Raw genomic sequence first — 144179 nt, 5'->3', positions numbered from 1 at the left:
AAATGAAAAAAAAAAAATAGAATGGATTAAATTGTAACAGCTACTGAGCCGGCATGTTAAAATATCCATCTCTATGAAAACTGAGCAAACTCTTTTTCGCTGATAAACACCATTTGATACACTTGGCAAAAAGAGCCGGAGCCTTTAGTTAAACTATTTTGTCAAAAAAAAATTTTAGATGTCTAACCTTATCCATACTGCCTTCAAGAAACTTAGCTGGTCCATAAGGTTTGTCTATTCATCCCTTCCTTCAATACCGCTAGATTTCTTTTCCTGATGCAGAGTCCTTATTGGAACAGGCTTTCGAGATGAGACGACCTCAGACGATACATGAGGTGTCAGCTCACCAGGGACAGGATCAATACTTTCAGGTCCGTTGAAATAGTGAACCCTGGTCCCAACAAATCATTCACAAATGCAACACACCAACTCCAAATGGAACCCCCCCCCTTCCCCTCTTTCCACTCTGGGCAGGGAGGCACTCTTCATCATGTGTGAAAGGTTTGGAAGTCAGTGGCAGCTGGGAGGGTTAGAAGCATAAAACTGTTCACTGATCCTAAAACATGTTGCTTTGAATGAGACCGTTGGCTTACAAAATGCTTATTTTTGAAAATGTGTGCTAAAATCAAACTGGCATAACTTCAACAGCAGTGGAATTAACTTTGTCAATTCCACTGCTGTCACTAAACCACAACAGATATTGAACACCACAAACAATTTAAGTAGCGTATAATCCCCATACAAATATTACTGCCCTTAAAGTTCAACCTGGCCATCACTCCACCCCTCAAAGCAATTAGTTAGCGGTTCACTTTGTCAGGGCCGTCCCACAGCTCCTGGCTGTCCTGCTGTGGACAGAGTAAATAAACACAGATAGCGGCCAGGCCAGCAGTGCAGCAGAGAGCTGAGGACAAGAACCTAGCTGGCTCCGCTCAATAAAAAAAGGCTTTCATTACCATGCCGTGAAGAGAATAATTTTCCCTACAATGTGACCTTCCCCTGCCTGCCTGTACCTGAGGCCCCTGAGTGAGCATGCTTTTATTAAGGACTATTTGCATAAACCGGGAAGGGGGAAGACGGGAAAGGGGTGCATTTCTATGATGTTTTGGTTATCACTATAGCTATTGCCTATGCCTTGAAGGTTGTTCAAGAGACGCCAGGTGCATTTTCAAACATCTCAGGTACAGTCTGTCTGTCCATTTGGGAAGTAGGTGGGGGCCTATAAAGGCTTAGCTTTAATTAGCCTTAAATCACCTGGTATTATGGGGTGTCCTGATTCATGGCAATAAATGAAGAAGGAGGCAGCAAGACAGTCAGAGAAGCCCAATGGCGCGTTAATGTCCCATTGGTTCGAGATGACCCAATTATTTTCCCCTGCTACTCTTCCTTTGCACTTTATTCTCTTTAGCACCTTGAAAAAGCCTCATTCTCATTTCTGCACCAGCCATAATAGTCATAATATACATCCTTTTACCCAAAAAGCGTAGACTGACATAAAAGATAAAGCAAGGACATGCAGATTATATTAGAGTAAAGAGACACCTAAATCATGTGCACTATATTGAACAAATCGCTCAATAGCATCATTGCCTATAAAACAACCACGTAATTATTGAACATCACTTTTCGCACAGGCTTGGGTAGGCCTGGAGAATATTGTAATAGGTTGTGCATTCATCTTTAGTCTTCAGCCAGTGCAAAACTGGCTAGACAAATGCTAATAAAATGGATCAGGAATTAACCTGGTGTATGAAATTGACCCACAAGTAGTTGACCTGGGACTGACATGAAAGAGTGGACACACTTTGACGATGTGCAAATAACAAATTTGAAATATGACAAGACCACATGACGGAATTTGGTAATAGCATTTTGAACGGTTGATTTGATATAGGACAAAGTATACATACCGAGGCACAGAAAATGAAAGTTGTCGCTTGTATCAAATCGCAGACTCAAGTAGGCTGTCACCAGAGCATCCACACTCACTGGCCTCTCTTCTCCATCATTCAACCATTGCAACTCAAACAAGCTGCTAACAGAGCAAAGAAAACCATCTGCAACCCCTTCACTCTGTTCACTTCCTTTTCTACAAACTCTCCTGCCCTTTTATGTAGCCTATTTCTATAGACTGTAATACAGAAATTAAATTCATGAAAACAAAACCGACTTCTCAGAATTTACACCTATAACAGCACTTTGACATGTAAATATATCAGCAGTGCTGTTCAACTTTAAGGGGGCATTCACACCGGAGATGTTTGGTTCGCTTGAAACGAACTCCGGGGCGTTTTTGTTTTTTTGCTAGTGTGAATGCTCAAACGAATCAAAGAACCAAACTCTGGTCGACTAAAAAAATGGGGGTCTTGGTTCGCTTCCAAATGCACCAGAGTTGGGTGTAGGTGAGAACGATGTGTTTTCACACCGCTTGTTCGATTATTTGGTCCGCACCAGGCAGTAAAATTGTTACATTGTAGCATACAGACTGTGTGTGGTCCGCGTTCACACATGCAAACGAACCACATTGGTCTGAATGACGTTTCGTCATCTTCCAGTGGAAATAAGCGGTAATTTCAACTTTCACAATGGAGCGACACGTTTGCTGGTCATTGCTTTTTATATCGTCAACATTACCCATTTCTGGCAAAATATCCAGTTTTGGAATGAGCCGCGGCTGCAGCTGGAGAACACTCGAGTGCGATTGATGCTTTCACACCGACGAAAACGAATCGAACTAAGAGCTTTTGGTTCGAATGGACTGTTTAGTGCGCACCAACTGCTGTTGGTGTGAAAGCACCCTTTGTTCGAAGTGAACCAAAACACAGCACATTCTGGGTTGTATTTTGGGCGGAAACTTGAGAATTAACACCAGGCAAGGTAGTAGCAAGCTTGAAAAATGTCTTGTGGACAGACGTGGTCTAATAAGTAAAGGTAAGTAAAATAAGTAAAGTAAAGGCACTTATCGAAATATGGTCAGACGATCAGATAACACAGCTACTTGTGGCTGCACACAAGAACAACAAAGTCTTCAAATTATATAGCGGCAGAATGGTGGTAAATGGATTAAATTGCACAACAGATCAATGCCGCATAAAAGTGAAAAAACGTAATACATTAAAGTCTGCAACATCACATTTTCTGTCCAATAGATGACAGCGTGACATTTCAGCGTCAACAGCGTGACATTTGTTTACAATGCTTTGTGTGCTTGATAAAGCAGTGTGGAAGCAAACCAAACCAAATGAAAAATGCAACAATGCTGCAACTTCACCACTGAATCACACTGAATCCACCAGACTTTATATGTGGAAGCAACCTTGCTGTATGTTTGTGCATATTGTCTTCATCCACTGTCTCTGTTGAGAGAAACTGAGCTCATTAATATGCTGTTCTAAAAGCACCTTTTGCTTTTGCCAATATTAACACTTCATTACCCCGTTAGCTGTTAATATGGTGGTGAGAACTAAAACCAAGGCTTCAAAACATCCCTTTCTAATGGTAACACATCTTTGATCTGTGTTTCTCCACAGTCCAAGGTTCAGAGATACTATTGATCAACATTTTGAGCAGCTCAATTTATGTTGGTTAGTTTTAACCAAAGTCACAAGCTGCAGAAAATGTGTCTTTGGACATTTTTAGAGACCTTCAATGTTTTTTTTTATTTTTACAAAAGTTTTTTTTTAAACAAAAGTTCACTTCAGCAAAACTTTTTTGCCTCAGCTTTGAGCTAAAGAAAACCCTGAATTTGAACTTCAGGGTTTGTACAGCTTCTCTAAGATTCAAACATTTTTCATGCACTTACATAGCCTGGCTAACACCAGACCAAATCTCATTGGAGATTAGGTCTGGACACCTTCAATGCTTTTCTCCGTAGAGGAGGTGTGGTTTAGGATCCTCCAGAGCCGTTTATTGGACGCTTAGAATGTCTATCAAAGCGTCTGTAGGTAGCTCTTAGCCAATCAGATCAGTTATACCAGATGACGTAGTAGAGCAACAGAGATGGATGTTTGTTGTGTGTGTGTCTGTGAGAGTGTTGTTTGCTGCTTTGCTTCTCCAGTTCTTGCTTTCTGCAAGATTATTTATTTTCACACTTTATTCCCCCTCATGTCATTCTGCCACACACATCCACTGATTTTATGGGCAACAAACAAGCTGCTGCGGGTCTCTCGACGGCTCCGCTGTCCCCCGGCTGGTAGCCAGATCACCGGCGGTCTCGGCGGCTCGGCGCAACGAGCCGCCGAGACTGCCGGTGCGGCGCTAATAGCCCCGCTACCGGTGATCTCGCTACCAGCCGGGGGACAGTGGAGCCGCCGAGAGACCATTCGCCTTTCAACTTTCGCTCTAAACTATTTAAAACACCATCTACAGCTAAAGAGAGTTTCGCGTCTGCAGCAGCCATGTTGGATCCGGAAAGCTTCCAAGTGCCGAGTAGTATGCGTCATCGTCTCACCGTCCCTCCCCGCTCTGTGATTGGATCCCTAAAACAGGGCTAAGATTCCTCTCTAGTTTCCAGACCCCACCGCAGTTTGAAATTAAATTCGAGCGCGCAAGGCAGTCTGGGTATACCCAGGCTAGCTCTTTCAAGGAACCTAAACCAAAAATGTCCAAACTCATAGCCTTTATCATCAGCACCTAAATTGTTACTAGAAATGCAATTGTGAAAATAACGTTTACAGAATTCATTTACAGTGTCAGCAATCAATCCATATCTAAATTTTGTTAATTTTACATGCTGTCCATATTACCTAAGATTGTATGTTATTAGATGATTGCTGATTTCCACAGTAAGGGATCAACAGAGGACTTTTCTAGAATTGAGTGTTAACAAAAGAAAATAGTTTTCCTACCTGTTCAAACAACAAAAATGCTCAAATGAACAAAATGATCAGATTATAATTTTTTTCATTAGAAAAGTTCAGTTTTTATTCAGTTCTCAGCCGCCAGAAGATAACAAACAAATATGATGTTGGGATTGTTTAATTACAAATATTAAAAGGTTTTGGGTTTACATGAGTGACTGTGCACATGAAACTCCAGATTATGTTGAGAATTAAGCATTCTTCAAGTAGTATATTAAAATTCAAGCAAATTCCTAACCTTCCAAACAATAACTGGTAAATTAAACATTTTACAAACCAATAAGAATAATCTTAATATGTCCAGGTTTTATAACTTGCTAGGTTGTTAGCTACTGTGTAAAGCCACCATGGCATTGCCATTTGAAACCTATCCAGGTTTTTAGGCATAAGCTCACCCAAAAGTTTTTGTTACCAAATCACAGCACAAATTTTTCTATGGTGTTCCTAAAGGTCTTGATATATGGAGGGATTTTTGACCACTTTTATCAATTCCCAAGTTGTAAAAAAAATGGTCAAATTTTGCACTACATCTGTGCAACAAATGCTATCAACCCCAAAACCTGCTGAAACAACCTTGAGCTATTGAGCATGGGAATTGCCTTTATATCTTCATAGCATAGTGATCCAAATATAAATGATCCTTGTACACTTTAATCAATTGATTAATTATTACATATTAAAGACTGGAACAAGCTGCATCTCATATTAAACTTCAGGTTACCAGCTTTCTGATGGTGTACAACACTTCTATACGGCATCTACTGTTGACCTGCTATCTCACCATACGCACCCCCTGTCCCCCTAACATGGTCCTATGGTAGGGAGGATGGAATGGAGTGTTAAATGCAAGTGCCTCCACACTGAGATACAAAGCAGTAAATAGAACAGAGGGATTGACTCTGGGTTTTGCAGAGCGGTGGAGAATTCAGCCGTGCTGAAGGTCCTTCGATCGACAGCCACTCAGCAGCATGCCACACTGTCACCATACGGGCAGACAGTCTGAGAGGCTCCCATGATCTACAGTCTCACTGCAAATCTACCACTTTAAATCACCCCTCACTCCCTGCTCCCTGGCCTGCCTCCCACCTTTCTGCCCCCACAAACACATTACACTCCCCCTCCCCCTGAAACGCTCATTTCTGTACGTTGGAACCTGTGAGGGTCCCTTTACACACTGCAAGCCAGCAATATTGCCCCTTAAACACAACGGAAAAACGAGGATAACGCACCATCAAATTCTCTTCCACAGTAATTGGCAGAACAGATCCAAAGTGACACAAACAAGCTGCCACATTGCAGCTGATGAGTCTGACTTTTTCAGCAGTTACACTTCTAGGCAGAGGAAGAAGCTGTGGCTGAAAGAGCGGTTTGGTAATTAAAATCTATTGTTTGCAGAGGGAAATAATAGGGATCAAAGGGCCTTGTATCAGCTACTGCCTCCCCTAAGCACTGAGACAACAGGCCATATGCCCCAGAGCAGCACAGAAAATGTCTAACAGCCAACTTGTTAATGATGGGGGAATGAAGCTTGTATGAATGTACTATACATTATAAAGATAAGGCTCCATAGAAACTTCCATGTATTCCACACAGATCCGTGATTCTACAGATAGTGCAATGAAGGTTTTCTCCGGCAATTTTGCATGGAAGCTACTCTGGCTAATCCCGATAATGTAATGCTTTTTAGTGCGGGGCCTTTTTCTTCAGTATTCTTTCCATGTTCGGACACAAGGACCCACACAAGCACATGCACAAGCACACCAAACGACACAAACAAACACAAATCCTTATCCTCTCTGACCTGTCATACTGCATTTACATGGGAGCCACTGACTTCAGTGTCCGTACGGGGTTACCAAGGTAACATGGTCTGCATTATTCAACAGCTAAGCTTGGTTTAGATGTGAGCATCGGCCTGAATGTGTCCCTCAGAGTACATTAGGGTCACTAATACCCCATCCACTGACAAAAACTGTACATGTCTGGACATGGGATATTGAGCATAAGTTTTCTGTCACATCACGAAGTTGTCCACACAAGACTCAGATCTGCAGTTTTGGCTCTGTAAACACATGATATTGTTAAAATGAATCATCACGTTTTCACGACGGAAATTCTAAATTGTTCCAGTGGATTTAGTGCATCGCCAGAGATTCCATAAATGTTTTTGTCACCTTATTTTTATTATCCCTATCATTGAGAGGACTCACAAAAGTAACATCAATACTTACATCATGTGTGTATATATTAATATTATATTGATATAAAGCATGCTATATGAAGTACAAATCTGGAATATACTGTAATAAAAAATAAATAATATTCAATCACACTAGGTGACCGACTTGTTAAAAATTCACTCAGTGACATGTTTTCTTTAGCTTTGTGTTATGTGAAACAATATTTACTATACTGCAACGTCTATACTGCTGATTTACATGCGTGCACTCATCTAAGAAAAATGCAGCATGCTTCTCAGTGTTTCATAAAAAACACAAATCATTGAGTGCCATCACTGACGTTAAAGTACCATCAAATGCAAAAATAAATTATATTACTTATTCAAATACATCAAGTAAATAGATAAACTACATTTGTTTTTAAATGGGAGGGAGGGGGGGGGGTGTATTAAAGATGCCTGACAGCTGTGCTGTGGAAGTATATCACCTTGCTCTGTCATATTTATTACCTGCATTGCTGAGGCACTTAAAGTGCCACAGATAAATCCTGCTCTTTCTAGGTTTGGCAAGTGGGAAAAAACTATACCATCAGTGCTTATAGTGGGTTCACAATGCAAGCTTTTGCCTTTGCATGCTATAGTCACTTTCCCAAAAGCTCTTTATGTCCTTGAGTCCCTTCAGTAGGAGATGTACCCCTCCCTATCCCTCCCTCCCTTCATCCATCCCTTGATCCCTTATTTCCTCTCTTTCCCCTCTATCCATCCATCCTTCCCTCCCTCTTCTCACCCCACCCCTCCCTCTTCCAACATGTGCTATAGCAACATAGCAGCCAGGACTCAATGTTTCAGCATGCCACAGGACAGACAGAGCATTACAGCATGGCTGAGCTTATCTATTGGCTCAGAGCCACTGTTGGCCCAGCCCTAGGAGGAAGTGTAGGCGTTCTGATTGGTCACAGGGGGATTGGGGCTTGTATCAGCTTGTCCTCTGGCTGATCTGTTGGACTGTTCCCAGCCCATACAGAGGTGGACACTGGGAGGGCATCTCAGATTGGGCGACTTTTCAATTAAGTCACAGTGCATGCTGCAGCAAACTGGTACACAGGCTCTCTGAATGGACCAGCCACTGCACTACATCTTAATAGGTACACTCTTCAACAAAACGGAAGATAAATACAGATAATATTAAGGAGACATATGTAATCGCAAATAATAAATCAGCAGGATCAGGCTCTCTAGACTACACACAGTATGTTATGATGATTGTCCAACATAGATGTGACCTCATCGTGGGCTACAAGAACTCACTAAGTGCAGTTCATCTGGATTCCAAAGGGAACTTCAACATATCTCTGCGATCATATCTCCTCCACCATCCTGCCATCAGGAACGATCATATATTAGGCTGTACAAATGGCAAGATCATACACATGGCAGATAAACACACATACACTAATAGCCAAATCACTGCCCCTAAGTGACATCCCAGCTCAATTTCACCCAGTAAAAGCCTGATATTCTACCATCGGGTACTGCATGAAAGTGTGTGTCTGTGTGTGTATCTGCATGAGCATATGGTGACAAGGAGGAACTCATACATTGTCCTCAGCAGCTACAACACCTTTCCTGTCACCTCTCTTTATTTCATGGATTGGGTTGTTAGCTGGTGCATATGGCCACCCTCACCTGTAATGTATTACCTTCTAAAATCTTACAAAATAAAAGCCCAGACACGTGAAATGGACATCAAAGAACTAGCACTGCCTGTGTTTGCCCAAAAAGTTCACACACCGCAAAGACTACAGCCAACTAGCACATACCAGCAGGAGAAAATATTTGTGTATTGCAATTATCACATGAGTGTAAGAATAAAAATGAGAGGAGCCTCATGAGTCAACTCTTGTCTTCAGTTTTTTGCTTTCTTTTGTCTCTTCCGTTTCTTTTCCCGGGCACTGATTCGCTTAAGCTGAACAGCCAATTGGAGATTTCTTTCACCGACAGGCTCTGCCGCAGATTCAACGTGCTCAATCGGCCAAAAAGCTGTTGACAAGGGTCAGACTTGTGCCAACAATGCGGGACACAGCACAAAAATTATGGCTATAGATGCTCAATGACGGCCCGACATTGGTGTGTCAGGGCCTTCATAATCAAAAAACACTCATTCAGGCTAAGCATAACAATATAAACTGTGCATGACTGTGCACACATCTACTTGAGTGGCCAACTGCCAAATAAACATAAATTGTAAGCAGTATACCGTGGGTGTGTATGCGTTTGCCTCCGAGAAAATGGTCTGCACACATATGCTCCCCTGCAGTGCATAAGTATTTGTGCAGTTTGTGAGTCACTTAACGGTAACATGCGGCGCCAGTAAGGCACGGTAAAAGATCAGAGGCAGGAGAGGCAGAGGAGCTTCCCCTGCAGTGAGGCTGGAGGGAACAATGGGCTGCTGGATCAGAGAGCCTGACTGCCACTGGCTTCCCCCTCCAGCACCCAGGTAGGTTGGCCCATTCATAAATCACTTTTATTCCTCCAAGCGCTCAACAGCCTCACCTCTTCAAATGATGCACTGTGTAAAGGGATGAGGAGGGAGGGGCAGGACGGGGGACAGGGAGAGAGAGGGGGGGGGGGACTGACGAGAGAGATAAAGCAAGCATGAGGAAGAGCCAGGCTGATGGAAGAGGAGCATGGAGATTTACTCAAAAGGCACAAACTGGACTCATTAGAAATAGCTCTAATCCCTATGATGTTGACTGGTGGGCATGCACACAGAAAGGAGGAATTAAGACAAGCTGAAAGACAGAGCGAGACTTCATCACCATTTGAAGCTAACCAGTATTCACTGTATAAAACTTTTCAATCTGAGAGTAGACCTGCCTCTCCTTTGCAATAACTCAAAGGGACATGCCCTCCTCAGGACTGACCTTCATATTAAAAAAAAAAAAAAAAAAAAAAATGTTTTATAGCTTTATAAATTTAAATCATAGTAGAAGCAATCTGGATTTCTAAAATGAATACAATAGAAAGATAATTTTATGTAAATGTGAAACAAATATCTACTAATTAATCTTAATCAAGTCAAAATAAAACAATTAATAAAAAATAATAATTGATCCTATTCCTCCCTGCAAGTCAATATTTAGCAGAGGCACCTCTGGCAGCAATTATAGCCTTGACTCTGTTTTGCTGCATGAGATCCACGAGAAACAAGCCATTTTTATAATGCTGCCCCAAAATCCTGATCAGAAGCCTGCAGCAGAGAATCATCCTCACAGCGTGATGCTGCTGCCACCACTACGCTTCATGATGGGGACTGTGTGTTTCTGCCATTCTGTGGTGTTTGACTTGCAATGAACTCAGCATTCATTTGTTGACGAAGCAGCGGTGGCCCTCCAGATAAAGTTGTGTTTAACCACTTGTCACACGCTGATTAAAAATTGATCTCTACTCGTTATTCAACATTTTATAAAATGCCTAAAAAACACCACAGATGAAACAGGATTATAGAAACGCTAGGGTGAGGGTGAATGCTATACTGCAATTTCTTTTTAAATTGCACTTAATTTATATTAGTAAATATAACCACAGGAAATTAATAGCTTTAATTATCAAAGTTTCTACAAGAAACTTGTAATCAGATCTAATTAATGCATCGCCCCCATAAACACATACAAACACAATGTATCTTCTGAACGATATAAAGCATCATTAAAACATGCAAATTGTTGATCTCACACCAATCTACTTCATTATTATCGTTTGTAATTTAAATGGATATGTCTTAAGCAGTACTCTAGAGGGAACAACACGTCCCGCCCTTTCATCCAGTGAAAGAAAGCACATCCATTAGTCGACCCTTTTCTTATTGATCGATTAACTGCTCAGCTAAACATTCAGCCCTGCGCTATTCATCATGGCGGGAAGATGTAAGCCGTGCTGCTGAGTTTCAGGGGCAGATGGGATGTCGGGATGTAATTGAGATTAAACTGGTGGGTTGGGTGGCTGGAACAGGCAGGGTGGAGACCCACTGAGGGGGATACACAAAACACACAAGGAAAGTATTGTCGGTGGAGTTAGTTAGAAACATTAACCAGCTGAGTAGGGAATGAATGCTCACCCATCAACTTCAGATGCACGTGTACAGTAAGTACATGAATTGTATTTCTACACAAACTGCATGAAAAGTTCCACTATGTTGGACTTAAGGCCGGCTGGAACATTCAATTTTAAGTGGTGTGTAAACGTAGAGACTGCAGGGCTATAACAGGTGGACATTCACAGTTGCCATTTATATAGCTGCAATTCTGCATTTTGATTGGCCATGTAAGGTCAAGTTTTGAGCAGACACATTAGCTTGGAATCCATTTTGCCTTGCAAATGGTCAATTCTTGTAAAAGCCGTAAAGATAATGTAATCGAAAAGCTATAAATTGCAGTGACAATACATTAATTAAATTGCACACTTAAATCTATGCAGAATTATATCCGCCGTGAAGAAGGCCTGAGATATAACAGAGAGTGGGGGCAGAATGACTGGGAGCTTGTTAAAAGGCTTATCAAATCAAGGAACAGAGAATTGCGTGACATTTTTCTGGCTCATGAAAATACACTTTGACAAATGTACACACTGTATTCAGGGTGTTTGTGAGTTTTCACAATCTCATTCATTACAACTGAAATGCCACAGTCTGGTTTCCATACGATTACGTTAAAGAGCATATTGGTGGGTGTGAAAAAGCATTGGCTTACACCTCTTGGGGCGTTTCTGCAGTTAAAATGCAGGTGGGGTAAGAAAGAGGACTTGTGTGCCATCATTGAGGTATAAGAGGATAAGACGAGAGAGTGAAAAAGATAGGAGGGCATAGAGGACATTGCTTCTGTGCAGTATAGATGTGCCCCATGATGAGACCAACTAATTAAACAGATTCTTCAGTGGCCGCGCCTCGGGAAAGCTTGAAAAAGACACTTGAAAATTAATGAGAGCTCAAAAAGGAGAGAAAGCAGCCCAAACTTTTCAGTGCCTCTGAGGTGAGGTTGCCACTTGTCTCCCTGCATTGCCAAAAGCTGTACAAATAAATTAATAAATAGAAAATCACAATAATATTTCCTGCTGTCTAACACACTCCACGCTTCTCTGCACTACACGTTTACCCTTTCCCTCTCCTCCCTTCCTCGGATATGCAGTTATTCTAAGTATAGAGGTGAGCAGACGGAAGCTCTACCATAAGCAGCGTGTTCCAGCTCTATTTAAAAAGAAGAATGATAGAGACTTAGGGGGTGGGGGGGTCAAAAGGACACAGAGAGTGAGGGGGTGGTATCAGACGAGGCGGTGGAGTTGGTGGTGAAGGATGTAACGCAGGGGAGGAGGGGGGAAAAAGAATCAAGAATATACAAGTGGAAGCACGAGAGACCACTTTATTTGGAGCTACTAAAAATAGCGCAGCAAATGGTAGCAGGGGCTAGCTGGCCTAACGCTCCTCTCTCCTTCCAGGCCGGTGGAATCGATAGGCAGGGAGTCGTAGGGGAGGCTTCCCGGAGCCTGTGGCCAACAGTTGCTGTGGGGGGATATGGAAGGGAGAAAGGGTGGGTGGGGGGTGAAGCAAGGAGAGGAGCAGAGTGGAGTAGAGCGGAGCGGAGCAGGAACTATTTTTTGCACTGCTTGACTAAATATGGTCAGGGAGGTGGTGAGACAAGACACAGGAGCAGCCCGGCAACAGGGGCCGAGGCATGCTTCAAATGCTTGGCTTCCCACAAAGTGCTAACCGTTCAGCTTAGCCCTCCGCACTGTGGGGTAGGAAGCCGTCGGCTGGCTGACCTCATGTCCCTAATTTGCTGCCACTGTGTTCTTCCTGCGCTCTCTGCCCTCCAAACTGCAGCAGCATCTCTATTTGATCTTAGCCTCGTAAAAAGGTGACCCTGGAGACGCACTATCAAGAATGCATAAGCTGCATATTGAATACTGACAAAGAAAAAAATGTAAACTCCAAAAATACCAAAAAGATATTGTAATATCCTCCGTCTCTCATCCCTGACAATGGTAATCAAATTTGCATGGATCGCGAGGGACTATTAAAAGTACAGCTGTCTTCTACTGCAGAGGCACAGCCACCGCTTTTTTTTTTCTCTCTCTCTCTCTCTCTTTTTTTTTTTAAATACCTCCATCACAATTCAGCTCTCAAACATTCAGTAAACTCCCTCTTCTAAGCTGCTGTATAAAGTTCCACTGAATAATAAAGGCGCATTTTAGGAGCAGAATAAAGCTCTGGGGTTGTGTGTGTGTCGATGGAATAAGAAAAAAGGCAGGGTGGGAGGACGGTTGGTACACTTTCTGCCTCCTGCACCGACCAGGGCATCCTCCCAGCTCTCTCCCTCAGAATGCACATGATGGAGAGGAGAGTGCTGCAGATTTTTTTCACCCCTCCTTCTCCCCCTCTTTTCTCTCTGCATCCCCTTTTTTTCAAATGGCAGCTCTTCATGTCAGCTCTACGTCTTCCTCTTCTAAAGGTATGACTTGTGTTTGTATGGGAATGTGTGTGTGTGTGTGTCTGTGTGTGTGTGTGTCTGTGTGTGTGTGTGTGTGTGTGTGTGTGTGCCCGCTTTCTCTCCTTTCCCCCTCCTCCCCTCCCTGACTCTGGCACTCAACCCGCCCGCCACCACCCCTCCTCCCCCCAATCATAGAAGCTGATTCAGCGAGTCAGGCGTGCACCCGGCACACACGATGGCTGCAGCAGCTGGAGCGCTCTCTAGGTCATTATGGCTCTCTTCACTACGGGAAGAGGAGGAGAGGAGGGGAGGAGAGGAGGAGCAGCTCAGATAAGAAACTGATCTGACAGGTAATATATGCTCTTCCTTCGCTTTCGGACGGAGTTTACCCCTGACGGGCCCTGACGTCTCCTGTCCTGTCTCTTCCCTCTCTCTTCTTGGGATGCGATCAGTTATTAACCGCATGGTTTGCCTGTGAGTCGCGTAGTCGAAAGGGGGAGTGGAATGCACTGTTCTGCAGCAGCAGCAGCAATGGGACAGTACTTAACCAGAGACCACCTTTGGGCTTTTTTTTCTCTTCTCTTGTTCCCCTTGTCTTAAAAGAAGGAAAGAAATAAAGGCTTTATAAAAAGAAAAAAGTATGGAGAGGAAGAGGATGCAAGAGGAGGAGGAACAGGGAAAAGGGAGGCTGGGGAGTTGCTATGGTCCACATGGATTTTAGCCCTGTTTTTTTTTTTTTTGCACTCTCCACTCTATCTCTCTCATCTTGTTCTTTCTCCCTCCCTCCCTTTCTTGTCTTGCACTCTCTCTCTCTCTCTCTCTCTCTCTCTCTCTCTCTCTCCCCCTCTCTTGTGTTCCTGGCACTGGCCGGACATGCTGCAGCAGCAGAGCTCTTTGGCTCATTAGGCTTCATGGTTGCAGCCCTGCCGCTATCTAATGACGGACTCGTTAACTCAGACCTGCACTGGTGTGGAGAGACATTCCCTTATGCACAATTCGCCCTCTGCGTCCGACAGCTTCCAAGATGTTTTTGTCACCGTGACTAAGGATACTATAATTACTTGGACTTTTAATGTGTTATTCTTTTGTTGTCTTTTTTTAATATCTTTTTGGTTATTTTTTCTTTTTTTTTGGTGGTCTTACCAGATCACTTTTCAATTTAACTGAGGGGCGGGGGAGGTCACTGGCATTCTTAATTGATGGGAGGTAAGTTTGAGGACATGTCACACTTTTAAGTCCAAGGTTGGCTGATTGGGGCGGAAGGATGGAATGTGGCGACCAGAGGGATGACGAAGCATCAGAATAATGAACAGCGGGCAGGTCGGGAGTGCTGAACGGGGGGAAAAGCGGATTGACAGCACACAGCTGTGAGAAGTGTATTAACACAGATGTGGGGGGGGGTGGAGGGTATATTGGGCAGCAATGGTTGGCTGAGTAGATGTGTGTCACCGGCTGAACCCACAGCACTTTGGGTAGTAACCCAGTTTCTTCTCTCTCTCTCCGTACCGGATTGCTATAGGCTAGGCAGGGCATGCAGGGCACACAGTACTGCAGTGCTATCGCCCAAACCAGAACAGACACAACAACCAGCGGGCTAAATCGCTGGTTAACGTTCCCCAACCTTCATTCCGCTGTGTGTAGGAAGGAATTTCACCCCCTCTCTCTCCTATTTGCTCACCCTCTCGGGTGGCTGTGACATTTCCTAAACAGGACGTCACACCTTTAGGACCAGGCTCATCCACCAACTGTCACCTCCAGTTCAACCTCCCCTCATTGCTATTCCAGGCCCTTCCACTGCAAAAACATTGCACCAATTTTTCCCCATTTATTCAGTTCTCTGCCAGCAAGTCTCCAAATTCAAAGCTAAGCTAGTATTTCCTAATCCGTTTTTTCGTTTTACACCCACTGCCTGAGCACCCAGCCTGCTGGCTACCTAAGTGTGGTTGGAGGCAGTGTCGACTTGTGGAATGTGTTGGTCTGGGGCAAAGATTCATTAGAGACTTGCTGAACAATTCTCGCCACCATGCAAATGGTTATTGATCTGTTCCACCCCCTCCACAATAGAACACTAGGTTTCTCTGTAAACACAGACAGGTGAGGTTTGATCAGAGGGAAAGGGAAGTGATAGAAGATGACTATAAAAACAGGGATCTATGTGTGGAAGAGAGAGAACAAGGTACAGAGAGAGAGGGAGAGAGGGGGTGGGTGGGGGTGGGGGTGCTGGGTGGGGGTATAGCCAGGACCAATCCACAAGTGCTGAGTGGGCATTAGCGCCTTCATGTGACCTATGGCCTGCCTCTGCGCCTAAAGCCCAAATCCTGTTCACAATAGCTTCCTGTTCCACTTGGATCACCCTCGTTTTCAAACATCAGCAAGCGCTCCAGCTAGCCACTGGGGACGTTGCTGACACTAGAGAGACTAGAGGGGTGGGGGGTGTGGGGGACAGGCAGGAGCTACATACTGGTAAAAGTGAGAGGTACGAAAGGAGAAAGGATGTAGAAAGTGGGGGTGAAATAGGAGAACGAGGTGGTGGTGAGGGAGGCAGCCTGAAAGAGAAGTGGGAGGAGAGAAGTGAAAATGTTTAGTATGTCAGCGGGGCCAATCAGCTTATAGGTGCACCCGTGCTCCCAGGACACACGGTTCAGAGGAGATGATCATCATACAAGACAAGGTGCACACAGAGGCACCTTATACCATGGACTTCCTATCAAGGAGAGAACTCTTCCCTTCTCTGCTGCTGTTTTTTCCCCCCAACCCCTTAATCTACCTCAACATTTTTTTTTCCTGGAAAGAAAAAAAGGCCACCATCTAACTGCAGTAAAAAAAAAAAAGAAAAGAAAAGAAAGGAGCTGTATTCCTCCTCCTGGTTTCTCCCAGTTGTCTGGAGGACAGCAGGGGTCACCGGGACAGTCGACTATGGTATGGACTGCAAAACTTCTGTTATGTTCAGGGGCGGGGGGACTGGCTGTTCAGCCTTACATGGCAACCAAAGGAAAGCCTTGAGTGTTGAACTGAATTTACACTCAAAGTCACCTTACGGTGCAGACTACCATACTTGGGAGAGAGAACGGTGAGGAAAAATGTTCTGCTCATAACTTCCTGACCTTGGCGAAAGGTGAGACATTTTCATAACTAAGATTACCTCCTTGGTGTACATACTTCTTTATGTACCCATATGAACATATGATAGCTATGGAATGTAAAGAAGTATGTATTCTTGGTGAGGTGCAAGTCCTCGTTCTGGGAAAAATTATGTTGGACAGCAGTGTCTAAGGATTTGTTCGTCTTTTGCAGATTGCTAATATGACTGTGATCATGGTGTGAGGTAAAATAACAGGCAAAGTATAGACAGGGGGAGAGGGGGAGGGAGAGAGAGAGAGAGGGGGAAAAGATAGTGTATGAATGTGAGTGGTAAGGCTCATACATTAGCTATACTGTCTCTGGGCAGTCTCACTGCAGCAATATTCGCTGTAGGGAACTTACTGCTTGCTAAAACTGGCTGACTTAGCCAATAAAAACCTCTCATCCAAGACATGCCAACAATTCATTGGACAATTATGTAAGTTAGCATAAAATGATAGCAATCATGTTTTAAGCTTGCTCTGTCAGCAGTGTGTGTTTTGCGCACTACTTTAGGCACCTACACCAACTACGGGCAAACAGTCGCCTTGTGACATCGCCATAAAAACAGGGCCTCCTTTCATTATTGGGCGATTTTACTGCATTACAGCCCTTGAAATTCAGCCAGCTGCAACTTAGAACCAACTTCAGCAAGCAGTGAGTGGTATGCTGCTGGAGCTGCTCCTGACCATTAATACCATAATCTTTTTCAGTGCTCCCACATGGCTCAAGGGTGAAAGAAAGCAAGGTGAATTAAACCAAAACTGTGCCATTGTTGCTGGCTTTTTTTTTTTTTTTTAAACATGCAACTGAAAGAGCAGGAAATAGTTGCTGAGGAGGCAAAATGAAGAGGGACTGAGGTTGCTGCTGCTGCTGCCACAAGCTGGCTCTATCCTACTGCTGTATCATATGGCTTCCGTGTTTAACAATCTTGTGTGTTTAACTATGGCTGCCCTCCCTTTATGTCGCTGCCCTTATCCGCACCCCCACCCCACATCAACCCGGCTGCCCCCGTGCTCCCCTCCCTTCCCCTGATTCCTGCTCTCATTGTTCACGTTTGCTATGCTTGCCAAATGCTTTGCTGGGCTGCATGGCAGTCAGATTAGACCATCAAAAAGTGACAATGCAGGATCAGAGTCAACTCTGGCCTGTCAGCTGATTCCGATTGTTGACTGCTTCAAACAAATAAAGGCAACAGAATATGGACAGAGGCACAGAGAGAAATGCAGCGAGGGGGGAGGTGGGGAGCCATTTGCATGGCGAGCTATTCATATCTAGCACTTTCACCTATTCTGACCCCTCTGTAGCCTGGGCTTGGATCATAGACCATCCCTGTACCAGTTTTAGCACAGGTTAACCTCTCTTTAAACCCTTTTAATGTAGATACGCTGCTCTACTAAAGGTAATTCTTTCCACTGCATTTTTGCACCATCATAGTTATTATTATCATAATAATTATTTAAGGCTCAAGAATACTGAGTATAATTGAACAATTGTACACTGCTTACAGAAAACCCTAGATTAAACCCTAAAACTAAAACACAAACAATATCTGCATATCTTCACAAAATTAGATTTATTTTCCTTAATTACGATGTTGTTAGATGCCGCAGGCTGGGATATATCCGTGCCAAAAATGTCTGCAGTGAAGCAATGAGAAGGTGTACGTATGCCACTGTAGTACGACAGCTCTGTTCTAATGTAATGCAAGACACTTCATTCTGAACTGATTAATATGCTAAGTGTTGGGCTGGCTTACTCTATTCTCCTCCTTTCTATGAAAGACACTCTACATTCATTTTACATGCTTTTACAGACAATGGTTAAAAAATACTGAGGTCATGAATGAAAAACAGTTTGTGGCGTATAATTTCCTTTTTTCCTCCAATCAAGTTGGATTTGATGTATAAAAGATATAACAAAAGTCATATTCAAAGATATTTTTTAAATATTATTTTAACTTTAAGGGAGCATCCGAATTAAGGTGTATTTTTAGGCTTCAATTCTTTAATTTTCTTCCACCATTCAGCCCCATCTGAATGATATTCTGCCTAGCTCTGGTTCCTGTCAAGACATCAGAGGCGTGTAGGCGTGCATGGCTTGCACTGCATGTTTCTCCCAGGCCCTCAATAGCAACGACCTGCTCTCTGAGTGACAAACACAGCAGATGCTGACATTATCAAATGCTCAGTGCCTGTCGTCCCTCCCTGCTTTTGCCCTGTTATGGCCCTTAGACGAGGTGAGTAGCCTGGCCACCTGACTCTGACTGACTGAGAGACTGCGTGTGTGTAAGTGAGCAAGCATGGATGTGCATGTGTATGTTACAAATAGACTTGCATCTGGTGTGCCAAATCAAGCTGGCCCTATATTGACCTCCATCCTGTCTACAAGCAGTGCCGTATATCACTCAGCTGTCGCTGGCCACTCTGAGAACCTCATTTGCGGCTTGGCACAAAAGTCAATAATTATAACAGCTGACCTATGTTTCATATTTCCCTTACAAAATAGTGTCAAAGGAACATTTATAACGATTAATGATAATGGAAGTTGAAATAAGGCCAAATAAATGTCACTTAGCTGTATATTAATGCAAAGATCGAGCTACAAATACTGCAGCAGTGAGATTAAAACAGAAAAAAACAGCTATGCATGGCTAAAATATGGGAATGTTTGATGTTGCTCTATTAGTAGGAATAGTTTATTGAGCTTATGATTGACTACCATAAGCTTTAGGCAATCATAAACAATCATAATCAAAGTTCTTTATATAAGTGCAACTGTGATCATTTTTGTATGAGCTGGGGGAGAGATTTTTAGTAAAAAATGTACTACTGTAGAGCCCTGAAGAAGACATAAAATAATCTGCCCTCAGTCACTGTTCAAACAGTACCCTCTACACTACAAATCAGTCTCTAGGTCTTAAATGACTAGTTTAAATTAATGTTGTGACTTGACACCCCAGAGTGCTGCTGTAGGAGCATGAGTGAGAGAGCTTGTGTATGTGGCTATGCCTCTGCATTTGTCTGTTGGCCGTCTCGGTGACCGCAGCGGCAGCGTGCTTGCAGCAGGGCCCATCTGTCAGAGCCTGTAATTGCTTCATGACTCCAGGACATTTGACTCAAGTGCACTGCCACAGATTATTATTATCCTTTTCTCAGGGAACAATTTTTCTCACTCTTTGGGAGGGGGCAAGCATAAAACTTAAAAAGATAGCGAGGAGGATAAATAGACTGCCTGGGAGGCAGCAAAGGAGAAAGTTAGGTAAGGTTGATCAACTGTACCTATGTGCTATTGGTGTGGTGGTAAATGGGGTGCAGTGTGCTAAATGTAATGTGTGTCACGCAGAGTAGGTGAAGGTGAACAGGCAGGAGAAAAAGCAGGAAAAGAGAAGGAGCATTGTCTGTTTCAACTAGTGGGTGAACAAGGTGTGAGCCCAATGTTTAAATGTAACATGGCTTTTCTCTGCTCAGTGTTTCTTTGGCTCTTTTTGGATTAAACTTTATTGCGGTAGAGCCTTTGAGGCAGCTCACTTCACTTCACAGCAGTTCCCAGTCCACCTCTGAAACAGTGATTCCACAATGCTTTGCTAAAGCTGGTAAAATGGAACCAAATCACCTCTTGAATGGATTTGGTCCCCTTCAACCAGCTGTAGCTATGCTTTGATGACTACAGGAGCTCCTTTTTTGCTGTGATGCCTTCAACACAATCACTGACAGTGGCAGCGGGCCACTTCTTGATGATGACTGGCTTATGGCTTTCCTCTACCAACAACATCTGGAGTGTTCGGTAATTGTCATGTTCAATGCTAAATCTGTTTCATCTTTCACTAATAAAGAAACCAATCACAGCTTCAAAACTTTGGTATGGTCCAATTTCATGACTTGAGTGTTACCTCTCTGCCTCTGACGGGATTGATATTCCAACCACAGTATCAATGGCTGTTTCAAAAATAGCAGGGGGTGGATGTGCAGCATGCGCTATTTCAGAAACACTGCACTCACATGTCTGTACGGCTGTCTTGCTAAGACACCTCCTAAACTGACTGTCAGTGGATGCTAACAGTCAATTACTCTGTGGGTGGGAATAGGCAAAAGAAAAAAAAGGAAAAGGAGACAGCCAATACAGCTCAGCAGGGGTACAATGGCATTGTAAAGAGATCTAAAAAAAGAGATAAGACAATAAAATAGCAAGAAATAATAATAAAAAAGGGGCTAAATATAGTGGTTTAGAGGCTGTACAATGCACACAACTCTTTGGCCTCCTTCTCCTGAAGCCTCCTGCAGTGATGTTGGATAAGATGGGGTAGATGAGAGCCAGATGCTAGAGGACAGGAGCTGCACGCACAAATCACAGGAGCAAACCGCTCGCAAACAGTTACAGTCTCACACATTTGCTCACTGTTACAGCAGAACAGACAAGCAGATCAAACCAAACTCCCTTCTCACTGTGTCTCCTCCTGACCACCCGCCTTTTCTTTTCTCTCTCTCATTTCTTTTGCCTTCCGAATTTGGAGCTTAAACTGACCTTATCTTAAAAAATATGCAACATCTCCACAAAAACATTCCTAAATTGTGTGTTCCAAAACTCATCTAAAAGCTGTAATTTTATCGTTTTTTCTCTCATTACTCAAGCTGATTTCAGGATGCGGGTATAGCGTAGTGTACAAATGATTTATTAAATTCATTGCAAATAGCACTGTATTTTTTCATTTCTTTTGAATTTAAAGTGTTTTCCATTGGACCAATAACCATGAAATCTATTTGGGTAATGTAAGAGGCACAAGCTTATTCAATTACTGTAGTCTGACTTGATTAGCCTAGTCTGAAATGAGCAAGAGAGAGGGTGAAAAAGTCCTAATTCAATCAATGGCAGCCTTGAAGAACATGTGAATAAAGCGGCAAGCCCTTAGAAATGCAAACATTTGACCCATTTCGCAGATTTGTCTCCACAGGCCCACAACCCCTTTTTCTATCTAATTGTGATCTGTTACAATACTGCCATTATGCTGCTTCCTATTAGTACTGACAATATATCGGAAATAGTGCATTTTGGAGCAAAGTGTGAATGATTGCAGGGTATTCGATTACCATATGGGGTTTGCCTGTATGTTGCCATATCAAAAGTAAGCTGAGCACTATATGAGAAAAGGAGGAGGGCAAATATTACAAGGAGGTGACACGTAAAAGGGTACAGACCGCTGCTGCAGGGCTTGTTTGGAGCCCGTTTATGAGTCATGGGCTATTAATCGTATTGTTTACAGTATTCTAGCAGCTACTGGCTTCTCGCGGCCCGAGGGAAAGACACAGAGAGGAGCCAGGCTCCCCTTGCAGGCTCGGGCTGCGGTAAACACATACGGGGAGAAAACACAACATGGATGTCCGGGGAAAATCCTTTCCTCGACACGTTATTACTAGTTATAACAGCACTTTCAATTTAGTAGCAATTGTAAAAGTTAACAACTAGATCTAATTTATGAGGAAATGCCTTCACACTCTGTAGCGGTGTGCGTGTGAGTAATGAACGAGGTGAAATATAGTAAAACTCCACAGTTAATGCCGCACCCCTGTTGGTAGGCTTGATTTGTCTCTGAATTTGAAAGATTCATCCGTCACCCACAGGGTTCTTCCTGTGAGTCTTCCTCAATCTTCTTTGCACCGCTGGAAGATCCCCCCGCACTCTTAAAACACCCAGGCACATAACACACATTACACACACAAACACCAGGGACTCTGACACTCTCTCTACTTGAGTCCAAAAGCTAACATTTGATGTTGATAACTTACATCACTTATAAAGAGAAAGCCTAGCAGAACACAAAGTGGAAGCCATTCCCCCCCCCCTCCGTTTTACAGGAATATAATTATAAGAATTTTGCTGAGAAATTAGACTTGCTTAAGCCGTTTATGCCAAGACGTTCTGTGCCGGTGCTCGATCTAAGCACAAGGAGGAAGCGTGGACCTACTATCAGGAAGCAATAATAACATCAATCATTAACTCGAGGGGCTTCACATCATATCATTCATCCAAGGGGCTTCCGATCAACTTCTAACTCGGAGCACTTCTTCATGACAATCATCGAAGGCACTTCTTTGAAATATGATTCAATGGTAGGAATTCCTCTAAGCACTCAATCGAAACAACTGCCTCTCCACTAAAAACACACCAGACAAGGTACTTTCATTTCAACCTAGGGAGAGATTTTCGAGGGCTTTAGGACTTGTGGACTGTCTCCCCGATATTGCAGGAGCTCGAGCGTGAAATAAAAGTAAATGGGCAGACTGGAGAAGGCGACATATATCTTCGTTTCTCTGAAGGCAAGGGGACAGAGCATGGACTGAAGCAAGCGACACGCACACACAACACAACACGAGCCGTGATACAGAAAATACCGTACCCAAGCACTTCTCGCCGCTAAATCAATGAGTCCTAGGGCAGACCGGCTTTCTGCTACTTTACTGTTTGAATCCTGGTTTACATAGACACATTACACAGCCATTGCATTTTAATATTTATAATGCAAGCAATTTTGTTTACACTCTGCTGGTTCGTGACCTTTCCAAAATAAGTTTACTATTATTCATTAAAGTTTAAAAGCTGTGCAATAAAAGACAACACAGTAGTCCTGTAATATTTTTCCCTCAGGGGCTACAAAGTCAGACTGGGACTGATGCTGACCATATGGCCAATTTTGTGTGTTGTGTGTGGTTTTTATATATTTCTTTGTCATCTATTGGGTGTCATTTATATAAGATTTAACATGTTAATTAATACGATAGACCCATATCTGTATAATTATATTTAATGATACAATTTCAGGGATCATCAGCTCTGGAAGGAGCTGTTGAAGAGGATCAGTCAAAATAACACACATTATTATTGATTTATTATTACTTGAGTTATTTACACTGTGTGCCTTTCTGCACATTTGTTGCTGTTCATACTTTTTTTTGTTTTGTTAATTTTATCTTTTATCTCTGTCTAGTTAATACCGATTCTGTCTTTTTAAAAGCCCTGTATTTTCTTTAAAATGGGGTTCATACATATTTTAACATTAACATTTCCAGACTCTCCAAGCCTTTATCATCACATCTAATTCTACAGCAAACAATGCATATTAACACTTTTTTAAATTTTACCAACAGTTTATATTAAATTTGATTTTATGCTTTGATCATGATTATTTAATGCTCAAATATTATTAGAGGAGGGATCAACAGAGGATTTATCTAGCTTTTAGCTAGCTTAGCTCGTCTGGTGAGATACACCAACTAACCAACAAACAAATATGATAAAGGGAATGCTTCATTTTAAATATTTAAAGACATTTGGTTTATATGAGGGGCTGTGTAGATGGAGCACTAGATAATGTTGAAAATCGAGCATTTTACATGTTGTTTTTTTTTAAACTTATTTTCAGAATTAAGCATATTCTTAACATTGAATATATAATGTTTAAATTAAACATTTTCTAAACTTTCCATGACAAATCCACCCACAGTGTATATGTATCTATTACAATATAAATTCAAATGCAGATTAACCAACCGACAATTGACTTTAGCCTGTTTCATGTTATATACAGTTATTCTAAATGTCTAAAGTCAAACTGCAAATCAAACAGCCAGCTAGTGTACCACACAGGAAACAGGCACTGGCTTCAGACAATCTCCTCTGCAGTTTGCCAGAGGTGGAGGGCCGGGGCTGGCTGAGCTTGTGGCAGGTGGCAGGTGTTCCACTGCCCTCTGACCTCAATTCTATTTGTCCTCATGCCAAACGAATGAATGCCAGTGAAGGAGAATGTTTAGCCTGGGATAACCGCGCTCAAGTGCAACCATACACGTACACACCGAGAGCACTCAGTGCAGGAAGCAGCCGTTAACTTTTCGCTCCAGTCTATAGCACTGACCCTGTAACATCAATGTCCATCAATTTAAAACAGACCCCAGATGATCAACCTGATACAGACAGCAGTCTCACTGAGCCATCTTTGATATGCTCATCGTTGAGACACAAGAATAAAGCAGCCAAAGAGTGGAGCAGTAACCTACTACAGCTACAAATAGCTACGGCCAAGGACAAGGCAAGCTGCTGCTGCTGCTGCTGCTGCTGCAGCACGGGCTGGCCGCTTCAGGCCAGCCTCTGCTCACAACACACGGTGACGGACCAGCATAATAGTAAAAAGAAACAACAAATGAACTTCAAGGGCTATTAACTACACTAATAAAAAAAAGTCAATGCAAGACAGATGCTTTCAAGGCCTCAAAGGTAGTCTAATGTCAATTTGAGACCATACCATCTGTTGGGGAGATGGATAAAGCCTGTAGGCTGCTTCAGACTTCAATCAATGTCAAACTAAATTGAGATCCCAAAGTAAATTTTACAGTAGAATAAAATGTGATCGGTGAGGTAGTGAAATTACACTTCTTTTAGGTTTATTGGCTTCAAACTACTTTAAAGTTGAAGTGGAATCTGTGGAAGAATTTCTAATATCCACATAAAGTGGTTGATTTATTTTAGATTTAATACCATTTTAAACTTTTGAAGACATAAGACAGCAGTAGTGTATGATATAACACTTTTAATCTATTTGGGAGATAGTGGGGGAAAAAAATATCTGTGACTTTGCTCTATAGGTTTTGCATAGTTGAACTGAACCTCACAACCTGCCAGCAGGTTTAAAAACATGTTTTATTTTAGTAATATTTGCCACAATTACATTATTTATTACAGGCAGAAATTGTAACAGAAATCATTGTTGGATTTTCAAATTTTCTACAGTCCTTGAACTCATGTTAGGGGGAATGCTTCAGTCAGGAATAGAATTAGAATTATTGTAATATATATATATATATACATATATATATATATATATATATATATATATATGTGTGTGTGTGTGTGTGTGTGTGTGTGTGTGTGTGTGTGTAAATTAAATTTTTGGTTATAAAAAAGTTAATATTTCAATTTGTACAGCATGTGAAGTCACAATTTCTGTCCAATATTGGTAAAAAAAAATCCTTTTTTTCCCATCAAATAAAATAAATAATATATATAAATAAATAGGTCATAAAATAAATATTTATTTTATTATGATTTATTCAATACACCTGTGTTATACTGCACACATGACATTTTTTATTTTCCCCTACTTCTAGCCATGATTGTGCTGTTTCCATGGAGGTGTAAGACTTATATGCTGCAGTGAAAAACAAGGCCACACTGAGTAAAATCTGACAGGATGTGCCTCAGTAGGATCCTCTGTCAGTAATCAAGATTTGTTTTTGTTGTCAATGCCTGGACCTAGCCTGTCTCCTAGTTTAGACATGTAGGTGGTGAGCACACATTTTTCATTCCAACAGAGGATGATTAAGTAACGGATTAGTAGTAACAGATTAGTGATTCTGCCACTGTGGGCCTCTGTCCGCTGGCTGATAAGAGGTAAAACATGAAGTCAAGTGCCTGTAATTCTGACTAATATGTTTTAAAGGTTTGATGCTGCTTAATCAAAACAATGGGCCTTAATGAGAGAATCACTTGTAAGAACAGATTCATTCATAAGTGCCTGGTACAAATGATTCAGGAGAACATGCCACATTCACCACTTTTGTCATATTTTGAATTTACAAACAGGATTTATGAGTTGTCCAGACCAGTCAAGTGCAGTTCTTTCACTAATGGATTGTATGTTTCATCCCCCTGAAGCAAACGTAAGTTAGCAAATCCTAGAGAAATTATCAATCATAAAGCAAGACAAAATTAAGATAAGAGTTTGAATGTGTTCTTGCAGGAGGCCCAATGCTCTAAAACATCTTTTTATTTTTTTAAATCAAAACTGTTTCTGCTGCTGAATATTGAGCACCAAATTATGCAACAGTTGAGTTATTATTTAATACCCAAGTCTAAATAATCCAAACAGCATGAGCACTAAAAACCCTTTGTGGTATAAAAGTTACACACTCAATCTAACACTTATCTGGTGCCCTTTCATCTCCAGGCAGCACCTTTTTTACTGCACTGTGAACTCCAATTCCAATGCTGAATCATTCAGAAAAAAAATGTGTGTGGATTTCCGAAATATATAAGGCTTTTTAAGGTAAGAGTTTAGGGATTCACCATGACTGTATCTAATCTACTGAAAGCATTCGACCGCCATTCATTGCGATCCTAAGGATACTATTTCCACAGATTCCACTTAAACGCACCCTGACCCCTTGTAGACACCAAATAGGTGTGACAGCTGGTGGGAGCAGAACAGTGTGTCATACCTCGGGTTTCCTCGCAGGGCCGCATGATGCAAGGCATTGAAGCCGTTATTGTTGGTGATGGTGACATCAGCACCAGCCTCCAGCAGCACTGACAGCATGTCATCTCTCTTCTTGCTTATGGCATCATGCAGGGGTGTGTCCCCCTCTGAATCCTAAAAGGGAAACATTGAGTTACTCGCTACACTCATACTAATCTGTGATTCAAACGCTGCCTTAAACCTCTCTAGACTCCACTGTGTCACAAAGCATTTCTCAATACGTAAATAAGTCGCAGTGATTGATACCTGAAGGCTGGGGTGGCAGCCGAAGTCCAGCAGGGTTTTGACCACCTGCAGGTGTCCCTTGTTGACAGCTATGTGTAATGGAGTCTGCCTTCGCTTGTTCCTGGCATTCAAGTCAGCACCGCCCCTCTGCAGCACCTCAATGACAGAGCCCTCATCACCAAAGGCTGCGTGGTGCACTGCCCGGTCTCCGTCTTTGTCCTGTTTACAGTGACACACCCACATAATGACTCAGTGTTATATCTGCGAGTAGATTTTTTTTTTTTTATCTACACAGTGAAATGTACTTAAATGTGTTAATTTTGCTTTGTGAGACGTATGGATAAGAAAAGAAAGAAAGGTTTCAAATTTGACCAACCTCAGCTTCCAGGTCTACGTTGTGTTTAAGCAGCAGCTTTAGGACATCCACGTGACCGTTCTGACTGGCTGCCTGCATCGCAGTGTGTCCAGCACACTGTCCATTCACCTGTCAACATACAAGAGTGAGAATATGGGTGCATGGCAATGTCATGCTTCATGTTTAGATGTGCATCGACTGAATTAGCTTGGGCTAAGAGATTGGTGAGGGTGTGTTTAAGCGTGTGTACGTGTGGATGTGCATGCACGTCTGTGTGCGCATGTTTCATCACCAACTGCAGCACTGCAAAAACTCAGAGCATAAATATTAATGTGGACTCCTTTGGGAGTCTCGAGACGTCTCTTGTCCTGGCAGGCGGATCACTTGGCCAAGCTCAGTGTGCTCAGCTTTAAGCAAATAATTCCACTGAAAGGCAGTAGGGCATCTGGCCAGCCTTCACCACTGACACACACACACACTCATTCACTCTCTCTTGCTCTCTGAGTGAGGACAGTATTGCAGACTTGACGTAACCAGCTCTCATAACCTATCCAGGACACAGGCTTCTGTCCTGTGGCAAGCGGGTGTGTTTTTTTTTTCCTGGGCTGCAGCCTGTTTCAGAATGCAATCTGCAGCCGTATGAGGTTTGCAGATCTCAGCTCGATTTTAAGAGTGAATCGGGTCTGTGCTGCAGTGCACACCAATGCTCCTTGGTGCCTCCTCTGGGCCCAGCCTTAATGCTTTTCAGATTGAGAGAGGTGCAGGAGTGGGAGGATCTCAGAGCCCTTTCCTGGGAGACCTCAGCCTCCTCAATATACTGAGAGCAGAGCAGAGCACAGCCAGGGATATAGCAGCTCCAATTATCAATGTACTCAGATGCTTTGTAAATAATCAATTGCGAAATTACATGGTGTTCATCAAAAACCGGGCTAGAAATCCAGCAGCTTCATACCAATATACTATAAGATTACTTACATCCACATCAGGTCTCTTAAGGATGTCCTCCACCTTAGCCAGGTCCCCATTGGCTGCTGCCTTGACCAGCTCCTCATTAATGTCTCCGGACTCTTGTGTCTCAAACAGTTTTTTCAGCAATTGAGAGAGACGCTCTGGTGAACAGGAGGGGGGAAAAAGTAGAAAGAGAGTGCGTGTAAGTGTCAGAGAACAGGGAGCAGTGAAGACAAAGAACGAAGATGACACTCTTTCTGTGTCAGTAGTGCATGTTCATACACACCTCCAGAGGCGTTGCTGACAGCAGAGCCAGAGGGGGCAATCTTGGTGACAGCGGCGGGATTGTACGTCCAAGAAGTTCCACAAACCTCGACCTTCAGGTCACTGTCAGAGTAGATCTGCTGCACACGGCCCACCTTGCCAAGGGTCTGTTGGTAAATGTTGCGACAAACTCATTAGTATATGGACGACTGTTGTCTTTGGGCTATATTCTGTGTAACGGAGCCTGTAAGTGGCAGAGGAAAGATGGAGAGAGATTGTTAGAAAGAGCAAAAAATGAGGGAGTGAGGGGAAGGATAAAGAGGAGAAAATAGCAGCGCAACAAAGCAATTTTCCTACACGGAGCAGAAACAAAGCTTGTTGCAAAAATAAAACCTGACAGAAAAAAACGAAATATTACAGATTTAAGTCATGTTCTCATTATTCAGAGGACATTTACTTGCACGGGCAAGAAAATGGATATAAAAGAAAGAAAGCCTTCTCCTGGCTAGACTATTCTTCATCTAAACAGGCAATACAGAGAGGACAGAGCAAAATGCTTTCCAATTTTGAATCATATCATCTCGATCTTGGCTATATGAGAAAGAGGCACTCTGAGTCTGTCGAGCCGGGTCTAGGGCTGTCCTGGAGGATGCCATCAATAACGGGGACTGCTGCAGCAGAAGCAGCAGCGGGCGACAAACAGCCGTGGTTAGTGATCAAAGCTACAACCCATCTCAGGGTTTTAAGGCTCATTAGCTGCTGAGGGGGGCCAGTTTGGCAGGGACAAGTGGCATATTGGAAGAGACTGGCGTTACATAACCCAGGGCGTATTGGGCAGGAATGAACAAACTTCATAATAAGAGAAGAACAAAGTCGCGTTGAGACGGAAAAAAGATAAATACAAAAACATTGGCAACAACACAGCAACAGAGTGATTTGAGGGGAGGAATCGTGTCTCTTCATGTTAGTAATACTGCAACATTTCTTTCTTTAAAGGGGATGAAACTTACACACAGCTAGATGAATTTAGCCTTATTTATAGAAGCATCAGGCATATAAATTGTGTATTTGTGATACATTTCAAATTTCCATCTTAAAAATGCCTGGTGCAGCAATGATTTTCTCACATTTTCAAGTACCACTCAGAACAGATTTTTCTTGTTGGGCTTAAATGAAACTATCCACTGGAGTGTAGTTTAGATTGTAAGATGTTTTGTCACTCACACAACTTCTCAGTTCAGTACATTTCATGTTGCATTAACCAGACAATCTCTGAATGCATTAGCTAACAGTCTGATGATGATAGAGAGATAGAGATTACTACCCAGATAAATTAAATACTTTTGCACAACCTTCTAAAAATCATCCCACAAAAATTTTTTGGAACATTTTGGAAAACCAATCCCTCATGTAAAATTTCTATAGCTATTTAACCGAAGAAGCCTCCCCTGAGGATGATTAAATTTGCACAAATGTGTGTGAACATCTTTCAGACTCTTACAGGTAACATCGCCTCTGCCCACTCTCCATGGCCTCTTTGTAGCAACTTTATACGGTCGATGTCATAGCAAATCTGGACCAGGTCTCCCACCAGGAACTGGGAGCTGCCTCCTTCTGCCCCGGCTGCTACCTCCCCGCTGCGTACCACATTGGCCTTTGTCAGCACTGCTGGGTTGAACGTCCATCTGAGGATACAGAAATTAATGCATTCAAACAACTCAGACTAATTCACTCACAATTCCTGAAATATGATCCTGGACGAGGTATAGGTTCTGAGCAGTGACGTGGATTATTTGGGGATTAAAAAAGTAATATAAATTAAAATGCATAAAGGAAAAATAAATATTCAATGTCAGATGAGATAACATGCTTATGAATTCTAAATGTTGACTGAAAATGAGCTGTAAAGGTGCTCTTTTTAATCATATTTGGCAGCAAATTGACCACTGGCTTTTAGAGTCTCTTCTCTCAAGTGTTACAACGCATAATTTCATCTTGTAATGAAGATGTGAGTAAGTGTTTGGTCGCTTTTGACTGAGCCGAGGTGAAGAGGGTTATATAAAACTCAATTCATGAGAAACTATGGTGATGAGGTGCAGTTTCATTGGCTCCACTCATTAGCAGCCAATAACTCTGAGCCAGTCCATGTAGACACTGACCTGTTCCCGCTGGGGTACTGAACCACAATATCGTGATCTTCATCAATGCCGCATACTGTTCCGGTGGTGGTGAGCGTCTCAAACATGCCATCAGTCCAGCCGCCATGGCCATGTTGGAGGGACTGAACAATCTCTAGGTCTAGGTCGATGTTGACCAGGTCTCCAATTTGGAGGCCGCCAGGATTTCTGTTGCCATTCTGCTCACCTGGGAGATGAAGGTAAAGTTAAGTCTATTCAGTTAGGTCTTCTTTTCTGAGATTTTATTTGTTTTGTTGCATTTTAGTTTGTTTTATTCTCTGTGTTTTAAAGAGTGATATATCAATAAACCTTTTAATATTATTACTATTAATATTAACATTTGAATAACTAAAAGTGGGTATAAAACTGCTTTAATTTTGCACATCAAATCTGCAACTGACTTAAAACAGAAGCATGGAGAGAAAAATAAGAAGAAAACTTTAGGGCAATAGATTCAGATAAATCTGTGGAGGAGGGGGGAAAATCACTACAAAACTTTCTAAGCATATAGCAAATTTGTAAAACACAGATAAGGCATCACTAGAAGCACTGCCCATCAAAAGTGCTGCTATTTATAAATAATGACTTTTCAATTCCTAATGAGGTGATTCTGCTGCAGTGTTTTATCCAGAGACAATTCATTCCTGGAATGCTTGGAATGCTCCAACTGCATGACCCGAGCCTGTATTCGGCTTTTGCAGCCAGGTGATTATGTGGTGCTGCCATCTAGTGGCCAAACAGAAAGAACTACAAGTGAAACTACCCTAATGCCCTTGAATTCACTGCACCAGAACGATAGGTGAGAGAATTGCTGCAATAATGACGGTGGACATAGATCACAGGCGTACTTACCTAAGACGGGACAGTGGTCTCTGTAAAAAGAGCCTCCTTTGGCATCTTGGACACATTTCAGATCCGACTGAGTGAGAAAAGAGGGAAGGGGGTTAGATAATTACCCAGAGTAATTCCATTAGAGGAGGGGCACAGTGATTATGAATAATGAAAAAGAGAATTTACACACTCGAAGCTGTCGTGTCAGTGTAGTTGCAGAGAATACCAACAACGTCAGTGCCCTAAGGGTACGGCAGGACAATGAAACACTACATTGCTACAGAGAGAAGGCATCGTATCATTTGTGATGACTCAGATGCGCAGCCACTGTGGCAGAGTTAGAGGGCAGAGATGATTGTGAGGCAGAGCAAACATTCCTCTGAACTGATGGAACACTTAAGTCCTGAGTACAACAAGTCCCAACAAATTAATAACTCAAGTCTATCCTGCTGCATCCAGCCAGCAAGACACTTTTGATCTTATGATGCTTTGAGCACAAAGCCAACATTACTGTAACGGAATAAGGTGTTGGCCTTCAATGCTGCATTTTGAACATACTCTAATGTGCAGTCCCTTTGTAGCTATTAGCAGGATTTGATCAATGTATTAAAAAGAAACAAAGTCAACATAAAACAGTCAAGTTGGGGGGTCGAATCCATGATTTACTTAATCCAGAGGCAGATGCCATCTACTTTCCTATCAGCCTATTAAAATAACAAAGGACAAATCTGTTATGCAACCGAGACACCCGATTGGCCTCTTTCGTAAAAAGGCACGGGCAGCTTCCACCAATGAGGAAGACACTTTTCATTTGAGACGCGTGTGTAGCTGTGCCTGCCACAACCCCAAGAGAATGCCCCCCCTCCTCTAAAGTTGACCTCCATGTTCACTCTCTCCCCCTAAAAAGCTGCAAGAACAGCTTGCCTTTATCATGCAGATACCTTCCCCTTCCAGCTGCCTGTACAATAGCGCCTTACTCATGCTGGCTGCGTGGCTCGCACAAAGGCCTGGCAGCAAAAGAAAGAGCCTCAGCCCCGCGGTCAAACACAAAAGCCACCTGACAGCTGATCTTTTGTGGGACTCTGTGTGTATGCAAGTGAGTGACTGAGCGCGAGGGTCAGCCTGGAAGTTTGCTCACCATTCCCTCAAAGCCAACTCTGTACAGGTTCTTGGCCCCATTGTCCCACAGTACGTAGGCTGCGCTGTGAGGGCTGGCGGCACTCCAGTCCTGGATCTCCGTCACCTGTGGAGGAGGAGGAGGAGGAGGAGGAGGAGGAGGAGGAGGGATGAGATGAGAAAGACAGATAAGGACACATTGAAGGCAGATTGTTTTGCGGTTTAACGCTAATTTCATGATAATTTCAGTGTGAAAAAAGTATTGACCGGCTGTAAATGAAAATAAAGGTTTTGGCTTTCTGCATGTGAAAATATAATATTAACCAGAAAGGGATCATTTTCTCAGTGGGAGCTCTGAAGTTGGTGTTTTTCATCTTAAAAGCCTTCAATAAGAGCGAATATGATACTTTATTGATCTCAGTAGGGATATTATCTTTTCAAAGTGAAGGTCAGAGTGAAGGTTAAACAACAGAGGAGCAACCATGCAAGAATTAAGGGCCTAGTTTAATGACAAGGAGGTTTCTGCTGACACAAGTTCAACTTGGGCTCCTCTAGTTGAAGAACGACTTTTAGCCATGTCCAGGTCACCAATTCATAGGGCTGATTTAAATGCTTCAAAGCTTTGACTGTTGGCCACTGGTAGTCCATGTCCAAAAGAGTATCAGAATGCATACACATATACATATATATATATATATATATATATATATATATATATATATATATATATATATATATATATATATATATATATATATATATATATACATATATATATATATATATATATATATATTAGGGTTGTCACAATAATAAAATTCAATACAGATACTCAGGAAAATATTCGATATTCGATACCACTAGGATAAAAACAAAGACCCCCCAAAAAATTCAACATGTAAAAATTAACAGAACCACAGGTTAAATATTTATAATAAAAAACAGTTGTGCAAAAAGAAACTGCAACTATGATAACAAGCTTCAGGTCTGAGGTAGTGCAAAAAATAAATAAATACAATAAACAATAACAATTAGAACAATATTTTGAGGTTGTATGCTGTGCACTATATTAGTCAAGTTTGATAAACCGACTTTTCTCTGCTTCATTCTGGGACTTCAAGAGAGAAAATAACACTTTTCAGTCACCAACATTTATATAAACTTATTAACTCTATGCTTATGTATACTGACACTGTGTCAATAAACGTAATATGGGCATACTACGTGCCTGATTTATTTATTTATTTATTTATTTATTTACGTTGTTTGTTATCATTAACGTGACGTCAGCCTTTAATTGCTAGCTGCGGCTAATAATAACGCGGCCAACATGAATGTGGGCCACCGGCCACGATAACATCAGTAATAGATAAGTTTGAAACGAAAGGTCGGGGGGTACCAATACTTTTGAAAATGAGTATCGCATCCGGATACAACATTTTAGTATTGACACTTTTTGGAGTATCGATACTTTTGACAACCCTAACAAATATATATATATATATATATATATATATATATATATATATATATATAGACACACATACAGTACAGGCCAAAAGTTTGGACACACCCATCTCATTCAATGTGTTTTTCTTTATTTTCATGACTATTTACATTGTAGATTCTCACTGAAGGCATCAAAACTATGAATGAACACATATGGAATTATGTACTTAACAAAAAAAGTGTGAAATAACTGAAAACATGTCTTGTATTTTAGATTCCTCAAAGTAGCCACCCTTTGCTTACTAGAATATAAGACATGTTTTCAGTTATTTTACACTTTTTTGTTAAGTACATAATTCCACATGTGTTCATTCATAGTTTTGATGAATTTACATAGAATGTAAATGAATGTAAATAGTCATGAAAATAAAGGAAAAACATTGAATGAGAAGGTGTGTCCAAACTTTTGGCCTGTACTGTGTATATATATATACATATATACACATCGAGTCCATCCGCGGCAGCCAGCTGTAGTCCAAAAAGACAGCTGTACTACTTTTCACTTAGAGGTGTTTGTGTACCAGTTTTCAAACATGGTGATAGAGGAGAGTAAAACTTATTGGCATGCTGATGTAGTAAATCTATACATGGTAGTGTCAGACGCTTTGTATGCTTCACAGTCACTGTGTTTCGACTTCAAGTTAAGTTTAATTCCCTAACTACTGAGAAATATTAGGAGTGGGAATCATCAAGAACAAATCTGATTAGGCTTTGATTCTTGCACTTGCAATTAGATTTTGCTTTAATTCTCCCTGCATTGCAATCTTACAGTCAATACTAAACATTTTATTGCCTTATTCTTTTCACCAGTTGGGAATAGTTGTGAAATCTCCAAGAATGTTTTAATTAAAGTTTCGCAACCGTTACAGTGTTTGTTTCTAGCCACAAAACAAGACACAAGACAAAGGCAAGCATAGTTCAGTCAGACCACTGACACAGCCTGTGGGAAGTATTGCCTATCAGACATGCAAGAGATTTCTGACTGATGATTTGGGGTAGTTTTTTCCCCCCCAAAATGGCACAGGATTCAACATCACTATCCATGCATGTTCCTGTCAATAAGCGTTTTGGGAAGGGCTGGATCAGAACAGGGGTCTTCTATGCTTAGATCAGCATGAAGAGCATTTTCTTCTCATTGTCATGCCAATGTTGTGGATATCTCCAACATTTATTTGAAATATACTGACTGTCAGTCCAATTATTTTTTTGGTCACAACAATTACTGGCTTTCCAGGTTTTTATAGAACCTGGAAACATTGCTGTTGGAAAATGCTCTTCACAAAAAAAGTGTGAGCATTTTTAGAAGACATCTCACACATCACAGAAACCAAAAGAAATTGATTATAAATCAATAACCCTCCGTCTACAAAGATACAAAACCTTTACAATTCAATAAATAACAAGACATGTACTACTAGTTCATAGAGAGCACTATAGGAAAAAAAAGGAAAGGGCTGAAAGCTGCTCTCAAACTCTCCTCAGTACATTCAGGCTGGGTTAGATCATTAAATAATAAACCCATGGTTCTCACCTTTGCTCCATTAAACCCCTCAGCTTGTGCAGTGCATGCACATAATAAAAAAAATTAAGAATCGCTGTGAGCCAGCGTAAGATCTTTTGGCTGTCTCATCTGCTGGTTCAGCATTAAGAGTTAATCAAAACCACCAAAAACACCCCAGCAAACACATCTGCCACTACATTTTTACACAGGCTTTTCTTGAGTTAGTACTTCTTGTATTACATTACGAGTAATGCTGCACTCGACTTTTGTAGTAAGAACCACCTCACAGCTCTTGGCTAAATAAACTGAAGGGCACTGTAAGCCAAGGAAAATTATGTTTTATAGGCATAAATAAGCAACAAGCTATGACTGGGGGACCGCAAAATGAATTCAAATTTGGAGGATAGGGTTGGGATTTTCACAAGACAATTCTCTCTCCATCACAAGCAGTGCAACGCTTTCATCACATTGAGAAAGTGTCAAGAGGAGAGCTGTACTGGAGTAAATTAATTCTTTAATTAAAAGCTGTGCCTTAAGTAAATACAGAAATCAAATCGTTAAATTATTTTCAGGCCCCTTACAGAGGTAATTGATTAATGGGCCTCGGGAGGTAATATCCATGCTAAACTAACGGAACATCTAAGCTGCAGGACATGCAATAGCAGTTTTCTGGAGAGCATATTGCTTACAGCATCATAAAACAGTAATGAGATATGCCATTAAATAACACAGCAAAATGAAGTCTTAAATTGCCTGGAGGGACTCTTAAATTGAATACTCTGGGGTCTGGACCAGAGTCAAAATGCACGCACTTTACAGCACATTTACAGTATAAATCTAAATAGACTGAGCTAAACAAATGCAACCTCATCAAACATTGTATTAGTTTCTAATGATGTATTTAAGCCTGGAATAACCTGCAGCAAGGAAGTCTGTTTATAGCCTCAGTAAAGATAAATAGGAATGTGTGGAATTAAACCAAGGACTCAAGGTTTTTCAGTGGTGCATTCTTCTTGTTCCTATCATCATTTCTATGCAAATTGCCATTTGATAATTACAGCACGCATCGTGCACATCCTAAGAGAAGGTAAAGGACTGTCAATATGGGTTTAAAGGATTCAACACATCATCCTATACTTTTCACACTTGGCTGTAAAACTGCTGAAGTTTAATAAAAAGGCAAATTTCTTATTCTTTACTGAAGGAAAATTATGCTAAATCTTAATTTTTCTTCTTTTCTTTAAAACTTTCTTTTTATTGATTTTTCAGTGAAAAAAACACAAAACACAAACATGTAATTATACACACAGAGCAGGTACATCAGACAGTGTCATCTACAGCAAAACACAATGGCAGGTTTTGTTCGAAATAAAGGGCTGGCAGTAATCAAGCTGACGGATCGGGTCTAGGGGCTTTAAGGCACCCGCAGTTCTCCAGTCTCTCTCGGTCCACAGTGACACTAAATACCTTCGTCTGTGCTGTCCACAAGGTCACCGGTACACAAAAAAATAAAAATAAAAAAACATAACAAGCGGAAATGGAATATATATATATTTATACTAGGGGAGAAACGCTTAACTTTTCTTCTTAATATTTTTCTTTCAAACTTTTGTTGGAGTAAGAAGGAAGAAGCCACAAGAAAATAATATTTTTTTCCTGAATTGTCACTTTCATCTCCAGCCACAGGTGGCCTATAAATAAATTATTGACACAGTGATACTGTGGAGTTATTGTAGTAGTAGTATAGCATGCAGTATAGTATGGATTTAGTAGTATAATATGCATTGCAATATACAGTACAGGCCAAAAGTTTGGACACACACCTTCTCATTCAATGCGTTTTCTTTATTTTCATGACTATTTACATTGTAGATTCTCACTGAAGGCATCAAAACTATGAATGAACACTTATGGAATTATGTACTTAACAAAAAAGTGTGAAATAACTGAAAACATGTCTTGTATTTTAGATTCCTCAAAGTAACCACCCTTTGCTTACTAGAATATAAGACATGTTTTCAGTTATTTCACACTTTTTTGTTAAGTACATAATTCCACATGTGTTCATTAATAGTTTTGATGAATCTACAATGTAAATAGTCATGAAAATAAAGGAAACGCATTGAATGAGAAGGTGTGTCCAAACTTTTGGCCTGTACTGTATATTTTTTTTAACTTAAAAAGAGGCTGCAGAACAACAATATAGTTATCCTGAATCATTTTAGTATTTTTAGTAACTTAACTACAGCATAATGCTGCACACCTGGCAGCGCACCAGAGGACTGGACTGTGAGTTCTTGTAATATGCTCATGCAACAAACATGTTGAGTCAGACAGTGCCCTTCCTGTTTCAGCTGAGGCTCCTGCACATTTCAAATTATATTCTGGGATGCAAGTTGTTTTTTCCTCTCAGAGATTGTTAGGGCAAAGGATCTTTGTTTCTCCCTTATATGAAACACATAATGGTGGTCAAACTCCATTTGTCATACACATGTGGGCGTGACGGGCAGGCTGTACCCATAAAGATTTATATCCAGTTAAGTTTGTAGTTAAAAAAAAAAAATTTTAAAAAGCTGCGCTGCCATTTAGCAGTCATGTTCCTTCAGCAAAAACTGGAAAGATGTCTTTCACACATAAACCTCACTTGTGAAAATGGATTTATTTAGAGACAAATCTTGCTCTTGGTCTTCTTTTTGTTTTTAATCAGTTTTTGGCTTTGATTTATACAGCTTGCTTCTCTGTCCACAACGATTTAGAAACTTCTTTGTAAAAAAAAAAAAAAGAAAAGTGGAAGAATTGCAAATAGGACATGCTGTTCACTAAACAAGAAATATAAAAGCCAGAAATATCTTTCGATCAATGTCCCAAGTAGGTGACTGACTTACTTAAGTCTGTGAGCACTTCCTAATCTCTTCATTGTATGCATTTACAGGTCAAAACTTGTGAAGTGTGGAGCAAAAAAAATAGCCAGAATGACAGACTCTACTTTCATGGCTGACATCCTACCTTTCCTCTCCTTCCGTTGCCTCCATCTTGGTCTTCCCACTGCCAGTCCACTCCTCTCACCACCCGTCCACCAGTGAAGATCCCTCTGGCTGTGATTTTCTTTGACTTGCGACGTGATTCCAGAAGTACTCTGTGAAGATAGATCACTATTACTATTCTGACTATAGTGGCCGCTGCAATACATGTCTGCATTAAAACATTCTTGCTTATATTTATTAGTAGTTTTATTTCACCCTCTCCATGCTCCTTGTTTACATTGTCTGCAGATATTAAAACACTTGCTGGGAAAAAGTTCTGGATGGGCTGGTGTTTGCAATGTTATGCCAAGTGGCTTAAAAAATTATTAAACGTTGGCAACATGGTGATTTTATCCCACGTAGATCAAGCTGCAATATATGTTAGTATATTCAATATATTGCCCGACCCTGTGTCAGAGAATTAAACGGCAGACGCCCATTCCATGAAGCAAGCCTACCAAATAAGCCAGGATTATCAAAAAAAAATAAGACAAATTTCCATTCCATAAAATAAATTCAGCATAGTTACTTACTTCTGATGGGAAACTACTTGAATTTGTTTCATGGAACTGAATCAACTGAAATTGTGTGTCTTAAGTTTAGTCTGACTAAACAAAACAAGCCTGTCTCATCTGATTAACTAACTTCATGGAACAGGCCCCTGGTCTTTGCAGGGGTTTTGTGTACATGAATCAATTGACATTTTTCTCAATTACTAGCAAATATGCGTTGCAGAAGCGATGCCAGTGCCTCCCTCGTGCTACCTTGTGTCCTTAACTGCCCTTCCCTGTGGGCCTACTGCTCTGGAGTCAAGGCATAAATTACTTCCAGCATATGGGACAGGGCTACAGTCTTACTGTAAGGGTTTGAACTTACAGTATCTAACCTGCTGTATCAACCTTGCAGTACCTGACAATCATAAACTGTCTGAGCGCTGACTGCTGACTAACCAAACCAGAAACATCTGTCAGAGTTGTAACACATCAGGAGTGACTTGTGTTTTATGTCAGGGATCAAAGGTGGCCAGATTGAGCTTTCTCGAGCTTTAGTTGCCATCAGTTACAACCACTTTTTTACGTATTAAAAATTGGGACAACAAACAGCAAAACATTCAACCCATAATACATGCATTTTTAATATTTGTTGCATCAGTGAGATTAAAATGTTGCTGTTACAGTCAGAACTGGTACCAGACAGTGTTGCACATGCATTGATGCATTTTTTGTGTGTGTGCAAACTAATTCAACTCACAAATAACTGGATGAGACTGAACGAAAGACAAAAAGGTGAAATTTGTAATTTAAATGGAAAGTTACTTACAAGTTACAATATACACCTCACAAATGGCGTGTTCACTAGTTTGAGGTAGCACAATTTAATATTGATACTCACTGTAGTAAAGCTTGTATTTTTTTATTTAATTTTAATTCTGATTTTTCAAAAGTTAACATTGAGCCCAATTTTCTGTTTTTTGAAGTAACAAATGTACTATTGCACAGTGGCCGGATCATAGCAGTGAGCTACTTCTGCTGCCTTTAGGAAAGGTATTTTCATGCAGTTAAATTCTAACAACAGATGTGTGTCATTGAGTCGCAGGTGTCATGTCGTAACATTGCGAATAACAATCATTTTTGTAATAGCGCGGTCTTCACACCTCACTGACAATTCTTTTCCTTTCCATCTATACCCAACTATCACAGCACTCCAAATGCTAATGACAAGCCAGTGGTTAAGCAGTTAAATGCAAATTCTTAACATTTAATATCACTATAATGCTGTGAGCTGCAGTCTAGACTCCAGCTTAGCTACAAGGCTAACCAATGAAAAGGTAATAGCAATTAATAGCTGAGCTCTAACCATCAAACAAGTGTGAGTCTTGATGGTAAACACGACAGCTGGACAGTGTAGGTCTAACCAATGCAAACAGCTTGTGGCCTCTAACCACTCCCTCCTCGGCAGTTAGTGTCAGAATCTAATGTGGTGTAACAAAACACCCCACTACGCTGCCGGAGCAGTTTGAGCTGGGGAGACCTCCAGCACCCATTGTGCATTATGCAATGTCTGTCTCGGGGGAAATGAAGTCTTACTCGGTTGAAAAGGCTGCCAGCTGTTGGGCCATGTGTTCATTTACTAAACTATGGTGTTTTGCTGAAATAGGCCTGAAATGGATAAAGCATCATGCCAGTACTGACAGTCTATGCAATAACACAATCAAGTGCAAGTTGTGGAATTTAGTGAGCTTGCATACTCGTTAACAGCTCCATATAATATGTTTAAAGTCTTTAAATCAAATCGCTGACTGATTTGATTGCTTGTATGTTTTTCCTACAACGCCCGAGCAACATAAATCTCCATGTAAAGCATCTTTCAAAGCAGTGAAATAAAGCTGCCTTCAACGATATTTTACTTGATCTTGTCTGTACATGAATTAATTGGCAACAGTGTTTCCACTTTCCACACACCACGCCTATAGCATTGGTTCCACTAGAAACTTTTTGGAATTTTTAAAAACAAGACCTGAGGATAGACACATCACTATAGTTTGAAGTTTGTAGAATTTAATGGGGGTCTTTTTTTTTTTTTTTACAAGATCTGGTTAGTGTAAACGGTAGTTTTTTGACATACTTTTAAAACAGACATATAGAATAAAAAGTTTTTTTTAAAGAAATATCACTAATTAAAGCTTAGATTTGCTTATGTATTTTTTTCACATATAATTTGTTCAAAGACAGTCATATATTTGAAATTCCATCAATGATTTCTGTTTTTATCGTTTCTGGCTATGATAAAAGGTGTAATTTTGGTGATTGTTTAAAAGAGTCATGCCTTTCAAACCGGCTGGCAGATTGTGGGGTTCAGAGGGTTAAATTAACTTTTAGTTAGTCAACTTGATAATGCTGGCCAATGTCTGGCTGACAATGTCAGTTCTTCCCAGGGAGGCTTAACCTGCCACTGTCTTCACAGGCAAACACCTCCACATTAAAATGCATTAATTTTCAGATACATACAGGAAGTGTTGAGTTCATATAAATGGAAGTTTTACACATCAACATGATGAGAGAAATAAAACAATGGGTCTCCTGCTGTGACAATGCCATTTGAGTGACAGAATGACTGCAGGCAAATAATGATGAATAAAGCTCATATTATTTATTAAGCACAAGGGATTATTGTTGCACCCTGCTGCGACTGAGTGAGGTGAAAACACTGGGCTGCATGTTATTCTTTATTTTTTTATATGATTAGTAACTTCTGGGACACTTATTACACACATATAAGCAATTTCTTTTTAACAGGAAGCTGTCTTTCACAGTAATGTAGTGAAAAGTTTTCATTATTTCTGTTCATCATATGCAATTACAATGTTTACTCCAGAATCAAAGCGCTATTTTTCAAAAATTGTTAGCTGCAAAACAGACCAGAGCCCAACCAATATAGGATTTTTGAGAACAATGCCGGTACTGATTTTAGACGGGGAAATTCACCAATAACCGATATTGTAATGTTTAGTGCTGGAATTAAAAAATACCTTTTTTATGTGAATTGTGCACCTGATTTTTTCCCACTCTGCGAATGTGCCCAGAGAGATACTTTCTCAAACATAAAATTTTAATAAATAATAATTAACATTGTTATACATCTATTTGTATTACAGCTATTTCTATAACTGATAACTGAGAAAAAAAAGAATAAATGCAAATAAAATAAATAGCTAAATTAACACCATTACTGTTCAGTTTCAGTCTGCATTTTCTGTATTATATATTGTGTAATAATGTTTTCATGGCTGCACAGCATATACACCGATATGCCTTTAATAGGCCAATATTGGCTGATAATATCTGTCAACAGATATATCTGTCGGGCTCTAAAACGGTCTTCCTTAAGACATAAATACAGGGGGGGGGGGATCTGTGAAATCTGCTCAAATAAATACTATAAATGGGAAGCGCTGCATTAATATAATTTTAAAAAGGTATTGCTGGATCTTAAAACGAGGCTGAGTTGTTGCCTGGCAACTGAGGGCTGGGAGCATAGAGATACTCGGTCTGCCTCAGAGGCACAAAAGACTTCTCAAATGTCACACACACACATAAAGCAACACAAAGCAAAACTAAGGGAGTAAAAAGGGTAGGCCATACAATCACAAAGAAGAGCAGGGATTACCTGGCTACCTTGAGTCTATTTTATGAATGGTGGGTCTGAGGTGAGGCATAACACTAGCAAATGTTGCTGGGCTAACTAACCTCTCACTGCCTGGGGTGGTGATCCTGTAGAACCGGTGTCTCAGGTGATGCTTGTCTCCATGGTAACAGGTTGTGCAAAGGTCGTAATTGGTGCACTCAGCACATTTCCAGCGAATACCAATGATGGGCTGTTGACGGCAGGTGTCACACATGGTTCCATCATGCTTGATGCCTGAAAGGGAGCAGTATTAGTCAACAATAAATCGAAGTTGTATTTCTCATGCTATATACACTGTATATCAGTGACACTACTGGAATAACTTTACAACGGTTTTCGATTAACAATATTTATATTATTTGTGCAAGTAAAGAAAAAAATACAGATTCTATATGCAATCTGAACTGCATTTAACAACATAATTGTTTGCTCTATAAAACTTGTCTATACTCCCCATGTCTTTAGAAGGGCTACATTCATGCTAACCAAATCAGACGCCTGACAAGAACTAATTTTGGCATTAAGGGCTCTAATCATTGTCTTTTCAGGATGCAGTTGATACTTTACAATAAAGGAACAAATTGAAATTCTCCTAATCCCATGACTACATCATTGGGAAAGATAATACTATGAAAAGTACAGAGGTAAAGCTAAACGATGGTGAAGTGATTCTTAAACATTTAGGTCTATGCTTACATAAAATACATCCTAAAAATATACTTATGTAATGTTGGGAAAAAAAATATCCTCAGTGTTAAACTGAAATAACCTCAACCATATTCTGATTTTGCATTATCTTGTGTGTCTCAAACAGCTTATTTGCATGTCCTGTACACAGTGCCGTCTGTGGCACACATCTGTTCAGACAGGATGTGTTCATCACAAATCAGGGCAGTCATGCATATTGTCTGCATTCAACAGACACAATAAACTTGTTAAAACTAATTTCCTGTTGTACACTGAAAGTTTCTTCAGCACCCTTACTATGTCGAATGGCAGAGACTTTGTCTTACTATGTGATCTAATCTTGTAATTACAGCAACAAATAATAATAGTTCGCTACTTGTCGAATCAATCTTATTCCGGAACCAGGGTACCAAAATTAAGGCTTATGGGGCCCAGCCAGCTTATGTTGAGCACAATTCTGCTGCACTGAAAGACACTTGTCTTAAATCAGTCTGAAAGTGCTGGCAAACAAAACCAACTGATGTAAAGTTACCTGTTGGAGCACTGTCTAATATCCTCACGTCGTAGGCTCCCGAGCAACGGTAGTTAGCAGCCGTCCCATTATCCCAGACAACCACCACCTCTTCTGGACTTTCAAAACTCCTGACGGTGCCAACATGTCCCTCTCCACCGTCCTGCTTCCCCCACTTCCAGTCAGGTCCGCGGACCACTCTCGCTCCAACTCCTTCCATCATCGCCCGGTTATTCCTGCCGGTGGTCATTTACGAATAGGACGCACAATACCACAACAATTCTTACAAGTTTGACAAGCTAGCAGTTTTTTGCTAGCAAGTTATCGGTTCGCTGGTGGACAGTTTCTTATTAGAAGTGCGAGAGCAAGTCCTAACAAGAAAGACACTGAAACAGTCCACAAAGCTAGCCTGCTAGCTAAGTAGCTAAGTTAGCTACCTAAAAAGGTTGCTCTTACAAAAACTATTCCCACAAGCTAACTGCAAGCCAGTGCCTCATCGGCGTTGCATTTGAGAATGAGAAACTAATTACCCCAAAAGCCTATTAAGTGGCCATGTTGCTAGCTTAGTCAGATCTCAGTACCCAGCAAGCTGGCTGTCTCTCCTCCACTCCACACACAAGAATGCCACCTCTTCAACTTAGCACGCTAGCGAGCCGAGTTAGCTAGCTATCGTAATGCTAGCGAGATAAACCTCTACTGGCTAGCAAGTCCTTTCCGTTGAAGGTAAATGTAGTCCTTTTGGTGGCTGCTTATCCTTATTGTTGTTGACCGTGGCGCTTAAAATCCATCCAAAGATGTTCCCTTTGTCAGCCAGAGATGGTTCCCTGGAGTCAACTCAGAATAAACGCGTCGCCATTATTGTCAATCATCGTTCAGACCTCAGACGAGCAACAACTAGCCACGGAGATGAACGACAAAGGCCGAAGACGCGAGTCTCTGAAAACAAGCACGAGTCCGGCCCACGGCGCGTGCGCATCTGCAATTTGCAAAACCCCATCCAGCTCTGTGAGTATAGGTGAAAAAAAAACACAATTTCTGTCCTCGTTCTCAGCCTTTTAACTCTATGGAGTCTTGGGCTATTTTGTCAATTTTTGAATCCTTTTCATGTCTTTTCGTGTTTTTGTTAGTATTTCTGTCTTTATTTAGTTAATTTGTGTCTTTTTTTGGTCATTTTGTCTCTTTTTTGGTCATTTTGTGCCTTTTCTGGTCATTTTGTCTCTTTTTTTAGTTATTTTGTGTATTTTTTTTGGTAGTTTTGTGTCTTTTTTCAGTCATTTTGTGCCTTTTTTGGTGATTTTGTGTCTTTTTCTGTCATTTTGTGTCTTTTTTGGCTTTCAAAACACTATCATGCTCAATAAAGAATTTTAAATGTTGCAAATGTGAACACAGGTTGCAAATAAAACATATATGAGGGTTCCATCCAGTTCTATAATTTTATACTAAATATATTTGACCTTGTCTCCAGTTTTACTTGGTATATCATCATCAAACTGAAACTGGCCTCATGGAGTTTACAGCCAGAACTTTAGAGGTAAATTTACAGTTTGTTTTTACGTCTGGATGTGATGAAGAAGTCATTCTTTGGTGCTTTTGGAGACTCCAGAGGGTTAAAGATGTAACTACAGACATATTTTTGTCCATTGTCTATTAAGTCAGTTTCAACTCAGAATAATTATTTAAACTAAACCACCTCTTTAAATGGTTTGACTGGCAAAGACAAATAGGTTTTGCACTAATTAAACACAAACAACATAAGTTTTGTTTAAGCATGGGAACATACAGTATATAAACCAACCAGCACTGATTAATTAATAAATTACTTAAAGTTAAATCAACCAATTAATCAGACTTTTCATACAAATAAAATGTAACACAAAGCGCTTCAAACAATACAACAACTCCCATACACACACACACACACACAAATCAAGCAATAAATGCATTCACACATATATACTAGATATTTTGTCTCCAGTGTGTAGGATACTGCACATTGAATTCAAAGTGATGTCACAGCTGTCTAAGCTGATGTCAGCCGAAATTCAAATACTTATGAGATACAGCACACAGAGAAGAAAGAGTGTGTCAAATGCCACAAGCTGGTATTAGTATTTTTTTTCAGGTGATCATATTATTTATTATTTGTTGTTTTTAATAATTGTTAATTGATCATGGTTAACAACTCCTAACAACTCTAGTAGCACATCTGAAATATACAGATGTCGACACAGAAGTATTACTCAGAATGCAAGTTAACACATAGGACAATGATTTGTAGCACATTTCCTTTTAACCAATAGCTCCAAGGTCCAAATAAGGCCACTTCATCAGTAGAAAGCAGTTCTCAGTATCAACCTAAAATGTGAAAAATTATATTCATCTTTTAATAATATAATAATAATAATAATACATTTTATTTGTAATGCACTTTACATTACAGGAAATCTCAAAGTGCTACAGGTTAAAGGCATAACAGTCTAATTATAAAAAGGATAAAAAAGGGTGAAAAAAAAACAGCTAAAAACAGAAAACATACATACATAATCTAAAAACCATCTACATGGGAGGAACCAAAGGTTTTGCTAAAAAGGAATGTTTTTAATCCTTTTTTAAAAGTGTCTATGGACTGTGGTGCCCTTTTCCTCACATTCCAAATGTTTATGTAATTTAAATGTTTTTCAAGTCACATTACACTCACCTGATACTACACAGGCTTTAATCAAATAACATCAAAAAGTTTAGAAAGTTTATAAATCCGTCTGAACTTACATAACCCTCTTGTGGATCTGTATTATAGCCTAAGGTCCCTGAGGCAAAAATGTCTGTTTTTCCATTTTGACCTGTTCATAATGAGAAATGTACCTGTTTAAACACACCATATAGGCCTTGTATGAACTTTTAAAATAATAATAATAATAGTGATAATAAGAAGAAGAAGAAGAAGAAGAAGAAAGGCCATAACAATGGATTTTAACTCAGGACCTGTCTCTACAAGATGGTGCCTCAAGATATAGCACATGTGTTGCCTTAAGGCATCAATCACTTCAGTTTACAATTTGCTGTAGTGGTGCATACAGTATTAATAAACACATTCTTAGTTAATTAAATTAGCACAGACTAATTGCCACATGGTGAACCTTGACTTTCCCCCTGGGTCTGTAACCCCTGAGGCAGTTGACTGTTTTTCCTGGTTGTTTATCCAGTTTCCCCCTAACTACCACTTCGGGACAAGCGTGATCTTTTATTTTTTCAGAAGCTGAAGGTGACGATCATGCTGTCGTTGCAAATAGACATTTAGTTGTGTTTTTGGCTAGTTACATCCCGCTGGCTGAGTGAAAGAGACATGTACACTCTAAGAAATGATTCAAGGAGCCTGTAAATGTGACAGTAATATATAGATATGCATACTAAATAAAAATGCTGAATATCATCATGATGAGTATTTGAGTTGACTACATCAAAATTCAACAGGAATCTTTGTGTAAAATATCCATATACAAATTAAGTTTACTTCTTCAAAATAAATTAACATTTGACTCACAGATTACATGGTTAAAATATTTGTAATAATAAGTGTAAAATCAGTCAGTACAACACATTTTTTAAAGTAAATCATAAGCAAATTTGCAGTTATATCTTTCAAATGTTTTCAATTATATTTACTCAGTTTGTTTAGTGATTTCTACTCAGGTTTTCCATGTGGCAGGTCAACATAATATTTCAGTTACATTTACTCAATTTATGTATTAATTGAGCCAAGTCAATTCATTCACACGTACTTGAAAATATTACTTAAATGTATTCATGTTTTGTTTAACCGATTTGAGAGCTTTCAAATCAACTCAATATTTTTAAGTGTAAAAATGTTGCACTGATTGAATTAAGTAATATGCAGTATTTTTTTCTTCAGTTTTTTAATTTTTTTTATTATAACTTTGTTTCACAAATATCAAAAACATACAATTCATTACAAAATAATTTCACATGTATATTCTACGCCAGGGAGGGGGGAAGGATTTACAATAATATATTTAATAGTTCACAAATATCAACTGATTTAATAGCTTTTTGGTTGTTGGACAATTTAACAGAGGCGATGTACTGCCTGAGCTCATGGTGAAAGGCAACAAAAGATGGTTTTCTTCGAGCAAATTTGCATTTATGAATATGAAATTTCGTCATCAATATGATCAGGTTTATAATAAATATTTCGTCGAGTTTTTCTTTATTTTTGTCAAAGAGCCCAAATAGTACATCCCAATATGCAGTATTATTGATGCTGAAGCTGCAGCTCCGCATGATGCACATCCCCTCTGCAGGCTGCAGGGGGCGACACACAGACCGGCTGATTGTGAGCAGCTCCAGTCTGTAGCCGGTCAAAGAGCGCCACCGCTCGCCGCTACACACACACACACACACACACACACACACACACGCACACAAATATCCTCACATCAGGTCCCCTTGACTGTCTCCTTCACAGTGGGCTCGCAGGCAGACACAGCTGACTTTTAAACCGAGCTGGCCGCTGTCCTTGCAGTACGGGGGTAAAAACAGGGACCTTGCAATGATCTCGCTGGACTTCAATTTCAACATTTTGACAAGGGACCTGTCACATTATCTAGAAAATCAGGTGAAAGTTGGGCTGTTCGGCTCGGGAGTGGGGCTGTCTCTGGTTTTGGGCTTTAGCGCAGCGTACACCTGCTATTATCTACTGTCAGTAGCGAAGGTAAGTAACAAACGTTGTGGTTTATAACCGTAAAGGGAGCTTTTATAGAGCTATTTTTACCCAAACAGCGTTCGATTCAAACGGCCGAGTGTGTGCTTTTTCTGATGGAGCCCGACGGGTGATGATACCTGACCGGTGCGTTTGATGATGGAGCCTCGATTAGGTTACATCTGTCCGCCGCTGAGCGAACGTTAACGCCTGCACATGTGGGACTCATCTCAGGCAGATCAAACAGACAGGTTTTAAACAGCATTTTTACCCGAAATAAATATTATCCATGTGCGGCACTTATGTAACTACATTAAGGCAGTCCGTAGCAAGACGGTTACAGTTAGCGTCAGTTAGATTAAGCTAGGCTAACGGTTATTAACGGTTACTGTACATTAGCCTAACATGCCGGTTGAAGGTTTCCTGTAACTGATGCTAAGTTGCTAAGTCATTCATTTGATAGAGCGTAGAAAACACAGGGTTGACTTTATATCGTCACCCTGTTAAAATAATCACCTAACTCATTGTTTCAAGTTTTTCAGGAAACACAAAAAAAAATCACTAAAAGTGTAACATATGACATTTATTGATCATTTCACTCAAAAAGGATGTAACAAAGGATGGCTATTGGTATGACACTGTGTGTGAATTATGTAACTTATGAGAAATAAATTACTTTAGCATTAATGTTACTTCAAAGTGTCATTAATGTTCATGACACATCCCATGTCATGTTTATGACACGCTCATGTCACTCTTATGTAGACACCTTCAAAATAAAGTGTTACCGTAGTCACAAAGGCATGTTCAAAAAATTGCCTAAGTCACATTTTATTTTGACTTAGGCATAATAAATCCACTTAAGTCACACACTTGACATAGGCCATTATCTTAAAGGAGTAAAATCACATGATCTGATCAACTGAGGATGTAGGGGATTTTACCATAGGTGGCCGGCATCATGAGGAGATGATTTAGGCAAAAAAAAAAAAAAAATTGACAAAAAATGACTTAGGCGATTATTTTAACAGTGTGACGACATACAATAACATATCACAATTTAAGTATGTTTACCATGCATTATGTTGACAATAAAATAATGATAATAATAAAATAGTAAATGCCAATCTGTTAAATGAACTGTTAATTCTGCCTTGACTGTCATCCAAACATTTAAAACCAAAGGGAAGCTAATAAATTATTCAACAAATCTAAATGGTTGAATCTACAAACCACATTGTTATGCAGGGATAATGCACATTTATTTTCAGTAGTGTAATAGAGCCCAGGTTCATACAGATGTGCTTCAATAACAAGCTTTATTACTTCTGAAATTATGATCTTGTATTGTTACAACTGAAATCCGCTGTATTTTTAAGTGTTATTTGGTATGTTTTAATGTTTTGCAGCAGAGCAGCAACCAGAAGATTTGATGTTAAAAGTTTAGAGACAACCAGCATCAGGTTAAGGAATTTAAGACAATAATTGATTTTATTTTATTTTATTTTATGTGATGTAACAAATCCTGGCTCAGAAGAGCAACAACAAAAATGTTTTATTACAGTGATGGAGTTGCACAAGTTAAATAACGCCACATTAATTAATCCCTAAGGGAGTTTATTAAACTTGAAAAAAACATTTTTGGTGGGCAACTTTTGCCCCCACTGTCTACAGATTTGCGACGTTTACATGTGAAATGAGCCCAGAACAAAATGCATTCAGTATTTAGCACCTTGTGTCAACATGAGCAATAAAAATGATTGCTATTATTAACTCATATGTAACAGCACTGCTTTTGTGAGTGTGTGTGTGTTAGAGATGAAAAAGGAAGAGTGCTAAATGTAGGATTAGGATATTGGCCTAAAATGGTAAATATAGATATGTATTTTTCCAAAACATTTTGGGCAATTTTTCCCCCTCTATCATGGCTTGTAGGAGATTTCTTGGGGCATTTTTGCCCATTGCCCCCCACCACTTTTAGTTTCTGACACAGGAAAAAAAAAAAGAAAAAAGTCAGTTTTATTGACTCTAACCTGTGCAACACCTGTCTTTTGCAGAAGCCACAGCTCATCTCAGGGGGGAAGAAGTTCTACCACTTTCTGAGGGAGCAATGTCCGGTAGTATCAGAGACCTACTACCCCACCTTTTGGTGCTGGGAGAGCCGCATCCAGACTCTGCTGAGACCCTTTGTCACAGCCAAACCGGGGGTCGTCTACAGAAAGTAAGTCCTCACTACGACTGATATACATGGATGGATGGATGGATGGATGGATGGATGGATGGATGGATGGATGGATGGATGGATGGATGGATGGATGGATGGATGGATGGATGGATGGATGGATGGATGGATGGATGGATGGATGGATGGATGGATGGATGGATAGATAGATAGATAGATAGATAGATAGATAGATAGATAGATAGATAGATAGATAGATAGATAGATAGATAGATAGATAGATAGATAGATAGATAGATAGATAGATAGATAGATAGATAGATAGATAGATAGATAGATGGATAGATAGATAGATAGACTTTATTTATCCCAAGCTGGGAAATTACAGTGTAGCAGCAGCATTACACACAGAGACAATAACAACACAATTAAATAAAAAGAACAACCTAGGCATACTTCAAGCAATAAAATATAAAAATACAATAAAATGTAATGTAAAAATAAACTAATACTAATGATCAGTGGTGGAAAGTAACATTTACTCAAGTACTGTACTGACACGGGGGGGGGGGGGGGACCCAGGAATAGGACTCGGATGCAGAGTAGTTAAGAAAACAAGGTTTTTTATTCGTGTCCAAGAAATACAGAGCTTCAGGTAACAAAAGGCGCCTCAAAAAACGAGGGATTTACTAGGAGAAAACCAAAACTAAACTGAGGAGATCTCTAAGCCAAAAAGGGGCAAAAGGCCAACAAAAAATCACTCGTTACGAGGACTAAGGAAAAACAACAAAATAACTTGACTATGGCAATACTGTGGTTCAGAGCTAGTGGTTCGGACGAAAGACATGACACACTGGCACAGGACAAAGGGGAGACACAGATTATAAGCACATGAGGGTAATGGGGAACAGGTGGACACAATCAGGGAATCAGGGAAGACAATCAGACTGGAGACACATGAGGAAGGGCAAGTAACCTGAAACGAGAGGAGAGTTACTTTTCAAAATAAAACAGGAATTGACAAGACAGAGACAGGACAAAAACGCAACTTGACAAAACACTCACCGTGGTATGACATGTACTTAACTACAATTTTGAGGTACTTGTACTTTACTTTTGTATTTCCATATCATGTAACTTTTTACTTCTACTCCACTACATTTTTAGGCAAACACTGCACTTTTTACTCCACTACATTTAGCTGCCAGCTTTAGTTACGTTACAGGTCGAGATTTAACATAAAATATATGATCAATTTAAAGTGATGATACTTTAAAAAAAATTAAATCATATAATGGTATATTAAGTTATCAAATGAGCCTTGACTTTACAAAATTAAAACACTGCTTACATAAAAGCATCAATACTAATAATGTTATAATATATTTAGAATATATGAAACAGTCTGAGTGGGACCATTCTGCATAACAAGTACTTTTACTTTTGATACTTTATGTACAATTTCATGCTGATACTTTTGTACTTTTACTTCAGTAAGTTTTGAATGCAGGACTTTTACTTGTAGTGGAGTAATTTCACAGGGTGGTATTAGTACTTTTACTTAAGTAAAGGCTCTGAATACTTCTTGCACCACTGCCAATGATTCAACGAACAAATTGTTTTTGGTTCCCCAGATCTATTTCTACTCACAGACAGAAACGCTTCATAGTACTAATATGTGCATGTGAACTCATAAAACAGCTTTCGTCAAAGGGGCCATATCCATTAAGAGATAAGAATGAAGCATGCAAGTGAGAGAGTCCACGTTGACATTTTACAGTACATGTGCATGTATAACGGCAGCTTTCTTGTTCTGCCATTCTAGAGTAATTAGAAGCCACTGCAGAATTTTCCATGCCTGCAGGAAAAAGCTTCATTAGGCAACTTCAAAAACTAGCTTGGTCACTGAGAAACTGCCATTGTGTATTTCTTTATTTCCATCTTACAAGTTTCACAACTGGAAACAAATCCCACTCTTGTTCTTAGTCGAGACTCAGAGGCTCAGAGGAGAAAGAGATCTTTTGTGCCATAATGCAGCTCAGGCCGCCCTGCTTGCTCCTTGATAATGTACATTCTGTTGAAGATTAATTGCCACTGCATTCCTTGCCACCTGCGCACATAAAGGAGATTAGAATGAATTAAGACGGACTTATTTTTCAATATTACTATGTATTACTTAATTACTTATGTTACATTTTTTTTATTATAATTTGTTTCATGTATTCAGACATGTAGTCCGGCGGCTTAGGACCAGATTTGGGAAGAAAGGGGACATGTCGGACAAAAGCACCAAATTTTTTCCACATGCTCTCTATAGGTTTCAATTTTTGGTAGGAGCCAATTCATCAAGATTGCAGATCGGAGATGGCAGCCATATAAAATCTATGAGAACCAGTATATCTTCTAAGCCACTTAGAAGGTCAATCTTAGTGTCAAAATATACATTTTCTGGGTCAAATACTGAGAATATCACTAGATGATCAAATAGATATGTTCAGTTTGGCCATGTATTTACATAATTATTAGATTCCAAACATTTTCAGCTCAGGATTCTCTGCTGCAGCACTTGAAGCGAGTTGCCTACCAGTCTGGGTGAAAATTAACACATCTATTTGATCAAATAATCATCTAGTGATATTCTCAAAAGCTTTAAAGGATTCATTGACCCAGAAAATGTAGATTTTGACACCAAGATTGACCTTCTGAGTGGCTTGGAAGATGTATTGGTTCTCATAGACTTTATATGGGTGCCATCTCGGATCGGCCATCTTGATGAAGTGGCTCCTACCAAAAATTTAAACCTATGGTGATAGAGAGCACGTGGAAAAAATTTGGTGCTTTTGTCCAGCGTGTCCCCTTTATTTAGCTAAGCCGCCTGACTAATGCGCTAATTTCCATGGCCATAATATCTGGCTAGGTGTATGTGTGTGAATACAGTATAAATTGTACATGCTAGTTGTGGTTGGAGAAACAAAACCAAAAAATCCCAAAAATTGTGCTTTGGCTTTGTTTACCCTTAACATAAAAACATCTCTTTTTTTTAACTTGAGAATGAGCCCCAATGAGCGAGACTTAAACACAATAAGAACATTATTGTGAAAACAAGAAAACATTTTATTTCTCTTTAAGATCCTTTCCATATTGTTCTCAAACACAAGCTCTTTAAGTGGAAGTAACGTTACATTAATTAAGCATAATTACATTGAGGGATTACACTTCAGCTTGTTTGGTGGCTGCTGTTTGCTGGCTGCAGCACTCTCGCTCAATACTGGACCAGATTCAAAATACTTGTCCACATTAATCACTTTGACATAAAGAATGGGAAAATAGGTTCCAGGTTGAAAAAAAATATTTGAAATGAAACCTAAACATAAAAATTAAAATTGATTAATGATTTATCACAAATATCTGGCATTTGATCATGTTTATTGATGTTCTGGTTTTATTATTAATCTTATCATATATCTGTCTCAGTAACACACTAGCCTCTGCGTTTAACAGTCTCTGTAGTCAAGGAGACAAATATTCCCACAATGCACATCCATCCCAGTCCAACTGTCTGTTATCAAATGCAGTAAGACTGATGGCCACATACACTAGAGTTATCATCACATTTCCTCCGGGGACAGAAGGGCGTCCTCCCCTATAATGAAGTTACCCAAGGTGGACCCAAGGACGTACACCATGAAAACTGTCCTATTTGTCTCTGGCTGTCAGGTTGAAATTCCACTCATGTCATTGTCAGAGCGGAGGATTAGCACCAGGTCTCCTCCCACTTTGTTCGCCGGACACTCCGGATTGGCCCTTGCTTACTTTAAAGTCTAGCTTCAGGTGCATATTTCATGGCGGTTCTGTAATTTCATGCTGATGTCTTTACCGCTACTTTACGGGCCAAGTTTGCTCCCTCTCTGCAGCGTGTGTGCGTGTGTGTGTGTGTGTGTGTGTGTGCAGTGCGGGTTTTACAATGCACTAGCACTGGGGCTGAATGACCTCATCTGCCAGGCTAGGGTTGTATAGCCCAGAAATTGATTGACTATAAGAACCCACTGGTGCAATGCCCTTCTCCTTATCTTAACTTAACTTGCTGTGTGTTGCAAAGCACACTGACAAGATAATCACAAGGGAAATGAGGCAGCTGTAAGTGAGTGTGCCACTGACATATTCAGTTCCCCTGTGGGAGTGCTTGTGATGGATACAATGAAGTCTTCACTTTAACTGCAACAGAACAGAAAGTATTAATTGTGCAGAGAATGGAAGCAGAGAATTTAAACAATTTTTAGTGACAATTTAAGTAAGCAGATCTTATCAATGCTGTCCTGTGTATGTGCTTAGATCTTTGAATGAGACAAATGAATTAAACATAGAGATACAGATAGGAGATAATATTCAGTGCGATTGCTGAGTTGCGTGTCCCACTCGTCTCTGCAGTGAGCTTATTAAGGCAGCAGATGGAGGACAGATCTCTTTGGATTGGTTTGACAACGACGACAGCCTCTCTCATCCCGACCCGGCCACCAGGCCCACGGTCCTCCTTCTCCCTGGTCTGACCGGCACCAGCCGAGAGTCCTACATCCTGCACATGGTCCAACAGAGTCGGGATCTGGGCTATAGGTGGGTGGTCTTGGCTGGATACCCTGGCTGAGATCCAGCACCGTGCACACATCGAAGGCACTAAATCACACACTCTCTGTGCCATATGCTTTAGATATTTTGCCCGATCACAATCAGAACACCTCAGCAGTCATAGCAATGTTGATGAAAAAGGTCAAATCTGACACCCACTTTTGTGATGATTGTGTAACCGTTATACAATTGCTGCATGAGTGCCAGGGGTTTGGGGTTATTTCAGGTGAAGTGCACAAATAAAGTTGGCAGCTAAGCTCTGTGTCAAGAGCTGCTTTCGTAAATAGCCAAACGTAGCAGAAGCTTGAAGAGTTGCAGAGGGAGGCATTTTTTCCCCCCTTTTCTGCCTCTCCAATAGGTCCCTTCCCTGTATTCTCTGCACTCATTCTTTCACCCAGATTTGGGAAGGCATGGCAAACTCAGCATCTTCCACCCCTCACCCCTGTCTGTGTAGCTTAATGAATTACAGCTTATCCCAGTACAAGCTTTGCAGCTTAGCCCAGGCCAGCTTCCGAGTCTATGCTGCAGTGTGTGTTTAAGCATCCCCCCCCCCCCACACACACACACACACACACCTCACACACATACACAGCTGCATCTTGCCCAACACCCCATCTAGCCTCACCCTGCTGCTGAGGAACACCAACCAAAACAGCAGGTCTGACTCCAGATAATAGATGAGAGGAAGGATGCTGATGTCTTTGCTCTACAGTACAAACAGAATTCTCTTCACACAGCTGTGCCTCCCTGCATATCTCATCATATTCCCAGTCTGTTTTTTGTTTTTTTTTCAAAAGTAAAGAACATTGTTTAAAGGAATTTGGGCCGCTGTGCTCTTTTGAACGTGGAAGTCGGTAACTTGTAGTGACAACAAAAAAACAAGCACAAGCTTACTAGAGCTTCTACATGTTTTTCTTCCTTGTACACATGCTTTTGATGAAAAAGCAAACCCTTGAATTTAGAACTACAATTTAACATCATAAGATATGAATGAACCTGCCAATTATGTCCTTCATCAACTGATTTTTCTCTTTGTCTATAAAATGGCAGAAAATTGTGTATGATGCCCATCACAATTTCCCAAAACCCCAAAGTGATGTATTCACATAGCTTCTTTTGTCAGACAATCTGTAATGAAAATAATATGAAAATGAAACAATGAAAACCCAAAGAGATACAGTTTACATTTCTATATAAAAAAGGAAAGCAGATAATATTCATTATTGATAAGCTGGTTCCAAATGATTAATTAAGTAATTGTTTCATCTCTATTTCAACTTGTTGCATCTACAATTACTAGGTTAAGTGATTAAATGAATCATTGAGGAGATTATGATATAATGATATTAATATGACAAAATTGCATAATTTTACTGTAATGCAGCCTTTAAAGCCAAGGAAAGATGACACTCATGCCATATTATGATAATATGATGTCCAAAATCTAAGATATCACAATATCGATACAATATGGATATATTGCCCTGCTATATATGTACATTAAATATGCACAGCCATATAGTGACCTATACATATCCGTTAACATACACTACCGGTCAAAAGTTTTAGAACACCCCAATTTTTCCATTTTTTTATTGAAATTCAAGCAGTTCAAGTCAAATGAACAGCTTGAAAGGGTACGAAGGTAAGTGGTGAACTGCCAGAGGTAAATAAAAAAGGTAAAGTTAACCAAAACTGAAAAATAATGTACATTTCAGAATTATACAAGTAGGCCTTTTTCAGGGAACAAGAAATGGGTTAACAACTTAACTCTATGGAGTCTTGGGCTATTTTGTCCATTTTTGAATTCTTTTCATGTCTTTGTAAGTCATTTTGTGTCTTTTTTTAGTCATTTTGTGTCTTTTTTTTGTCATTTTGTGTCTTTTGGTGTCTTTTTTTGTCATTTTGTGTGTTTTTTTAGTCCTTTAGTCCAACATAAAATGTGATTTTGAATCTTTTTTTTACTTTCAAAACACTATCATGCTCAATAAAGAATTTTAAATGTTGCAAATGTGCATTGATTTCAGAGTACACTGAGACATTAAACTGCATAATTTTCAATTAAATTCTGGAAAAGTTGGTGTGTTCTAAAACTTTTGACCAGTAGTGTATATAACATAAATAAACAATGTATTTGTATAGTGCACAGTGTAAGAAATGCACACGATGGCCAACATAACAAGAGGATGCACACATTAAACATTGTGTATTTTGTGTATTTCAGATGTGTGGTGTTCAACAACAGAGGGGTTTCGGGTGAAACACTGCTGGTAAGAATCTAACATGTCTCGTTCTTTGATATTCCCTTCCTTCATTTGTCTTGTCCTTATTCACAAAGACATACATGTATACTGGATAAAAGGTCTGCTGCTGACAGCTGGTTTTCCTATTTGTCAGGATGACAGCTTCCCAGTAGAGTTGTCCTTTTCATTGCTTCATCCAGCACAGAGCATGTCTATTCCACACGTGGTACAGATCCCACAGGGAGCCTAAGCTGATGCTGCACAGACAATGTTGTTGCACAGCAGGGATTAAGTTGCAGGCAGATACTGTATTTTAATGCCGATCCACAGAAATATGACCTCGTCGTCGAGCACGTGCTGTCCTGACACCTGGCTTAATCTGTCCTCATACACCCGGGTATATTTAGCCAACAAGATGGGCCCTGATCATGCAAACCCCACTGCGTTTTATGTCTGCCCCTCTGTGTGTGTGTTAGGGTTGTCACGATACTAAAATTTTCAACTCGATACCGATACTCAGGAAAATATTCGATACTCGATACCATTTTCGATACCACCAAGATAAAAACTAAGACCCCAAAATTTAACAGAAATATTTTTATTAACAAGAAAAATGCAACATGTAAAAATGAACAGAACCACAGGTTAAATATTTATATATTTATATATATATTATTTATATATATATTATATATTTATACAGTTGTGCAAAAAGAAACTGCAGCTATGATAACAAGCTTCAGATACTCGATACTTTTGAAAATGAGTATTGTATCCGGATACAACGTTTTAGTATCGATACTTTTTTGAGTATCGATACTTTTGACAACCCTAGTGTGTGTGTGTCTTTGGTACAGAGTCACAGACTTTATGGGCAACTGTATCACCCTGATCTAATCATACCATCACTACAATACATAGATCTCATTCAAAGCACAAATGGTGTTTCATTACAGGCAGGGATTGCCCACAATTAATGTAATGTTCCTCTTAGTTGCCGTAAATCAGAATCAGTAGCTGATCTGTGGACGCAGCTGCAAAAACAAACAAACAAACTAAAGGGTCAAAGTGACACTAAAACAAAGTGTCACGTGTCAGTTTGACATATTCTAAGTCATATCCAGAATTTTGTTGGCTCAGCTGTCCACCGATTTAAAAAAAAAAAAAGGAGTTTAAACCTTGGCGGTGTACCAAGTAGTGTTGGTAAGGCAGGAATTTTCTCCCTCATTTCACTTGGGAATTGTGCTGTATTCTGTACAAATGATGCAGCATTTGTATGCTCCTGTGACTGCTTTCTTTGTGCCCAGTTAGTGTGAATATCGCCCATTGTTTAAATAGGCCAGCACTTAGTTTAGAACCCGCTGTGTGAAAGATGCCCTCTGCCTCAAAGACTGTCCTGAGTGCTTTTGACCTATTTCTAGAACTTGTAAAAAGCCTGTTACATTACAATGTCCTGTACAGTGCAGCAGATTAAGCCTGCACAAATATTTCTCCTAACTATTTGTATTATATTTCTAATTTATGTTATAATTAAATTTGTAAGTTTAGCTGTTTCACTGCAGAGTAGAAACGTGCAGGCTTATGAGAACAACCATAAGAGAGCAGAAAAGCAAGAATTTACTTGGCCTGTGTCTCTGCTTGCATCTTAATGAAGGGCCTTGAAGAGCTGAAGAGTCAACAGCATCCTGAGAATTTGGACTTGTTAAATGGGCTCCTTCAAGTTCAAGCTGATTTGTTTTACAATGTTAAGTAACCTGCTCTGCCTAACAAACCAGTTGAAAAGGATTATACTCTCTTTTTCTCCAAGGAATTCTGTATCATAGCCTATATAAATGATCGATGTTAACTTTTCAAAGTAGGTTGTAAAATCAAAGCTTTGCAACATTAGATAAAGATTTCACTCTTTTCCACCTGCAAAAATAACAAATACATTTGTGTATTTGAGTGTGGACTCACTTCTGAAGTCCATGTGGAGAGATAACAGTGCAAAACACAACGATGCAGAGAAAAACCCAGCATTGTCATGATAACAGCAATTACCAATTGCATAATTACTGTTACTGCATATTAAAGGAGGTAGAGTGAAAAGTGTTGGCTGCTGTTATCCAAAGGTGATAATTCAGTTTCTTTGCTAAACTGCTGATGTATGAGAGGATGGTTTCCAGTAATCAACCACAGCTTTATGGGCCCAGCAAACTTCTGCTGTACATTCCTGATGGGACTTAAACCCACAGTCCATAATGAAGGCCTTATCCATTAGGCTCCCTGTGCTGCACAAGTCAGTGTTTGGCACTAGTAAATTAACACTATAATGCTTTTTAAGTTCCTTTTCTATGAAAAGGGATGGCAGGCCTTTGTGTGAAGTAAAATCATGTAATTATGAAGGAGGTCAGTCCCAGCCTGATGTTGTCACCTACACTACACACTTACTGGCTGTTTAAAACATCAGGTGAAATTTCTTTTAAACATTTGCCATATATACATATACATACATAACATATATATTTTTGATATGCAGTACCAGTCAAAAGTTTGGCCACACCTTCTCATTCAATGGTGTTTGTATATTTTTCATTGTAGAATAATATTAAAGACATCAAAACTACGAAGGAACATGTGTTGTTTTACATAAATGTTTTATGTTTTAGATTATTCAAAGTAGCCACCTTTTGCTTTAATGGTCTCAAACACATTAAGAAGGCAAGCAATTCCACAAATTAATTCTTGACAAAGTGCACCTGTTAATCCATAAATCTTTCCAGGTGAGCACCTCATGAATCTGACTGAGAGAATGCCAGATGTGTGCAAAGCTGCCATCAAAGCAAAAGAAAAATATAAAACATATTCTGGTTTCTTTCACACTTTTTTGTTTACTACATAATTCCATGTTCTTTGATAGTTTTGATGTCGTCAGTATTAATCTACAATGTTGAAAATAATAAAAATAAAGAAATGAATGAGAAGGTGTGTCCAAACTTTTGACTTGTACTGTATATTTGGTGTCTGTGCAAACATCTTAATTTTAATCATATTGACTAATCGACAGAGCGTTTTGCATTACTGTCCAGCACCAGCAGATAACAATAACTGATCTTCCTTAGAGGTGTAAAATACCATGATCTGAGACTGGCACATGTGCAGCCTATCAGTGTTTGACTCTATATGTCCACTTTCTTTGCTGCTATCTCTCCTGGGGGGAAAAAAGGTCCTGATGTCACCCAGAGAGATTATATCTGCTACACATTAATCCGTCTAATCTTTGTGTCCATGTATGCATGTATGTCTGCTATATGTGTCATGTGTGAGTTTCACGTGTCTACTGTATATTATGAGTATTGGCCAAAGTTTGTTTTTTACTGTGTTCAGTGACTTTAGATTAACTTTATTGTCTTCCTGACCCACCCAGACCCCAAGGACCTACTGCGCAGCCAACACAGAGGATCTGGAGTATGTTATTGAGCACATCCAGAGGCGTAATGAAGCTGCTCCGATCATGGCTGCTGGAGTATCAATGGGCGGGTAATGAAGCCATTCACTTCCAGCTGACTGGACATTTCACTACTGTGGACAGCTAACAAATCTCAGATTGTGACTTAAAGTTGTACTAATACAATTTCACACATTTGTTGGTGACTCAGTGGAAACTTGTAACTAAGAAACATGAACTGCATTACCCAGAAATCACCTGGCATAACAAAATCGGTAAACACAGATCTCACCCACATGTACTAATTCAGTTAGTCTGATTGGTTGGTGCCAAATGTTACCAGAAGGACAAAAGAGACAAAAGATGCTAGTTAGTTTTACTTCCTCTGTGTGAAAAAAACATGATTATAACAGCATATGAGCACTGGTAAAACACTGGTTAGAGCCAAGCCAGCTGTTTCCCCACTGCTCTCAGTCTTTATGCTAAGCTAAGCTAACTGTCTGCCTCATATTAAACCTACAGAGGAGAGTGGTGTTATTCTTCTCATCTAACTTTCCACAAGAAAGCGATTGAGTATATTTTCCAAAATGTCGATCTTTTCCTTCCTTTAACCTTTTGCATGCACTTTTTACTTTCACACATTCTGCCTTCACGCGCACCAAATAGTTCTTTAAAAATGTATAATATGGAGAATAATTCATTAATGACAAGGAATGTGAAATTGCACTATTTTAGTTGATACTACCATGCCTCTAATTCCGTAATGCAAGACACTTCATTTCATTCCATAAATGAAACATGAACTGCATTACCCAGAAATCACCTGGCATAACAAAATCGGTAAACACAGATCTCACCCACATGTACTAATTCAGTTAGTCTGTGATTGGTTGGTGTCAAATGTTACCAGAAGGACAAAAGAGGCAAAAGATGCTAGTAAGTCTTACTTCCTCTCTGTGAAAAAAACATGATTATAACAGCATATTTTATTATTATAGAAGGATATCAGTAATCCCAACAATCGGTCTATAGTTAGTGCTTTATTATGGTCCTCATCGTTCTATGCAGCATGCACAGCATTAATCCCAGGAGGTGAAGGATTGGTCAGAATTGGAACATGTTCTAATCTCTGTTCCCCCCCCCCCATCTGTCTCGCCCTCTCTTCAAATTCAGGATGATGCTGGCCAACTACTTGGGGCGCAAAGGCCGGGAAACCTGTCTGAGAGGGGTCGTAGTCTTCTCAGCAGGCTGGGATGTATTTGAGTGCACTGCTTCACTGGAAAAACCCCTGGACCGCTTCCTCTTCAACTCTTACCTCACCAGCTGCCTACAAGCCTCCGTGCACAGGTCAGACGGGCCGGAGCAGGATTAACCCAGGCCACTAACTCACTGCAAGGGCAAGGGGGTAAAGGTTTCAGGAGCTTAAAAAACTGGGTTCCATGTGTTTATTTTATGTGGTAATAACAGTTCTAGGCAAAAATACAGCTAATATATTTTTTATTTGTGAGCTGACTAACAATGTCTTCTAAAAAATGCACAGTAATGCTTTTGTAGTTCTACTTTCAAAGTTGATTGTTGTTTCATTATGATGTTTCAACCTTTTCAGCATTTTTGAGGGACATTTCCAGCTGCAAATCATTTCTCCGAACAGTACCCGCTGACAGTTTTATTTTTAATCTCCCCCGCAGACACAGACCAGTGCTTGAAAAGTGTTACGACATCGATCATGTCATGAAGGTCGGGATTATTTTGAATAACACTTCCCCATAAATGCTAATCTAATTAAACAAAGTAGCCTAAAATCTGATAAATGTACTCGCTACCCCCTGCAGGCAAAGACGATTCGAGAGTTTGACGAGAGGTTCACCTCCATAATGTTCGGCTATCCTACCAATGATGACTACTACCATGATGCCAGTCCTGTCCACAGGCTGAAATCTGTGCAGGTGCCAATGCTGTGTCTGAATGCTGCTGATGATGTCTTTTCCCCATCTCATGGTGAGTTCCAAGGTTATAATAGTTTTGGATTTTTCATTAGTTTTAGTTTTAATTTCGTTTTAATTTTTGTTTTCAAATTCAGTTATTTTTAATTCATTTTTAGAGTGAGTTTGCTAGTTTTAATTAGTTTTTATTTTTTGGAAAATGCTTAGTTTTAGTTTAGTTTTTATTAGTTTTAGTGTTAGTTTTAGTTTTTTTGTAATGGGGTATTTGTTAGGTGCTGGATTAAAAAAAAGTCACAATAAATGTTCCTTTATTTCCTTTGTCTTATCCATCTCAGCCCCAATAAGTTTATTAAGTCATAAAACCAGATAGATGAAATAGATTTCATATCAACCAAAAAGGTTTACGTATAAAAAAATTGACAAAGACGAAAACTAAGGACATTTTCACTATAATTTTAGTTAGTTTTAGTTAGTTTTGTAGCCTCACAATACAGTTTCAGTTAGTTATCTTTTTTTTTTTAAACTCTCGTTTTTATTTTTATTTCAGTTAACGAAAATGATTTTTCAATTCTAATTTTCATTATTTCGTTAGTTTTCATTAACTTTAATAACCTTGGTGAGTTCATGCAGGTTTTCTGTACAATCTGACTTCAGACTAATTTTATAAAGGGGTCTTATTATGCTCCTTTTCAAATTATATTTGTATTTTAGTTTTCTACGAGAACATGTTTACATGCTTTAATGTTCAAGTAATACTTATTTTTTTCTGCACCTTTATTCACGCTCTGTCTGAGATGCTCTGTTGTCCAGTCTGTTTGGATTGGTCAGAGTTTATTAGACTTCCAGACCTGTGCCGTCTCATCTATGTACTCATTGCAGTCAGGACATGACTGTAGCGGCACTGTAGCAGCACTTCAAATTTCCACAATCAAACATACTCCAGCAGGAATGTGATCCAAAAATTGGAGATAAATTAGCAACACCAGCAACCAAGATTTCAGGTTTCGCTGACGTTAGCATGTAGCTACATGTAGCCCTGTATATAATGACTGTTAAAGCACTGTAGCAGCACTTTATACTGTAAAATATAACCAATAAAAGCTTTAAACAAAAAGCTACACACTAAAAGATGTTCCAGCAGGAATGTGATCAGAAAATTGAGGAAGAATTAACAACATCGGCAACCAAGATTACAGGTTTCGCTGACATTAGCATATAGTTAAATGCAGCCTTAGAAAGAGTAGAAAAAGGAGCATTCAAAACAGTTGGAAACCTGATATTTTTGCCCACATAGATTACATTTACATATGTTTAATGCATAGTTTGACACTTTGACCACATTTAATATGAACATTTGACATTTTAACATTACTTATATGACATAAAAAATAAGGGAAAAAACATAATAACATCCCCTTTAATAATTGTTATGGGACGAATACACTTGGAAAATTGATTTGACACGGTAGGTTAACTGGCACTGCTAATATGCTTGTATGAAAAATGTGAATCTAGTCCTTGCAGAATAAACACGTCCTGAAGCCTTTGTTTCCTTTACAGCCATTCCAGTGGAGGCAGTGAAGCAGAACCCCAACCTGGCCCTGATCATCACCTCTCATGGCGGCCATATTGGTTTCCTGGAGGGCCTGTGGCCTCGACAGAGTACGTACATGGACCGAGTGTTCAAGCAGTTTGCTAAGGCGGTCATCGAAGAAGGCAGCGGACTCCAAGACCTCTCCCGATAAGAGAACTCAACAAAGTGTTCCTCTAGTTTTACTTCCATGATCGTATGCCTTTCTTCTTTCTTTCCTTCTTTTCTCTGCTCTTTTCTTTCATTTTTGCCATCCATCTTTCCTCGCTGCATTCCATCCATTATTCCTTCCATTTTTATTCCTTTCCTTCTTGTTTTTTTCTACGTTCGTTCCTTCATCTCTTTCTTTTGCATTCAATACTTCAATCCTTTATTCCTTCCCTCTCAACTGAATCCTGTTCTACCTATTTCCTTCCTTCCATTGACTTTCTTTTATCTTTGCCCTCCATCCTTCCATCCTATTCTTCCTTCTGCCACAAGCAAAAAAAACAAACAAGTTATTTCTCATTTAAAGGGCACATCTGATTGAGTGCAGCATTCAACATACATTTATTTATTTTATACAATTAACAAGTCATTGTATGTAGTCACGCTTTCAGTGGCATGCTTATTTAGAACAAAGCATAGCTGTTCATGTCACTGTTAAAGCTGAACCTGTGCCCATCTTGTTCAGTTTTATTAGCTAACTAACAAATTCTGCAATTACCTTGTGCAATCATTTTATTTTTAAGTTAACATAAGAAACATGAAAATCCAATCATCTGTCTTCATAAACCTTTAGTAGTTATATCAGTAGGATTTTAGCCCTCAGGGATTTTCTTTATTTACTCATACTTCCTGCGTAAATTTGTTTTGTCACTCATTAGTTTATATTTTCCTTGTTTAAAGGTAGATGTTATTTACCAGTTGACACACAGTTGTAACTTTTCTTTAATGTTAACAGTTTGATATTTTGGGGAAAATGCTTATTTGATTTATTGCGGCGAGTTAGACGAGGATCACTAACACCACTCAGTCACATGCTCTTGGATGGTCCCATTTCCTGAGCTGGGAAATCTTCTTCGGACTTCGGTGTGTTCATTATGCCACGTGGGAACAACTCATTACATCGTCACAAAGATGTAATGAGGCCGTGGCTGAGAGCGAATCAGGGCCCCCGTTCACTTTACTAGTACGTTTAGTACACAAACTGAAACACTGACTGACGAAGCCTACAGGGAATGGCAGTCCGTTAGAGAGGGCGAGAGGGAGCTCCAGGGCAGAAGGTGGCAGTAGTGCACCTATTACGCTAGTTGCCAAGCGCCGGTAAAACACAAAAGGGATAAAAGAAGAAAAAGAAGACTGGAGTGAGGGGCTGGAGCAATTCTGTGCTTACGCTACTTGTCACTTACGGTTAAGAGAGAGACACTAGCTGGGACGGGAAGTTGAGGAAAGAACGAAACTTTTCACAAAGTGATTCAGTACGGTTCATTCACCTCAGTGCTTCATTCTTTTGAACGAATCAGTCGCGAAAGAAATATCACTAGTGTCAGCGTGGGTTCTCTCAGGGTCCTGCAGCTTCCTCCCACAGTCCAAAGACATGCAGCTTAGGTTTAATTGGTGACTCTAAATTGCCCGTAGGAGTGAATGAGAGCTTGAACAGTTGTCTCTATGTGTCAACCCTGTGATAGTCTGGCAACCCTGTCCAGGGTGTATACCGCCAAATGTCAGCTGGGATCGGCTCCAGACCCCTGTGCCCCAAGTTCGGTTAAGCAGTTATGGACGGCAACATTTATATTTGTCTGCTGTACTTTGCAAGTCCCAACATTTTTGCAGACTTTCTGAGTTGTTGTTCCAACTTGAAGGGGCATTTTTTGCGAATTTTCCTAGTCATTAGGAACTCTTTCTCTCGAACCACGAGTGCTGGGTAAGCTGTAGCTAGCAGCTGATTAGCTTAGCTTACCATAAAGACGCGAAGCAGTGGAAAAATTGGCTCTAAAAACAGAACAAATTCCTTCTATGAGCACTGGTAAAACACTGGGCAGAGCCAACCTAGCTGTTTCCCCACTGCTCTCAGTCTTTATGCTAAGCTAAGCTAACTGTCTGCCTCATATTAAACCTACAGAGGAGAGTGGTGTTATTCTTCTCATCTAACTTTCCACAAGAAAGCGATTGAGTATATTTTCCAAAATGTCGATCTTTTCCTTCCTTTAACCTTTTGCATGCACTTTTTACTTTCACACATTCTACCTTCACGCGCACCAAATAGTTCTTTAAAAATGTATAATATGGAGAATAATTCATTAATGACAAGGAATGTGAAATTGCACTATTTTAGTTGATACTACCATGCCTCTAATTCCGTAATGCAAGACACTTCATTTCATTCCATAAATGAAAGTATATCCCAAAGGCCGAACAGAGCAGTATATGAATGCCATGAGGTTTTCTTTGTGAAGATGTCGGTGGTTAGTTGTGTAAGTACGTCTGCGGGTGCTAGATAGTGACGTGGATGAAGTGACGAACATAGGAAGACGGAGAGTGTACATATTGGCTGTTTCCTTACGAGATGCATAGCAGCTTTAATGGCACCTGGTCGTCAGTCGTTTACTGGTTTTCGTTTCGCCAACAATGATCTAGGCGCTGGCTACCGTGTATGAGTTGGCATCAATGAAACGACCAGACTCGACTGGCAGCCAGACTCACAGTAATTTGCTGCATGGGGGGGATTTCGACTTCCTGTTCCTGTGGAATTTCGGTGTCTGTTTGTTCTGCCAAGTAGCATGTGTCCCATCAGCGTCATCATGTCCTGAACCATAACATCACTTCTGTAGCACAAAGGACATGTTTGTGGGTTTTTTTTCATAGGATGCTGCATTTCATTTTGTACATGACATATAAAAAAGCAACATTATGTCTAACGTGCAGCAATAAGATTTTGAATTAAAAAAAGAAGTCTCTATAGTATAATTATATAGTATATGCACATTATCACCATGAGTGTAATATGCTGTATTTAATAACTTATTAAACAGAGTCTAGGTCCATTTGTCTGCTGTCTCAAATGATTCTGCTTGTAATGCATTTTCTCCACAGAGTATATTGGATTGCTTGACTGACCGTGTACTGCAAGTTAGAATAATTGACTGCAAGTCAGCAGTTCTCTTCTCTTTCTTCTTTCTTTCTTATTTATTTATTATTTGCATTTTAATAATTTATATGACACTACCAGAATCACAGAGCATATGTAAAAAATAAAATAAAAACATAATAATCAATGTAAAAGAAAGTCAAAGAGAAAAGAAGAGAACAAAAAAGAAATTAAGACAAAAATAAATAAAAATAGCTGAATACATAAATATCAGTTCTAGGGATAAAGTTGAATTATGACTGGTAAATATAGATCAGAGGATACATTATTGGAAAAAAGTAACCGCAACTGCAAGTATAGATACACACACATAGTGGGGCTGCATGATTTGAAAAAATATATAATTGTGATTAATTGTATTTACGATTCACAATTGTGGAGGTGGTGTGATTTAATTTTTTATTTCTTTGCAAGGATCTGTACCAAACAGAGATTTTTCTTAAATCTGTAGAATAATTAAATTATATATATATATATATTTATTTATTTTTTTTTTTAATGATAGAAAATATTTTTTTTGGGGCCAGAACATCTCTGCAGCACCACGACCATATCTAATTTAAATAATAATTTGCCAAATAAACAAATATTGTGCTTTTCAGCAATTTGGATACTCCACTAGTACATATTACAATATCAATAAAATTTCAATTAACACACACATTCCTGTGTATATCCATCTGTAAGGAGATATTACATTAGAACAGTGTATTTTATATTATTGTTTCTTTCCTCCTCTGTCTGCCTACAACAATGGGATTTTCCGCTTGGGCTAAATACTGATAAAATCAGTCAGTAGCTTATCAGTCACGTGAGGTGTAAGGCTCACGCAAGTCTTCCCCCCGTGGTCACACACTCGTCCCCTGAAGTCGCGGCATTTGACAGTCTACCACTTGAGCTGGCTTACTGCATGACCGGCATGTCACTGCAGGGTCACACTCCCTCTCTCTCTCTCTCTCTCTCTCTCTCTCTCTCCTCACATCACAGTGTAGGGTTTTGCTCCCTGGAATTGACTCACTCCACACTCACAGGCTTAGCTGCTGATAGGATGCAGTAGTGGATGTGATCCACCAAAGGCAAACTGTAATCCCCCGGCACTCCACTTACCTTCACCCCAACCCCCAATAAGCCCACAGACAGATGAGCTTTGGTTTTAGCTAGATGGTTTATGGAGGCCTGAGAGTAATTAGAGTAGACTGCCAAGAGGGATGAGTGATTCACTGTTGGTTACCATCTACGAAAATTGATATTATGCGGCAGGAATCCCTTTAATATAAATGTTGATATGTCTGCTCATGTGAGAACGCACACTGCATAATTATATAGTTATAGATCAACAATTAAAAGTCCCTGTTAAGATGGAATACAAGGATATTACAGTGATACTTTTAATCATTCCAGTGTATGAAAGTAGTTTAATAATAATTACTGTGTTGCCTGACGACTCAATAATTGAAAGAAATATTTCAGAATTATCAAGAGACAGCTTCTCCTTTTTCTTGAAAGCATTTGATTAAATATCAGATTATTTCAATAATGAAATAGATGTAGGAAACTGTTATTAAATGTAGGATTATAGCATAATTGAGAAAAGCCAAAGAAAGCAAATCTTAATGTATTGAATGGTTTTAATCATTAACCTTTTCCTGTATTTAAAGGAATACTTGATATTATTGTACATTATACATACAATGTAGTTGTGAAAACTGAGAAAATTAAGAATAAATAACACTAAAATAAATAGCTAATTACAGTATGTTCAGTATCAGTCAATCAATCACCGTTTAAATAAAGAGTAAAAAAAAAACTAGAAAATTTTCTCTGGGGAAATTCATTCAACATGTATATCTGGAGGAGTGTGCGCACTTACGCATGCATTTGTGTGTGTGTAACGAAAATCGCATAAAGTTACCTGTGTGTGTGTAATTAAAATCACATAAAGTTACCTGTGTGTCAGTGTATGCGTGTGTTTGAAGCATGTTTATCTAGAGGAGTGTGCGCGCTTACGCGCATGTGTGTGTGCAGTGCGTGTATCTGTAACTGTAATCACAGCAAAGATCAAAGGCAATCAGAGCAGAGCAATCAACAGAATTAACTGACACCAACTGTCGAATGTTCTGGAAGAGTGACAGCAGCCAGAGGTGTACAGACTGGAATTTCTGGCCTCGAACAGAAAGCATTTTTGGCAAAACCATAATACCTATCATTGATCTGACTTCACTTTGAGCGTCCTGAGTTCTTCCTGAACGTCTATATACTGTATGTTTTTTTTAAGAAAAATGAAAAAATAGCTTTGTTAGAGCGATCTAAAAAAACTGTTACATCTCTCGCTGTTGGTGCGTGTTGGTGGCGCATCTGTGTGTCCTACGCCCAAACTATAACTCTGACAGCTTTACCAGAGGATTGTGAGTGAGAAGACAAATTTCCTACGTTTCTATGTACAAATTATTTCTGTAGAGTGGAATTTTCGGCCTGGAGCGCAGTTTTCAGATTTATTTTTTGACAATTTTTCGCTCCCTCTACACTCTGGGCGATGATGTCACACACTGTGACACGAACATTCCATGCAATACACACCCATTATAATCTCAGAATTTCTCCAAAAATGATCATGGTCATTGAACGGGGATTGATAAAAAACTAGATGACCTATTGAAACGTGGATTAATACACTGATACACAAGACTTGTGTCTACTGTTTAAAGTTTAAATGGAGTCTCTAGATGAAATTATGCCGGAGAAGTAGACATTTAAAAATCTCCAATTATTGTTCTTTTTCGCTCATTTGTTTTGGCCGTCCCATTCATTTCAATGCAAAATTTTGGGCAGTTTTTCGCGACTTATGTCGCGAAAAATTTGTATTCCGTAGAGAAAAGTAATAGCACACCGATCCCGATCAAACTGCACGTTTTGATATATAATTTGTCCTGCAACTCTTCAAGTTGTAGGACAAGTAGCGGCACTGGTCCATACAGCTATTGCTGTATGGGACCAGTGCTCGGTGCGATTGCCCCATGGCCCTAATACTGATATGTCTGTCATAGGCCAAATAGTTCAAGATTGAAGAAGTGATTTAAATTGTAAAGCTTTTGCAATATGCATATTTTCAAAGGTGACTTATTAATTTGAGTGTGGGAATTCTCCAGTTTGTCATAAATTAATCACTGCAGAACATTTAAAATATTTGAGCTTTCCTCAATAGAGCAATTATGAGGTGCAAGACTCATCTTCCTTGCTCTCTCTTCCTTATCCTACCCTGACTGCAGCTGGCTGAAAATAGCCCTGTGTTATATCATGCAGGGGTTGTAGGTTGATGGAAAGTGTGCTCTAATATTACTTTGCAGGAGCTGAAATAGGACTGTCCCCGGACCAGCAATGCCCCTGTGCCCTCACAGTGAAGCCAGAGGAGATCCCATAGCATCCATTAGGAAGCCATTTGTGCTCTTGATAATGAAGAGGGTCACTGTGCAAAAAAAAAAAAGTCACAGCGTGGCTACAAAGGTGTGGAGGGGAGAAAGGTATCAGGAGAGGAGGTGACTGGGAAATGAACGAGGAACTGGGATTTACTCTCAAACAGAATTAAAATAGCACAGAGAGGATTATTAATCACAGGCTGAAGACGTGGCTGCACATGCACTTCAGCAACCCTGCTCAAGATTTGTATTTGTATTTATTTATTTAAGTCCTTAGTGGCAACATGCCATCACATATCCCTTTTTTTTATTTAGGCCATAATTCCACTTGCTCAAGAGTTTTGCATGTAAACATAAAATTTGGGGCAAAGTCATTTACAGTCTTTTTTTTCTTTTTAAAGTCTGTGGTTCGATCCCTGACCATGGCAGGCTGCATATCGGGAGCAATTTGGGGTTCAGTATCTTGCTCGAGGATACTTCGACATGTAGCTGCCATGGACGAACTGGACGAACGCTCTTACCAACTAAGCCACAATTAGAGTAGAGTTAAACTAAAGCTGTGTTTGTTTGTCTTTTTGGGGGCAGGGAGATAAGAAAGAGACCAGAACATTCATCGGTGTATGAATGAACCCAATGGTTGCAGATGGCACCAGTAGCCATGTTTCCACTAGGGGGAAAAGTCGCCACCAGGAAAGTCTCAGGCCACACCCTCTCAAAAGTCCGCTCACTATGCGTGTCTCCTTTACAAGTTAGCCCCCAGAGGGATTTATGAGACTCCGGAGGTGACGTATGGTTTTCGACCGTCGCATAATCGCTTAGCGACAGTTTCGACCGTGATGTCACATACGTGACGGATTAAACACCGTAGACTCAACTGTGGCCGCCACCGCTAACTGTGCACAACGTCAGCAGCTGATCATAAAGAAAGCAGCATGGCTAATTATGCACAGCACATACACGCTGTACTGCTACAGAGCTAACTGTTAGCCTATTAGCAATTTGCAGACTGGACGCTAAGGGGTTAACATCCCCTCCGGCTCTGCAGCTGGGAGAGACCGCTGCAGGAGGACTGTGCTGCATCGACTCTTCTTACTCTTCTTTACCAGCCGCTGAGCCCCACGGCTCGTTAAGAAGAGTAAGAACGAGTCTCCAATAACACCAGAAAAAGTTGCTGGATTTGCCTCCAATCGCTTTCTTGAAAAATAGTTGCTAATAGTTGCCTCGGCCACCGGTATGAATGTGTGTGTGAACGGGTGAATGAGCACAGTCTGTAGTGTAAAGTGCTTTGGATAGAAGCGCTGTTTAAGTGCAGTCCATTTACCATTTTTTGTTTTTCTGCTACACACACATTTTACAAAAATCATTGTTTTTATGTTTTGTTGTTTTGTACCCTCAACATCGTTGAAAATAAGGACTCCAGATTAAATAAAGATTTTTTTTAAATGCATTCATGCACTTGCAGCACAGTTTCAAATACTCAGCAAGTACACAGGAAACTACTATAGTAGTACACAGTAATTCAGTGATCAGTACCCAACTGATGCTTTAAAGCCAAGCCTGAACACATAAAAAAAGCAATAGTTAACAAATTGACTGGTAAATATAGATCAGAGGATACATTACTGTATTGGGAAAAAAGTAACAGCAACTGCAAGCATAGATAAACACACATAGTGGGGCTGCATGATTTGATTTGATTTTTGTGATTATTTTTTTTTATTGTATTTACGATTCACAATTGTGGAGGTGGTATGATTACATTTTTTTTTTTTTTGCAAGGATCTGTACCAAACAGAGATTTTTCTTAAATCTGTAGAATAATTATATTTATATATATATATATATAATTATTTTTATTATTATTATTATTATTATTTTTTAATGATAGAAAATATTTTTTGTGCCATAACATCTCTGCAGCACCACGACCATATCTAATTTAAATAAAAAATTGCCAAATAAACAACTATTGTGAATAGAATATAAATAGTTAACAAATTTATGATAAAAAACAAAAAATGCCAGTAAAATCTACACTGTAGAAAATGTTTGAAGAAACTACAGTAAAACACTGTGAAATTGTATCAGAAATAGGGTGTAAAATTAAAAATTGAATATCACTGCGGTAGACGCTTTTAATTACTGTAAATCAAGGAATAGTACAAAACTTTTAAACTGTAGAGAACAGTTTTTTCATGTAAAGTTAAGGGAGAAATACCATAATATCACAAGGACACAATTACCCTAAAAAAAAAAGGGACTACTCAGTCTAAATTACAGTTTTTGCTGATATTTACATTCATATAGTAGAAGTACAGTAGAAAACCCAATCACTTTTTTTTACGGTGAAGTTCTGGCAACCATAGCTGCCAGTATTTTATCGTAAATGAAACAGATTTTTTTTCTTTTGCAGTGTATTTAATATGGGAATAAACTGTTACTGTTAAAATAGAAATCACAGTCTATAGTAGTTAATGTCACACAATGTAATGAAACTACTTTGAAAAATACAAATAATCGCAGTAAAGAAAATATTCTCCATTGGGATATCGAATGAAATTTCCAGTTAATCATTGCTGTCAAAGTTGATTTTATGGATATGCATCAGGGAAACTTTATTTTTTTTTAATTACATTCATATTTTTTTCAACAACAATAGCATGGCTCTAATGTCATATGTTTACAGCCCGCAACCACAATGGTAAACATGAGGTAGATCACCCAGACACAAGGCTACCACTGGGCCGCACACGTTCTCAAACACATTTCAGTGAAGATTGTGAGAGCAAGTTGCATATTATTAAGTGTTAAATTATTAAAAAGAAAGACACATTCTATGGACCATTGGAGTTTAAGTTAGGATCACCAGTCTTATATTTGGATTAATTTTGGGGTTCATTTAATAGTGGGAAATATTCTTTTTTTTCTGCTGGCAACTTGTATAGTGCAAGTTCACATTTCCTACCCCCTTTGACATTCAGTAGATCTAAGAATCATTCATTTGGGTCTTGTGCAAAGCCTTCATGGATGGTTTTGAAGAGGACACGCTCCCTCTCGGTTTGAGGGAGCTCAGCATGCAATCAAATATTACACTTCAATATGATTATCAGTCCAAAATGCTTGTCAAATAAATAAGAATCCCTCGTGGACCTGATTTTCATTTTCAATAAAAATCCAACACAAGAACAGGGAGGGATACAGACATATGGTTAAGGACACATCTAGGTAGATTCTTCTTGCCTTTGCAACAAATTAAAAAAAAAAGCACAAAGACATCATGACCAAAATATACTGGCAAAAGTTACACAAGACTTAAAAAAAACATCAGTAACCCTCAGTGGTTCAGGGGATGATATAATATATTAATAATGTAAACAACGCTTTAAACAGTACAGTAGTCGGAAATCCAATTATTTCATTTTGCTTCACTCAGACAAACAACGTGTCTTCGCCTCACAGTTAAATGGTTTCTTCATTCTCATTGGTCCGAAAAAATTAGTGACTTGAGCAGTGACCGTGTGAAACGACACTTAAGGCATATTCTTTGGACAACCCTGTGCAGACACATATAAAAACATTCTACTTTCAAGTATATGAAATGATCTGGTCGGCTACTTTTGACAGTGTGTAACTCTTTCTTTGACTTGGTTTGGGGGACAGAAGATGGCAGAGTTGAATTATGTGGATGGTCTCCAACACCATCGTTGACCAACCAGCCTCAGAACATCGTAACAGGAGGAGAAATCTCAGGCACAGTCAGTAGCAGGATATTTGGCAGTGAAGAAGCTTGCTGATAATATAGCATTTACTGACGCTATGTGATTATGCTTAAAAAATACCCAGTATTTAAGTCAGTAAATACCTAAAAACAAGACAAATGTCATTTAAATTGGCCAGATTGGCTTAAACATGAACAGATGAGTTGTAAAGTAAAACCCTGTGGCGAGTCAGATAAGTCTGCTTCACAGCTGTGTATTCCGCCTACATTCTAGACACAACTTTTCTCCTGTTGTGAATAAAGTCTTTGGTTAAATGAACGTGTCAATCATTTAGAAACCGCGCTCATACTGCTCTTCGTCAGAAGGATTATCAATGCCACATAAATATTTTCAGAGGCACAAGAGTAAAGGTTTTGCAGTTTAAAGATTGATGATAGAAATCCAATACAGGCCAACCTCTTTGTTAATATTTCTTTTCAGGTTGTGAGCTGACTTGTCAATGAGCTTGGTGGAGGCAGAGCAGGTGAGGAGGCAGGACGAGGAAAGGGAATAAGCCAAGGGGCAGCTGAGGATGTCTTTGGTGCCAACATAAAAATACAGAGAAAAGCGTCACCCCGTTAAGCGACCTCCCTTGGACCTCCCTTTTTAAAAACCCTGAGATAAACCAGTATGTCCAGAGTGGGACATACTGTAGTCAACATGTATGTACATACAATCTTCAAATAATCACATTGATCTGAGAGCATTCATTTTTGCAAACAACAAGTTCACTTTGAGCTGTGCTTTTTCTCCCCACAGCAAAGTCTTTTTCAGTAGAACACGAGCTCGAGTGGAGAGTTTTACACTGACCCTGGTCAGAGCCAGGCGTGGTGCTCTGTGGCAGTGCAGATGAAAGGAAAGTCGTATGAGGTGGCTTTGTGTCCACTTGTAGGGCACTTTGGATCTCCAGCAGATCCTCCTCTGACCCTCTATTGGAATGGCAACATTTGTGATCGCTGGCTGCATTGGAATCAAATCCATCCTCGTTTCTGATTGTGTTTCTGCTGCAGAGCGGTGGACCCGGACAGGGTGATTTAGGTTCAAACATGGCGGCCGGTCAGAAAGTAGAGTGGCCGGTCCTCGCTGCAGTTGGCGGTCTGAAACTCGTCCCGCAGGCGGAACTGCCACTCGTCCTCCAGCTCCAGTCGGACGATGGTCTGGCGCAGGGAACTCCGGTCCTGGCAGATCACGCAGAGGGTGGCGCCTGTGGACACGAAAAATCAGAAAATCAGAATCAGAGTCTTAAATTCCTGCTAGTATCCAGGCTGTGATGCTTGCTAAATCTAGCCAGGCTAATGATGTTTTCTAATTTAGTGGTGTAATATGACTGGTCATATGAAGTGGCATCTTCTAGGTTTAAAAAATGAAGCCTTAAACATGCATTCTTTCTAATGGCCAGCAGGGGGCGACTCTTTTGGTTGCAAAATAAAGATGTACATGAGTTTATGCGAAATTAACTTGACTTCTCACTTCATTCATTTCCTCAGTAAACGTTGACTTTATGGTCTCAACTTTTTTGTTTCAAGTCTTCAATATAACAACAATAAAATAACTACCTTTTAGGAAGCGGAACTTCTTGAGGAGTCCAGAGACGACGAAGGAGTCACAGAGGTAAAGCAGCAGGCCGCTGTACAGCAGGCCCTGGTGGTTCAGGTTGGTGGAGTGTGGACGAGAGTTGATGTAGCACACAGAGATCTGTGATGAGAGATACGACAAGATCAACATCAGTAATTCCACTCGAGCAATTACAAGGGGGGGGGGGGGGGGGATTACAAGCAAATGTAAAGATTGCATTGTGTGCAACTGTGCATGATGATTTATTTGCATTGTGCAAGAAATGTGTCTAGGCATGCAAGAATGGAAGTTGTGTATCATCTCATATGCACCAATGTACAGTGCGAATATGCACTGTTAGCATTCAGTGTTAGCACATGTGCGTGTATGCAGGTCACAATGTTCTAAACAAAGCAGATGGTGAAATCCTGCAACATGTTCCTCTGCAGGTTAAGGAAATACTACAAACATAAGGCTTTTGGAATAAAGTCAGTCAGCAGGTCTTTCTTGTTTTTGTCTTAGTTTACACTTCTTCTAAACAGTAGTACAGTATGTACAAAGGTTATCACAATAGTTTGGGCTGTTAAGGAATGGATGCTAATAGCCTTCTCTCCTGCTTTCAACTGCGGCCTCCTGGGAGCTCTTACCTCCGGGCTGATGTTGAGGTAGCTGTCGATGGACAGAACTGGGTTGTTTCTGTTCTGAACGGCTTTTGGAAACAGTCTGTGGCTGCAGCTTTGCAGAAACTTTTCAAGCAAGAACTGGGCCGGGGCGTCCAGGAGCGTCTGCTCACTGTCTGGGGCACAAACATACTGCGACGGGCTGATGGCGGTGAGGTTTTCTATTTCCTGGGGGAACAAGAAAACAGTTGTGGGTTAGATGGTGTTTCATACTAATTCATTCCCTAGAAACCCACTTAAAAATGGGCACACAAACACGACACCCACCATGAGTTTAGGTTTGACCAGGAAGTCTTTGTTTCCCCCAACTGGAATGTGTTTCTTCATGAGGCTGAAGTAGTTGAAGCGACAAAGCAGCAGCCCACTGGTGTTCACCCTCAGATTAAAGTCCACCTCCTCACAGCTATACCTGCACATCAGACCAACACGATTAAGATACGGCTCAAATCACCGAATGTGTGACTGATTGAAACCATTCTCTCCCAACTTACCGATTAAGGTCATATTGAACGTTCTGCGTCAGGTCCACATTAAGCATGACGAAATCATGTAGGTGACATCGGCTGAAGGGGGTGCTGGGAGACTTGCGAGCCAAGCTGCTGCTCCACCTGCGCGTACCGCACATTGCGTACAGGGAGATCTTCGGTGTGGTTTCCATATGCTGCAGAACCGTCTTTAGGGAGACGTTGGTTCCATCTGAATTCTCACTGAGAGAAAAAGAGGACAGGACAAACATGAGACTTTTTAATGGGGCAACACACTTTTATGGAATTCTGTATTTTGTTTTAGGGTCTATAAATATCACAAAATATACACATTCTCAAACTAGATAAGAGCGCTAACAAAAGCTACATTTGCTTAGAATGAAAATAATTGTTGTGAATAGTTAGAGCTCTCTGCAAATTTTCCAAATCAAAAACAATTACTACCTGCTGTCTGCTGGCTGGTGGGTGTTCCACAGCACGCAGGAGTCGTCCATCATGACAATGAAAGGCCATACATCTTGCCTCTTGACACCTTGCTCCTCCAGTCGGTTCCTCTCCAGCTCCAGGTTATGATATGACAGCTCTTTGATCATGAAGCGGGCAGCGCCTAGTACAGACAGGAGCACATGTGTCAATTTCCCCAATTCATACCTCATCCACACACCTCCAGTGGCCTCCACCTAAAACAGTGTTGCAGGAAGTGATAAGCATTGCAGATCAAATTTAAAAGCTGAACATTCAATTTGCATGGTGCGTATGCATGACAAGAACTAAAATAGGTTCTGCATAACAGAACAAAGTGTGTTGAGTTCATCCTAATAATAAATGTTGACACTCAGGGAAGGTCATGGTCAGTGGGTGAAAGGCTGGTCCCTCTTGAGTCTACTCAGGAGTTTAGTTTTCCACCCATTTCAGACAGGCCACGCGCCTGATTGGCACGAACAAAAATCAGACTATTGTGCTGTAGATGTTGTCACACATGATGGTAACACTCCTATTGGTTTAGATAAAATTTAACCTTTTACCTAGTGCCAACAAACGTGAGTGAGTGTAATGGATATATGACCATAATAAAACTGCTCATTATCAGCTGAGATAGACTTAAAGGTACCCTGTGGAGTTTTGATCACCGGCCCAGGTGGGAAACTACAGACCTGTCTCACTCCTACCATTCCTTTCAAAAATTCTGGTTCGCACAGTCTTGAACCAAGTCTCCGGGTTCCTTTCCGAGAACAACCTGTACGATCCAAATCAGTCTGGCTTCAAACAGGGTCACTCTACTGAGACTGCAGTCCTGTCTGTAACAGGATGACTGCGTCTGGCTCGAGCAACTGGCCAATCATCATCTCTATTGCTGCTAGACCTCTCTGCAGCTTTCGACACAGTTAAACACCATATTCTCCTCTCTTCACTCACAGAACTTGGTATTTCAGGTTCTGCCCTCCGATGGTTCACGTCCTACCTATCAGGGAGATCCTTTAAAGTATCTTGGAAGGGAGAAGTGTCCAAACTACAAAACACTGGGGTGCCTCAAGGATCAGTGCTAGGCCCTTCTCTTCTCAATTTACACCACCTCACTTGGCACAATCATCTGAAACTGAACCACGGCACTTACTCTTGCTATGTTTCTTGACTTCATCCTTGCTTGTGTTGTATTTACTCTCATTTGTACGTTGCTTTGGATAAAAGCGTCTGCTAAATGACATTGTAGAATTGTAGTAGAGCTATGAAGCATTGTTTTACTGTTACATGAGGATATAAAAACTGAATGTAACCACAACTTGAGTTTCTACACAGGGCACCTATAAACCTATTTAGATCCACCTTTAAAAAGCTATACCATGCAGGATTTTCTTGAAAACAATGTATAAACTCTGACGAAAAATAATCTCTTTCAAGAGATCCTACTCTCTGCTTGTATTTTCTCGTTTCTTTTCATTTGACTGAGTTCTGGATTTTTCTGGGTGTCACCCTTTGGGCCTGAAGATAATTAAATAGTGGACACAGTGCAGAAAAAAATGCAAATACAGTGAGGTGAAACATCAAGCTAATTTACAACAAGAGTGAAACTTTACTTTCACTTTCATTGAACTGGGAAGGAGGGGCCAAGTAAGTAAGCGACAACTCCTGCACAGTATGTTTGTCTGGCTATATAACTATGTACTATGGTGTCAGATTGGATTCACTTATTTATGTTTTGTTACCTTGCTATTATATGGAGATAGTGGTATTGAGACAACTTTGTCTGAACAGAATAGCTTTCTTGTGAACTGTCTGGCAGTCCTTTCGTTTTGATGTGTTTTGTTTTGTCTGTTTTTGTTTATCCTCCTGTATGTCCTGTTACTGTCTTGATAGAAAAAACTTCTAAAACTATAAATAAATTAATTTTTAAAAATTCATAAAGCATTGGGGATATTGAGAATTATAGCTACTCACCAACTCCTGCGCTGTTAAACATAGCAGGCAGGACGAGCAGGATGTGGTTGGGCCAGTACTTTCTGTAGTGGGGCATCTCAAACTGTTTGACCACCAGAATGTGCAGATGAACGGCACCCTCCATGGCATGGAAAATGTTGAGCAGGCCATGCTCTTGGCGTCCTGTCGTCGGAGTAAAGATAGGACTCCTTAACAGATTAGGGTCCTAGAGGCAGACAAAGAAAGAAGAAAGTAGAGACAAACAAAAGGTTAACCCTCCGGTGGTGCTTTTTGACCCCAAATCATTTTCATCATATGATTAATATAGGTTAACTTTCATAGAATTGCTTGAAATGTTGAGCATATCTGCCCCTCTTATAGATAATATAAATAATATATAGATTATATGAACTCTCTTTATACATTTTTACGTGTTTTATGATTTTTTATAGCATCACAGGTGTGATTTTTTTTTTACTTTTTTTGCTGTCATCTAAAAATGTACTATGTTTTTAAAACATAAGTTTAAGTAAAAGTTGACATAACCTACTCTGTGCATTCCCATCAAGAAATTATTATTTTACTATAACTATTGAAGAAAATATTCAGGTTTTATTACTTTTTTTCTCTTGGAATGAGGCCTAATTTTGTTTATTTGACTAAAATTTACCAATAATAATGAAAAAAATATGAAACTTATATATCAAGTTTTTGGCCATGAGTTGCCTTAAAAGGTGAAAAAAGGTTGGCAATCATTTTTTCTACATGTCCTAAAAACAGTCTTATGTCATGGGGTCCTTTTTGACCCCTGAGGACCATGGTTGTATAGTCAATGGGAGGACTGCAGTTGTGACCAATAGACACAAAAGGCAGTTTTGAGTCTTTCCAGACTTGACTACTGAGTTAACTAACCTTGGTGGAGACCAGAGGCAGGCGCATGCTCTCTAAGTGGCTGCCCTGCTGACTGAAGACAAAGTGCTGCTCCTTGGCTTTGGGAATGACAAACTGGAGTTGGACCTCCTCCCCCAGCATGGACGAGCAGAAGGTGAAAGCATGGAAGGTGCACTCCGACAGCTGCAACACACACACACACACACACACACACACACACATGCATTATTAACACACAGAGATCACTCCTGAGCATGACTACAGAGAGTAAAAAAAGCGCTCAAGCTTTCAAGTGTCAAAGTATTTTGACAGGTCAGGATACATGTATGTGCATCTATAAGTCAGGGCAGGAGAGTCTTAGATGTTTGATGTGAGCCTGTGCACTCACCTGTGAGGCGGGGCCGGCTTCACAGTAGTGGTGACACTGTTCACAGTGATGAAAGGCGTTGTGGGCGGCAAACCTGCTCAGGCGTATGGACTTGGTCTCTCGTTTGGCCGGTGTTTGGCTCTCGCTTTCTTGCTTAAAATCTGCAAAAATTGAACATGTTTTACAATCATACTTTTAAAGGAACTTGCTGAAGTTAACAGGAGTCACTACAGCTGAATAGGGTCATTTTTTAAACTTAAAGATATCACCATGAAACTTCTCGTTTGTTATTTACATTAGGCCAAGTTTTTTGAAATGTTATGTTTAGATATGCAAATTAGATGTGAACTCCTTAAATATGCACTAATTTGCATATATTTCCAGGACATAAATCTACACATTGGATAAAGCAAATTTCGAAGTTATTATTTTATGCTGTTTATATATTACATTCAAAGTTTTTTAAAGAAGGAAATTGGGATATCTCCTTTTATCATTTCATAAATCAGAAAATACTGTCAAAAGCCATAAAAGAAAACATTCGTCATGTTTTTAGGAACAAGACGTTCTATAAATCAGGGTATGAATGATATATGGACAAAGCCCTCTGTAAAAACCTTCAGAGTATAGTTGTATGTAAGTATAACTGTTACATTTTTACCTCCTACCATGTCTCCCCTTAATATTAAAGCAACATCCATGCTGTAATTTAAATGTGTAATTTAGAGACCGCCTCTGCTGTGTGTTTGCATATTTCTGCTGACCTTTTAAGCATGTTGGCATCTTGTCAGTGTAAACAGGGCTGGCCTTCCTGAACTTAGAGACCCGGGGGCAGGGGTCAAAGGGCAGCTTTCGCACCTCCTCAATGTCAGGCAGCAGGGTATTTACAAGCGTCGTAACCTCTGATGTTTCTGGAGGTGACGAGAACATGAAAAGATGAGACCAAAAACCTACATCACAGCCATGAAAAAGAAAAACCGACATCTTTTCCCTCATATTTATGGTGTGTTTCAAACCTTATGAGGTCAGAATAAATTAGTTAGTGTTCCTCACCTTCTTCCTCGTCTTCTTCCTCATCATACACGTCTACCTCCAACAATCTGATGAGCATTCGAAACAGGATGCGGAGAAACTGCAGATAGGCGCCAGTTTTTCCCACCTTACAATGGACAAAAAAATGTTACGATGCAATTAAATCCAGATGCACCATTTATAAAACAGTACTTATATGCACCAACAGGGGGAGCAGTACTCCTCTTACCTGTGGAGGTCCGCTGAGCAGCAGGCGTCGTGGATGTGGCACTGATGGAGCTTCATAATCGGCGTGATGCTGCCTGGCGATGGTCCACTGGCGGTAGTATGTGCTCTGCTCCGCCCCCTGCAGGTCAGGAGTGATAAGGGGCCTGAGCGGGCTGCTCCACGCCACGTCTGCATGAGGCAGCAGGGAGAAGGAGCTCAGCTGACTCCCCGACTCCCCGGCCAGGAGGCTGTATGCCGCCCGCGACAAAATGACTGTCCGCGGCGACACCCGGGTGGGCTTCGGGTCTCGACCGCACTGCGTGGACTGGCTGGGCCTCTGGGTGGAGGAGGAAGACGGGGAAGGGACGGAAGAGGAGGAGCTGGAGTAAAGAGAGGGAGGGGAGGCTTTGGAGGCCTTGGAGGGGTTGGAGGAGAGCTGGCTCCCCAGGGAATCACACTCCTGCTTGAAGCCTTGCGTTGCTGTGCTGATGTCACAGGTGGCTTCTGGCGGGCAGGTGGAGGTGGAGGGCTTCTGCGAAGAGTCGGCGAAATCTGACGAACTCACGCCGTTTTCTGCCAAAGAGCCTGACGACAGGAAGAGAGTTAAAGGATTCATACAAATAAAGCTCACATTCAAGGTATTAATGAGAGTCAACTTTTGGTGTTTGCATCTTTAATCCTAAGACTAAGAATGATTAAAATGTTTTATTGTCACTCCAGTTGTGCAAGTAGAAACATGCCAGTATGCTCCAATAGAGGAAGCAGTAAATATGAAATATGAAAACTACAAATATAATATAATAATTAACTACATAAGAAATTCAAAATATTTGAAAAAAATACAAAATATTAGAGAATAGTACAAAATATACAAAATAAGCAATAAATAGACAAAAAAATAAAAAAAAAATTCAAAAATATACACACTAAATGTTGAAAAATATATACATCAAAGGGACAGTACACCCCAAAATCAAAAGTACATTTTTTTCCTCTTATCTGTGTGCAGCTAATATCTCCAACACTGCAACTCACACAAAAACATTCAAGACTGATAAATAGCACTACAGGTAAGGTGATAATCTGCATTTTGGATTTGGGGGTGAACTGTCCCAGTGTCTATGGCCGTTATTTTAAAGTTAGTATCTCAGAGAGGTCAGGGACTCACCAGAGGTTCTGGTTGCAGCGCTGCCGTTGCTCTGAGGCCTTTCCAGCTCGTCTCCATCATTCAAACTGGTGGTGGTCTTCTCTCCGTCTGACTCCCGAGAGGCCATGGCCTTCTTGGGCTCCTGCACCACGCCCATGGACACATAGGTGCAGGCCAGACCCACCTCCTGCTCCAGGGCTGTTCGAGTCAGGTAGCTGGAGTCTATCAGACGCAAGTCGCTGTATTTCAGGGACCTAAAAAGGATCAAAGTGTGAAGGATTGTTGTGTTTTTGTTTGTTCTCCTGCACAAGTCTTTTATTTTGAAAATCTCCCCACCGACATCAGGACCTCAGACAGCCTGTACATCTTCCGCCGCAGGCTCAAGACATATCTCTTCCAACAATACCTCGGTTAAGTCATGGTCACCTAACATATATATATATTAAAATAAATAAATAAATAAAAATGCTCTTCTTTTTTGTCTTCTTCTCTTCTTCTTTAACATATAGCACTCCTGTAGCAATGACGAAGTTATGTACTTACTTGATTCCTATGGTCTATGTCTAGTACCAGATTGAATGCCCTTATTGTAAGTCGCTTTGGACAAAAGCGTCAGCTAAATGACATGTAATGTAATGTAAAAAATGCATTTTAAGCCAAAATGTTTTTCTTTGTAAACTATACACAACCTGATTATATTGACAATTGGTTTAAAAGTTTGAATGCTTGTGCTATAAATCCAACATGGTTTACTGATGCTGACAAAACCCAGACGCTGGCACACTCGGCCTGAGACTAAACGTAACTGGAGCTCTCTGGCAGGGAAGACAACCTACACAGTGTGACTGTAGACGTGTAAGATAACACTCAGAGGGTAAAAAAACAGTCAAGGCAACGGCACACCAAGAGGAATTATAGATGAGCTGAAAGGAAATGTGCGATACTTTCCATGATTGACCATCACGTTTTGGGCTTTTGTGACATATGAGCTTACCTCGGGAAAGTTTCTCCAAGAGGGTCCTTTCCTGTGAGGATGACGATGCAGGGCAGCCCCTCCAGGTCCTCATACGTGTGCGGTACCCAGTCTTCATTCTCACAGCCTCTCCACGCCTACAATGATTACATAATGTTTATAGTTTGTTGATGTACGCAGCATTTAAACCGAGAAAAAATAATGCATGTTGAACTGATGCTGGTCTTAAATATCAAACTGGGAGTCTAAGGAAGACTAGTTATTTTCTTCTTTGCAGATATGAAAAAATAAAATATTTTTCTAAATTCCACATTTTCTATATACTTCTAAAAACCTATTCATATAAAAAGGCATTCTCTTTACCCTTTATGTATTTTATTAATTTTTAATTGTAAAATTTGAATAATTAATTTTATTAATTATTGTAATTATTTTATATTGTATATTTATTATCCTTTTTTTATATATTTTAGCTCATTTTGCTCAATGTTACATACTTTTTAACTGTTAAATTGCCTTTATCGCTGTTTGCTGAGTTGTTTTGGTCTTTGGTAAAGCACTTTGTATCTTTGTCTAAAACATTCACTGGCTGGGTTTCAGTGTGGTTATTTGGTGGTTTAAATGAGCTTTGAGATTAATCTCAATGTTCTCAGAAAAAAAGTCAGAGAAAAAGAGATAAGTCAATTCGGAGAATTAAGTCAGTTTCCCGGATAATCACTTGAGACTTCTCCGTAAAACTCCAGTTTCATTTGAATCCTAATATCTATGCAAACATTGAAAAAACTTGAGTGTTTTACTCCAGGATGTGATTTCCTCAGCACATCTCGAATGCTTGAATAAACAGCAGTACGTTCGTGTTACGGCGTTTAAAACACAACGAGAGGCTCATTCTCACCCTGAGGCGGCTGGTGAAGTTTTTGGGCAGGTTGAGTTCGGAGGCGGGGCTTCCCAGCAGCACGGCGAAGCACAGCTGGAGCCCCAGTTTGTCCCTCACGTCCTCCAGTCGTTCCCGTGCCAGCATCGCCAGCTGCAGCGAGGGGACCCGCACCAGCAGCATGTGGCCCCGGCCCTGGGAGCCCTCTCTGCTCGGGGCGTTGATCAGGTCCTCCACCATGGCCAGGGTCTCCGGGGTGATGTGGTCTCTCAGGGACGGGGAGGAGGTCAGAGCCATCATGGCCTCGGTGTACTGCTGAATCAGCAGGTAGCTGCGGATCACCATGCTGTGGAGGTGCGGATGTCTGTGACACAGAGAGGGGAGTCAGTTAGCTTGATAATGATGAACAATTTAACAGGTTTGTGTCTTTAACCACATTGCCATTTCATAATGACAGAAAACACACATCTCTGTGAGATCCAATTTGAGAGCTCCAAAACTGTGGAATGAATTGCCGCTGCACATCAGACAGGCCTCCTCACTGTCTCATTTTAAATCTCTTCTTAAAACCCACCTCTTCTCGTTGGCTTTTAACACCACGTAGAGTGTTGATTTTATGTTGATTTTATGATTTTTTGTTTTTATTGTATTCATGCATATTTTATTTTGTGCGGGCAGTACATTTTACATTTTATTTTATCTCATTTTTAATTTATTTTATCTTATTGCATCTTACTGATCTGTTGTTTACTACATCTCTTTGTATTGTGTTATGTATTTATTGTTTGTGCAGCACTTTGGAAACCTTGTGTTTGCTAAAATTGTGCTATATAAATAAAGGGGATTGGATTGGATTGGATAATTTTTTATTTTTTTTTAAACTTTATCTTTTCCAGTCAATAAAACACACACAGAAACATACAAAAACACAAGAGGGGTAAACACTACTTTGTCACATAGAGATGCCATTTTGTCCATCTTACAACATATAGCTCTGTTTTGATTCTAAGACTGTGGGTCGTTTGTTCTATTGATCGAATTTCTTCTACAATGTCCAGCCAGTGGTTCAGTCCAGGAGGGTCAGTTCTCAGCCAACTTCTTGTAATGGCTTTCTTAGCTGCAAGTGATAGGATCTTGAACAGGTATACAGTACAGGCCAAAAGTTTGGACACACCTTCTCATTCAATGTGTTTCCTTTATTTTCATGACTATTTACATTGTAGATTCATCAAAACTATTAAAGTAATGATGGCCACTCGTTTCTCTTTACTTAGCTGATTGGTTCTTGCCATAATATGAATTCTAACAGTTGTCCAATCTGACTTCTGCACAACACAACTGATGGTCCCAACCCCATTAATAAGGGAAAAAATTCCACTTATTAACCCTGACAAGGCACACCTGTGAAGTGAAAACCATTTCAGGTGACTTTCTCATGAAGCTCATTGAGAGAACACCAAGGGTTTGCAGCTCTATCAAAAAAGCAAAGGGTGGCTACTTTGAGGAATCTAAAATACAAGACATGTTTTCTGTTATTTCACACTTTTTTGTTCAGTACATAATCCCATATGTGTTCATTCATAGTTTTGATGCCTTCAGTGAGAATCTACAATGTAAATAGTCATGAAAATAAAGAAAACACGAAGAGTTTCTTCTCAATTGAATGAGAAGGTGTGTCCAAACTTTTTGCCAGTACTGTATGTCTTCTTTACCTATTACATTATCTGCTATCAGTCCTAGATATATACACCGTAGATCATTAGGGATTATACCCCAAAATTTCACCCATTGCTCTTAAAACCCCTTCCCAAAACAATTTTACCACATGACCAGAATATATGAAAATGGTTGGCATTCAGTTGCCCACAATTTCTCCAACAATATTGTTGATGGCCTAATTGTTTATTTTTGATTTTGGGTGTCATAAAAAAACGTGTTAAATTTTTCCAACCGAACTCCCTCCATTATTTAGAGTTTGTTGAAGTATGTTGGCTCTGAAATATCTTCTGCCAATCGCTCCCAGACAACTCAATATCAAATTATTTTTCCCATTTCACTTTTATATACTCTGTATTTCTTCCCTGTTGTTTCAATTTGAGATAATTTTATGTTTGATCTATGTTAATGTTTTCTCGGTGATGACACCACACTGACCTTTCCAGCAGTGTGTGGACCATCTTCTCAAAGGCATCATCACAGTGCAGGATGGGGCTGGCCACGCCCCACTGCAGGGAGCTGCTGTAGTCCCTCAGCCCGAAGTAGAGCAACTCGTTAGGAGACTGCTCCCCCTGCTGGAAGAAAATTATACCACCGTAAGTGTTCATGTATTTTTTCCCCCCATTTAACCCTCCTGTTAAGTTGCGGGTCAAATTGACCCATTTCAAAGTTTAAAAATCCCCCTAAAAAATCCTTAAAAGTATTTTTTTCATTAAAAAAAATAAATAAATAATTTAAAATAACATTTTTTTTTAAAAGAAAGTCATGTTAACTATTGTATTTTATGTGTAGATCTTTTCAATGTACATAAAAAAAGTTTTAACATGCATTTATGAAAAATGAGTGAATTATCCTCATTGAACCATGATCTGTTCATATCCATTCATAAATATTGATGGAAATGGTTAGTAATAGAGTTATTAATGAAATATAAACAATGTTCATTGGGATTTTTTTAGTTTGACACTGTTGGATAATATAAAATATAATATTAAAAAAATAATAAATAATAAATATTTTAAAATAACATGCCCTGGGTCAAACTGAAATTTAGTGTTGAAAAACATCATGTAATCAGTCTTGTTTTATTGCATGATTCTTGATTCGATATATAGACTATAGTGTGGAAACCCACATTTTTTCCCCCAACATTCATGACACTTGTGGGCCCTTTGAAAAAGAGATGTGTATATAAATTCCATTCTGAAAATGCTCGGGGTTCATAGGGCTAATGTTCGGTCATTATTGTGATAAACTGTTATAATGTAACTGTAATATTTTACACAAAGATTTGTGCCAATTTAGTTTAGATATTGATGCAAAATTCTTTATTTTTATTATTATTTTCTTCTTTTAATTTTCTTTGTGTTCTCCACAGTGGCCAAAGTTCAGTTTTATTCTTTGAGCTTGTTATCTGTTCATTAAATAAAAAAGATTTTTGCACAGATTCGAATTGGCTTTTGATAGTTTATTGCCGCAGTGATTCAGCTAAGTCTGATACCATGAGAGTGGCACTTTTTTTCTCTTTTGTTTTAACAGTAAAATAATAGTAATACAATAATGTCACAAGATATGTATGATATAAACAGGATTTGTCAGTGCTAGTGAGGTGAAGCTATGTTATGTTAGCTATGTTGGTCCACTTCCGAAACTTTATTAATAAAGTGGAATAACTGATCAATGTAATTATTTCTTTGCTTTTGCATTAATGTCTACCAAGGTTATAATAGTTTTGGATTTTTCATTAGTTTTAGTTTTAATTTTGTTGTGAATTTTTGTCTTCAAATTCAGTTAGCTTTAGTTAGTTTTTAGAGTGAGTTTGCTAGTTTTAGTTTAGTTTTTAGTTTTTGAAAATGCTTAGTTTTAGTTTAGTTTTTATTTGTTTTAGTGTTAGTTTTAGTTTTTTTGTAATGGGCTGTTGGGTGCCAGATTCAAAGAGGTCATAATAAAGTTTGCCTTTATTTCCTTTGGTTTATCCATCTCAGCCCCAATAAGGTTATTAACTCTTACAGTTCGTGGTGTTTTGTATTTTGGTTGGAGTGTAGACATCCCAGTCTCAGTAAACATATTTACCATGTGTTCCTGCATGTTGAAATAGAAACACTGAATTATGAATGAAAAAAGTTGACGAAAACGAAGGACATTTACACTATAATTTTAGTTAATTTTAGTTAGTATTGTAACCACACAATACAGTTTCAGTTAGTTATCGTTTTTTTAAAAACTCTAGTTTTTATTTTTATTTCAGTTAACGAAAATGTTTTTCGTTATTTCGTTAGTTTTCGCTAACTATAATAACCTTGATGTCTACTCATCAAAAAAGCATAAAGTTACAGTTCTGTTAGTGTAATTACATCTTGTGTCCACCAGGTGGAGTAGCTATACCACAGCTGTTACAAACTGGACTCTGCATGCTGCTACACCGTTGAAATTTAAATGTAGAAATTAAAGTACTTTGATGTCAAAATATCTCTGTATGACTTTCATCGAACGATGCCTCCTGGCAAGAATTATGTGACACCCTTTTAAAGACTTGAAGGACTTTTCTTATAACTTTAGAACATACATTGGGGTTGATGATGTAAAAACTCACCAGACTTTCATTGGAGGGCCAGTGAACCTCGTTGTGGGTGCTGATGCGGGACTGGTGGGTCTGCAGCGTGTACGGGAAGCAGCTGACCTGCAGCACCAGGAGGTTCATGGCCTCCAGGACTTCCTGGCAGTTCACCACCCGGTCAGCCAAACCCTGCAGCTCGCCATGGCACACGGAGCCTGACAGAGCACTGCAGAGAAAGAGGGGCAAAGTGTTTGAAACCTGTCAGGGATCTTCTAGATTCCTGTACAAATCACACCATTTGACATGAATGCAACATAACAGCTCCATTAGGGCTGTGGTCACGAGGGCTTTTTACATTTGCTCAGCTAACTGCCCAGTGTGTTGTAGGTCAATCCCAAGAAAAGCCCTCTGAAAAACAGAAGTGATCTATTTTATTTTCTGTTTCTGGCGGTGAGAACGCCCGTTTGCTTGGAATAAGCTCTTGGCAGCTGGCAGCAGCAGCAACCAGCTCTAAACAGGAACATAAAACGGCTACAAATGTCAGACTGCATGGACACAAATCCAGCAAACACTGTGGATCGAATATCACTTAAAACCTAAAGTCTAGAAAAAAAGTCTAAAAATATTTTAGTGAACAGATATCTTACATTGTTTGGCGTATATTTGACCAAAATTCATGGTTATTGATACTCTGTTTCGTCTTTGTTTTCATTTGCCTGCAGCTGTTTTCCTCTCTCCGTTTTAATCAGCGTATAAAAAGGACGAGGCTAGATTTCCAGCCATAGCAACTCATCTTTTCCCACGGTTTTAAACTGTCAACACAGCAAAATATTGACATCCGAGTCGTGTTACCTTGTGAGGTCGACGTGTGAGTTGTCATGAATGAGGACAAACAGTGTGTACGGGTTCTGCTTCACTTTCTTCATGAAGGCTTCCATCTTGGCGTGAACGTCCCCGTCAAGACGCACCACGTACTTGTCTGATTTCTGGTGTGCTGAGCAGACGTCTTCGATTCCCAGGTCAACAAGCACTCCTGAGCAAAAATAAATAAAAAAATAATCAAAATGTGCAATAAAACTGACATGTGCAATACAATTAATATGTTCAAGACATACTATCTACCCCGTCTATAACTTTTGTAGCATTTTCAGTGGTCATTTATTTTTTTAAATATTTATTTATTACATAACACATCTTTGTCCTTGTTTTAGCTCAGTGTTCTAACATGTTTTTTTAATGTTTTACTCATGCTTGTTTTGTGTTATGATTGTTTTAGCTATGCACCTTAAGCAGTGGCTTTCTCTATTCCGTTGTATAGTTGACTATGTAATGACAGAAAAGGCTATTTGATTTGATTTGATTTTATTTGATCATTAAATCTCTTATGGAAAGTTTAAGATGTAAGCAGGCGGTAAAGTCATCCGTGTATTCAATTCAATTCAATTTACAACTTTATTTATCCCAAATAGGGCAATTCAGTTTGCAGTCTCCAGTCAGACAGCGCACGAGACAAAGCAAAAACGAATCAACAAACAAAACAAACAAACAAAACAAAAGCAGGACAGCACATAAACCAAACAATTCCCTCTGTCAGTGGCAACAAATCAGTGTAAGGGTAGCAGCAATATCCAGTCCCCAATGGACCACAGTGCAAAACAATCTCAGGACAAAATGAGGGGAAGAGTAATAAATAAATAAATAAATTTCCACCTTATGGCTGGAATAAATAAATACATGACTAATTACTGCTATCGGTAGCATTTAGCAGCTTGATAGCTGAGGGAATAAAAGAACTGGCGTGTCTATTTGTTCTCCTTGGAGGGGCAAGATACCGCCGTCCGGAAGGCATTAAGCAAAACTCCTGGCTAAGAATATGGTCAGGATTGCCCATGACCTGTCTGGCTTTCTGGACTACACGTTTCTGCCAGAGGGAGTTCAGGTCTGACAGTCAAACTCCAATGATCTTAGAGCAGACATTAACAATGCTGCTGAGACTATTCTTCTCCTTTACTGACAGTCCATGGAACCAACTAATAAAAGAAAAGGTCAAAAGACTTTCAATAAATCTTCTTTATTTTGCTGGGGTTTTTTTTCACATCACTGGACACAAACCTGATTGTCGGATGCGCTGTGCCGTCTGGTGTACCAGAACGTGAGACGGAGGGACCAGAACGAGAAAGTCCACTTTGCAAAAACGGCCCAAGTCGAGGTTCTGGGTTCCTGAGTCAGCGATGGAGCAGACTTGAGAGAGGAGGCTCCGAGCCACGCTTAGCTGGGTCGGATAGATCTGGAAGACCTTACATAACTGCTCTGCTGCAGGACGACAGAGAGAGAGAGAGAGAGATGCATCAGCAGGATCCTTAATTTCAGAAATAGTGCTAATACTACACTGTGAAAATACCTCACTACTAGGGTTGTCACGATACTAAAATGTTCAACTCGATACCGATACTCAGGAAAATATTCGATACTCGACACCATTTTTGATGCCACAAGGATAAAAACAAAGAAATATTTTTATTAACAAGAAAAATGCAACATGTAAAAATGATCAGAATCACAGGTTAAATATCTATAATAAAAAACAGTTCTGCAAAAAGAAACTGCAGGTTTGAGGTAGTGCAAAAAAATAAATAAATACAATAAACAATAACAACTTCAACCATATTTTGAGGTTGTATGCTGTGCACAATATTAGGCAAGCTTGATAAAAAAATAACTTAAGTGTTCTTTCCTTGGCTAGGTATCGATACTTTTGAAAATGAGTATTGTATCCGGATACAACGTTTTAGTATCGATACTTTTTTGAGTATCGATACTTTTGACAACCCTACTCACTACATGCATTCAAAACCACACCTTACCTTTAGTAAGAATGACCTCAAGTAACACAGACATTTAAAATTCGCAACCACTGTCAAACATTGCTATGAATCGGTGTTTGCATCTTTAATCCTAAGACTAACAATGATTAAAATGTTTTATTGTCACTCCAGTTGTGCAAGTAGAAACATGCCAGTATGCTCCAATAGAGAAAGCAGTAACTATTAAATATGAAAACTACAAATATAATAATTAACTATATAAGACATATAAGATCTTCAAAATATTTGAAAAAATTACAAAATATCAGTGAATAGTACAAAATAAGCAATAAATAGATAAAAAAAAATAAAAAAATATATACACTAAATGTTGCAAAATATATACATCAAAGGGACAGTACACCCCAAAATCAAAAGTACAGATTTTTTCCCGTCAAACATTGCTATGAATTAATTGTAATTTATTGACTGGTTGTTGTAGAATAATATGGATTTTAAAGTGCCCCTCGCAGGTGAGCCAGCAGTTCAGTGACAGAGAGCGGTCTAACCTCTGTCTGAGGGTGGTGACATGCTGGCGGCCTCCTGGGAGTGGATGTGGTCAGTGACATCGCCTTGAAAGGGCTGGATGACCTGTCCCTTTCGCCGGCGCTGATATCGCACCAGCTGCTTGTCCAGATTGTCCCCTAAAAACAAATAAGTCCCCGTAGTCACACAGAGCCCAGCCAGGCACACAAGCTGCTACGACACAGATTCTCATGGAAAAAAAGAAAGCCGTTTTCCATGGTTTTCTTGCTAATAGCCAAAATCCTCGTCAAGAAAACCATGGAAAGTGGCTAGATATCAGCTCTTAATTTAAACTCTTATGAGCTATTTTTGTTGTTATCATTGTATTCGTCCAAACAAATGTACCTTTAGTTCTGCCAGGCATTAAAATGAACAAGAAATGGAAGAAAACAAGGGTGGTCTAATCATTTTTTCCATGACTGTAGGCCTATATTCTCATGAATTTACAGCACAGTCATTTAAAACACAGACACAGAGATGTAGTTATCATACGAATCATATTAAGCTGTAAAACACACCTTCCAGCTGGCAGGGTTAGACCAATAAAAAACACATTTGATTACTTGAAGATATTTAGTTTCGGTCATGTTTTAGCCACACTAAATCAGCACATTTTAAGAAACTAGAAGACTTTACCCCTCAAAAAAAGCCTCATGCATGCATTTTGGCTTTACAGTCCTTCTGTTACAAGCTTTGACCTCAAATATTTTTGGTCTAATCCTAACCTTAACCCCCCGGCAGGCAGCTACGTTTTAACAAGTTAAACTTTTGTGCAACAGCTTCAGTCTCTAACATTCAGACGACATCATGGTGTCAAACTTGTCTTGTTATCAATTTAGTTATTTGTCATTAGAGAACATTGGCTTTGAGATTCAGTTCTTTAGTGTTTTCCAAATTAAGATATAATATGTCTCAAGTGTTATGCCTCCTTCATCAGACAACAACAAAACAATAAGTATGGACGCAGAACTCACCTAGTGACGTGGTTTTGAAGTGAGATGCCAAGACGCTGACTTTCCCTGTGATGAGTTCGTAACTGATTTCCTTCAGAAACTCGTTGGTTGTCAGCATGCCTTCAGCTAAAGCCCGGGCTTGGTACTTTCCTGTGTCCAACACGTATGATTACACGTTAATATAACTTTAACAGACATATTGTCCACAGATTGGTCAAGGTAACATGGTAGCAATCAAATTAAATAATAATAATTATAATAATAACTTTATTTATATAGCACCTTTCAAAAACAAGTTACAAGGTGCTGTACAAAAAAAATAAAACATATCAAATACAATTTACTGACAACAACAAAATAAAACAACAAGAAGAAATTACATTAAAAAAAACTTTTAAAAAAAATGTAAAATTCAAAATCACCAATCACAACAAGGTAATCATACGTAATAAAAGGAAATTAAGAGAAGGCCAACCGATAAAAGTGAGTTTTTAAAAGACATTTAACCCTTTGATGCACAACATGGGTCTAAAGTGACCCGACAGAGTTTCTATGTTCTATATCTTTGCAATAAACTATTTTCATCATTCAGTATTCCAGGTTTTCTTCAATTAGTTTGTTTTTGATCATCATACATCCTAATTTTATGTTTTCCTTTATTCGTTTTTTTAATAAAATCTTTTTGTTTCACTCCCCTTCTAATGCACAACATGGGTCAAAAATGACCCATATCCATTTTTTTAGCTAAGTAGCTTGCTAAGCTAACTACTTAGCTAATTCCTCGGCTAAGTAGTTAGCTAAGTAGCTTGCTAAGCTAACTACATAGCTAACTTCTTGGCTAAGTAGTTAGCTTAGCAAGCTACTTAGCCAAATAGTTAGTATGTCATTTAACCAAATCTTTTTTTCTTCATAAAGTATGAGAGGCAAAATAGAAATAACTATCTGTTGTCATCAAAAACAAGATATTTAAAGAATACTTGGGATATTCAATCATAAAATAAGTTGATATCAAACGATGGAGCACAGAAACACACAGCAGCATTAAATAACATGGCAAATGAATGCGGGTCATGTTTGACCCATGTTGTGCATTAGAAGGGGGTCAATATGTTGTGCATCAAAGGGTTAAAAGAAGCCACTGTGCTTGCCTGCCTGAGATCGCCGGGCGGAAATGATTGAATGCAACCAGTTGATGACACTCACCTAAAACAAGCACGCAGAACTCGTTGCCGCTCATTTTGGAGGCACATATAATGACTACGTATGTGGGCAGGCACTTCTGGTGGTGAGGGCCCTCGCTGAGAGAACGAAGTGACTCCGAGATGCCCTCTCCCAAAGAGTTATGGGTAACCACGACTTGGACGCTGCCCCCCGAGACGCTGGCTTCCAGCCGAGCCAACCAGGGCAGCTGGGACGGGGAGATGGCGGGACCTCTGGGACAGCACAGCATGGCCTTCAAAACAATCTGCTCCAGCTCCTCCCTCAGAGGAATCTGCTCCGAGCCTGCAGGAAACATAACAAAATATGACTGATATTGAAGCGTGCATCTAATAAAATGTGCAGCAAAGTTAGACATTTTTTTGACAGCAATGATTCTGTTTAAAGGCAAGGCAAGGCAAGTTTATTTGTATAGCACAATTCAACACAAGGTAATTCAAAGTGCTTTACATACACATTAAAAACAACAAGACACAATTGAAAACAGTAAAAACAGTCAATTAAAACAGGGAAATAGAAATAGAAATACAAATAGAAATACAAATTATTATATATTATATATCATGTTATTTTACTTATAATTACTTTATTTATATTTTTCATTTTATTTTCATATTGTTTATTATCTATTATTACATATTGTATTATATATATTATATTATATACTGTACTATTATTATTATTATTATTATATACTGTCGAGTCACTATAGCATTGTTGCCATCATATCACCAGTTGAATTATTACTTCTTAAGTGTCCTTGTTCTATTCTGTGTTTTTATCTATCTATCTATCTATCTATCTATCTATCTATCTATCTATCTATCTATCTATCTATCTATCTAAATAAGATAAAATAAGATACAGCAGGATAAGATAAATACAAAATAAAATAATAAAAAGCACAAGTCAAACATTGCGTAGTTAAAAAGTAAGGGCAGTAGAGTAGAGCAGATAAGTGTTAAAGTTAAGAGTACGCTGCAGTAAACAATAGTGTTTTTAGTCCTGATTTAAAGGAGCTGAGCGTTTTGGGCAGACCTTGGATCTACTTAAAAGCATGCAACATGTTAGTGAAAATACTTATTTGTGTTTGCTGCTCACCTAAACGTGCAAGATACTGTAAAGTGAGCAGAATCATGGTTTCCACACAGAGGAGCTGGCTGCTGTTGAGGCCCAGCGTCTCCAGGGTTTTCTCTGTCAGCTGGCTGCTCTTAAAGCAGCTGACCAGCAGGGGGCTCACCACGATGTCCCCAACATTCCCGTAGAAATAAGGTAAAGTGCCGTGCCCTAAAGAGAAAAGTTGGCATGAGAAAAACCCCAAAAATATTGTAGACAGAAATCAACGACTTCAATATTTGTTCTGCTGAATTAAAAAACTTTCAAAGCTTGATATTTGGACACTTAATATTTGAATATTTGATATTTGAATCAATATGTGGTGTGTGTGTGTGTGTGTGTGAGTGAGTGTGTGTTTGTGTGCTTGCATGACTAAATGCGTGTGTGTGCATGTTTGTGTATGTATACTTACAAATGTGTATGTGGGGGAGGGAGGGGTGGGTTTTGTCATCTTTATTGTTTGTTTTTATTCTTTTTTTTTTTGTAAAGCACTTTGTGTTGCATTTTTATGTATGAAAAGCGCTATATAAATAAAGTTTGATTTGATTTGATTTGAATAAAAAAGGTACAAAAGCTATCAAGCCGGATTCGAAATAGCATGTTTTAAACTTGTGTTTTTGATTGTTTTTTTATTTGGGGGTGAACAGTCCCTTTAAGTGTTATTACTGAAACTACTCATACATTTTAGAAAATACTTAAGTAGTGGATGGTATCCCGATTTCATCACCCAGATCATTGACATTTTACTTTATTTACTTTATTCTAGTCTGTTTCTCTCTTTCTGCCATAGATAAACATTGTTTTGCTGTTCTCTGTAGGAGGATATTTCACTTGCGGTGTCAGGAAAAGGCTCAGATCATTAAAATAAAGCTTGTACCGATGAGGATGACAGGGCGAACTCCTGAAGAGTTGAGCAGGTTGTCGGGCACGATGACCGTCTCTCCAGCGGTGATGGGCTGGGGCTGAATGACTCCTGCTACTGGCGGCTGAGGAGGCGACACTCCTAACACAGAACCTGGAATTCATGTCAATACAGGATAAATATGTTCATTTTTAGTCTTTCACATTATGATGCCTGTACATATAACCACAGTCACATGATGTGGCAGAAATTGTCCTCAATCGTCCTGTCTGCTTTTTTTTGCAGCAGCAGCAGCAGCAGACTGTCCAGCTCTATCTCCATGACGATACTGGATGAATCATCCCTAACAACCAGAGGACGTCAGGGACGTGGCGTACTCATCCCCCACCCAGAGGGAGGGGGGCAACCAACAACACAGCTAATGCTCCTCAGGGCAAAAAAACACCCTTCTGCTCTCACATGCTTGGACACACATGCACAAAAAGAAGACACATGACATAAGAGGGTCAATTTACAACAAATCCCACACTGTCTCTGTTCGGGGACTGACCTGGAGGACAAACTATCGGCCGGATGGCCGGCACGGGGACGGCCGTCGGCGGGACGGGTACCACCAACGTGTTGGGGTGCCAGCTCCGGTGGCGCTTCTTTGGAGGACCCGAGGTCATGGCGGTGGTTACTGGACGTGCAGAACAGACACGGATGTCAAAACATAAAACAGAGCAATCATATACATATATATGAGTGTCAAGGTTATTATAGTTAACGAAAACTAACAAAATAACAAAAACTAAAATTGAAAAAACATTTTCGTTAACTGAAATAAAAATAAAAACAAGAGTTTTTAAAAAAAACGATAACTAACTGAAACTGTATTGTGTGGTTACAAAACTAACTAAAACTAACTAAAATTATAGTGAAAATGTCCTTCGTTTTCGTCTTTTTCAACTTTTTTCATTCATAATTCACTGTTTCTATTTCAACATGCAGGAACACATGGTGAATATGTTTACTGAGACTGGGATGACTTCACTCCCACCAAAATAGAAAACACCCCGAACTGTAAGAGTTAATAACCTTATTGGGGCTGAGATGATAAACCAAAGGAAATGAAGGCACATACCCCATTACAAAAAAAACAAAACTAATAAAAACTAAACTAAAACTAGCAAACTCACTAAAACTAACTGAATTTGAAAACAAAAATTCACAACGAAATTAAAACTAAAACTAATGAAAAATCCAAAACTATTATAACCTCGATGAGTGTATAGAGTTCCGTGCTTCTAATATGCAACTTTAGACTCACCAGGACTGTCTCCTAGGTCGGCGGTGCGATAGCCCTGACTCTGAGGTCCTAAAGAGACCTGCGAGGGGCTCAGTAAGGGAGAACGCCCGTCAACACCCAGGCTATTTGTCGGCACATTCACCCTCAGAGCTGTGGGTACTACAGACGCACATACATGCACATAAATACACACATTAATACACTCAAGCGGGTTTATATTTTACTTTAAACTACGTAGCTCTACCACCCATGAGGAATAATTCACAGGAAGACAAATGCAATTTTTCCAAATTTGACAAACAACAAATGTATTGATCATGTAAATATTGTTATTTTATTTTGACTGTCAATGATAAAAGTCAGTAGGTTAATTTTTTTACTTGATCCCATTTAGGGTCAGCTATAGACCTTTGCTATAGATCGTTATGAATCGAGACTCGATAGTGGACAACGGCACGGCCTTCAGTGCTTAAAAAATGTTTAAATCTGGAATAGAATTAAAATATGATAATCTAAAGCATAATAAAATTGTACATTTCGAAGAATCATGACACCCGCAACTTTTACCATGTTGATAATCTTAGTGTTAGCATGCTTGTATTTGCCAATTAGTACAAAACAAGCACAGCTAAGGTTCAATAACTTTTTTAGGTATTAGGTCGTAAATTAAAAAAAAAAGATAAGCAACATTAGGAAAATTCCTCCTGTGTGCACTAGAGCCTGACAGATATCAGATGACAGATATTATCAGCAGATACTGGCCTGTCAAAGACATATCAGTATCGATGTATATACTGTCTGATATGTGGCGAATAAAATCCTGAAAACCTTTTTTACACAATATATAATGCAAAAAATGTTGCTTGGTATGATTTAGAAATAGTGATAGCAGTTTTATTATTTATTACTTTTATTATTTTTTATTAAATGTCAGCAAATGACTGTTACTGAACAGAAATTATGTTTATTTAGCTATTTATTTTATTCATATTTATTATTTATTTTCTCGGTTATCATTTATAGAATTTGCTGACAATGTGATACATTGGTTGTATAATGTATAATAATATATAACAATGTTAAATAGTATTTAATAGTTTTATATTTGAGAAAGTAGCTCTCTGAGTACATTTGCAGAGTGAAAAGTCAGTGCACAATACACATAAAAAAGGTCTATTTTCATTCTAGCTAAAAAAAAAATTGCTATATTAGCCACCATATCACTTATCGGTGAATTTCTCTTCTTTAAAATCAGATCTGCATCGGCATCAAAAATCCCATATTGGTCTGGCTCTACTGTACACCGTGCATTCTGCAAAAAATGTCACAGCAATCCATCCAATAAGTGTTGAGACACAAACATAAAGGTATTTTCGCAGCTGTTATATCTGCTGAGCAATACATAAAAATGCGTCAGTGCTAACTCATTGATTGCCTATGCATTGACGTCTGTCGCCAACGACCGGATTGGACGTTTTGCAATCTCATATTCACCGTGTTTGCAATACACTAAAACATTGATCGGTGTGTGTTGCCTTTGCTTGTCAATATCACAACCTTGTAAAGGAGCTAATGGATAGCAAAGCCTTAAAAAGTCATTACTGCATTCTTTCCTTCAGCATTGATTGGTGTGTATTTACGAGTGCACACACATTCATCTGTTTGTGTGTTTGTGTGTTTAGCAGGCTTTGGCAGAGGTTAATCTTGGCTCCATGGTCAGCCGCGGCTCCATCTGCTTTATGGTGAACCACGTAGCTAAGCAACCCTATTGCAGAATAAGTACAAGGCCACTTAAGTGTCACTCACATAAAAAACAAAGGCTTATTGCCATCTAAATCCTTGCAGTTACCTGTGTCAGAGCCTGGATGCAGCTAGGAATGTGGGAGTGTGACGGAAATATATGTGGTGTGCCTCTTGTATCTTAATCTAGGAAGATTAATGATCTTGATGCAAAGCAATGCATAATGCAGAAGGGAAACACACCAATGACATTAGCTGATAAAACGGCATTCAATTACAGAATAAAAGAGCTTCACCTATTGGTAGAGTCTTGTTTCCAGATGTGGATGACAGAGGTTTGAGGAAACTGCTGTCTCTGCTGAGGTCCTGACTCCCGAAAAAGACAGAGGATACTTGTGACGTTCTGGTTGGTGGAGAATCTGCAGATAAAAATATGCATATAAAAAAAAATATATATATATACAAGTCTTATCCCATTTATCCCAGGCATCCGCATAGAAACATATTTCAGCTTTGCTAAAAGAACCTCTGTCGCTTCAGCAGAATTTGTCTGGTCTTTCTTTCGGCTTACATGCAAGTAAAAAAAAGATTAGCTTCATTTTGTGCACATGTGCGCTGCCTAGGAAGTAATTGTTACTATATATATATATATATATATATATATATATATCATACTTTAATTCAATAAATACATTTTACATTTTTTAGAACTTTGACAAAATACATTGTCATATTACCCTACAAACACTCACCAACTCCCCTCAGCCTTCATACCTATGTTCCCCCTGAGCCATTATGCTGCTAATCAAACGCTAACAGACTGTTCTCTGTCTGTATCCAACGTCCATTGCACAACACAAACAAACCATTGCTCGCCTTTTGACGAACCGTTCCAAGATCAACAGTAAATTGGAGCAGAGCTGGAGATGTGCATATTACAGTGTTTGACCTCTTGGCTTGCTTTGTGTCAGCAACCTGTTTTGGGACAGAGTGTACCTGAAGGTCAGGAGTTATTCAGGCCAGGGTTATGACAACAATGAGCCCCGCAGCTCGGTTGTCGAACACATTAATACGTGAGATCTCTGCTGACAGGCAGCTTCCAGGTTCAGAACAAATCAATACCGTAAGCCCAGGAGCTTTTTTTCAATCAAAGAGGGAACATTCGCTCGTGTTGTGAGAGGTCAGAGAAGAAACGTCTCCTTGAAGAGAGGCGTAATCCGTCTCGCGGGCTTTTGACATTTCGCTGTCGGTTTACCTGAAGCTATTCAGGCTTTTATTCCATCACACTGTTGTTAAATTTGACCTCTATATGACAAACAGTGACAGAATTTTATTGTACTGCTACTCAATTGCATTAAGTTTCCTACAGCCCTAACAATATGGGATTTTTGAGGCCGATGCTGATTTAAGAGGGGAAAATTCATCAATAACCTAAAGTCATTTTTAAAAAAGAAAATTTAGTATAAAAACAGATATTTTCTATGTGGATTGTGTGCCGATTTTTCACTCTGCGAATGTAACCAGAGAGCTTCTTCCTCAAACACAAAACTATGAGAAATAATATTCAACATTGTTAGATATTATTATATATTAAACAAGATAATATATTTCATTGTCAGCCAATTCTATAAATGATAACTGATAAAATATAGACTAAAAAGGAATAAAATAAACAGCTAAATAAACATAATTACTGTTCAGTTTCAGTCATTTGCTGACTATTAAAAAAATAATAATATATTAATATCAGTCAACTGATACAGCTGTTGGGCTCTAAAATGTAATTTAAATATTACAACATGACAGAGGCTGCTGATATCAGACGCTGCAACAACAATGATAAAAAATATACTGAAAAGGTTATTAACTATTGATGAAATATCAGTATTCTAACAAGCAACAAAAAGAGATGAAGCACAACCAACAGAGTCCTCTCTTCGTCACAAACTCACTCCTAAACAGCAGAATGAAGTGTTGTGGTCCAAGCGTCACTCTACGCTCACCTCATGAATGTCATTGTTAGTCACCACCACCTCTCTCTATGGCAACGGCATAAACCTACTGTGGTCGGAAAAATGTGTTCTGAGGAAAAAGAAACACTGAAGCTGAGAAAAGAGTAGCCTTTAAAAAGGGGCTTATTACCTGTGTCTTTTTTTTATCTACTGCTGATTTTAATGTGTCTGAGTTTTCTCTTAGTCTTTTGTTTTTTGTTTCTGGTTTCTGTAGCACTTTGAGATTTCTGTATGAAAAGTGCTTTACAAATAAAATGTATTATATTATTATTATTATTATTATCATTAGCCCAGATGGGAAAACTATTTTGGGTCTCTGAGGCTCAGTCTCATGGTTTAGTCCCAATATTCTGACTAATGCAGCCTCTGCAGCCATGCTTGTAGCCTAAATATATATGTAATTTTATATTATGGAAGTAATCAATTCAGGTGTTCACCAACGCAATGCCTCCTTTAAGTGAAATATGTACCTTCCTGGGATTCATTTTTCAGCATTTGAGTCAGTTTTTAGTCAGAAAGCTGTTAAGATGTTAATATAATCATCTTGAACAAAAGTTAATCCATGCAAGCCTGAAGAGGTTTGCTACATCTTTACGTTTTTATCAGCTTTTTAAGAGTAAAATTGCATTTCATTTCTAAGTACTTTCAGGGTACCTAAACCAAAGATCTTTAGCCTCTCAAAAATGTCCAAGTCTTTACTATAAATGTGCATAAATGCATTGACTTTTGTAGTTGTTACCATTTGTTTTATATCAGCTTTGATTGCATGTTTTGACCACGATTTCTTAATGAATGATTATTATGAGCGATTGTGTAGGTGAAAGAACCAGATTATGTTGAACATCAAGCATTTTCAAGGAATATATACAGTACAAGCCAAAAGTTTGGACACACCTTCTCATTCAATGTGTTTTTCTTTATTTCCATGACTATTTACATTGTAGATTCTCACTGAAGGCATCAAAACTATGAATGAACACATATGGAATTATAAACTTAACAAAAAAAGTGTGAAATAACTGAAAACATGTCCTGTATTTTAGATTCCTCAAAGTAACCACCCTTTGCTTACTAGAATATAAGACATGTTTTCAGTTATTTCACACTTTTTTGTTAAGTACATAATTCCACGTGTGTTCATTAATAGTTTTGATGAATTTACAATGTAAATAGTCATGAAAATAAAGGAAACGCATTGAATGAGAAGGTGTGTCCAAACTTTTGGCCTGTACTGTATATATATATATATATATATATATATATATATATATATTTATACACACATATACAAGCATATTACTGACCGTGAAACATAATGGGTAACGTTTTCCAAACATACCAGACATTGTTTGAACCCTAAATTTATTTTGAAATGCATTCAGTCTCACCCGAGAGGGAGAAGGGAGAGGAGCTGTGTCCACTGGCGCCTCCGTTTTCTTTGCTGCTGAGAGACGAGGACGAGCTGGGTTTGGACGTTGACGCGCTGCTGGAGAACTGACGGGTTTTACAGTCTGAGAAGGAACAGAGAGGAAACGTCATCAGAGGTTAAATCAGTGCATTGCGAGACAGACGTGTGATATAAACGTCAGGATTTTTCGTTACCTTTCCAGCAGATGAGGGGTCCTTTGCACAGAGCACCCTGAGAATTCTTCACCAGGTAGTATTTTAAGTGCTTCTGCTTCTTGGGCTGGGTGGATAACTTCAGGTTGATGTGGTTGGAAAACTCAGTGAAGTATCTGAAACCCTTTTCCCCACAGCCCACACAGTTTCCTGAAAAACCTGCAAGTAATGCAACAAAAAAAGGAATTATTGTAATGTATTTTGCAAAAAAAAAAAACCCCATCAACAACAGGATTTAGAGATATTTACAGGTCAGTTCAGTGTATAGATAGATAGATAGATAGATAGATAGATAGATAGATAGATAGATAGATAGATAGATAGATAGATAGATAGATAGATAGATAGATAGATAGATAGATAGATAGATAGATAGATAGATAGATAGATAGATAGATAGATAGATAGATAGATAGATAGATAGATAGATAGATAGATAGATAGATAGATAGATTACTTTATTAATCCCCGAAGGGAAATTCGGTTGTCACAGCAGTCCGGTGTTCAAGTACAATAAAATACAATAGAATACAATACTGAGGTAGCATAAATAAAAACAACAATAGAAAAAAAACAGAATAACACAAAAAAAAAGAACATCAGTTGGTAGGATGGTTGGCAAGATGATGGTAATAATTAAACTGGTGATATGATGGCAACAATGCTATAGTGACTAGACGGTATATAATAATAATAATAGTACAGTATATAATATATATAATATAATATGTAATAATAGATAATAAACAATATAAAAACAAAATGAAAAATATAAATAAAGTAATTATAAGTAAAATAACATGATATATAATATATAATAATAGTAATAATAATAATAATAAATAAGGCCGGTATAATAACAATAGTAGTATATTACAGTATATAGTAATAATAGTAATGGCAGCAACAGTATATATAATAATAATAATAATAATAATATTAATAACATAGCAAAGTGTCTTGCGTAGTGTATAATTAACATAACAACGGTGCGTCATCATTGTGCCAGTTACTCAGAATGCTGTCTTTCATCTCAGACCGGAGGAACACACTGACCTAAAAGTGCATTTTTCCCATTCTCGTCAGGCAGAAAGCGGCGGTCCACAGCACACACCAGGATGTGCTCGGGGACGCTTGGGGACTTGGCACCGACCAGCTCGAAGCCCGCTGGGACTTCTAGGGACTCTGTTGCGATGGAGACAAGGCGGAGGTCCTTGCCTGCCTGACAGAAACCTGAAGAGGAAGGATCTTTTTCAGTCAAAAAAATGGGTAAATTAAGATGGATGGGAGGAAATATGTACTGAAGCACACAAAGTAACTGACTCGAACCCATGGCAGGAATTCAGGTGGACGGTTATAATCAGATTCTTTAGGACACCAGCAATCATATTTAATATGGGGCTCACACACTCAGATAAATGCTGGAGAAGTTGTGGTACACACATTGGTAACCATATTCATTCATCACTTGGAAAAGTATTCCAGAAAAGTTTTAATAAAGATCCCAAGATGGTAATGTTTGGCCTCATACCAAATTACATAACTGGAAGGGGGAAAAAATATCTTTTACAAATATTACTGATTTCAGCTCTTAAATGTATTACTGTTAAATGGTTAAAACCAGACCCTCCAACATACAATATGTGGATTGAGAAGGTCTGGGAAATGTATCACATGGAACAAATAACTTACTCCTTGAGGCTCCAAAAAGATATATTTGTTAACAGATGGAGACCTGCCATGACCATATTAATGCAATAATCTCATGTTACCTTTATTTTACTTTATTTCACTTCATTTAATTTGATTTATTTCCATTTACACAGTTTATTATTTAATTACTTTGTTTGTGTTACCTTTGTTTAACCATATCATTTATACATATTTGACCTGATGTATATGCTTTAATGCTGTATTAAGCAGATCACAAATGAAAAACAGCAGACTAAATGTGAATTTGTATATATATGTTTGTATAAGCTGCAAAAATTGAAATAAAATTTAAGTCTAAAAAAAGGGTAAATTACACTGTTTGTATATTAGGTGATGAAAACAGAGACATAGAAATCATATCTTCTATAATTCTATTTTTGTATTCCATTTAAAGTGCTTCAATATAAATTAGAGCCTAACCGATATGGGATTTTTAAGACCAATGCTGATACTGATTTTAGAGGGGGGAAAAACATCGATATTTGAAATGGGTTTTTTTATGACCTATTTTATGTGGTTTGTGCAATCTTCATATAGTCTTGTCCCTGCTCTTGTATGTACTTTAATTGATGTTGAATGTGGTGTATGAGAATTGTGGTTGATTGTTCTTATTTTATCATGGTGCTGCCTTCTTGGCCAGGTCATTCTTGAAAAAGAGATTTTAATCTCAATGAATTTTACCTGGTTAAATACAGGATACTGATTGATTGATTGATTGGTTGATTGATTGATTTGGTTTGATTTATGTATACCAGATGTTTGCAAAATGTCTGTTAAAATGTTCAATAAAAAGAAAGTTAAAAAACAAAAAAACAAACAAATAAAGGGCGTTTTGGGTTACCGTCGAGTGTGCAGCAGCCGTCGGGTGCGGGGGCCTGCAGGTAGGGAAGAGGAGGGCTGCTGCTGTCTGAGTCATCTTCGTCCTCCAGCTCCTCCAGATCGTTGGAAGAATGGCCGTTCAGCAGATCGTGGCCTGGAGGCTCTCCATGGAGGTCAGCTTTTGACTTAATGTCTGATGGAAATTTTAAATCTGATGAGTTTCTCAAGAGCTGAATTAGGATTCTTAAAAGGTTTCCTATTCTATTAATATCCAAAGGAAATGGAATTTTAGTTGACTAATAATAGGGAACAATAGTGAATTAGAGTCTTATAATCATTGCACAAGAGGTCTGCTGAACAGGCAAAAATATGACATTTTTCCCACAATAAGCGTACAATTCAACATAAATGAAAAATAAAGTACTAATAATACATCAAAGAATTCAATTTCGCTGCTCTTTCAAGGAAATATTATTCATTTTGTCTCCAATTATTAGTACCAAATAACAAAGTTCTTCTCATTCTAAAGGTCAAATCCAAGCAATTTACAAGCATTCTAAGATGTATTTTCAAACTATCCAGCACCTTGGAGCAGCGGTAATTATATATGTATATATAACACATACAGTATATTGTATATATTGATTGATTGATTGAGAATTTATTTGAACACAAAATAAAAGATGAACATTTAAAAACAAACGAACAACAATAAATACAAGACAACAACACAAAATGAAACAACAACAAGACTCAACACTTATTTGTGTTCAAAAGGAGCGGGAAGAAGCCAAAGCTTATTAAATCCCTCCCCTTCTCCCTATGTTAATTTACTATATTCAGTTATATAACACTAATATTTATATATATGTATGTATAACACATAGTAATGTAGTTTATAAACTCATTATTACCATTATTAACACACATAACTTGTTATTAACTTACATGACAGATCATCACATTAACCCATTGACGCCTAAAACTGCCTGTAAAACCTCTGGGCGATTTTAAAATAAGCCCCTAAAACCTGAAGTTTTTCTGGAAATTCAACAGAAGTGTCAACGCTTCTACTAAATAATAGATTTTCAGCCTCTGTAGCAGATAGAAATGAAATGCAAAAAGTATTTGAGAGCTTATACAAATACTACAAAACGACATATCCGCTTTCCAGGCTTCAATGGGTTAAATCAAATGTTGTGGGGCAATAAACCACCAGAATTATGTTTCATGACAGCATTCTCATCCTATATGAGCTTAATTCTAAGCACATTAATCAAACTTTGAAAACACCACATGAACACACCCATACAATAAAGTGTTCCTGAAATGTACAGCAATTACACCACAGCTTTGACTCAATATCTCAATTCTGATAACATAATTGAGGTATTGCTGCATACATTATAGCCTTTAGCATAGCATTTCTCACCGTCCATGTTTCCAGGGTACTGCTCCGGCTCCAGGTACAGCTGTGTGAAGATGGGCTGTGGATCTCCGCTGCTGGAGCGCAGCGACGCCTCAATGGAGTTGTGGAGAGCCTCTTCGAATCGAGCAGACTTCAGCTGCCCGGCGTATGAATTCCCCATTTTCTGCGAGAGGAGCAAAGAGAAGCAGCATGATGAGCAAAGCTGCACAGTCATGATGCTCTTTATCTCGATTCATTGATTAAAGCTCTGCAGATGGCAAACCAGCAGCAGCAGGTGCATTCAATTTTTCAAATGAACACAGCTGCATCCCTCTGAGGGTTGTGTCAGTGTACGTCAATGGGCTTTCTATTTATAATTATACATCAGCCAGTGCTTCAGCCGTCACATTAAACTCTGGGCAATTATGGTGGGAATTTTTCTATTAATCAGTCAAGAAAATAATCACTGAAATATTCAATTGTAAAAAATACTATGTAATTACTACTAATATGTTGTTGCTGGTGTTATCTGTGCTGTACTATATATGGAAACTTGCAAACCTGCAAACACACATATTACGTTGACTTCCATTCATTTTGTACTCAAACCTAACATAACCCTCCCTAATTATTTTAAGGGAACAGCTTAATTATTTAACTCTATTTATGTACTTTATTCTCTTTATGAGGATGATAAAATTACTATTATAATCATCACTATTCATTATTCAATTGTTTTTATTAAGGGGTTTGGTCACTATTTTTAAACTTTTTATCCTTCCTAGGCTGGTTTAACCCGGAAAAAACTCACCCATAAAGTCGGAATTATTTTGTTTTCGGACACAATCCTCTGTTAATTGTGGTTTTACTTTCATTGTGATATGTTTGGAAGAGACTGATTAATAAAGTTTTGAGAAGATATAAACATTGTGAAAATAATTTCATGGAAAGAGGTAAAAAATATTTTATTACAACTTTATGAGTGACCGTGTATATCTATAACCTTTTTTATAAGTCTTTTTTAACCTAAACCTCCACTGCCTAAGTCACTTGCTCCTTTTTAATTTTTTAATTTTTGATCAATTACACAAGCTTTTTTTTTTTAAGAATTATTTTATAAATGAGGATTTTCTGTGATCAACAGCCTGGTCTAATTTTAATTAAGGAACACTTTTAATAAAATGGTTTTCACTCCTTCAAGGTGATACATTGGTAACGCTTTATAATAAGGTCCTTAATAACCATTAATTAACAAGTAATAAGACACTGTTCTCGCTTTAGATACGTTAGTTGCAAAAAGCATAGTTAACTTATAATAGATGAGCAGTAAAGTATATTTTAATATCAATAAGCAAACAAAATAAGATTAATAAAGGCATGGCAAAGACATAATGGGTGGGTCATGGGTGTCTGTAATGCCATTATTAACACTTATATAAGCTTATAAACACACAATAATGTTAATAAGCATCTTGTTAGGACTTACAATGGCCTTATTACTTGTTAATTAACGGTTATTACAAGGACCTTAGTATAAAGCGTTACCGATACATTTTTTAAATATAACCGATTCATGCCTGACCTGGGGCTGGGCGATATGGCCCTAAAAGAATATCACAATATTGACGGCTATTTTTGCGATAACGATATTCTAGACGATATTAGGAAATACTTAAAAAGATATAGAAAATATGATTTTTTTTTTAGTCTGTATAAATAAATAAAAATCTAAAATGTAGTTTGAAGGGCAAATCTCAACAGTTGCGAAATACAAAAAAATGACTCTTGACTCTTAATAATAATATAATTTAACATTTATAATAAAAATAACCATTTAGGGGTTCCGGGGGCATATTTTAATGACATTTTGTAAATGAGAATAAAGGTTCTTGTATGTTTTATATAAGGCATCTTATTTTGACAGTCTTCTTGTAAATTCTGTGGTGGATTCTCTTAACACACTGTGCTCTTATTTTGAAAGCTGCATGTGTTTAGCGACAGGGGTAAGTAGCTTTTTTAAGTAGCTTTTTGTGATAAAAACAACTTTAATTGTTAGCCTTACGCCACTACATCAAGTAGGAACGTTGCCAATATCATGATATGCATTTTTTTTAACCATAACAAAAATATACCGATATTATCGTGAACGATACAATATGGCACACCCCTAGCCTGACCCAGTCAGATGGTGAACGAAGTACAATTTCTTCCATTTTCTTTGCACCTGTTGGTCAGCATAAACATAATGACCAAGACCAATGGCTTTTCCCCTCTTATTGGGCACTTCTTCTTTTCTCCTTCTGTCTCTTGTGTCCTTCTGCCTGCCCTCCACCCCGGTGTCCACTCTGTGACATCTGCCGGGGTCGGCTGTGTGGGCCCGAGGTTGGCTGGCTTCTCTTGGTGGCAGGTGGCAGCTGGACAGAGGGCTGCACACGTAGTCTCAAAGAGGAGAGCGCAAGAAAGAGATGAAGGGGGGGAGAAAGAAAGAGAAGGAAAGAAAGAGAGAGAGAGGGACAGAATGCACTCCACGCTCCCGCAGTGCAGCTTCCGTCTTAAACTCCCACTTTTTATCGTAACATTTCACACGATTTCACACCAAGCGAGTAATAATCAAGAGCCTTCAAACTGGGTGGTGAAAGAAAGCAAATAAAAAACGAGTTTTGGCTGCTTTCCTGACACATGAGTTCAGCCTGTGACACCTTCCATGTTTGTCCTTGGACTACATCTGACCGCTGTTGTGGTTCTTCACACTTACTGCAGCCAAGTGGAGGCCCAGGTTGAAAACTTCAGCTGCTTAAAGAAGCTCAAACTGGTTATTCAGGTCTAGAAGAAGATCCAGAGCAGCTGTTAAAGCACTGACATGACAACGTTATGTGCTGTAATGTTAGCTGTGATGACAGTCAGCTGTTTAAGTGACCTAAACTTGAGCCCAGAGTTTAGTAACGATTTAACTAACTTGGCCTTTCAGAAATGTTTTCTCCCCTTTGTATTGTAGATGTTCGCTTGAATGTTCTTTTAAAAGTTGTATTAATTCTGTTATTTAAATGTAATTAGAAATGTAGCAGCAGCAACTTTGCTAAATGTAAAAAAAAAAGAAAGATCTGAAACACTTTACAAAAATGAATTAATTTAAAGAGGAACTATACTAGATTATTTTGGTACTTTTTTTTTTACTTTTGTAAGGCCAACATCTCACACAACAATCTAAACTGATGAATAGCCCTACATATAAGAGGGAAATATGTATTTTTGATGTTGGGGTCCCTTTTACTTGTAGATCAGTTACTTTTTAAAACTTAGTAGAGCAGAACATTTCTTTTCACTATCAATTAATGTGATTATTTTCTCAATAAATCAATGATTCATTTTCTCTGTAAAATGTCAGAAAGTAGAGATCCATCCATGACCGCAAAGTGAGCTCTACATACTGTTTTGACCAACAAACAGTCCAAAACACAAAGATATTCAGCTTTCTTTTTTAGCATTAAAATAAACAATTTCTATGTTAGTTGCTATGTTCTTCTTTACCACAAGCTGAATGTGTCAGTCAGTGAATCAATATCTACACTGTCTTTTGGCCACCTAAACCCTGAACCTTTTTATTTTGTCAATAATGAGCAGGGTGGGAATCAAGTTGGAGCTGCCTTTCTCCTCCCAGGTCGCATTGTGCCCCTGCCTGGACAGGTTCCAGACCCCGTGTTTACCTAACAACCTTCCAGGGGAGGAATCTGACCAATCCAGACAAAAGACAAGATTAACAGTGCCTGACTGTGCTGTCAAAGAGATAAGCAGCTTAACAGAATGAAGCTACAGTATTTCTTGCTTAACTGATGGAGGAAGGTGGCTGCACAGAGAGACAAAGAGAGAGGGGTGAGGGGGCCTGGGGGCCTGAGGGTGTTTTTAAACAGCGGCTGCCTGTTCGATTGTGAAGTCAAAGGAGGCTCCGGAGGCCTCTTTGGCCGGCTGACCCTCAAGCCTCAGCGGACAGATTTGTCATTAACCTTGCGCGGGCCGGAGGTGAACACAGAGAATGACCTTTTATCACCTGCACAACTTAAAACAAAGCGTGACTGTGGCAGAGGTCACTTAACGGATGCTTGTAGGGTGTGACTCAGGCGGTTGCTAAGGTCAGTTGTAGTGGCGGGGGGGGGGGGGGTTATTTCAGGTGAGTCAGCGGCTGCAGTCGGCTTGACGGACGAGCAAACATAATGAGTGGACTCTAGTGAGGGAGAAGCAGTTCAACGTTCAAAGACGTTTAAAAAGAGGCGTTCATGTCCCCCCGAGTGGCAACTTTAACCCATTGAGGTCTAAAACGCCTGTAAAACCTCTGGGTGATTTTAAAATAAGCCCCTAAAACCTGAAGTTTTTCTGGAAATTCAACAGAAGTGTCAACGCTTCTACTAAATAATAGATTTTTCAGCCTCTGTAGCAGATAGAAATGAAATTCAAAAAGTATTTGAGAGCTGATACAAATACTACAAAACGACGTATCCACTTGTCAGGCTTCAATGGGTTAAAGCGGTCCCTGAGCTGATCAGATGGCCGGTCAAAGCCACGTCTCGGCTCCTGGGTGGCTTCAACAGATTGCATGAATGTGACCCCGGGTCAACGTAGGGTAATCTTCACTCAGTGGATTTCAGAGGGACAAGACAGGAAAAAATATGAGAACACAGACAAGTTCATTCTCAGTGCATTAAAGAAAAACTGAAATTCTTACTATGTCGGATTGTTCCCAGGCGTGAAGGGACGTGTTCACCTCTGCTACATGCTGGATCGCTACCACTCAGCAGAAACGTTCAGCCAAGACATACCACTCAGTGCTTCCAGACCTGGAGGAGAGCAGGGAGATAACTTTAGCTCACAGAGTGTCACTGTCACTGATACAATGAAACACAAACTCAACAGATTATATCTCCGGAACAATACACTGAAGCATTTCGGGGGGTTAGTAGCTTTTTACGTGATTACAATTTTTTTTATTCATTCAATAAACAGGGTCCTGGGAAGCATTATTGAGCAACACATTTAAGACTAAAGTTTAAAAACTTGTGTCTTATTTGGTCTTCAAGAATTGTTTTTCCTCAAACATAAAAAAGACATCTACGAGTAGGGCTGAACAAATAGTATGTGCTAAAATACCATTTTTGAATGAATTATTGTGGTGCTGCAAGATTTCCTGGCCTGCAAATCATATTTAATAAGGCCTAGTTTAATGTGACAGGTATTGCTTGAAAAAACCCCTCTCAAAACATGAAGTAAAATGACATATTAAAAGGTAGATTGCTGCAAGTATACATCAAGAAAATTTACATTTATTCCAGAAGATTGTGAAAGATATATTTTTTCATGAAACTTTTGACAACACATGGAGAAAAAAAAGACAGCAGGTCTAGGTATTGCATGTAAGATTTTTTTTTTTTGCAAGATAAAACCAATGTTGAAGTAATGCACCATTACACTGGAAGCCAACCACTCACAGAATGAATGGGTGTACTTATAGTCACACAATGACAGATGTACTCACTATTAGGAGGCTAAAAATGTGTTATGTGACACCGCCGCCCGGGGCTATTTTCATAAAACACAATTGGGTGTTTTAGTTTGTAGCTGCACTCACTACACACAGTCACTCTAGTCTGAATGGATGTGGCAGTTACTCTGACCCTTTGACAAAGTATTGTTTAGCCACTCAGGCCCTTATACAACATAAGCAAAGTTCCCTTTAAAACACAATCTAGCCTGTCATCACTTCTGACTGAGGGGTACCAAATCTGTAAGAGGGGTCCAAGTCCATCAAAAGGCAACTGTACATAAAGTGGTTCAACTTGCATTTATTGACCACAATGTAGCTTATTTTGTGAATGATTAGCCAGTGTGATACAGCTAATCAAGGGAGAGAGCTAAAATGTCAATATGTCAGACAGAAACCTCCTTCACCTCCTCAGCAACTGAATCACTGACTGAAATTAGAAGAAAACTATTTCAGAATTTGATTTGTCATTGATTGTGTGAAATGTAGTTTTCTGGCTTTCATCGCACAAGTTCACGCTTTCTCCTCCCGCGGGTGTTCCCACAAAGGTCTCTGCTAATTACCCAGGGAGCAGAGTCTTGGAATATTTTGATGCTTATCTTGTCATGAAAGGTAGACGACACAGAAGGAGACGCAGATGTCTGCCGAGATGAAGACGGAGAAGCTGTAAATCTAGACAGCGACACGAGCCCGGCCTGAGGTGCTTCATAAGCTTTTGTTTCTCCTTCAGTGACATTTGAAGGAATGTTTGGGCGGACACACAGTTTTCATCTCTTACACAAGATCAGTTTGAGTTGAAGTCAATGGTTAAACATACACACTTCAAACATGCACTTTGTAATGCAACTGCATGTGCAGCCAGCACGTGTAAATCATACAGTCAGGTGTAAGTTAGACCACTCTGCTGCTGAGGTTGTGATCACTTTTTGCGACACCAAGAGGCAACAATACAAAAGACAAAGGGATTGTTTTATTTTAAATATTAACCCATTGAAGCCTGGAAAGCGGATACGTTGTTTTGTAGTATTTGTAAAAGCTCTCAAATACTTTTTGAATTTCATTTCTATCTGTTACAGAGGCTGAAAAATCTATTATTTAGTAGAAGCGTTGACACTTCTGTTGAATTTCCAGAAAAACTTCAGGTTTTAGGGGCTTATTTTAAAATCGCCCAGAGGTTTTACAGGCGTTTCAGGCCTCAATGGGTTAAAGGATTTTTGGTGATTGTGTTGAAGTATTTTTCCACATTCAAGCAGATTCCTAACCTTGAAAGCAAAATAGCTAAAAAAGAAGCATTCCCCAAACTTTCAAGAATTTGTACAAACCCTGCAGTTAAAAATATCTATCTTTTAAATGATTCCATTAACTTTCTTCAAACTGTTTTTGTTGCAAAGCGAGTGCACCTGCATGTGCACCCAGGATGTGTAAGTCATATATGTGTGTATAATATATGCAGCACAAACAGAAAGACTAACTTGCTGAGTTAGTGATATTCCAGTGAAGAAACATCTAATTGTAGCATTTTAAAATTGTTCTATTGATGTTGTTGAAACACTTTCAAAATTGCATTATCAGTCATCACTTATCTGCTATCTGTTCAGCTGATCTGTTCTGAAATGATCTGATCTATATTTCAATGTTTTCTCTGAACATCTTGTCTTTTTTTTTAAACCCATCATTTTGTTTATTCTTTATTATTGAATAATGGAAAGAAAAAGCAATGTTTAATGTTGCAGGTAAGTATAGATTTTGATCACTGCAAATGAATAAAATGATAAAATGGCACTTACATTTAATGAATCTTGCATGAATGTTCATATTATTTACATCCGCTGTAATTTGTGCTTTTTTTAAGTGCAAATAGTCACTATTGTGTCTTCATTAAAGTGATCCTAATTTAAATCATATTGTAAAAAATGCATCTTTTTAACCAATTTTTTAACTCTATCAAATTGATCTTACTTTTAACCCTGCCTTTTCTTTCTCTCCTTTTGTTTCTCCCTCAACTGCTTAATTACATTACTGTTTAGAGGGAGAGAGGCAGGATTAAACTTACTTCCCCTCTTGACCTAGTTTAATCAAATCCTGACTCAGCAGATCAAAGCCAACACATTAGTAAATTAAAGTGAAGAAATCCTTTCAGGTGGTTTTATTCTTTTCAATATAAATGTTTGAGAAAAGAAGGCAGTAAGATTTTGATACTGTAGATACTGTCAAACTTGACACTTGGCTATTGTTTAATCTGCTATTAAACAACAGCAAAGTACAAAATCCAGTATTTAGTCAAATAAAAAAAACCCATTGACTTTTCTTTTCACCTCAATCTAAAAAATGCAAATAAAATGTTAATGAAATTTTTGATAAATATCTAAACTGTCTTCACCTCCTTGTTATGCATTTACATTTAAGCTTCATACCAGGAGCTGAAATGCGAGAAAGAGCTGTTAACATTAGAAAAGCTGTGCTGAAAAGACACTGCCCATCAGACAGGAGAGAAAGGGGGATGGGGGGTAAGAAATGAGGAGGAAAAAAAAGACAAACATTTCTCCCTGCTCTCTAAATTAGGTGCTAAAAGCCCATCTCATTAATGCTACATCAGGGCCACACGTCACACTCAGCAAGCAGCTAATAAAAAAAAGCTTCAGCTGTACCTTCCATGACGACTCGACCAGCTCTTGAACCCTTAAAATCCAAATCAAATGCAAGTAAATCCCAAATGTGAAGGAAGTAATTTTCAGATATAGTCCATTTTAGATAATAAATCCTGGTGGGGAGAATTTGTTGATATCCAGGCAGCATATGGAGATTCACTCTTCTCTGGTATGTCTCAAGTCACCTTTGTCATGATACTCTATGGAGAGAAATGAGAATCCCACTCTTTCCCCTCAGAACAGCAGAAACCCTCCCTCTCTCTCTCTCTCTCTCTCTCTCGACCTCTCTCTCTCTCTCACTCACATGCAAACAAACACACACACACATACACACAGACCCCTCCCCCTAGTCCACTATGCCCTCCTCTGTCCTGTGCCATTTGCCAAGGAGGGAGGGAATCCAACGGGGGCTCATTCATCTTGGCCCTGCTGACCCCCTGTGGTGACAGATGCTCTTGGAGGCCTGCGGAGCTGCGGGGGGGGAACAAAGAGGAAGATCCCCGCATTTCCCCACTGCCACACAGCCAGGGCGCCCTGCCACGCGTGACCCCCAGCACGCCAAGACAGAGTCAGGTGGAAGTTTTCATTTTTTTTGGAAAAAAGAGAGGGGAGGTGGGGTACATCTTTAAATCAAACTTTCGCTCTCACGCTCTGTGCTGACACACCCGACTTTTTTATTGGGGGCCAATTCAAGCGACAGGAGAATCCATCCCCAGCAAAATGGGAACAAGAATGTCAGGTCAGCTCAAGCATTTTGTCTTCGTAGCCTTGCCCAGGATTGACCCCACACTGGGCTTTTACTCCTGCTATAAATACCAGGGGCTCATCTGGTCAAAATAAATAAACAGAAATGCACCACAAATCAACAGGCGCTGGCAGATGTTAGGGATTCTATGTCATTAAAGGCCAGTGATCAGGGTTGCTATCTTATCACGGGGCTGCTAAATGGAGAGCGTGCTCATTTACAGGAAAGGGGCTCCAGAGCGATCGCACTGTATGTAAGTGAAGTTAGGTTTGTGTTACATTGCTGCAAAAACATGCACATCTGCAACATCTGAGCAAAATGTCAAACTTACTTTAAATACGAGCCAAATTAAATCACTCTTCCCTTAATCCATTGAGGCCTGAAACGCCTGTAAAACCTCTGGGCGATTTTAAAATAAGCCCCTAAAACCTGAAGTTTTTCTGGAAATTCAACAGAAGTGTCAACGCTTCTACTAAATAATAGATTTTCAGCCTCTGTAGCAGATAGAAATGAAATGCAAAAAGTATTTGAGAGCTTATACAAATACTAAAAAACGACATATCCACTTTCAAGGCTTCAATGGGTTAAGGCCACATAGAGCAAATGATATTAAAGGTTTACAATCTAATATTAACTATTACATTTTAAGTCTGCTAAGTTAAGTTGCTAAGATTATGTATCTCAAAAGCATTTCCTTATTTCCCAATTTTTTTTATCCATTTTGTTAAGTTGTGTACTTAAATTACAGTATGTCCAAAAAATTTCAAACCTCGTGTCTTATGTCATTTTAATGAGTTTTTATTTTGTTGCCTGTCAGTAACGTCATATGCCCTGCAGCATGCGTCAGTGTTGTGGCTGTCTGCCTGAAGCTGTCATAAATGTACTTTAAATGCCATATTTTTACAATAAACTTCTTTTTCCTTTTATATTTTAACTGGATGAAGGATTTTAGCGATCGGACATTTAGATCTTAAGTTATCAGAGAAAAAACATGAGCAAATGTTAGTAGTAACTGTCTGCCAAACAGTGTTGGAGAGACATAGATTTTTAAAATAAACCCACTTTTTTAGCTGTTTTTACCCATTTTTTTATCACCAGGCCCGCTTGTTTTAGAGAAGAGGAGACCTCTGCGGGTAATTCAGCTCCAGGTACAAGCCTCCAGGATGTTTGGATCTTAAGTTATCAGAGAAACAAGCTGAGCAAACATTTAGAACCATGAAACCAACAACCATGAAACACCACTACGTCGTGACACCAACAATCTCCTTCTTATGTTATTATCTGATTGAGAGAGAGAAAATTACATTTTGTGCATTTAATCATTTACTGTGGCCTCACACATCTAAAGTAACAACAACACAGTAAAGGCCTAATGCTCATATGTCTGTTTTCCTGTCTGTCGACTAATTAATGCTGAGTAAAGGCAGCAAGAATTTGTCAGGTAAACAGTAGGTCTAAGTAAACTCACATCTATTTGATGGCAAGGAAAAGGGAACTCTCCATTTAGCTTGACAACATTTTTAGGTCTCTCTTTAAAACCAATATTTCCTCTTAAACTATTTGATCTGTTTCTTGAAGAGTGACTTTAATTGCGATGAGAGAAGAACAGCGTGTATTATGTGCAAGAACAACCTGTCTTGGATTTGGGTTTTTCTGGTAAACATGAGTACAAGAGTAAATACCTGCCTAAAACAGGCTACAATAGCAGTAAATGATTACAATAAAGCCTGGTTACATTTCTGTTGTCGTAAATTCTCACATCAACGTCTCCCTTTACTGGCCCAGGTGTTTTGCTTCACTGAGCCGTGTGACTGGTGTTCCAGTTCATTACCACAGACACAGTCGACAGTTGTTTTAATCGAGTCGTGTGCAGCTCTTCTCACCTCCTCTCCAATGGTTATATTAGGGCACCGTCAGTGCAACGGCTGCTGTAAACCACCACAAAAGCCAATCAGGGCCTCCATTAGTGCTTACGGGGCTCTCATGCGGTCATTTCTGTCAATCAGCCACATTTGTCTAAACATTGGGCTTGAGTTTGACTGTGAAATTTGTCCGGCTATTGCTGATTTAGACCACACATGGGAACGTATCGCTGAGCCTCGAGCAGTGCTTCAGAATCACATTTTTAAGTGACGGAGATGTTGTAAATTAACTGCAGCTATCAGGTGTGAGAAAAGTGAAATCTCTGAACAATGATCCATCTGATAGCAGCGCAGCCACAAGTTCAACTGAGGGAAAAGAGCCGTCAGTGTGATTTATGTCTCAGCCCCTGACTTTGACGCGGCCTGTCTTAAATAGCCCATTTAGAATGGAGATAATGAGTAAACCCAGCATTTTGTTTGGCCTCAAAAGAAACTGTGCAAAAAAACAAAGGAGTGTGGATTGAATGCTTGCCCGCCTCCCGAGCCCATCCTTCACCGCTGCATTGAGCTCCTGCTAAAGTCCCTGACAAAAGGGAAGTATCCCTGCCACTGCCACCTGAGGAAAGACGAGTCACATGATCAGCTGTGGGGGGTTCTGCAAGATCTTGGGCTTGATGCTTTTAAATGTAGAGGGGGTGGGAGAGAGAGGGGTTCTTCCTCTCTTAGGATTCCCAGAGGAGCCTCACAGTGTTGGCTGACTCAGCAAGTTTCCAGTTAGTCATGTGCACAACAGTTACAGAGAAGCAGCTGTTGGCAACAGAAAAGTTATATCTCATGCTCCCTCCAGTGCTCATTAACAGGGCCGTCATCCACTAAAGAAATGATTAAGTCAGCTATTCGTGATTTTGTCACCTAATCAAATTCACCGACAGATCTGTCAGGATGTTCTCCACAAACAATCACACAGAGGGACAACTTTAAATCTTGTGTTTACCAGAGGCTTATTCCTGGTAAAATAAGTTATTCAATGACTAATCAACTAAAAAATGTTTAGTTGACTAACTGGTTGCTTCGATCCTAGTAAGTTTCTTTATTCTTTTTCTTTTAATGTTTTTTTTTATGCTGAGTTACGAATTTCTAAGAAACCTATAAGCACATCTCTGGCATAAGTGGCTAAAGGGATGCTTTTACATGATTCTCTCTGGAGAAACTCAGTTTTACAGATCTATCAATTAAATCAACTAGTCATCTAACTTGACCTGTATTTTTTACAGGATTATTTTTCCAGTCTTTGAATTAAAATGTAATCCTTCAGAATATGCAATTTAACCGGTTAAAATCTTGCAATTGTTCATGTTTTCTCCTCTTCCCTCTTCTTGCCCTTTACCATTGACCGGTGTTTGACCACGGCCGCTGACAGCTTTACAGTATGAAATAGAACTCATTGTTGTCTTATTCAATATGGCTACTTGACTAGAGGGGGCAGTCCTACAGATTAATTATGTATGAAGAAAAACATGCAAGGAAAACAAAAAAGAATCTAAGACACAAAATAGTGTAGTGTTAAAATATAGGACTAAAATATATGACACCAATATATATATATATATATATATATATATATATATATATATATATATATATATATATATATATATATATATATATATATGTATATTTATATTTATATATATATATATATATATATATATATATATATATATGCAGATGCAGATGCAGATCGTATGCAGATGTCTGTTTCAAGAGATCAGAAGTAGGTGACCCAACTACCTGTCTAATTTAGCTCATTAGGACTACTTTGATTGATGACATAACATGGCAGGTTGAGGCTCTGATACTTCAGGAGAAATTAAAAGTCCTCTGCCAATGAGGTTCAACCGACAAATCTAGAGATGAGAGATGAGTATCAGGTGGGGAGGAAGTACAGCAACCGAGGTGCTACTTAGCACGTCTGACTCTTATAATAAGAAAACAATCCTGCAGCGGAACTGTCAAAAAACAAAACAAGAAAACAAAACTGCCACCATGTGAAAATTCCCGCAGCAGAGCTCCCTTCTCTGCCCGCGTTAGGTGGGCTACCTGACGCCAAAGGTGTGAGTCCTCGCACTGTTGTTTACTATCCGGGTGGCAGTCCACGGCTCTAATTTCCTTATAAAAGCCCCACAACCTTCTTCGAAAACCCCTCCTCCCGCTCCTCGGGACTACCTGCTGGGCCCTGAAGTGCAAATCGGTGCTAGTGAGGATAGCAGATGAGCTAAGGTCATTCATGGCTTTCCAGTGGGCCACACAAACAAAGGCAAACATTCCAGCTGAATGCCATTGCTGAAGTCGGCAGCAACAGAGAGAAAGAGGCAGAGAAGGAGACAGAGCAGGGCTCAGTGGAGATAATAGCCTGAGGGTGCATGTGTGTGTGTGCACGTGCATGTGTGTGTGTGTTCTAGGGGATTATCTGTGGAACTATAAAGTGGGGTGAACCAGGGTTTAAGGCCTGGTGTGAGCAGAGGGACCGGGGGCAGGGTACAGGACCTGAGGAGGGGCGGACAAAAGGAGCATTTGGGCAGATGAAGAAGTCATCATCATTAAGCCACTGGAAGTTTACTGTCCAGTTATAAAACTCATTTCAAAATTAGGGCCGAGGGGGTGCGTGTGAAAGGGCAGCGGGGCTGAGAAGGCCTGCGAGGAGCTGGAGGGCGGTGTACCGACTCGCTGAGGAACTATAGCGCTAATTCATTAGGGGACAAGCGGCCTTTGTGTTAACACTAGGTTGATTGGAGTGGTGACCTTGCCACACACTCTGGCCCAGCGGATGAGTTTAAGGGCAAGGCATTTAACCTTAAACTAAATCTCTGCCACAGACAAAGGCATCATTTAATGCCACAGGTCCAACGGAAAGATATCTGATTCAGCACAAATGGAAAACAAGCCACCTCATGGATTAGACTCTGCTTGTTTATATATAAAATAATTATAATCTATATTAAAATGTATATTTTTGCATTATTGCTTTAAGTTTCTTGTTTTTGTTAAGTGGCCGATGTTTAATTACCTCTGCCAGGGAGGTCATGTTTGTCTGATTTTCAGCAGGATTACAGAAAAAACTACTGGCCGGATTTTGGTGAAACTCACAGGAACACAAATCGTTTTTCCAATGCCCTCCAGTTGTATGTTTTTATTAATTACATTTTAATGAATACAGATTTTTTTGTTATGCCGTGTGGCTTTGTACTGGTGTATCGTTTTCATTTTTGTTGTTGTGGTTATCCTTTATATTATTCTTTGTATGTTATTTGTGTGTACATTGTCTAATTTGTAAATATGTTTCTGAGTCTTTGTTGTCTAGAATTGTGTTTTAGTGTTTTGTTTTCATATTATGGCTCCTAATAAGTAATCCACTGTTCTTTTCTTTGTTTCTTCGTTAATAAAAATAATTAGATAAAAAATTTAAATAAATAAAATAAAAAATAAAAAAGTATGGGTGTTGAATCATGACAGACAACCAAAAAAACAAAAAACAAATGTATTTTTAATATTTATAAAACAAGAAAATAAAATCTATAAAATGTCACAAAATAGTGGCCATTATCTAATAAAACATTTTTTTATGTATAACTGGGGTTGCTCAATTTTTGTAAAAAATGAATGATTAATTGTGAGTTAATTATCAATTATTTTATTTTTGTTGTACAGCAGTGGTTCTAACATTGTACAGTAACAAACAAGTTAATTCAACCTCTCATTAGCTGTGATTTTTCTTTCAAACTGATTTACATATCTCATTTTTCCAACAGTAAAAATAATCTTGCCAAATCTAAACTGAGATGGCTTACTTTGGGGCATCTCAGCCATAAATAACAAACCTCATATTTTCACTTTTTTGCACTTTACAGAATGAAAGATAACGTAAATTTCCAACATTTCTTGACAAAAAATGTCCACTCTTTGATAACGTGACCGGGGAGCAGAGAGGTCAGTTCTCATGGCCGTTATCCCTGATAGAATAAGTGAATGAAAGTGAAGGACGAGTGACAGTTTACAACGCTGTTCATGACTGTGTAATAAAATGGAAGGCCTGTCAGTGAACCCAATCTGCATTTTACAACGCTGCCGGGTTGAACGTCAGTTCACCCAAGTCAGAACAACAGGGAGAGACACAGGACCCTAATGCATTTATGGACTTATTCAGTGAAGCCATATTGAATAAGACAACAATGAGTTCTATTTCATACTGTAAAGCTGTCAGCGGCCGTGGTCAAACACCGGTCAATGGTAAAGGGCAAGAAGAGGGAAGAGGAGAAAACATGAGCAGTTGCTACATTGTAACTGGTTAAAATGTATATTCTGCAGTTTTAACTGGAAAAATAATCCCAAACATTATACAGTACAGGCCAAAAGTTTGGACACACCTTCTCATTCAATGCGTTTCCTTTATTTTCATGACTATTGACATTGTAAATTCATCAAAACTATTAATGAACACATGTGGAATTATGTACTTAACAAAAAAGTGTGAAATAACTGAAAACATGTCTTATATTCTAGTAAGCAAAGGGGTGGCTACTTTGAGGAATCTAAAATACAAGACATGTTTTCAGTTATTTCACACTTTTTTTGTTACGTACATAATTCCATATGTGTTCATTCATAGTTTTGATGCCTTCAGTGAGAATCTACAATGTAAATAGTCATGAAAATAAAGAAACCGCATTGAATGAGAAGGTGTGTCCAAACTTTTGTCCTGTACTGTATATCTATGAAAAACACGTAAAATTAAAGTTTCTTCTATATTATTTATTTTTCCACCAGTGCTTTTAATTGTAGGATGTTTCCTGTTTTGATATAAATTGATCCTCCACCATCATCACAGCTCCTTCTAACATCTGGTGCACACCGAATGGCTCATCCCAGAGCAGATCTTTGATGATGGTTGACCAGGCCTTGTCCTGGCCATAAACTGTTGTTTAGACAGCCCTGTTTGTTATGGGGTGTAAAAGGAGAGCCATGGATCACGTTGAGAGGGCCAACACTATCAAAACACTGGCTCTTATCAGATGACAGAACTTGCAAAGGGGTCAGGTTTTGTTTCAGGGGCTGGCTGGAGCTGCCACATCCCATTAGTCAGACTGAGGATGTGATAATAACGGGGGAATCAAGAGATGATCATCGTGTCAACCAGATACATTAGAGGGGCTTGGTGTTCTGTGGAATTTTTTCAAGATCAGTTATTGTGCCAATATGACACATCGGTTACGGTACTAATACCAAAACATACGTGTGACAAAATAATCTTAATTTATGATATATAATTGAATGAATATAATTATTTTCACCTACACTGTAATAAATTATTCTTCAGGCATTTAATTTTACTTAATATATTTGATAAAATGTATTAAATATAAATGCATCCTTGATTTTGTTTAAGTAACTTTAATATAAAAATGTTTGAGATAGAATCTACTTATTTTGACCACATTAAATATAATCTTTATGTGTGTGTAATTCTAAATAAAGAGAATTTTGAATGAATCCAACACAATAGAAATAGTCTGTTTTTAATTGACAGGCACTTCCTGTTGAGTTGTTATTAACTCAACTTGTAACGTAGTTAGATTTAATTAATAATATTGCGTGCAATCTGTTGCCTCAATTTTATTGAGTAGCTATTGTTTATCTTTTTTTACAGTGTATTCGCTTTTTCTGATCTTACAATACATTCAGTATTCAGTTAGTTTAATGGTTTATGGTATTTCTGAATATTATCCTGATCATTTCGAAGGAAATGTCTTGTATTTAAGTGGTCATTAGAGTGAAAATGGACATTTCCTTGACAGAAAATTTCCATTTAAACCTATCAAAAACGTAATTAACTATTAATAATGAATAAGACTGACTTCAGTAACTGACACCTTTTCATACTCAGCACTACAAACACATTCTGGAAAAGCTTGTTTTAATTGTAAATCGATTAAAGGGTCACCAGAAAGGTTATAAGCAACTATTTTATTAATTTGATAATTATTAGCTTTTTTACAAGAAGAAAAAAGTGCAACACTGACTGGTTTAAGCTTCTGAATCATTCATATTTAAACTGAAACAGACATTTTTTGCTTTCATCCAACATTTTATAGATGATTAATTTATTGAGAAAACAATGAGCAGATTAATTGGCAATAAAAAGAAAAGCTGCAGCCACACCCTGCTCTACTTAATAGTTGGAACATTTTTGATGCTTTAAACTTTTTTTCCACACCAAAGAAATATACATAAAAGGCACAGATACAAAAGACAGGCGATCCACTCAGAGTTCAGTTAAAGTTCTTCCCTGAAAAGTTCACACAGCTGACACACTAACTCAATTTAGCCACGCAGGAGCACTGAGCTCATGGAGAGGACATAAGAAAGAGGTCTGTTGTGTTCATCAGGCGTCCAGAGAGAGACCCACCTTTCACAATAGGACCTCTCCTTTCTTTTCCTTCCTGAAAAAAGTCTCAGCCACCTTGAATCCATTTGAGTGACACCATGACAAAGAGGCTTCTCAATGTCCCGACGAAGGACCCTCCTCCTCTTTCCCTCAAAACTTCCTTACCGGGCGATCAGCTGTATCCATCATGTCCCTCTTCCTGACCCCAGGCGCCACTGCTGCATCAGCAGCACCCTGCCCCCGTCACCCCCCCCCCCCCCCCCCCCTCCTGCCACATGCCCTCCATTACCCCCCACCCTCTCGATTAATAAGCACCAGGTTGCCCTCGGTGACAGGACCCACACTTAGATCCCATCAGTCCTCCTCATTGCAGCGAGAGCCACGGCATCAGCAGGACTCTTTTTTTTGTCTTAATGGGACAATGGGAGCAGAGCCGTCCTTTGTTGAGGGCTCAACACACACACAAACTGTGCTGATGAGAAAGAGTGACAGTAAACCTATTCAGGCCTGCTGCACTTCATCCTCCACTGATCTCTGCGAGAGATGAGATACTTTACCAACTGGCAGATGTGACAATTAAGATGGCACTCAGGAGCAAAGTGAAACTGTGATGACTTCAAATGTGTTCCCTCTTTGTTTTCATCACGCCACAGCACAGAAAAAGGAAATCAAAAGCGGATATTTTTCAAACCCTGAAGTCATGAAGGGCAGTCTTTCCTAGTGACTCTGGCTGTGACTAACACAAAGGCTTCGGTTTCTCTTTAAATTATCTTTCTTACTCAACTTTACCACAGCGAAACAGCAAACATCTTTCAGTGGAATCGTATCGCGATTAAATCATTATGGTACACAATTATGTAATCTAATTAGGGTTGTCAAATGTAACGATACTCAAAAAAGTATTGATACTAAAATGTTGTAACCGGATACAATACTCATTTTCAAAAGTATCGAGTATCTGAAGCTTTTTCTCATAGTTGCAGTTTCTTTTTGCACAACTGTTATTTATTATAAATATTTAATCTGTGGTTCTGTTAATTTTTACATGTTGCATTTTTCTTGTTAATAAAAATATTTCTGTTAAATTTTGGGGTCTTAGTTTTTATCCTGGTGGTATCGAAAATGGTACCGAGTATCGAATATTTTCCTGAGTATCGGAATCGAGTTGAAAATTTTAGTATCGTGACAACCCTAAATCTAATAATAATAATTATATTTTTTCTATTTCTATTTTATGGTTGATGGTTTATGGTATTTCCAAGGAAGGTTTTTGGGAAAAGTAATTCAATGGTAATTACAGGGGAAAAAGTGGAATTTCCTTGAAAAAAACACCAACTCCATTTAAACCAAACTTAAACTTTTAATTAATACTGTATAAGACGTATGGGACAGGTTCCTGACCTGTTTTCATACTTGGTGCTACAAACACAATTTGATCCCTGTTCTCAATTATGTCATCTAATAATAGTAACAATAAAAAACAGCAACTCAAATTTGTCAGAAAATCTGATGTGCATGCATGTAAAAATAATCAGTTTATAGCTGGATTTTTTTTCTTCTATAATTTCACCTGAAACGGTGCCCATTTTGCTGTAAGGTCTTTAATTAATGAGTAAAATAGCTAACCTGGCTCTGCTGGAAAGGACAACTGTATCCCCCTACAGAGACTGAGGTTGCATTATGAATTATTAAGTCTTCAGAAAGGAGACAAGAACAGCATGATCACAGCACATATGGATTACCATACTATATTGAATATGGCACTTAACATAGGGGAGGCTATTTGCAGGTACATTTGTGCTCAAGTATTTGAAGCTGACATTCTGGAAAACGGATAACATACAGAAGGGATGTTAGTGATGTTAAATATATTGTTACATATTGTTAAAAAAACAATCAGGATTTTGTCATTTCCAATGCCTTTCTATGTCCCGTTTACCTGTTTCTATGCACCTCTGGCTGGGCTTGTATTGCAAATGTGCACACAGAGAGAATGAAAAGAGAGAGGTGGAAGGAGAATGACCTCCCCTGCCACAGAGGAACATTGAGTCCTCGCAGCAGAAGGCTGGGTCCTGGTCACCGTAGCCTTGGACGATCTGTGACAGCCTATGGAAAAAGCCCTCTGCTACAGACAGCACTCTCCCTCACAGAGCCTGGCAGCATCAACACACACTGACCTTGTGTTTGATTATGAGGGAGGGAGAGCGTGAATGCCCTGCTTGGGATGGTGTGTGTAGGGAGATTTTGGGACAATATAATATATGTGGGTAAAGGCAATGATGCTGCTGTGGGAAATCTGACTGCAAGCCTGAGTGTTTCCAGCTGTTGTTGGCACGAGGCCTGCCTCTTCACAGCAACGATGCCAAGATATACAACACTGCAGGATGTGTCACAGTACTGTAACTTTTTAAATACTGACAATTCACTGTGAATCAGATAGAACTGCAACAAAATCCTACATTTATATCTAATAAATCCCCTGTCAAAAGTAAAATGTGATACGACTGATGGAGAATAAACCTAGACAGGAGTGCAGAATCTAAAATCTACTGATGGATGCTTCTGCTCATTTAAACAGCTCAATAAGTGCCATAAAGGCAAGGGTAGTTCACAAACAAATATAGACCTGGATAATTACTGAAGGGACCTGAACTGGGCACAGGTCCAGAGGTCCAAAGTGTGCAAAACGTCACTAAAGTAGACATAATAACTATTAAAAGATGATAGTTTAACACTAACCAACATAAACAACTACAACGAGACTCAAACCCACAAAATAACTACTAAGAGACATAAAATGACCATAAAGAAGCATAACATGACCACAATTAGACACAAAAGACGACAAACATACAAAATAACGACAAAGAGACATATAATTAGAGCCCGACAGATATATCGGTTGACAGATATTTTTGGCCGATATTAGTCCATCAAAGGAGTGTCGGTGTATATGCTGTCCGGTGTGTGCTGTTGTGGAAACCATGTGTTACTTATTTTAAAATAATTTTTGTTGAAATAGTTTGCAATTGACTGAAACTGAATAGATCTGATGTCTATTTAGCTATTCCTATTTATTCTTTATTTTCTCAGTTATCGTTTACAGAATGAACTGATGATGTAAACGAATATTATTTAATACAGTTTTATGTTTGAGAAAGTAGCTCTCTGGGTACATTTGTAGAATGGTGAAGAAAGTATTTTCATTCAAGGTCAAAAAATGACTATATCGGTTATTGATGAATTATCCCCCTCAGTATCGGCATTGGCCTCCAAAATCCCATATCAGTCGGGCTCTAAATGTGACTCCAAACCACAGAAACGATGATGAAGAGCCACAAAACAAATACAAAACAAGTCTGTGAATTACTCAAATGTAGGACAGATGGTGCAGTCTGTTGCATGTCTGTCTTTGTTTCCTACCGCCCATGTACATAGTGTAAATATTTGGTTATTTTTTAACACATAACATAAATATATTCACCTGTGTGCTATACCAGTAAAACAGTCTTCCGGAAAAAGATAAAATAAAAAAATAATTGCAGAGGATGATCAAAGATGTGTCTAACTGCCAGGTTAATCAATAGATAGAAACCAAATACTGTGATGACTTATTCAAACGTAGTGCTTTCCAGAAACAAAATTGTGCACTTGTAGCCAAAACAAAGATCAAAATAATGGAATTGAACCTTAAAAAACATTAACTTTCCATCAGAATATTCCACTATGATCTAGCCGTGGCTCAGCACACACTGTACTCTTTAAAAAAGAACAAGTAAGCTATGAGCAGTCATTTCTGGCCGCAGGTGCTGTTCCACTGGGCTTGGCATCTGTTCAGAGGAGTGGGGTGGGGTGGATACAGCGGTACAGCCTGTGAGAACACACTGTTCCTCAACAGTGGATCCTTTCCAAGTTTCAATGGCAAGAATGAGATATTATTACAAAGACCTCTCCACAGAGCCGCATGCACACAAGCTTACATTGATGTAATGGAGACTATAAAAATCCAAGACACTGATCTAAAAAAGTGGAACACTGTAGATATGAGATAAGTACTTCATGCCACAATCCTGCTGTCGCGCTGTGATGCAAGATGCGAGGACTCCGCAGTCAGGGTCATTAACTAAATTTGTTTATTACGGTTGTAAATTAAACAGTTTAACTCAAGGGACACCTTGACATGCCATTACACACAGACAAACACACTCACGCTTTATGGCAACCCTTTGACTTTGCTCTGGACACGCTTGCGGAGGGGTGACTTGGGGCACGTTCACATAAGTTCAATTCATTTCTGTCAAGGAGCTTATTTCATCTTTGATCTGGGGCTGAGAGTACAAAGGAAAACACAGGTACAAATCTGGAACGAACTATTTTAACTTCATTTTTGATGGCTTTTTAAAAATATTTTGTAGCATGATATCAGATGCAGTGAAAAGGGTTGTGTGATCGGGAAAAAGATCAACTTATGTCATGAGACTGAAGACTGAGCAGTAAATAAACTAGGTAAAGGCTTCAGGGAGTCGTTAGTCAACCAGGAGATCTCCTGGTTGACAGAAACCAGGAGCGGTGACAGAAAACAACCTTCCATGTCACAATCTGAGTAACAGGCCAACAGGAAGTACCATCTACCGGGGTCGTGTTCCACTCATGCACAAATGTACACACACACACACACACACACACACACACACACACACACATACAATTAGCATCCCAAGCCTCCCTTTCAACAAAGAGCAGGATGTTCAGGCCACTCTTTTTGGCTGTACTCCTACGTATCGACTCCAAGTTCCTTTCATCCATCACTAAAAGACTTTGAGGCAGCAAGGCTTTTTGTTTGTAGCTGAAGACAAATTTCATCCCCACAACCTTTGCTGTTCCCCTTTACTCCTGTGTAGGCCGTAAACACAGAGGCGTGAAGTAGATAGATAACACCCCAAATTCATGGTCAGACATTTAGGAACAAGTTGTTCTTGAATCATGCTACTTTAGTTAATAAATCTTGAGACTTTGGAGATAATGTGTAGAGGCTTTTGAAATGAATTCAAGGTTTTAAAAAAAATAGAAGCTTTAATATGTGTTAACACCAAGGCTCAATGGCCTTAATTCTGGCCTGACAATAGGACTCTATAAAGTATCAGAAGATAGTAATAAACAAAATGTGCATCACAATTTCCCAGAGCTAATTTTTTTTTTTTAATGTGATCGCTTGTTTTGTCCAACCTTCAATAAAAACATGCAAATATTCGGTTTTCTATCATGGAAATTGAGAAGCTGGAACCCACGAATTCTTGACATTTTTGGGCAATAAAGTTGTTTGAGTGACTAATAAATCAATTCATTAATTTAAGCAAAAACAAAATAAGATAATATTTCACCTCAATGGTCAGTTTACATTTGAACAAAACTACAGTTGTCAACATAAATTAAATTCAAAAAACAATTTAGGGAAATACAATAAAATGTGATTCTGCATGTAAAACAAACAAACAAAAAAAATCCAATGCAAATAAAAAAAAATTATTAGGATTAATTTAAATCAAATGAAATAAAATAAAAAAATAAAAATAAATGTAACGGTTCCTGAATGAAAGAAAATTGAGGGAAATAAAATAAAAAATAATTGTTCCCCTTCTGCATGTAAAACAACAAATAAATAAATAAAAAAGAATCCAATAAAAAATTTGAATAGTTAATGAAAATAAAATAAAATCAATTGCAACAAAATAATTGTTCCGCTTCCTGCAGGTGAAACTAAGATGTAACAGCTGATGGCGGAGGGCTTTGAGGAGGAAGCCCCGCCCCCACCAGAGGGATCAATGCACATAAATGGAAGAGGTCACAGACCTTTGACATCTCCCCTCGGTCGGGGGAGGGGCACTGGCCTTTGTGAGATTGGCTTTAATGATCCAATTGCTGAGTGTGTCATGCACCTTTATACAGTACATACAGTTTGTGTCACATTGTCGTGCACCCTGTGCACACTCCATCCTTACTGTGTGTTCATTCACTAAACTGTCCAGCCACAAGTGTGAAGTTTAAATAAAGAAAATGTTGCTCTCTATCTGACCGGCTGTCCACATCCAGCTGCCTTGTTTTGCTCTTCATCACCCCCACATCTGTTTTAACCTCCCATCAGCCTCCCCACGCTCCTCTGCAGACCTTATCTGTGCTTTCCCTCCCTCCCCTTTTATGCTGCATTTTTCAAGAGGGATTTAAACACTCAAAAGGCCAAGCCAGAAGAAGATGACTACATTCTAAGATACTCTGATGCATGGAAACCATATGGACAAAACAGTGAAAAAAGCATAAACATAAATCGATTGTACTTGATTCTGGCTAAATGGTTTCCTTAAAGAGACACACACAACTACAGCAAACTGTTCAACCTCCAACCTTGACACAATTACAGTCTGTGCATATTTATCTCTCTTTATTTAATCTCAGACAAACACTACCGGTGAACACGGTGTTCCTGGCATTCTTGACCCTCCATAAAAAAGGACAGGTGAAAAGTTTACTGGCATTCATGCAGAACACATCTGGCTCTGCAGATCAGCGCAGAGACCCTCATTTAATTCTGATGTTTCTTGAATTCGGCCATTAAACAGCCTGTGTCTGATATACAATGACCTTTCTTTGGTAATTAGCTAATTCTATTCTATTCAGACTCTGAGCAGCCTTAACTGGATGGTTCATATGTCTTGATAAGAAACATTGAAACAAATATGCAATTTATATGTGTTTGTGAATGTTATTTATCAGTGAATGTCACTAAGCATATTACCTCAAATACAATACATAAGTACTGACAAAAACAAACCTGACTTCTGGTTTCACACTGAACATGAATAGCAATTTCTAGGGTCAAAGTATGGTGTTTATTTATCTCTCCATCCATCCAGACCTTTTTCCTAATACCCCTTTCGACCAGAGCAGTTCCAGGGCCAATTAGAATCCGGTGCCTGATTTCAAACCAGTTCTTTGCGTTTCGACAGCCAATGAATCGTCTCCTGGCCAGGAAAACTGGTTCCAGAGCGGCACCAACTCTTTGCTGGTCTCGAACCACGAACAACGTACATTAGGGGCTGGGAGCTTCTAACATTAACATCTTATGTTCAGTGTTAATAAGTATGTAATTGCCGTCCATAGCAATCAAGAGGAGCAGCACAAATCTGTTGTACCGGTCAAGTTTGGATGCCAATGTAGGCTCGCAAAGCCAGGAGCAACATTTGTAAAGAGACGATGTAGTCCGCCATTACTGTTATTATAGTCACAGAGATGTACGTGGATGTATGCAGTGACGTAATGATGCGTTCTGATACAGTTCACGAGTTGAACCAACTATGAACCAGCACCAGGAAAATAACTAGGGTTGTGTTGCTTGAGAAGGGATATAAGAGGACTTTGTCACTCTTTATACTACTTCACCTGACTTCCTCCTTTGCTCCTGTCATAAATACTACGGCCATTAGGGGCACTCTGAGAGCAAAGACCTCCGACAACGCCAGTCGTGCTTGGTCTTGCACTGCAAAAAAAAGGAAAAGTTGGGTGAACTCAAAATTAACGCTGTTAATAACTTAACATAACGCCGCTATGAAATGTCAGCTAATGCTGTGACCACAATTTTGAGTTAGCATTGATATGCTAACGGCTACTCTTGTAGCTGTAACAAGCAGCGTCGATAGCATCAGTTAGCCGCTAGCATCAGTTAGCCGCTAGCATCAGTTAGCCGCTAGCTTTCGCTAATGACTGAATTTCACAACAAAGAAATAAGAGTTAGCAGAACTATTGTCCCTTGTTGTGAACCCCAACTTAAAGATATAAGTAACAACAACTCACCAACTTGTTTTTGAGCAGACAACTGGTTTCCTTTGTTGTGCTAACTTACATTATTGCCCTAAATGTCAATAATTTATATTTCCAAGTTTTACCAAATTAAATCACTGTTTTAGGCCAAAAGATACAAGTTGGCTTTTTTGCAGTGTGGGATAGTCCAATATCCAGAGTTGGGAAGTCGACTTTGATGTGTTCATGAGCTTTAAATCATAAAGTGTAAAACAATATGGACGCTTTAAGATAAGATTTAAACACATTTTATTTTTGGCACATTTTATTGCTCATATCATTGTTAGCAATTTCAAGTATTTGAGTGACAACAAAAAGCAAGAGAAATAAATCAGGCGTGCCATGAAATATGATCAGAAACTAATCAGTTTGACACTATTGTATTGCTACTTTGCAAAAGAAAACATATTTTATTATTATTATTTTAGTATATGATTATCTATCATTATTGTCAGATTACAGAGTGTGTTTAAATGACACACTCATCTCTAGTGTGATAACATAAGCATGTAGCAAAAGGGAAAATTTGATTTGGTTCTGGCCTCTGTCTCAGTAATTTGATGATTGCCTATTTTGAGGACCACCTGTCCAGCCACATCGTGCTCAAAAAAGTGTGAAACAATAGCACTGATCTGGTTAGGATTTAGCCCCTTGTACCATCTGTACCCAGGATCAGAAAAGCCCACAATCACCCAGAAGTACCTCTGAAAGGATCAAGAGAAACATCTGCCTGCTTTGCTGATCAGTCCCAGTGGTGTTTTTGTGATCCAAATTGGTAAATGATCTGTGAGGTTGTTTCATGTTAAAGATTTTACTTCATTGATCAGTATTTAAAATGTTTCTGAAACTGAAACCCTTTTCGTTATTGACTGGATGGGTAATCAATTGTTATGTAAGCCTTTTTGTTATGACAGCAAAGACAAATCCGAGTGATAAATCACACACTTGTTTGTCATAACATACGGCAATAATGAAAGAACACATACATGAAAAATGTTGTGTTTCCAAAAAACATGCCTCTTTTTCTCTCTCCAGCAAATAAACAGAAACTCTAAGGACCAACTGAGCAAACACAAGCCATAAACAGCACAAGAGGAGCCCTAATGTGCTCAAAACTGACAGTGAGGGAATAATGAGAGAAAATAAATCAATCTGTCACCCTGGTGACAATTGCCTGATGTACAAATGGATGTGAAATAATCAACTATCCAGAGCTTGGTTTAGATTTATTATAAGAAATCACATGTTTCATTTGGAAAAACCCTATTTGCTTCACAATAAAACAACTGGGAATGAGGCTTGGAGATAAAAAAAAAAAGAAAAAAAAAAGAGGGACGGTTGACAAAACAGCATGCCAAATTGATTCGTTTTTATTTTGATAAGGGCATCTTTTGAGGGATGAGCCATAAAGGTTAGTTTTTAGTATGACATATCTCATTTTGTTTGAATAAAATTGCAAGTGTACCTTTTTCCCCAAATACGTATATGACTTAACTTGCATGTGTTTATTTCTTATTATTTCCAGCAATTTCATTTTGTCTGCTTCTGAATATTATTTCTTAGTTTCTTTTGTTCAGACAAGGTAAGTAGGAGATGTTTTTACCTGACATGTTTATTTCTTATTGTCAGCTTATTGTAATAATTTTCAGCAATATGAGCTTACTCAAAAACTCTTTTGAGAATGAAACTAATGAGGGCCAGACAAATTTCAGCAACACATTTCTGTTTTCAAAACTATATCCAAGTCAATTCCTGTATTCCAGAGCCAATGTGACTCATGTTTAGGAAATATAAATGTTAAGATGCTACAGTCACAGAAGGAAAACGTCCACTGTCAAACCTCAACACATCAAGGCCTTCACACAGCAACACGGAAAGGAGATGTCTCCTTCAAGGCTAAAGAGAGAAACCTGTCTGAGCGCAGGAGTGGTGTCACGTAGGCTTTACTTATCTCCTCCCAGATTAACTCCCAATTGTTCCCCGGGAACAAAGGCAGCCAGGGAGGAAACCAGCCCCCCAAAGGCCAGATGGTCAGCGTTCAGAGCCCCCTGACCCCTCCAGCCCTTGCCCTCTCTGACGGAGCTTCGCATGCTCCAGGCGAGACAGGCCACCCAGCAAATTCGCAATCCACACTCCTCACACAGAGCACATACTCACATGACACTGTCTGACGTATGAATTATGTTCAGTGGATGTTTAGTTGCAGAACCATGAATGCAATTAATGGTAATAACGAAGCTTTTAAATATTTTTATGAACATGAATACACATATTTTAAAGATAAGAAATGTAAATGAATGCACCCCAGACTGGAAATTGGTCTACATTAACATAAAAAGTGGCTGATCTGCATTTCCCATTACAGTTGGTGTATCATCAGGGAGCTCGCTGCATCTGGTAAAATTAGTTTTACTCTTCTGTAGTAATGTGCATGTAATTGTCATTAGGTCGCTCTAATGACATTTGGAAAGTAAAGAAAGGGGGTTGGGGGGGGGGGGGGGGGGGGGTGGAGACAGGAGGAATGCAACCTTTGGGACATGAAACATGAGGAATGGCAGATTAGATGTAGTCAAGACAGACTGGTTTGCCTGTAATTACAATGACAAACCACCAAATACATCTCCTGGGCCTGGTCATCTGATATGACTTTATCTATGCTGCTGAAGCCTGTTTCAACACTGAGCCTGAGGCAACTGTAACAGCCATTCAACAGACAAACATGTAAATAAGTGGCCCACTTCCAGATATACTTGACATGACTTTGTTAACAAAGATTAATCGACAGGAATGACATATTCAAAGATGAAACAAGATTATACAATCTGCATTTTAAGGCAGCACAGACTGATCTACAATTCTTAAGATAAATTAGATGACTGCTGGTCTAGAATAGGGCAAATTCTTGACTGCTAACATCACAACAAAAGTTTAAGTACCACACCAGCTCATATTACACTGCCATGTTAATTATAACATATAGGCGTACTAATTAGGCTACATATAGGACACATTTATGGCTGAGCATCACTGACAAGCATGACATTATTCAAGGCCTGTTCATTTGTGTATAATGATGGGAAAAGACAGCTTTAAAAATTATATTCCTTGAGTATTTTTGGATTATTCACACAGGCTTGATTGAACCCAAATGCATCTGAGTAGGTTCAACTTTAAGTCCCCCTTTCTATAAAACACCCTACAGTTTCTGCAGCAGCAGATTTAACGCCTTGTTTAATTCGCTGATGAAACAAACTTTAAGCATCCTTTTCAGCCCCGGTGACGTAGCAGTCACCTCGACCCTCCTCCGGAGGTCGTTAGCAGCCCGATCCTGTTTTACACATGACATGTGATTTTAAAGCAAGAGTGCAGAAAGAGAAACAGCAGCACAGTGCACGCCTACCTTTATCCGCACGGAAACGCGTTACACGGTCATGTCCACGCAGAGTTTGGGTCTGTGGGTTAAATTTGCGTCCCTGGCTTGAACACCGTCAACACACCGCTCCCGCTGCTGCTCCGGTCGCTCTGCCCTGCCACAGCTGATCTGAGCACAGTGAGGGAGCCGCCAAGTGACGTCAGGAAGTTACTGTACGTATGCGACCGTTTGGTTCAGTTCAGCGGCGGAGAAGTTCACTACAGCTTGTTGCTCTGATGGGAGGAAGGAAAAGAGAAAACAGAAAGCCTGCGTCAAAAACGTGACAAATGAACCCTTGTGCATCAATAGGGACATTCTTGGCTTTTTTTTAACCCTCTGGAGTCAATCTATTTATTGAAAATACACGTTGTATTTACATTAATAACTTTATTCATACAGTACAGGCCAAAAGTTTGCACACACACCTTCTCATTCAATGCGTTTTTCTTTATTTTCATGACTATTTACATTGTAGATTCTCACTGAAGGCATCAAAACTATGAATGAACACATATGGGATTATGTACTTAACAAAAAAGTGTGAAATAACTGAAAACATGTCTTGTATTTTAGATTCCTCAAAGTAGCCACCCTTTGCTTACTAGAATATAAGACATGTTTTCAGTTATTTCACACTTTTTTGTTAAGTACATAATTCCACATGTGTTCATTAATAGTTTTGATGAATCTACAATGTAAATAGTCATGAAAATAACGGAAACGCATTGAATGAGAAGGTGTGTCCAAACTTTTGGCCTTTACTGTATATGATATGTAGCCTAGACAAGCTGAGTAAGGCAGTTGAAAGTGCAATCATAGGAGTTTTCACAGTGTGCCATTTATCGAGACCATTTTTAAAATGTGAATTTTCTTTCTATAATGAAAACTATTATTATTTTTAATTTACATGCAAATAGACTGTTTTGTAGTTTTATTATTTGTTATTTTATCTGTGTATAAATGGTAAAAATAAATAAATAAATGGTACATTCCCATAGACACCTGTGTCTTTTGTTTGTATTTTCGGTTCCTGGCAGCTTTATACTTTGTTAATTAAAATAAAATGAAAAATCTGACTGATAGCTAAGTTTGTGTTGAGAAAAAAAGGAGCCATGCATGTGATGTAAGGAAAGACTGAAAGATGATAAACAGAGACAGAAATGAATTCACAGGAAGTTGACAAATTTGAACCAAAATCTCCTGGACTTCAGAGGTTTAAATCATTTTGGCTGTGTTAGTTTGTGCATATTGCATTAAAGAGTGTGAGCTCCTATAATAAGTCTACAACAAGCTATGTAGCTCAAATTAGAAAATGTCCCCACTCAAACCACAACTTTTACACATTTACAGCATTTCAGCATCATGCATTCTGTAATACTAGACTTCCAATTTAGGGCCCTGGCTTCAATATTGTTTTAAGTATTTTCCACCAGATTGAGCCATTTTCCTGGTTTCCACAAGGATTATGACTGTTATATAACTGCAAATTATTTGAATTATATTTTAATTGCAAGATCAATATTGTTGCTAATCATTGATATCTCTCTCTCTCTCTCTCTCTATATATATATATATATATATATATATATATAAATTATCCCCCAATTATTAAGTGTTCAGAATGAATATAACTTTTTGTGTTTTGTAAACAAACAAGCATTATAGAGTTACAATTCTAAAAAAAAAAAAAATGGATATTTTGTAGCTATATTGTCAGGTCAGAGGTTGGTTAAAATATTTAACTCAGTAAAAGTGGAAAAAAGTTAATGATACAATTATATGGTAGTTCTTTGATGCAGCAACCTGCATCCACCAAATTAACCGGTTAAATGAACCAAAATGTATTTTAAATGTGCAGTAAGAGGAAGGACACAAAATCAGACATTATATGATAAAATATAATAGCAACAAAAACAGTCCACCTGAAAATGTCATGGACCAACAGCAAAATAAATGAATTAGGAAAGGAATTTAAAAAGTAATATTACATAGTACCTGCTGTATACACACATGCATAATACTATATATGACGAAATTATATTTTGCCAAGCTGTAAGCACCATTTTATTTTTAACTTCAGATACAGGCCTGCATGTGCATGAAGTTTCTGTGGACACGAATCATTACGTTGTAACCTACAGTTTTTCTCCCATTTATGGGCTCTAAGGTAAAAATCTCTTCCTCTGCTGGCGGAAATACACTGCTGCACTGTAAAGGGCTTTCTATTGTAGGTTGCACACAAACCATCTGATTAGATAAAAAAGTAGCACGTGACAACACTTCAATCAGGAGCTTCAAGTTTCTAAACAAGAGTGAGTGCTCATCACAAAAATTGTACAACACTGCCCTCTGTTGGGTGACCTGCAGAATGAGCACACAGACAGTGAGATCACTGCTGAAAAGAAGAGAAAGAGAGAACTAAAATATTTTTTTTAAAATATGAATGGCATTTGATTCGATTCTTTGTGTAAACTCACACATGTGAAAGTCCTTACAGTTATTAATTTATTATTATCATTGAAGGGTAACATTAAATGAAGGTACACAACATTAGACTGTTATGTAGCAAGCGACTTTTGCAACAAACTAGATAGATAGATAGATAGATAGATAGATAGATAGATAGATAGATAGATAGATAGATAGATAGATAGATAGACAGATAGATAGATAGATAGATAGACAGACAGATAGATAGATAGATAGATAGATAGATAGATAGATAGATAGATAGATAGATAGACAGATAGATAGATAGATAGATAGATAGATAGATAGATAGATAGATAGACAGATAGATAGATAGATAGATAGATAGATAGATAGATAGATAGATAGATAGATAGATAGATAGACAGTTGGATGGATGGATGGATGGATGATAGATAGATAGATAGATAGATAGATAGATAATTTAATTACTGTAAAAACAAAATTTGCAGAACAATGTAATAATAAATAAACAATAAATGTATTGTCTTCCCTGGGATATGGGTTGTTGGCTTTACCAATTTGTCTATCGATCATAACCAAACCAAGGGCATAAGAACTCGATGAATCATTACAATAGAAAGGTAGGCAGTTTAGCTATGATCCAGAAACAAGAGGATCTGCAGCCCATGTAGACAATTTAGATACTGAATAGGATAGAAGAAAATAAGACAGTAAATTATGACCCAGAACAAGTGGGCATATCATTAACTCATATGGAAACATCACTGAATAGAATAGAATAGAAAATTATGATAGGGGTGCAGTGGCGGCCGGTGGTTGGCTGTTTAGTTGGGGCGAATCATCAAAACACCCACATACTTATGGGCCTGAACCCCTCTGGAGATCAACTTGAGTTAAATTTGCACCAGATTACTAGCAGTTGGGTCAAATAATGCATCATTAAGGGTTAGGGCTTACTTAAGTAAAAGTACTTATACCACACTGTGAAATTACTCCACTACAAGTAAAAGTCTTGCATTCATAAGTTAAGTAAAAGTACAAAAGTTTCAGTATAAAAATGTACTTAACCCTATAAAGCCTGAACCATTAAATAATTGCCAGAAAATTCTTCTTTTTTTAAACTGGAGTGTTTATTGAACCTGCTGACAGATAATTAAAAAAAATTCCAAAAACAATAGGGATATATGATTCTAATTTGCATCATATTTGATACATCAGTTCTTTTTGTGCAATTTGTTTGTTTTTCTTGAACTAACAAAAACATATAAAACCCAACATTTTTAACCTTTTAAGGCTTTAATTTCTTTTAACATTTTCCTCAAACATGCAAAATATTTTTTTCCATATAACACAACATCATACATCTGCTGATATGAAGTTTTCACGCAGCAATGACTGATCCACCAGTGGAACCTGCATATAAATTTTGCCATATCTTGAATTTTTGTGAAATTTGTTGCTCATTTTTTTTTCTTCAACACATGTATACATCAGGTTTTTCAGGAAAAAAAATATCACACTGATGATGTATAGGTCTCAAAAACTTGTGTATCAAATATGATACACTTGGCTTTATAGGGTTAAAGTATCAAAAGTAAAAGTACTCGTTATGCAGAATGGTCCCACTCAGGTTTTTATATAGGCCTATATATATTCAAAATATATTATCAGATTATAATTACTGATGCTTTTATGTAGGCAGCATTTTTTAATTTTCTACCTTATATACTGTTATGAGGTTTAATAATAAAAAAAGTTTTTTCATGTTAAATCTTGACCTGAAAAGTAACTAAAGCTGCCATGTAGTGGAGTAAAAAGTACAATATTTGTCTCAAATTGTACTAGGGTAGAAGTAAAAAGTTACATAAAATAAAAATACTCAAGTAAAATACAAGTACCTGAAAATTGTACTTGTAATTGTAAAGTACAGTACTTTAGTAGCCTATGTACTTTGTTACATTCCACCGCTGGTTATGTTCAGTTTGTCAGGTTTACGGTTTTCAGATTAGCTGCATAAATGTCACACGATATTTTCTCCACTAAACAAAACACCAAAAAAACTAAGTCCTTTAAGACAAGGTCGGATGCGCGTTTTGAAGTAACGTTACACCTAGCCTATTGTTTTAAACGGCTGATCCATGGGGCTGAACATGCATCAAAAATGTCATGAGATGAGTCAATCTGCTTCAACACGCCAACTTTGACCTTGTTTCGATTTTGGACCTTAAATAAACAATGCAATTGTAATTCTGCAACACTAGCTCGACGAAAACAACTACCACAACCAAAAGCGATGCTACAAGATCTAACCACTGGGTTAACACATGTCAGATACTATAAATCAGTGGTGGGATGTAACTAAGTACATTTACTCAAGTACTGTACTTAAGTACAATTTTGAGGTACTTGTACTTTACTTGAGTATTTCCATTTTATGTAACTTTATACTTCTACTTCACTACATTTAGAGGCAAACGCTTGTACTTTTTACTCCACTACATTTAGCTGACAGCTTTAGTTACTTTTCAAGTCGAGATTTAACGCAAAAAATGTGATAATTTAGAGTGATTAGACTCATAACAGTATATTAAATAGTTTAAATGAGCCCTGGCTTAAGAAAATTACAAGGCTGTTTACAGAAAAGCATCAATAATAAAAATGTAATAATATATTTGGAATATATAAAACAGTCTAAGTGGGTCTATTTTGCATAAGTACTTTTACTTTTGATACTTTAAGTACATTTTAATGCTGATACTTTTGTACTTTTACTTCAGTAAGTTTTGAATGCAGGACTTTTACTTGTAGTGGAGTAATTTCACAGTTTGATATTAGTACTTTTACTTAAGTAAGGGATCTGAATACTTATTCCACCACTGCTAAAAATTAGAAAATTAAAATCTTAGAACAAACCGACCCCGTATCATTTATAACCAGCATGGTCATAAAACATAACTAACTTACACGTGAAGCCACCATAGACTGTATAAATAGGTAGCCACAGGAACTTAAGGTCAGCAATTAATTAACTTGCTAACTGGTGATAGCAGCAGCTCCACAACACCACTCATATAGAAACGGATCGAAATGTAATGGGATGTAACCAAGCCTATAAATAATTATATTATATATACATTTAACTAAAAAATACTGCTGGTTCAGTGATGTTAGCATTTCAAATCTGATGCCTGCAGTACAGGCTTCAAACGAGGCTCATAAATGGATGTTGTTGTTTTTTTCCAGATCTTTATTTAACAATGAAAGAAATACAGGCATTCAGTATATAAACAAGATATACAAAGAAAAAAGTCAGTTACAGTAAATTAAATACAGTATATAAAAATAAAATAACATAATAAGGCACATAGGGTATAAGATGCTTCTCTTTATATTATTCTGGGGTTTCTGAAAATTTAAAGTGTATGAGTGCTTTCACATTTTTTATTTGACATCAACTCTAAAGTTTCGATATGACATTTTAATTCTCTTGTGAAAACGTTAAAGTTAGGCAGGGATTTGGAAAACTTCACCTTGTGGATGTGAAACTTTCTCATCAAAAGCATAAGATTTGTTATAAAGCATACTGTTTTGTCATTAGATTCAAATTTTGAGATAATATCTTTAGGTTAAAAAATGATGGTCTGTCCAGTCTTATCAAGTATGAAGTTTTCCATATCCATCCAAAATATAGATGACAATGGGCAAGTATAAAATAAATGTAAAGTTGTCTCTGGCTCATCTCCACAGAACGTGCACATTTCACTTATATCATCAAACATCAAACCTGGAAATTGATCTATTACATGGGTAAATATTATGCAAAATTTTAAACTGAACCTCTCTGATTTTATTGGAGAGACATAATTGGAAGGGACACAATCATGCTCTACGCCAGTTTATTCTGTTCAATTGTGAATCCCAAAAGAACTTTCCTCTGGGGGAAATCTTATTTTGTCTCTGTAAAATTGTTCTGATATGCTTGTTTGTGCATTTTTTATCCATTACATCAATCCCACCATTTTTTCATAAATGGATGGTTTCAGTGGGTTTGGGGCTGAAGTGACACATAGCTGATTTTGACCACAGATGACTCTGACCAGGTGAGGCGGGAAATACAAAATACTGCATCCCAATTGGGTTTTTCCACACAAACTAGTATGTATACATTGGCCATCTGTCCGGTCTATCAGACTCCAATTGATTAATTCCTAACATTACTTTCAGAAACAGCCTCTGAAACTGTGTTTTTTTTGTTTTGTTTTTTCTTTATTGAAAATTAATAATTAATAAACATTTCTGGCACATTTTTCACAGTATATACTGTACCTTGCATGAGTGTAGAAAGAATGCTAGGTGAACATCAATCGACAGTAAAACATATAATAATAATAACATCAAAATTGTACATTCAGAGCAGTTGAAATAAAATTAAAATAAATAGACAAAAATAAAATACATATAAAACAGTCTAAATGTTGTTTTCAATAAGGGGGATTCAAATTAGTTTTAACTGTTCATTTCAGTGGGAATATTTTTTAGGATATCATATAATTTTTGTATCTTTGTTATTGTTAGAATTTTCTTTAGATTTTATGTACAATTTTAATTCATTTATCAATAAATAAATTTGGGGGATGATTTCATAACTCTATTCTTGTGGATCAGACATTTTGCTAAACAAAAGATAACGTTGCAACATAGTTAATCGTTTTTGTTTTGCAAAAGCATACCGAAAGTGACATTGTCTCTAGAGATAGCAGCTGGAAATAATATGATTTTTGTTTAATCCAATTGAATGTTGACCCAGAATGTCTGTATCACATCACATGAGAAGAAGACATGGTCCGTGGTTTCAATGTCATTTTCACAGAATGTGCATAAATTGTCATTGATAGTA

At 38.7% G+C, this 144179-nt stretch overlaps 3 protein-coding genes across 7 annotated transcripts in view; 1 reads left to right on the top strand and 2 right to left on the bottom strand.

Moving 5' to 3' along the window:
- The window catches only part of mib1 (MIB E3 ubiquitin protein ligase 1), a 63746-nt gene extending 18503 nt beyond the window's left edge, over nt 1–45243 (bottom strand). For 2 of the 3 annotated variants that reach the window (XM_059343744.1, XM_059343746.1), the window contains exons 1-12: nt 44297–45243; nt 43140–43311; nt 38876–39005; nt 32882–32986; nt 31765–31831; nt 30895–31099; nt 30237–30420; nt 28758–28902; nt 28499–28632; nt 27545–27652; nt 27190–27387; nt 26906–27057 (exon numbers count right to left, since the gene is read on the bottom strand). In XM_059343744.1, the coding sequence (XP_059199727.1) occupies nt 26906–27057; nt 27190–27387; nt 27545–27652; nt 28499–28632; nt 28758–28902; nt 30237–30420; nt 30895–31099; nt 31765–31831; nt 32882–32986; nt 38876–39005; nt 43140–43311; nt 44297–44525 (1829 nt within the window). In that variant the 5' untranslated portion in view covers nt 44526–45243. The remainder of the gene's footprint in view (nt 1–26905; nt 27058–27189; nt 27388–27544; nt 27653–28498; nt 28633–28757; nt 28903–30236; nt 30421–30894; nt 31100–31764; nt 31832–32881; nt 32987–38875; nt 39006–43139; nt 43312–44296) is intronic. The other variant, XM_059343747.1, reaches the window with a different exon arrangement.
- A 3472-nt stretch (nt 45244–48715) lies between these two features.
- Nucleotides 48716–68025, top strand: abhd3 (abhydrolase domain containing 3, phospholipase). Its single transcript, XM_059343748.1, has 9 exons — nt 48716–49004; nt 51050–51213; nt 55603–55785; nt 58022–58067; nt 61447–61559; nt 62641–62814; nt 63156–63204; nt 63300–63465; nt 64971–68025. Exons 1-9 carry the CDS (start codon nt 48843–48845, stop codon nt 65153–65155), a joined length of 1242 nt encoding a protein of 413 aa, XP_059199731.1. The 5' UTR covers nt 48716–48842; the 3' UTR covers nt 65156–68025.
- Nucleotides 68026–73396: 5371 nt separating this feature from the next.
- greb1l (GREB1 like retinoic acid receptor coactivator) lies at nt 73397–136923 on the bottom strand. 3 transcript variants are annotated; one of them, XM_059344322.1, is made up of 34 exons: nt 136817–136923; nt 113056–113167; nt 108363–108522; nt 106953–107123; nt 105455–105631; nt 104381–104557; nt 104167–104289; nt 101063–101185; nt 99048–99185; nt 98289–98417; nt 97754–97891; nt 96862–97047; nt 95746–96045; nt 94564–94692; nt 93574–93708; nt 92313–92513; nt 91053–91233; nt 90237–90426; nt 88082–88218; nt 85949–86291; nt 85075–85190; nt 84102–84334; nt 82956–83518; nt 82748–82853; nt 82459–82605; nt 81716–81855; nt 81349–81510; nt 80458–80662; nt 78466–78628; nt 78028–78243; nt 77804–77945; nt 77504–77704; nt 76859–76997; nt 73397–76506 (listed from the first exon to the last, which is right to left on the bottom strand). In XM_059344322.1, the coding sequence occupies exons 3-34, from the start codon at nt 108517–108519 to the stop codon at nt 76343–76345; spliced, it is 5832 nt and encodes a 1943-aa protein (XP_059200305.1). In that variant the 5' UTR covers nt 108520–108522; nt 113056–113167; nt 136817–136923; the 3' UTR covers nt 73397–76342. The 3 variants fall into 3 exon arrangements, with proteins under 3 accessions (XP_059200305.1, XP_059200307.1, XP_059200306.1); XM_059344324.1 differs by having other exon boundaries at nt 92313–92510; XM_059344323.1 differs by lacking the exon at nt 136817–136923 and adding an exon at nt 116517–116700.
- Nucleotides 136924–144179: the final 7256 nt, after the last annotated feature.

This window comes from Centropristis striata, chromosome 11, assembly GCF_030273125.1.
Source record: "Centropristis striata isolate RG_2023a ecotype Rhode Island chromosome 11, C.striata_1.0, whole genome shotgun sequence".
Taxonomy (NCBI): Eukaryota; Metazoa; Chordata; class Actinopteri; order Perciformes; family Serranidae; genus Centropristis; species Centropristis striata.
Note: the sequence above shows the minus strand (reverse complement) of the source record. Positions and strands in the feature narration are given on the sequence as shown.

Excerpts from the sequence above, each read along its gene's own strand:
- abhd3 (XM_059343748.1), top strand. The coding sequence starts at position 48,843 with ATGATCTCGCTGGACTTCAATTTCAACATTTTGACAAGGGACCTGTCA. Across the intron at positions 49,005-51,049 it reads ATCTACTGTCAGTAGCGAAG|AAGCCACAGCTCATCTCAGG; the intron begins GTAAGTAACAAA and ends TGTCTTTTGCAG. Across the intron at positions 63,205-63,299 it reads ACATCGATCATGTCATGAAG|GCAAAGACGATTCGAGAGTT; the intron begins GTCGGGATTATT and ends TACCCCCTGCAG.
- greb1l (XM_059344322.1), bottom strand. The coding sequence starts at position 108,519 with ATGGGGAATTCATACGCCGGGCAGCTGAAGTCTGCTCGATTCGAAGAG. Across the intron at positions 97,048-97,753 it reads TCGCCCTGTCATCCTCATCG|GGCACGGCACTTTACCTTAT; the intron begins GTACAAGCTTTA and ends TTTTCTCTTTAG. Across the intron at positions 86,292-88,081 it reads GTCCACACACTGCTGGAAAG|ACATCCGCACCTCCACAGCA; the intron begins GTCAGTGTGGTG and ends TCTGTGTCACAG.